The following is a 144179-nucleotide window of genomic DNA, read 5'->3' on the forward strand; positions in this document are numbered from 1 at the left end:
GACTCATCAAAATGCACATCTTGGCTTATAATTATCTTTTGAGCGCTTTGATCTCATAACCGGTATCCTTTCACACATTTGCTATATCCAACAAAAATACATTTCTTTGATTTTGGTTCAAGCTTATTTCTTTGGCAGCTAAGAATTAAAACATAAACATCACAACGAAAAATCTTTAAATTGAAATAATCACAAGGAGTTCTGGACCATACCTCCTGGGGTGTTTTCTCCCCCCAAGCTACCGAAGGTGATCGATTGATGAGATAACAAGCTGTCATCATGGCTTCGGCCCATAGCACTTGTTTCAATGTGTGATTCATCCTTTCTGCAACATCAATTTGTTAAGGAGTGTAAACCGTGGTGAAATGTCTCTTGATTCCTTCATCTTTATAAAATTTTGTAAACTCATGGGAATTGTACGCCGTCTTATTGTCGGTACAAAGTGTTTTGATATGGCGCCCCGTACTCTTCTCAACTTCGGCCTTAAAATACTTAAAGGCAAAAAATGCATCATTCTTTGATTTAAGAGTGAACACCCATACCTTCCTTGAGAAGAAGTCATTTATAAAAGAAATAAAATATAATGCACCACTATATGACATTATGGGTGAGGGCCCCCATAAATCCAAGTGAACATAATCAAGTATTCCTTTGCTTGTATGGCTTCTGTCTTTAAAAATTCGTTTATGTTGTTTCCCATAGACACAATGCTCACAAAATTCAGATTCCTCAAATCTTATAGTGGGAATTAGCTTACTCTTCATCAAAATCTCCATATCTTTTTCACTCAAGTGGCGTAACCTCCTATGCTATAAGCATAGTAGAAGATCATTACTCTCCACTATCGAATTTGCCGCATCATCAATAATGGAGCTTCTCAATAGCTTATACAAGTTCCCAACTCTAATACCCTTGATCACAACAAAAGCATCATTAGATACTTTGAGAACTCCCCCTTCTCCGGTGAATTTATAGCAATGGAAATCCAATAAAGAAAGAGAAATTAAACTTTTCTTCAAGTCTGATACATGTCGAACATGCTCAAATGTACGGATACTTCCATCATACATTCTTTCACCGTGCCAATCCCAACCATTCTACTACTTGAATTGTTTCCCATCAACACGGAACCACCATCACATGGTTCACTCATATAAACTAAGCCATGACTTGTGTGGACACATATGGTGTATAGCACCATTATCCAAAATCCAATTTTGATGGAATTCGGGATTGCTTCCCACGATTCACCTCATTTTTTGACTACTTGCTTTCTCTTGCTTTTTCGAACTTTTGTCCTTTACTTTTTGTACAATTTTTCTTCATATGTCCTACTTCACCACATCCCCAACAAACACACTTATTTTCTCGACCTTTAGACTTAGATCGACCTTTCGACTTAGATCTAGAAGAATTTCGAGAGGAATTATCTCTCTCACTTGAACGCCTTGAAAAGTACACTTCCGATTCCGGTTCTCCAATAGATGCTTTTTTTCAAAGTTCATGGGTAAGCAAAATACTAGTCACCGTACTTAAGTCAAGTGAATCTTCTTTAGTGCAACTTAATGTTGCCCCTAAATTATTATAAGGTTCCGGTAAAGTACATAACAAACTTACCGCCTTGTCCTCATATTTCATTTTTTCACCAACACTATTAAGTTCACAAATAATGTTATTGAAAATGTTCAAATGACCGAAAACTTTTGTCCCCTGTTTCACCCTTAAAGTAAACAATTTTCTCTTTAATAGAATACGATTCGTAAGATATTTGTTTTGATAAATACTTTCCAATTTCTCCAACAAGCCTTTTGCCATCTTCTATCCCATTATATTGAATAAAATCTTATTTGCTAAGTACAATCGAATTGCAGCCATAGTCTTAAAAACAATTTCCTCCCAATCCTCATTACTCATAGACTCCTGTTTCTTTTTCTTTCCGAGTAATGTTTTGTATAACCCTTGTTGGACTAAAAGATCATGAACTTGAATTTTCTATATCTCAAAAACATTTTGTTTATCAAATTTCTCCACCTCAAACCGATTACTCACCATTTTCCAAAATATATTACACAAAACCTAATGCTCTGATACCACTTGTTGAAGATCTGAATACCCTAAACTCCAATTTAACCGATCACTGAATATCACATACTCAATACCAAATATGTAAAATAGATAATCTAATAATAAGCTCAAAGATCGTGTGTGCAACGATTTAAGAAAATAAAATAGAGATGGAAAATATAGTCAGGAGAGAAAATTAGAGAGACAAACCACAACATGAATTTAACGTGGTTCATCCCGTAGGGCTATGTCCACGGGCAAGCCAACAAGTATTCCACTATCAAAAGAGAAATTTATAGGGGATACAATATTACCTCAAAAGGCGAAATTGAAGGAAGAAATTGATGAAAGAACATCACCAAGAATATCTTCCTTGTGATCACTTCGGATGACCCAAGAACATGAGCAAAACAAGCTCATACTATTTCTCCCATAAATAGGACAAGAAAATCTTTCTTCGCCTCCTTCCCTTTCTCAACACAACCCAAGGAAGCCCTAGCCCATTTTCTAGAGAGAGAGAGAGAGAGGAGTTCAAAAACAAGAAGAATCGTGTGTCACATAAAACCCATTTGTTTTGGCTTTTATACAAACCACCTAATTGCAGTGACAAAAAAGGCCCCAAACAAATAATAAAAGATAAAAGCATCTAACATGTGATTTTTCTATCACCATTCAACATAGAGAAACTATCTCAAAATTTTTTAGAGAGAGAAAATTTGCATTTCCAAAAAAATGATATCCTAGACAATTAAAACAAGGAATTTGCATTTTTTTTATTTACTAGATCCGATCCAAACAGGGAATTGACATTTTCAAAAAATATCAATTCCAAGATTGACTTTTTCTAGGATTGAAAACTCCAGGAATCCAAACGGGCCCTAAAAGAAGAAATGAGTATGGTTCAGTTGATAGTTAATGTTTGGCATTCTGAAGAGTGTTACACTCTCTTATCAGTGGGGAAGGAAAATGACTTCTGAAACTCTGATTGCTTATGATTGAAATACTATTTCTCCATTTTTATTTTATCTTCTTTTTTTCTTCCGATGTTTATAAACCACACCCTAATACAGCAGAATTATCATTAACTCATTTTTGTAATTATGGCTCCTCTTACATGTTGTCTACTAGCAGCTAAAATGGGATCTCAAGTGCTACTTCCAATTCGCGGATCTCAGGATTCCGATCGACATCTCAAGTGATCTTGGCCGGGTGTTCTTATAAGCTTCTGTTACTTGCAATATTCTCTGTTAATTGCTGCATTATGCTCAGTCTTATTGACATTTTCTTCCTTTTACATGTACCACTGATTGACTGATATGAGGTGTTTAGATTTTGTTAGATAGTACCAATGAAATATAATGATGAGGGCTTAATCAAGGCAGTTATGGCAAAGGCTAATGTTATTATCAACCTCATTGGTATGCACTTGTTTTTATGGCTTATTTTTAGCTTACCTCAATGCGGGACCAAGGCAACAACACTGAATAACCTATTCTATTTTGTGCTGGCAGAAGGGAGTATGAGATCAGAAACTGTAGCTTTCAATGGGTGGGTTTTGTTTGTCCTTACATGTTGTTAACTCTACATTATTTTGTTTACCTAAATGCAGTGCATTAACCAATGCCTTAAAAGACAGGATCTACCTGCCTAGTCCAAGGTGAGGCATACTGGATCTGCCTGCCTAGGCCAAGGTGGCCTGGCTGTAGGTGGTTCCCTAGGAGCCACCTTGGCCGTCTAAGTGCCAAGCCGCTTAAACGGCCGTCTTGACTGCCTAGGTCCTCGGCCTACACGGCTGCTTCGACTGCTGGGCAGTCCCTCCCAAAAACACTATATATCATTTATTTCTTCTAGTTTCAGCTGCTTGGAGCTTGCGGCCGCCACTAAGGATCTTCGAGCATATTGCTATGGTGCTTCCCAGATTTTGAGTTTGAGGGCACTGCTAAGGCACTTTGCATATCGGAGGCCTCAAAAAGGATATAAAGATCACTGTCGGGCATTGCTAAGGCACTTTGCATGCCTCAAAAAGGATATAAAGATCACTGTCATCGATTCGATAATGGGGCTGTGGAATGTGCTAAGTCCTGTAGGTGTAATTCTAGGCACAATTGAAGTAAACCTCCTAATTTAATTTGCAGTTTATTTTTTAATTTATTATTTTGTTCTTGATTCATATTGTAACTCAAATTCAATTTATGGATGAAGTTTTTTTAAAGGCAGTAAAGTAAGATCCTAGATTGTAGAAGGTTTTGTTTTCTGCTTCTGCAATGTATTTTGGCAATTGTAAGTAGAATTACCTGATATTCACCCCAAAAAAAAGTAAAAAAAGCTAGAACATCAATAAAAGAAAAGATATATTTTTTGAATTTACCCCAGGAATCCTGCACACCAACATCTTTCATCTCTCTCACAAATCATTTCTACGTAGATTTTTGAATGGGAGAAAAAAGGTTTCTTGCCAAGTTAGAGAGAGTTGGCGAATGGAGTGGGACAAGGCTTGGTCAAGAGTGCAACTCTTAACAAAGAATGATGAAAGAACAATAGAAACCACTAGAACACTAAATAAGATGAAAATAATATGGATTGTTAGAAAATCTATTCATATATTGAATATTTCTGAAAATTTTAAAATATTTTAAAGATCAGCCTAGTATTACCTTCTCTATTTGCTTATCTTTGCCTTTTCCTTAAGCTTGCTCTGCGTAGGAACGCTAGGCTAGCAACTCTAGTGCGAGGCATAAACTGCTCTTGTTAGGGGAAGGACAAGATGGGGTAGGTGGCCAGTAGCTATAACCCTTTTTTCTGTTCTGTTATTCTGTTGAGGATGTGATGACATCATTGATCCATTTATATGCTTGAGACTCAACTCGCACATCTCCACGAGGAAACTAGACTTGCGAATGCTCATTGAATGTCTTATGTATTGGTGTTTTCCATTTTTTTGTATTTTAAATTGTTTTAGCAAAGTTTTTGCAGGCTTTTGGTGTTACATCAAAAGGTTGACGCCAAATTACTCCCCGGGTTCGAGGGGACTCAGCAAGTCAACTCAGACTTAGGGAAATCATAGAAAACTTCCTGTATCTAAATTGGGCTTGGAACCCTTTAAATATGACAATTTACGTTAGATAGAATTACATTACATGGGTGTTAGTATCTAGTATGTATTGGGGTATCTACTACGTGAGGCAACTAATTTAGTATTTGTCAGACACGTCCATACAGTAAATAGCCTAATAATATAATGGCGGGCATTTAGTCACCTCCTTTGTAATATATGTTTTGGTGGTAGGCTGTACTGCTTCTTATGCTTACTATACCATACTAGTGCAACACATTCAAGGTTCAAACTATTTAGCTACCACTTGGAAACCACAACGTAAGTGCTAAGAATTGGACGATGCTTCAATAAGAAGTTTCAATGCGTATCAAAATGCGATGACATCCAAAAACAAGTTCGGTATTTGCTGACATGTGTCTAAGCGTTCACGCAAGACACCAAGCCAGATGCAAAGTGTCCATGTTACACGGCAGATACTCCTCCAACGCATGCATGCCAATTTGTTAAAAAATTAGAAGGTGCATGCATTGGGAAAATTTAATGAGAATTAATGGAAAAAGAGCAAAACACTCATTTATCCCAATCCGAAGAGGTGTCGAGGAGTTTGGGAACCTCCTAAAGGGTCTAAGCATCAGCGAATATGGAATTGGTCACACCGATCAAACCTGAAAGCGAGTGCAGCTGGTGACATGTACAATCCTGAAGGAGCATAATGACCCTTGCTAAACCAGTGTTGCTGAGGAAGGTGCTGTTGAAGTTCAATTTGATAGTTTCATTAGGCCACGAGACCAGAATATTGGTTCTTAAGATTGATATGGGCCTGAAAAACCAAATAGTTTTCCTATCTCCTAAGATCGACATGAGATACAAATTCCTATTCCAAATCTGACTACCATCTATAATAGGAAATATTACCGAACTAATCTCTTAAGGAATCGTTTCCAAGAAAACAACCAATCCAAAATCCACTGAGGACTGCAATACACATCCCATGGCTGCTAACTATTACGAGGCCACATGCCGACGATCAATGATCTAATAATCAGACCTATGTTACAGGACACTCGATCAATAAACAAATAAATCTAGAATACAATTGTGGCAATCTTATGGATGATCCACCATATATATATATATATATTGAGCTTACGTCAAAAATTTCACTAAAAGAGGTTGTTTTGATGCCCAAATACCCTCAAATTAATAATCTCGACATCAAGATGCATGGACATGAGAAAAAAATGGATTTCGAGTTTTCAAAATAGTGTATTTTGTAATGTAGTTTTGGACCGTCAATTTTCAAAATTTTTCAAGTTTTCATAGATCTATCTATCTACCCTATTTTTGAAGCTTTAAACTTTATAAATAAAGATGAAAATATATTTTACGGCTATCACAAATATTTTCAGTATTGAAACTACATTTCAGACACTATTTGAAGGTAGGCTATAATTTTGATTGTTTAGAGCCTAAGCTCTCTCTTTCTCTCTCTCCCTATATATATATATCTTTAATTTGAGAAGGAATGATATAACAGATGCAAGGCTCATCTTTACATGCCATTATAATAGTTACATTAATAATTTTATGCACGTCTGTTTTCTCCTTGACCATTATGTTTTGCAAGTTCTCATGAAAATTTGTTGGGAAGGATTCTTGTGGACTTGTTAATCATTGAATCTACCGATTTTCAACAAACACTGTCGTAGTCCTTCCTGGGATTTTGAAGCTTCCAGTCCTTGCTTCATACAATGAGCATTTCACAAGGTTGTCACCTGATGCCAACTGCAAAAGGCGGAAATGTTGATGGATTGAGCATCCAATATTTCATTGAAAGAACTTGGAATTGCATACGACATCATTAGTGATAAATTAATAGGACCTGTATGGGGTGCAACTGAAGCATTCTGGCTCTCAATGCATGGATGGTGAAGGCAACCTCATGTGGCTGAGCATTGAAGGTCACAACAATAAAAGAATATCTGAAAAATAACAATAATAATGAGCCAGTTGATTTCATTTGTCTCATGTTATTTTTATTGGCAAAATACAAAAAACACATCCATTAGAGAAATCATACATGGGATCAATTTGTGTCAAGCCAGGCATTCCCATGTGACCATCTTCAAGGCTCATTACGATTAACCCAGGGATACTTGAAGGCCCAGTATTATGGAAGCGCACTCTTTCCTAAACAGCCAAAGTACTATACATAGTCAACAAGAAATAAATGGTAAACATAAGCTAGGCATCACATTAAGCATGGTGTAAGAAAAATCAACTGATGACAGCCAAGCTGCATAATCTGCGTAAAAAAGTTAGCATGAAATAATTCAAATAAATGTTGGTCATGAGTATGAAAATTCACAAATTTCTTCTCCACAAGTCTTTGGGTGAGTAATTCATGGCAATCACCTTCGCCGGAGCTTCCATATGTTCTAATTCAGTATATAATAGATGCTGCACATTGAAAATTGAAGTTCAAACAATATCTTTTATGGTGTTTCTCTTTTTACAGAGAAACAACAACAAAAAATTTGATACGCCAGAATCTCATCTTTCGTAATACTACTATCTAATTATCAATAAATTTAATTTTTGCAGGTATACCTACTTATACGATTTTGGTTTCATGAGGGAGGTGAAGAGTCCAACCTTTGAAACCCTGTCAAGTGAGGGGTGGGGGGAAGCTGACCTACCATTTAATTTGTTATCAACCAAAGCTTTTGGCTAAATGGTGAGACACCTAATTTGCATTGAGAGATCTTTGTACCTCTCTCTTGCAAAAGCAAGCTGACCTACCAAATAATAATAATAAAAAAAAGCAGTTTAATTGGAAAGCTATTAAAAAAAAGAAGAAAACAAAAAAAAAAAAGATTACAAAGCTTTTCCTTCAGTGAAAATGGAACATTGCGAAATCAATCACACATAGAAAAAGTCTATGACTTTCATCTTGTTTGCATGCTTGGTACATGAACTTAAACATGTATCATCTATGTCAACATTTTGCATCTTCGAAGGAAAATGTCACCTGGATAGAATCTGCTGTCTGCAAACGGAAAAGCAGGGAAGAGTAACGAATTCGAAGGAGATCCTCAAGATTTTGCACAGCAGAAATTATTTGGCTTTTCAGTGGCTTGTATGAAGCATTCGCCAATAATGGTTTTATCCTGAAATCCAAAAGATCAGGTGAAAGCTGTCGTAAATTGAAGCAATATGATCCCTGTATTGGAATAATTATGAAGACAATGACAAAGAAATGTGGGCATTAAAATCATGAAAGTTGATGTACAATAACAACATTTGGTGTACAATGACAAGGATTGGCTTTTGTGGTACTGTTGTTACAATGAACTTTGCATAAGGCCCCAGTCGATCTTTACTTATCCATGTGCTCCAGATGGAAAAGCAACATGATGCTTACAGTGTAAACAAGACACAAGAGGTGAGAGGAACTAAATCCTAAAGCAAGACATTTACACAAGAGGTGAGAGGAAAGAAGCAACTCTGCAATGATTAAACCCTAAAAACTATCCTAAAAGATTATTTCTCTAGATAATTAAAATTCGTAATTAACTTTTCTGTTCACATAAAAAGCCTTACACTAAATCCAATTCCTAACTTAGAAGCTCTTGGATACCCCCAACCTAAAATTGCTGGAAAAGCTTTAAGAGAGAGAGAGCGAGAGCGAGAGCGAGAGAGAGAGAGAGAGAGAGAGAGAGAGAGAGATGCATAGAATCCCCCTTGATCTAACTTGACGAGTGTGTGCCTCTCTTTATTAAGTATATATTGCATTATAAATTATGCCCTTGACTATGATAATTATGTAAAATATAGACTATAGTTATGTATTATGCATTCAATAGATATTCTTAACACAAATCACAAATTGCATAGATCTACCCCCCATTCATTTGTGAGCAGTTTCTATAAAGAGAGAATATACAAAAGTCAGGTCCCGCCCATGCTACACAGAGTATGTAACAAACTTTTGGGCAGCAACTCCCTCTCTTTTGTAGCATTAACCTTACTCCAGACATGCTTGAAGGAGTGATGATGATTAGAGCACAATGAGTAGCCATGAGTATCTTCTTTAGGAGTAACAGACGCCTAATTTTTGCTCATATTTGAAGGATAAAAAACCCTAAGAGGGCGCCCAAGAAGCGCAAGAAATAGTTTGAATAGTTTTTTGAGTTGCTTAGGGGTAGTTTCAAAACTTTTTTTTATTTTATTATCTATTTCATCGCTGGATCAGTTAGGGAAGTTTTAGATACTCTAATTAAAGTTAGAGGTTTAATTTCAAGTTATTGTCCAAAACAATTGATTTTTAACATAAAAGGTGTGGATGGGCTAGAGGAACAATCACATATTACTCTTTTCAGTAAAAGAAGACTTTTCTTGAGAGAATAAAAAGACTAAGGTTTGAGACCCAGGTGGGAGGAGGCCTTAGGGTTTCTCCAAAATTACATGTGTCTGGCTGTTTTCTTGATGAATTTTATTGTTTCCTCGAGTTCTCTGCATCAAGGAGACAGTTAAAGATCTTATGATCTGAAAATTTTGATAAAAAATACAAAAGGTAGGCATCAAGGAGACAGTTAAAGTCTCCAAGGACGGGGGAAGACCTGTAAGCTAGGCAATGCAATTCTTTGCATCACCTTTATAAGTAGAGGGTTGCCGACCAGGGACGGACAATTTAATACCTTGAAAAATGCCAATGCCTCCATAAATGTAAAATTTGTTGTTCCGGTGGGAACTGAAAAGGATAGGAGGGTTTGAGATGAGCTATCATAGACCTTCCTAATAAAACATAAGGCCACTGAATCAGTAGAACCCTACTATCAATGGACTTCAAAGCAAGAAAACAACATCTATTTTCCACCCTAGCCAAATAAATCTAAAAGGTCAAATAGGAATAGACCAACAAGATCCTCAACCAACCACCTTGTTGCCAATCTCAAAGATGTCTCCCACTAGCAGGTTAAGGAGTTTTTGTAGGGATGGAGGATAAGTAGGAAGTGTGTTTGTCAGCCATGCTGTTAGGTCTCATACTCATAAATACAGCCAGAATATGATATCAATATGGTGCATCCCATGGGCATAAATGGTAATTTTTGAGGGACAATATGGAGTTTATATTAGTGGAAATGGGCATTTGTTATATATTGATAGGCCGCTGATGCCTACGAAATGGGCCTGTGCTGTAGGATAATTTTTTCATGGTGCTCTTATGCTGAAGTAGCATCACCCAACAGTGCCTAGGTCCACAAAATTCCTTTTTTTCTCAAGAATACCAAAAAAATTGCACCAACCATAAACACATCAAGGAGACACCAGAGAGAAATGTATGTTTAAGGCATAATGGTAGACTTTAATGGGATGCACACATGCACATGCAAACACACACACACTGCCCATACGCACACATTGCACAAGTGTGAGCCATCACACATCGATGGACAAGTATAACCAGGGCACTTGATAGTATGAACAGCATTTGATGCTCAATAGAGACTTAGATGCTGGTCTTTCACGTTATACATACAAGATGTGTGGAAGCAAATAAGTATGCTTGAATGGAACAATATAAACAATGCTTCCTGAAGACTTACAACGGCCAATTATTTCCATTTTTCTCTTTTGGAGGAAGACCAACACCCCAATTATTTGATTCATAGCTAAAGTCTAGCCTGCCAATACAAGAAAAATGATGTCAAATCGGGTAAATAATGGTTGGTTGTGGACAAGATGCCACATAAATCTTTCATGACAAATTATGTAGACATGCATGCACCTAGCGTGCACTTTAAGAAATGGATTGCATATATAAGCAAGCAATATAGCACCATCAAGAGAAAACAAACTAGGAAACTGAGAATCAAATCTATGGTGGTGTTGCTGCAAACCTGTTAAACCAATCACCAGAGTTGTAAGAATCACGGTCAAGTGATTTTGAGCGCAAAATCTCATCCCCGGCATGGAAGAAGGGTATTCCCTATACAAAAGCAGAATCATTTGCAAGGCACAAAATGACAATGATAATGAAAATAAGTAAAATTAATTATGGTTCGTCAACAGACCTTTGAGACTAAAAGGCACATGCAAGATGGACAAATTGGGGGTTGTTAGATTATTGAATATGAGTTGTCCACGATCTGGTTTTTTTCCAGGACTTCCTCACAAAATTAATGGTAAAGAATAAGGTAGTGAAATGATGTTTGACTTTTCCCATTAGGATGCATATATTAGACACCAAACAAATAAGAGGGTAAACAATATAATACCATAAAATAATATAAATGCAGTCATGAATAGTGAACACAGATATAAACCAAAATTTCCCAACATGACAAAAGACATCTCTCAAAAATGACATCTCAAATTGGCAATGTCAGATGTCGTAACATGACAAAAAAAAAGGGGAGGGTTTGGACTTCATTACAAATATATTCTTAGTATGTTCTATAGAAGTCATCAGTTATGCATATAGTTGTCGAGGCATGATTGCATATATATAAGTTAGAGGATCATATACCGAACTACTACCTGGTGATGGATGTTGGCATAGAGAGATGGAAGAGGGGGAATGAAATTAATAGGTGTCCAAAATTAGGTGGTGGAATTTAAAAAAGGAGAAAATAGAATTATTTAGGAATCAATTCGTAAAGAAGGAAAATGGAATTCTGCGCACGAAGTTAATGTTATGTAGAATGAGATGGTTGACTGTATTAAAAAAGTGGCAAAAGAAGTTTTGGAGGATCTAGAGGAAAATCCGATAAGAAAATTTGTTAGTGGAGTGATATGGTTCAAGAGGCTATTAGTAAAAAACGATCATGTTATAAAGCTTAACAATGTAATAGAAATAATTAAAACTTAAAAAAAAACATAAAAATTCTAAAAAAACACTAAGATAATAGTAAGGCTAAATTTGAGGCTTATGATGAGATAGAAAATAAGTTGGCATAAGAGAAGGTGAAAAAGATGTTGTCAAACTAGCAAAATAAGAGAGTCGAAGTATAGGGATCTCGATCATATTAAATGCATTAAGAGTGAGCATTAGAGGATGTTAGTGAAGGATGACGAAGTCAAAGAAAGGGGACAAATTTATTTGCATAAATTTTTAAATGACGAACATTTGGGACCACAACATTAGGAGGAATCTTTGGCATAAATGATGGTGTAGGCCATAGATACATATACAAGATTAAGACATCTGAAGTGAAAAAACATTGAGAAGGATGAAGGTAGGAAAGGCTTTAGTACCAGATGGTGCCCCAATAGAGTTTTGGAAGTGCATGGGAGGGGACTGACATATTCTAGCTGACTAAGTTGTTCAATAAGATGTTGAGAACAAAAAAAATTCCAGACAAATGGAGAAAAAATATTGGCATACCTATTTACAAAAACAAAGGAGATACAAAATTGTATAAACTATCGAAGGATCAAAGTGGTGGACCACACTATGAAGTTGTCTAACACATGAAACGAGTGTATCACATGAAACAAGAAAGTAATTGAGCAATGTCTAACACACGAAACGAGTGTATCAAAAAATTAGTTTGGCTTTATGACTGGGAGGTCAACAATTGAGACTATTTTCCTACTTAAGCAATTGATTGAGAACTTTAGGGAGAAGGGAAGAGACCCCCGCATGGTCTTTATTGATTTGGAGAAAACATACAATAGGCTACTTAAAGAGCTAATTTAGTGGTTGTTGGAAAAGAAAGGAGTCTCTAGAGGATATATTGATGTGGTGAAAGTTACATACGAGGAAGCACTAACTAGTGTGAGGACAACTGGTGAAGAGGCAAGCTTTTAGTGACAGTAGGCCTACATCAGGGGTTAAGCATTGAGCCCATATCTCTTTGTTGTGGTTATGAACAAGTTAAATAGGTATCTACAGGATAAGGTACCTTGATGCATGTCCTTCGTGGAGGACAAAGTTTTGATTGATTAAAATAAAGCCAGTGTCAATGCAAAATTAGAATTTTGGAGGGATGCTTAAGAAAATTTAGGGTTTTAAAATTATCCAGACTAAGACAGAATCTATAGAATGCAAGTTTAGTAATAATAGGAGCATATACAAGGAAGAAAATTGATGACTAAGAAATATCTAAAAGAGATTATTTTGATATCTTGGGTCGATAATCAAGGATAATGGAGAGATTGAGGATCATGTCGCACATAAAATTAGAGCTGGGTGGGCTAATTGGATATGTGCATCCGAAGTTTTATGTGATTGCCGCATACTAATGAAACCAAAAGGGAAGTATCATAGTATGGCCGTAAGACCAGCCATGTTTCATAAGATGGAATATTGGGTGGTCAAGAAACAACATATTCATAGGATGAGTGTAACTGAAATGAAGATATTGAGATGGATGAGGGGAAAGAAAAGAAATGATAGAATTCTAAATAAATAAAAACGATGGAAATGTGGCTCCAATAGGCGATATGATGAGGGAAAATAGACTTAAGTTGTTGCGTAGACCTAATATAATACCGGTTAGGAGGGCGAATTGGTTCAAGTAGAAGGCTCTAAAAGGGCAAAGAGGAATCCCAAAAGGACTTAGATAGAAGTAGCGTGAAGAGATATGGTGACTTATGGTCTAACTGAGGGTATGATCCTTGATAGAGCAGAATAACAGAATAAGATTTGTGTAATTGATCCCAAATAGTTGGGATAATGATGATGGTGATGACGATGTTAATGATGATATCAAACTACTACCCTTGTAATTTACATGCATCTTATGGGCTGCACAATAGGGAGAAGGGGAGAGAGAGAGATGGGAAGTTGAGAGGTTGGGAGAGAGAAAAACTCAAGCTCGTTAACTAGGGAAAATGTTTTGGGCTTAATTTAAAGAGGGGCAAGGCTTGTTGTAGACTTAATTTTGGGAAAAAATCTAATGGAGGTACTCTTTTGTCAAAAAATATGATATTGCACTTAGTTACATGACGAAGATATAAATTACGCAAACCTTGAGGCATATTGACACAATTAGAAAGAATAAAAGCCACAGTGATGGAAGGTTAATGCAATACAATAAACTTTTAATTAGAGACTATGATCCATAAGGTTAAGACTGTCACCCATTAGTGCATGGCAGTAAAAGGTGACGCAGAGAGGGTCAGACTCACCTGAACATGACATGAACTGATAATTCTCTCTCTCCCATCACTATCCATCTATTGGCTGGGCAGTGAGAGACTTGAAAGAACATAGATTGTCTATTGTCATACATATCACATATATTGCACATTACTGCAGTATCTAACCATGTTTTGTATCGGAAATAATCCTACCTCATAGAGGATCCAATCATGCATCTACAATAAAAGTGCACCTGCTTTTCAGTATTTTATAAGCACATCAATCCAACATATGCACGTGCAGAAGGCATAACTTAATGGTTGAAAATGGTAGAAAAAATCTTTCTTTTCACTAATATCATCATCCCATATGATTCCCATAAGTTCTTTAAGCATATTACTAGAAAGAAAAATAAAACCTGTGAAAGTGCAATTATGCTTGTAGCCAAATGGTTTACTCTGCATCTCTCTTGCATAGAAAGTTCTGCAGCAGTCTGCAACAATTGGAGCCGAATAAGACCAAATTTTGCAGCATAGTATGTAAGAAAAAATCTGCTTAGCTTTCTTAGAAATTCAAAGAGTACGTACCTTCAAACTTATTGCATCAAATAAAGTTTCGTTGTCATGAGCAGATACATAATTAATCTGGAAAAGGGAGATACAAGTATAATTCAAGAAGCAAATCATATGATCCATGTTAAAGATAAAACTATAATATGTCTAATGGTAAGGATACCATTGATCTAAGGTTCCTATATTCTCTCGAGGTCCAAAGATAAAAAAGAATACACAGTTTGGAGAAAGGATCTCTTAGGTGCAAGGCACATGAGGCATGGACATGGAATACTTAATTACAGATGCATTCCAGAGTACAGCACACCTATATTCATCATGTAAGGCTCTATACATAATTAAGTTTCTAATGGAATTTCTATATGAAACAAATGAAAACTGAGGAGAATATGATTAACAATTCCAACAAGGAAACACACAGAATCAAAAGTGATAATGATACATACCATGCTAGAGCATGAAATAGCAGCATGCCCTTTAATATAATTCTTCCCCAAATATCTTTTTATGTATTATGATCTGTAAGAGCTCTATATATTGTTACTGATCTAATCTCATTCAGACCTGGAATATTCTATATGACATTTATACCACTTACAAATAAATAAATAACATAAGCAGTTATCAATAAATGAATTTTCTTTTCTTGTTGTTCAGAGCAGTATCACGACAAACTCACCTCAGTTCTTCATCTCTATTTCTTTTCATTCTTTTTGTTACCCCACATTAAACTCCAGTGATGTTAATCATATAGAATAGCTTGAAACTAATATAGTGCTTGGAAAGTATAAAAAAAAATTAAAAAGAAATGTCTTATATAGTTGGAATGGTAATGTTACTGAATGCAAAATTACATTAACTTGCTATTGACTTTAGAATTCCCAAATAAGTCGAACATTTTAAGTGCCACCAAAATTAAGGATCATGTGAAGAAAATTTCCAACAATAATGTAACTCAACTCTTCATTGACCCTCAGCCACTGCAAACATGTATCTAGACCTCATAAGAGTACAGTGAAGTATGAGATGACACAAACCCTGAAGCAGAAGAGGTGAGACCAACTGAAACACTTCAGTACGAAATTTATGCTAGTTTCCTGACAGAGCTAGCATTGATAAGCTTGACTGACTGGAAATTGGAATCAAGAAGAGCAATCACAATGACGGCATAAGAATAAAATGGCAATCAAATTTGATGTATATTTAAAACTTTCATGGTATACAAGATCCTGACAATTTAGGGGCACATGTTATGTCCTACTGGAGGTCGGGATAACAAGAATTGAATGTTTAGGACAGGATCGCAATAGTAGAAGGATTTCAAACAAATTAGTTGCTCAAGAATAAATGCATTATACTATGCCTAATGAAAAATATATACAGGCATGGTAATCTTCCAATCAGATTAATGACAGAGAATTCATAAGATCCAGATAAATGTCAATATGTTTGAACTCAACCTTTTTTACTCATTTAACAAAATAAAAGAATGGAGTCACTGTTTTGAACGCATTCATCTGCTATTGATTGTTCAAATCAAGAAAGTAATCGACACACTGAGTCACTTGCAAATCATAGATGCATAATCCATGTTGATGCCTACCCAGCACACTATATCCCCAGCAATATAATCTCACAATGCACATATTATTTATGAACACTATATCTGCCAAATTCCAACTGTTGGTGCAAGTCAGGTGATCAACTATTTAGACTCTGTTACCATACATTGACTCAAGTCCTAAACGTAATATTGACAGACATATAAAAGAAACAAAAATAACTTAATTTACATATTATCACATCATCGTGTGAAGCTTTCAGCCTATTTATTCATTAGTCTCCAACAATGGAATTTGCTTTAACATATCATTGTGAGTTAATCAAGAATGCACTACGTGGACTGATTCACCAGCTTCAAATCCAATCAAACCAAGTATATCATCTGATGAGATGTAAACAAGAAAGTATAACTACTCAATGTGAACAAAAGATGCACATTTTTTCATAGGTTTCTCCAACAAACAAACAGTTTCTCACAATTCCACAGCAACAATATCTAATTAACTGCTGGCAGCATTCATCAAAGGACCTCCACTACAATTCTCTCATCATTGAAATGAATCCCCAAAAGTAGGAATATATCCAATAAAAATTCCAAAATACATATGTTACACTCATTCAGTTGTGAACGTGCATGTTATTCCAGCTTAGGACATTGAAAAGGTAATATAACACACGTCCGAAAGCTTACAGTTTCCGTTGGGCATTGAGCATACGCAACAGGCAGTCCATCATGTGTATGAACATCAGATCCTTTCACCTGAAGAGTTCAATGTCATCCACTAAAGAGAACAAAAGAAAGACCACCAAAACAAAATCATCATCATCATCAAAAGCCTTTTCCCAAACATTTGGGGTTGGCTGAAGACCACGAAAACAACCAATCTTGCAAATATACATAGAGAGCTACTAAGAAAGTATGCGTACTAGTACAGAAACAAAGAAGTTGCACAAGCAAATAAAGGCTATGGCATGGAAAGAAGCCATTTTAATTGACTTGAAACCATCTTTTTAAAATAAACCACGAAATAAGAAATAGAATTCGAGTGGCCATGGAAAGAAACCCATCTCTCTTAGCCTTATAAGTGCCATAATTAGGCCCTTTCTCCAACAGATTGAAAGAAAAGCTCCAAAGAATGGCAGGTTCAAGATCTTGGACATTACCACAAAAAAAATCCAAATAATCGTACAAATTGCCATAATTCAATATTCACGTATATGGATGTTATGGTTGCTTCATTGTGTAAACATTTTGGAGAAAAATCCACCATGGAAGTTTCTATTAGTCATAATTGGTGAGGGGTATTTTGGTATTTTTGTATATTGTTGTAACTTAAAAGAGCAAATTACGTATGAACACTTTTTGGGAGTGGGGGGGGTCGGGGGTTCAATTACCAAATGAGGTGTCATTGCCCGAAATTACAAGCACCACTCCCCCCCTCCAATGGCTTTTTTGTCTCGAAGTTACCCCCATGTCTGGCAATACAAACACCGGATAGCAGGTTATTCTTAGGAGAAGTACTCTTTTGTTGTTTGGTACTTCAAATACTGGATAACTAATCTCTCTGTAAAGTGTGCGTACATCTCGCATTCCTCTATTGTAGGCTTTTAGACTCTCCCTCTATCTCTCTTTGGAAGTTTTCTCTTCATTGTTATCTTTATGGCTTCAGTGATGGGTTCTCATTGATCGCCGGATTTTTTGTGAAATTGCATTTTCCTACAATAGAAAGTCCTAGATCTACACGTCAATGGACACTTTATAGTTTTTTTCTCTGGTTTCCCCCTCTTTCTACTCAAGATTTGCTTCATTGTGACTTCACAATCCAGATCCAAGGTTCATCCCTTTCTCTCTCCATCTAATATATTCCTGTAACAAAATTTAAGGCATTGAAGTCTAATGTTTCTGAAAGTACTCTGAGGATTTCATGCCCTTTCCCCTCTTTAAAATCTGCTACATCTTTGCTTTTCTTTGTTTTACAAGGAATTGAGGGCTACTTCCTATTTTCTCAAGATTCTGGTCATCTTGCTCAGGTTTTGAGATATTAAGAGTTTCATGAGTTACGTTTTGCAAGGATCTGCTTGATTTTTGCTAAATTTTTGAGAAATTAAGAGCTTTATGAATTTTTTATCTCCAGAATCTGGTTGATTTCCATTGAAATTTTGAGAAATTAGGAGCATCATCCATTTTTCTGCTTAGTCTGCTATACACTGCTAAACTTTGGAAAAACTAGGTTCCCCATCTTGTTTTTCGAAGTCTGCTAAATTCCTTGCTTAAATCTTGAGATAATTCAGGGACTTAACAAAGCCCCATTGGACTCAAGTCTCAGAAGACCTGAACATACTCCTTTCTCTCTCTATCTGTTATGTCTCTACTAAAATCCACCATTGACGAAGCTAGTTATCCTTTTTAACTCTCTAAATCCACCATTGAAGAAGCTATTTACTCAGCTATTTGTCTTTCAAAAATTTAACTATGATGAAGCTTGTTGCCAGCTACTTCTCTGTTAATATCCACCATTGGAAAAACTCATTATACTTCTATGTCTTTACTAACATCCACAAATGACGAAGCTTGTTATTCTTCTACATCTCTTCAAAGTCCATCATTGACGAGGCTTTGCTGAAATCCACCGTTAATTTCGCTCTAGCCTCTTTGTTCACTGCTTCATCAATAAATTATTCATTTTGCTTTCTTCCTATTTCTCTCAGCAGCTCCACCCAATAAAGCAGGGGATAATTGAAATTTCAATCATGCAGCTTCAATCGGTTGTCTTAAGATATTAGTATCATTGGAAAAGCCTTTAGTAATAGGATAAGACTACCTCTACCCAGTTGTCTGCTTCTCCGTAATCGAATTCTTCTATGACATCCTATTTCCCGGTCAGTCATCACCCAATCCTGCACCCAAAAGGGAAAAGGTTCCCTTCCGGACCACTAAGGACTATGATGAAAGATGGTGCTAGCACTAGTTCTATCAGTACCTTCCCCCCATCCATCCGTCCGTCAATCCATGGATCCCCCTATAGCAAATGGTTTCTATTCCTCTAAATCGATTGAAGATTCAATCGTTGTGTGACTCGATTACCAACTATTCTTCCATCTGAAAGTCGATGGAGCCTAGTAATGGCCGTCTTTAATCCTGATAATCAAATATTTTCAGCCAAAGCCCCCTCTCGAAACCCTCGCCCCCCCCCCCGGGCTACGAATCCCGGGCCCGACGAAGGGATGCAGCGGATTCGCTGCTCCCACAAAGCTTGGTACCCTGCTACATCTCGCTCAAGAAGCTTGTCTTTCTCAAATTTTCAGGCCTAATCAAGAGATCAATGGTGAAACTCATCAGAGCTCCTTGTTTCTTTCTCATCATCATGGCGTTCTCAACCATGTCCCTTTGTGCCAAGCGACCTCCATTTCTAGCACCAAAAGAAAAAAACACTTAACGAATAGCCCCCTGCCGATGTTTGAATAGTCGGAAAGGGGGTAACTTAGGAAAAAACAAAAACCCGTGGGAGAGGGGGGGTGATGCTCGTAATTTCAGGCAAATGACACTCCATTTGGTAATTGACCCCCTCAAAAGTGTATGTATGTAATGACACCCCATTAGATCAAAGAGGCTGAATATTTTAGTTTCAGCCCTTTTCTTAATCCACTTTAGCCTGAAAGCCCATAGGTTTTTTCTTCAACTATATTTACAATATCTATTTTTGACATTTTTTAGTTATTTAGAAGGAAACCCAAAGTTATTCTGTGTAGTGACCATTGTTCTCCAATAAAAGTAAGGGCTATAAAGGGAACAACAATGTAATAATCTGTCATTACAAGTTCTATTAGTCTCAACTTTATAAGGGCAGTAACAAGGTTACATGTCTTAACTATTATAAGACTAATAGAAATACGAATCAAACAAACATCATTAACAATGATGATCAACGTTTTTGATGAACATATGATAAGAACAAAAAAAAAAAGAAAACAAAAAAACAAAAGGATGGATCCTTGATGTGTAGCAAAGACTTACGGATTCTCCTCTATGATTGGTGAACACGAAGTTATGCAAATTTGCCGCCAATCCAACCTGAATTACATAATATTTAATAAGTGATCATGTTGCCAATTTCAAATATTTAGCTGCAGTTAGTGAAGGACAACAAGAATAATCTCTTTAGTACTACAAGAAAAATAATATGAAATTGCAAACAAAATACTCTACTCAACAAAAGTTAGGGGGCACATCATACTACATCCTACTTCCAAGGCAGGTTATGTGCATTTATGCGACTGCTGAGCAAAAATAAAATCCAAAGAGCAAACTATTCAAGACAAATGGATGACATGCTTTTTCATACGTTTCTGTCACAAACGGGTGCATTGTATTATTTTAGCATTAGCTATCAAAACTTTGCAAATGATTTCTACAAGTTCAATTGGCAACTGGCCATGATGCCTCATTAAAATGAGAGGTTAAACATCATTGCACATGTGAAAATCTATAGAATGATCAAGACAATCTTTTACAATAATATACAATAGCCCAAAATGTTCACAAATGCCCAGGATCACAAGATTAGGCATCTATAAATGAATTTGACAATGAAATTTAAATAACTACAAAAAGTTTGGAGGAATAATCCTTGTAGATAGTGTCAATGTAGTTCATACGTTCATAAATCACTTTCCGCAGATGACCTGGTGCAGATTCTATTAAAAAAAAAGAAAAGAAATGAGATTCCTTCCAGAAAAATGAGGTAAGATGGCATCAAAATAGCACTTTGGTATGTCGCAATCAGAACAACACTGAAGAAAATAATGTGCCCTTTGCAGCTGTACAACAAAATAAATTAATAAAATATTATAGGACGGATAATAATTTACTAGTAAATTTCACAGATGAAACCTTCAATGTAAAAAGTCTATATAAAACAACATTTGGAGCATCTAGCAAACCAAGAGATGCATTGCATATGTTGGGTTTTGTGGCCTTCAAAGACCTAGAGAACTTGTAAAAATGATATTTTATAGTGAAATATATACTTCAACGGAGTGTGTGTATTGACTAGCCATGGGTTAGACAGTTTATCACCTTGGTTATGTCCAAAACCCTTATCACTAGGCATGTGGCACTACTGAGGAGGGTTTACAATAGGTCATTCCTTGTTGAAGTCAGAGAGATGCTCAGGAATGACGTTTGTAGGTCAGGAGAACTATATGATATGTGGTCTCCTGTGTGTGGTTGTAGGCCTGTGAAAGCAACGGCTAAAGCCTCAACAGCCTTATGCACGATATGTACACATGATAACCGCATTACTAAGAAGCATCCATATAGAGGACACGTGTACATGTGCATAGAGAGCCCTCTTTGTACTAATGGTGATAAATGCTAGACTTATTCTTAAAGGGGTGGAATGAAATCCACATTCTATAATCATGGTTCCACTATTTATTGTCCAACTTTGACAAGCCAATCATGAGCCCTTTCATCGAGACTGTGGGTCATGAGTCCTTGCTGGGTTGCATAAAAAAATAGAAGCTGATTATAATTCTTGGGTCATGTGAAGCACCCACATTGTCGCTAATTTTTTACCAATTGGTATCAATCCACTTCTAAAATATTTTGTTTTGGTATTACAAATGTTTTTATGACTTTTTACAAATTTTTCAGAATTCTAAAAATTTACTACTGTAAAATTCATTAAAAGGGTATTTTCAAAATATTCAAAACTTGGAAGGTCACATGTGGGGAAGAAGGATCTAGCCCCCACATGTGTGTGCCACCATGGTGGGGCATGTGGCCTTGTGGGGCCCAAACAAGGTCCCTAGGGTGGCAAGCCACTTTTCTTTTCTTGCTTTATGTCCTATCTCTTAGTTAAAAAGTCGTTAATTAGGGAATCTTTAAAATTTAAAACATAGTTTTATTCCTTATTCAAGTGGGAGTTTTAAAATAAAAAAATTATCTTTCGCTTCCTATAAATTATGGAAGATCTAGATAATATTAAAAGTGGTTATAATTTAAATTTAAATAGAAGTTGAATTTGGGTCAAATTATAAGGAGATAAGTTTCCTAATTTCCAGCCAAAATCATGGTGGCTGATATGTGGGATGGATGGCTCAGATTTAATCTCTCTCTTACTCCACAGATTTCTTAAATGGTCAGGCTGAAAAATAAGATGAGGAATATTTAGATGGAATCTTACTTTAAGTGGGACATGGATTCGTTCTATTTAAACTTTTTTGAACCTCTCTCTCAAAAATATTACAAGTTCTCTCTCTCTCTCTCTCTCTCATTTTTCTTCTCCATGCTCCAATTTTTGTGTCCCTCTCCTCTCTTTTCATGCCATCCTTTCTTGACCTTTTCTACTAGTTCATGCCACCCAAAAGAAAATAAAAATAAGGTCCGATAAGTGAAATCTTAAATTAGAGCTTGCTATATGTTTTAACCAAGAAAAGAGATGCCCAGCCTAGAGTCAATTTAATTCTCAAGTTCAACACTTATTTGTTCCTATAGGGTTTCTACAAACCTTAATAGAGTTTTTGAGCTCTCTAAAACCTTAGATTGGAAGGTATTGCCGGTAAAGCTTCGCTATCTCAGAAATTTCAGCAAGACTTAAAGGGCTAAAAGTGCGCCATTGGCCAAAAAATCGGGTGTAGGGGGTATCAAGACCTATGAGGATAACTCTAGGCATCTTCGAATAAGTCTTCCTAGCTGATTTAATTAATTTTCTGACATATTTTATATTTTTCTATGAATTTACAGGAACATATTTTATACTTAAATCATAGTGCATCATTTGTTTTGGAAGTAAAAGTCAAGATCCTAGGCTGTGTTTAGGGTTTTAAATTTGGCTGTGTTTAGGGTTTTAAATTTGATTTACAGCAGTATATAATGGCCCATATAAGTGGAATTCAGGTATATTGATAAATAAAAAGAATTTTTTTAAAATTATTACTAAAGAATTCAGGTATGTAAAGAATTTGTTCCTTACACATGAACGAAACAAGCCATAAAAGAAGATAATCAAAGTACATATGTATAGTATACTTTTGAAAATTCAGCACCACTCAAACTTACAAAGCAAAATTATACATTAATGGACTTCATAAAACTCATCACAATATGATCTCCATTACATCAACATACATATGCTCAAGTATGCAATGCACCATGACCATGGGAAGCCAATCGGAGCTCTCGGGTGCTTGGTTTACTGCCTTGGGTCTTAGCAATGTGCCATTGGGTGACAAGCGATAACATTACCATAAAATCGGGCTAATTCATCATCTAATAAGTGGGAAGCCAAGCATCTACTGCTACATACTTAAAACATGGAAGGATTTACAGAGATCCAAATGTCAAATAATATAGAGAAATCGTGAGTGAACAACACAAAACCAGTTCTATCGAGTTCACAATTTGGCTCACAGATTTCGGCTTAGTTTCTTCTTATAAAATCAACAATTCAAGAGATCAAGAAGAAGGTTTAAGTGATTGATATGATAATGAAAATCTCATAAAAATATCAGCAAAAAATACTCCAAAATTCAAGAAAGAAAGCTCAGGGAAAACTATGTCAAAATGTGCATAGATGAAGCTTTTAACTATGTCAAAATGATCATTCACAGGATCAAAGATCTAATCATCAAAGGCTCATGATCTTAGTCTATCAAAGTCAAACCGTTGTGTGACTCTAAATCCTCAAAAATAAATGGATTGCAGGTGCCACCCCTAGAGGACATGCGCACACATGGTGCAGGGTTCCTCTCTTGGCACATGTATATAGTTCTAACCAGTGGATCCCAAGAAGAGCGGCTTCCCATGCTCTGCGATTGTATATGCACATGCTACGAGAAGGTTCTATGAGTCAGGAATTTAGGCCAATGTCTTCTATTGGACCAAACCTTCATGTACAAGGTTTTTTGTCATCAAGTTCATGTGAAAATCATATTGCCTTGGCCCATCACTTAGTCATGAGGCATAAACATAATAACCAACCCTGACTAAGAGGTAACCTTCCACCCTCTTAGTACCTCCCATCCATATAAATCTTTTGCATGACTTAATTGGGGTTCCATGACTCTTGGTCCCAGAGCACCAAGATCCTAGAGTCATGTCGCTCTTTTATTCTCGCTAAAGTTAAAAGCCATTGAAAATTTTGGAATTTAAGGCCATAAAAGGACATAATTCCAAAATTAATCTCACTATATTGGATGACATGTTAATTACTAGTAGTTGAATGACTCTCGTATTCGAAACAAAAGCTTTCTTGTCACAACACCTCGCTATGAAAGATCTTACAGAGCCATGATATGTTATGGAAATCAAGATCACCAGAAATAGAAGAGACAACCATTCAGTTATCTCAAGATATATATTGCAAGAAAAAAAAGGAAAGATCTGAAATGGAAAATTGTCGGCCCATACTAAACCCCATCGATAAGAAGACTAAGTTAAGCCTAGCCATGTGTCCCACAAGTCCAAAAGAGAAAGAAGCCATGCAAAGAATTCTGTACAAAAGTGCATTTGGATAACTAATATATGCAATGTTCGGGACGAAACCGGACTGAACATTTGTTCTGAGTATGATTAGTAGGTTCTAGATTAATCTAGGCACATAGCACTTGAAGGCAATAAAAGAGTTTTGTGGTATTTGAAGGGAACCGTTAATAGGAACAAAGGGTCTCACACACCACCCTAGTTAGGGTTTGTGGCGGGAGGTATACCCAGCCCTAGTAAATAGGGAGGTGACTTGTGGCATGCCCTAAGTGTTCCAACAGAGTTATAGAAACCCTATTACTGTTATGCTCTCATAAGAAGCCTTAGTTTATGAGGTATTGCCTAAGGAAGCATCTCAGCTCAAAAACTTCAACAATGCCAATAGGATCAGAGTGCGCAATCTGTGAAGAAATCGGATGTAGGGGATAGTAAGTCCTATGGGTGTGACCCGACGCAAACTCGAGTAGGTCTTCTTGGCTGTTTTGTATACTTTCAGTCACATTTACATATTCATTCTGAATTTCCGGAAATATTATTTATATTTATTGTTAGTGAAAGCTTGTCTTTCATTCTTGGATCGTATCTACTTGTTTTCACAGTAAAAGGAAAGATCCGAGGTTGTATCTAGAGTTGGTTTTCTTATTTACAGCAGTGCATTGTGGCAATTGTAAGTGCAATCAGATTGATTAATAGAAGAAGAGGAGAAAACATTTTGACTTTACTCCCTTGAATTCCAGATAGCCACCTCTTTCAAAGGAACAACAATATTTTACTGTTAAAATTCAGAGATGACAGCTTCAAGGCACTAAGTCTTATAAACAACGTTTGGAGCATCTAGCAAACCATGAAACACATTGCATAATATGGTACTTTCTAGCTACATGTATGATGTATGAGTTACATAAACTGGTCGAAAGAAATTATAGGGATGCTAAGGAATACCTCATTAGAAAACAGACATATCCCATAGCTAACAAAATAAATCCCCAGATATAAGCAACAAGTTAGATAGTCATTTAGTAAATCATGACAAGCAAATTACAACTGGACTAATTGAGATAATGATTCAAGGGGCATTTATCCCCAAAAGTACACTAGGATAAGAATGGGAGAGTATCCTTGACATAAAGTAAGGCATCATATTAGGGATGAATGACACTCAGATCTCATCAATTTTAGCATTAGTGCAGGAATGGAATATTATCAGTATACAAGACCTTTCCTAGAAATAATTCACCTGAAAAAAGAAGAAGACTATTCCTAGAGACAAATAATGACAGAAAGAAGAAAATTTTTTGTTAAGAGCTAGCATCTAATACCTGAATATGATCTTTTAGGACTGCAAGAGTACGTTCAGTAACATCCTCTCCCCCATAGTCATGCTCATTAGGCTGGAAAAATGGCACAAGAGAAAATAAATAATGAGTTTTAATCTCAAACTAAGCAACAAAATATATTCTCCTAGAACAAGCACAAGGCCAAACAAACATCAACAATCTTCAATTTTCTTTACAACAGTTACATGAGTTGGGGACTTCTATTTGATGTTAAGGCTTTAATGGGCTTTGGTAAGATGTGGATAAGTTGGACACGTGCTTAAGTGATGACAGCCTCCTTTTCCATTCTTGTCAGTGGCTCTCTCCAAAGGTCTCTTTAGAAGTTCAAGAGGGCTAACAGAGGGAGACCCCTCATCCCTCTCCTTTATACGATGATGGCTGAAATTTTGAATTGATAGATTCATCATATATATGCATACTCTGCTGCCCTTGTTGTGGCTTTTGGATAAACCTGTATGGCCCCCATGTTGCACCTCTAATATGCAGATCATGCAATAAATTTTGGTGAAGCCATCATTGAAGAGATGGGAAATCTAAAGCTTAACCTCAGCATTTTTGAGAGCCTGATGGGGTAGAGAATCAACATAGCCAGGGCATTCTTCTGGGCTTAAATGTTTTAGATGCAAGGTACAACAATTCACAACAGCTTTGGGTGCATGTTGACTAGTGAAGGTCTTCTGTTCGGTGTTGGCAGATGCAACACAACAATCTGGGATCGCGTAATTGAAAGGATTGAGAAAGATTAGCCCCATGGAAGGTATGTTCCTCTGCATGACAGAAAGCAATGATTAAGTCCATTTTAAGCTCTATGTCTGACTATTATATGTCCATTCTCCAAGCACTCTGCAGAGTCGTATAGAAGTTGGAGGAGATTCAAAGGCAATTTATATTGCAAGGAAAAAATGACACAAATGCTATTTAATGAACACTTGCAAGCCTAAGCAAGCAGGGAGGCTTGCTTGAGGCATCTGAAACCTAATAACAACACTTTAAGCAAAATGTCCAAGATTTAGCAGGGAAGACAAAGCCCTGTGGAAAAGGGTCACTGTTGTGAAGTATGGGAGTGGGAGGAAAGGATGGATAATCAGCATAGCAAGCAGGCATTTCAGAGTCTCCACCTTCTACCATAGCATTTCCTTAACCGTGCAGATCTTTTTGGAAGGGATTCCAATCAGAATTGGAAGGGAGGAGATCTTTCTAAATGATATTTGGTGCGATGGGATCACTTTTTGAGAGCAGTCTTCCATACCATTTTGAGTAGCTCTGATCCCTTAGTGAAGAACGGAGAGTGTTACGAGAGAGACAGAACCCGATATTCCAGAGGCAATTAGATGAACATGAGTTGAAGATCTTTGCTTTATTTTGGATCATTAAAATTTATTTGTATTCCTAAATCTGACGTTGGTAGACTTGTTGATGAAATATTTCCAAAGCGCATTATTCGGTGAGGTCTTTCTCCAGGACTCATCTCAATGAGAATGCCCACATTCCATGAGTAGATTGTTTCAGGAATATTTCCACACTCCCAAGGTACTGTGCTTTAGATGGCTGGTGGAATTAGATACAAGATCTCACTAGAGGGCACTTCCAACATTGGGGAATAATAGGAAAAACTAATCTGCACAAGAAAACTTCCTAGCCATAACACTCTCCCCGGAAAACACAAATGCAAGTGCATGTACAGACATGCAGCACGCAGGCACTCATGGACACTTGTACACACATGAACACACTTTTTTTCATCAACCATACAAAGGGCCCCCTCCATACACCAAGAAGGTCGCCACCCATTCTTTTTGACAATATTGCCTCTTTGCACTCTATATAAAACCCCTCTTCACTCCCCCCCCCCCCCCAAAAAAATCTCTCTCTCTCTCTCTCGCTCATACACACACACATACAATTAGATATTGAAACACAGCAATACCCTATGATAAAATTGGTCGCTTGATGCATCGCAAGAGGGTTAGATAAATCCAACTTCTCACACTCGAGCTCAGCATCTACAAAAAGTTTAGACACAGAAACCATTATGGAAACATGGCATTCATGTTTAGAAGCATTCATGTCAAGAATGGCATTCATATCTAACTCTTTGCCCAATTTCACATCATCAGAAGAAGACCCATTAACCACATTCATTATTGGGTTGCTCTCCCTACCAAACCATCAATAACCACCGTGAGCTTAATGTTCTACCAAACCATCAATAACCACCGTGCTCTTAATGATCTATCTCCTGCAGGTACTCTTGGTGTTCAAAACATCACAGATTCCTTCTCCCTCATGATTCAAATTTTTGCTACCATCTCAAAATGACGCCAGACAAACTTGGATGTTGTAGGTTGTTGTCACTGATGATGGGTAAATGGAACTTACAGTAGAAAGGTTTACAATGGTGAATAGGCAAATACCAATGGATTGGAAATGGTTGTGACAGAGTTGGAGGATAGGCTAAGTCACTCTTTTATTGAATGAAAAAAATATTTTGAAACTATTGTTTCTCTCACTATATCACCGGAGGGGCCATATCAAAATCGCCCAACCTAGGTGTTGATCCCACTCTGAGATCTCGCTCTAGTACTGCCAGATAACCACCATTGGACTTGATCCCCACTTTTTAAGGATCGCTCGTACCCACTTGACAACAAGAGAACAAAAAGGTGATTCACTTGAATCTTGGTTGCCATCGTACTCACTCTCTCTCTCTAATGCTTTTGGATGTTGTAGACTGTAAATATTGCAAACAAGTAGCTTGTTATGCTTTTAGATGTTATGAAGTGCACAATTGTAAATAAAGCAGATACTATTTATCAATATAAAATCAGCTCACTTGTATATCATTTATCCCAATAAGCCTCAACATAATAATTTTTTATTGTATTTGTTGGGATTACTGTTAAATAAATTACACCTCAGAGGAATAATATCATTGCTCTTTTGTCTCCCATTTATTGTGTGCCCATTTTCTGCTGCATCATGTGGGATAATTAGATATTTTACTTTGAATACTTCTGATTTTTTTAACATTTTAATGATTAAAAAATTGTACAGAATCCGCTCCCGACCTAGGGAGCTTCCAGCATGTTTCAATCCATCACTCCTGCTCGCACTCCAAGAAACTATTAAAGAGACAAATGTACAATTGTGAGAAACTATTAAAGTGACAAATGTACAATTGTGTTTGCGATTCAGCAGAACCATTAACCTATTGGTTAGTGATAACGAGTTGGATTTTTGCTCCACTCAACCAAGATTTGTGCAAGCAAGAGGACATACACCTGAGAAAGGAAGGGAGGGGGTGGGGGGGGAGAGAGAGAGAGAGACCATTGATGAGAAGATAAAAAACAGAGGGAAAACATAAAGAAATAGAGAAATCAATGCAGCTAGACGTCTCAAGAAATTTCTTTAAAGACGGACTCAACAACATTCATGATCACCACTTTAGCCCCGTCCTCAAACAATTGAACCATGCCAAATTATAGTTATTGGAATTGCCCAACTATGGTGCAGATCCGATATAGGATCTTACTCCAACACCCCATGAAAGGGATACACAAGGCATTGCAAATTTTAGAGGCTCAATTCCAATTATTTGGGATCACGACCCTTAAGTTACTTGGGATCCAAAGTCCATACCACATATCCTAGGGTTCATAGCATGCTAGATTAAGGTTCCATTTGCATGAGCTCGAGAACCGAAGTAAATATATAAAGTGTCGTAAGTATCAAAACTTTGCACTTTTTGTCCATGTGATTTCTGATGGTATTAGGCTATATTGTCCCTCTTGTCCTTTTCAATTGGACACCACTTCGAAATTCGAACCTGGGGCTTCAACTTAATACTTTTTAATCAATGAAGAATGGCCATCACTTGGGCTTGGACTTAATACATAACTTTTTTTCTTCCAGTGAAGAAAGATGACCACTTGGCCAAGATTGTTGTTACATTACATAAACTCATAAATTATACTCCAAGAAATTCAAAAAAAGTAATTATATATTATAATCAAATTTTAAATTTTTTCTAAAAATTTCAATTTCTTTAAACTACAATTATATGAGTACAAAAATATTAGATATTATAGAACAATTTGATTTCAAAGAAATTGATCAAATATAATTTTTACAAAAAATATTGGGAAAATATCTCCGTACACCCTAATTTGGCACACAATTTCCCAGTACACCCTCAGATTTCAAATATATCTGGTCGCACAAAATTTTCCAAAAACCCCCTAAACCCATTTAACCCCTTTTCGTGACATAAAGTGGTTCCAAACAAATTTCGAAATTACAAACACAATAGGCCCTCTTTCTCTCTCTTATTTACCATCCGTCTCGTTTCCCCTCTCTCTCTCTCTCACACACACACATACATACTCCCTTTTCTCCTCCAACCCCTATCTCTCTCTCTCACCCTCTCTCCCCTAAGCCTCTCTATCTCTCACACGCTCTCCCAATGGTGGTTTTCTCTGTTCTGAAACAATGGTGGGTTAAATCTTGCTAATAATTTCACATGTCCTATCCTATGCTCTTATCTAACGATCAAGCCCAAGGGCTCGAGGATGAGGATTTAAAGTGCTAAGCCCTGCTCCATTAGGCATTGCCCAAGCTTGAAGATCGCCCATGCAACCCAAGCTTCAAACCCACAAGCCCCCAATTCTCAAAGAACTGGAAGTTACAAAAACTCAAACCATTTGAGCCCTTTATATAAAGCCTTTTCTGAAAATCTGCATCGTGGGCTATCCAAATTTAGACTGGGGAAAGACAGATTCTAGGGATTTTCATAAATGGGTTTAATGGGATAATTGTTTGGGCCCAAAAACCAGAGCAGCAACCCCTGCGATCACAACTAGTTCTAGAACTCCAAGACGAAACAAGCAGCAGCAGCTAAGCCCTGCATTACCGTGGCTTCTTCTCCTTCTATTTAGAGAGACAAAGGGCCTCTTCCTCATAAAGTGCTCATTGCTTCCATAGCTTAAGCGAGAGTTAATGCAGCAAGTGCAGGTGATGAAGTTGGGGATGAGAGGGAGGGAAGAGGTAGAAGAAGCAGTGATCACCATCTCTCTCCATAGGGCAAAAATCTTTGTTTTCTCTCTTTACAAGGTAAAATAGGGGCCTTTACATTCTAGCCCACAACATATGGATAAATGAACAAATATATTTCTTCCTTAGTACTTTCTCCTTCACCATGTTATTCTTACTTAAGTGGGGCAGAATGGTATTTGACTAGATGACCAAGCTGTTCAACAAGGTGTTGAAAATAAAGAAAATGCCAGACGACTGGAGAAAAAGTATTATGGTAGCTATTTACAAGAACAAAAGAGATATAGAATTGCGAAAACTATTGAAGGATCAAACTTATGAGCCACACTATGAAGTTGTTGGAGAGAGTGATTGAGCAAAATGGAATGAGTGTATTAGAAAATCAATTCAATTTTATGCTAGGGAGGTCAACAACCGAAGCTATTTTCCAACTTAGCCAATTGATTGAGAAATTTGGGAAGAAGGAAGAAGACCTCCACATGGTCTTCACTGATATAGAGAAAGCTTATGATAGAGTGAGAATTGATTTGGTGGGTGTTGGAAAAGAAATGAGTCAGATTTACTTGAAAATGCATAATGGATCAATACATGGTGTTTAGTAAAGTAAAATAGCAACACAATCATATAAAGCATAGATAATACTAGAGAAAAACTGAGAAGGATCGGCTATTATTGCTTTAACAACAATATGATAGTGTTGCAAACCTATTTTTGTGAGATATCACATTTCTCATAGGTTTTGAGAAAAAAAAAAGGTAATGCAAATTTAAATTTTCCAAATACCATAATTGTTCGACGTTAAATCGAATAACCCAGTTTTTCATGATAGTTTAAGCGATAGGCTCTATGTTTTTCATCATCATCATCATCATAGCCTGCTCTCAATTAATTGAAGTCGGCTACACGAATCTTGATCCATCATTTTGCTCTATTAAGGGCCATACTTGTAGTGAGGCCATAAGTCCCCATATCTTTTAGAACTACTTCCAACCACATCCTTTTGGGCCTACCCCTTGCCCTTTTCGAGCCTTCCACTTGAACTACCTCGAACCTCCAAATAGGTGTTGCAGTAGGTTTGCGCCACACATGGCCAGCTCACTTAAGTCTACTCATTCTCATCTTAGCGCCTATTGATGCAATACCTATATTTTTCCGAATGGATTCATTTCGAATTCTATCCCTTCTTGTCTTGCTACAAATCTATCTCCACTACACTCACTCTATAGATTTAGTGTTTTTTATCTGCCCAACATTCTGCTCCATAAAGCAAAACTGGTCTCACAATTGTCCTATGTTTTCATATAGAGGACTAATATTTGATAGTTGACTATTAAGGAATTCAACATACAACAAGTTGTTCTCCCAAAGAGTATAAACAGGCAAAGACGAATACATCAATAGAAAGAAACTAAGAAAAAGAAAAAATGTGGCAAAGAGGGGAACCAGAGAATGAAAGACGATAGGTCATAGAAAGATCAAGAGAGGGAGAAAAAAAAAGCAACATAGGTATTAGCTCATAGATTCCTCGTGTACAAGGTTTATGATGTGAACCCCCTCAAGTTGTCCACAAAGTCATTGATGCCTCTCTAAAATTATGATTGAAGAAACAGTCTACTAGATGATTAACATGAAAAATCTCATCCATTCCACCCATTATGAACCAGGGACAACAGGATCCTAATCCAAGCATTCCTGAAAAAGAGATTGCCAAAAACACGAATCATAAGGAAAGGCCAGTCCTTCAATGTTTGTCTAATTGCAACCCCTGTGGACTAGAGAGAGAACTTCACCCGAACCCAACTATTTTTAAAATGACTCCCACCCAAGCAATTCCAAATTGGCTAAAGCAATGTTATCAAATTTGCTTCGCTTCAGCTGAAACGGCTAGGTCTTCCAATTCAGGCCATGAACCCCAACAAGCAGATCATTCCCCCGTTAAAATGATAATATTGGTAAAATTTTCATAAACCCCCTTAGGTATTCATTTTGGTTGAAAGTATCCTCAGATATTAAAATAACATCAAAAAAGTATCTCCATGATATTCAAAAAAATTGAAAAGATATCTTGATATGAATTAAAATTTTAAAACCAAATTCGTTCTTTTTTTGTCTTTTTTTTTTTTGAAAATGGTGACAATATATTACTAAATGGTGATTATACAAAAGGTTCACAATAGAAGTGAGATGAAAGCAGCCCATAAACCAAGTGCTCTTAAACATCAAATGTTGTGTATAAACGAAAAGAATAAAAAGAGGGAGGTGTCGTTAACCGCACACATATCGGGTGCTCAACCACTTGTGCTAGTACAGAGAAAGAGTAGAGGTAAAGATAAATTGAAAGAAGGTGGAGAAGTTAAGAGAGAGGGAAGGAGGAGAGAGGAGAAAGATTTGCAATACATCCGGACAGGATCTAGGGGAAGAGTGAGAGAGAAAGCAAGAGGGGGGATAAAATACGGGAGAGAAAGAAAGGGGGGAATAGATTAGGGAAGGGAGAGAAAGTAGAGAGAAGTGAGGCACCAATTTGACTTGTGCGATTGTCAGGTAAAAGGGAGGGTTGAGGTCACCCAAAAGCCGGTTACTCAAGTTACACAAGCCCTATGTAAGAGGGAAAGAAAGAGAAGGGAAGCTAGGGGATAATGGTTCTAGCTCATTCCTTTAATCATGATACCTGATCTAAGAAATGAAGGGCTAAGATCTCTTCACCCCAAAGGTCTCTAAGATCTACGGTCAAAATAGACCCCAAAACCCTAGCCTCCTCTCTATAAATATTCTTTATGGGGGTGTATTCTCTACACTAGTGAGATTGTATTGGTCTCTCTCTCTCACATTGGCAGGTATGCCCCACTCTCTCTTCTAGTTAGGGTTTTGAGTTGTTTTGAGCCAAGAGTAAACCCTAAGGGGGCACGCCCAATCCACTAGAGGGTGGCACACCCTATACTAGATGGTACTTATGTTATCGTCTTGTACTATGAGATTGCTCCCATGTGATGCTCTCAAGAGATTTTCCCTAGGCTTCCCGAATTATGAGACAAGGTCAGAAGCAAGATCCCATGTGCCATTGGTGGAGGAGACTTGATGTGGAGTGTACAAAGTCCTTAGGGGCAACATGAGGCAAGATATTCAGTTAATCTAATGGCCCCATGTTTCTTGATTCTTCATGCATTGTATTTCTATTTGATTGTAAAGAATTGCAATGGTATGCAAGTGAATATCGGAGATTTTATTAGGGTATAATTTATGAATAACATTGTAATTTAGGACACTTGTAAGTGTTCTAACCAGAATGAATAAAAGAAAGAAAAGAAAAATCTTAACTATATAGACTTGGCTAGATCACATTAACTTGCTTTCATTAGTTTCAGAGCGGATCTCTTGCAGCCATATTATTTTTGGTTTTGCTGCTTTTGTGAGTTTTGAATCAGAAACTCGGGAGCTAATGGCTTTGTGGGCAAGTGATGGACCTCCGAAAGAATTATTGGTGCAATTTGAACACTAGGAATCTACATATTAGGGTTTTGAGTTGTTTTGGCGCACTGTTAAAGACCAAAGGATGAAATATTTTCATGGATCTAATATATTTATATTTGTGTTTTCTAGAATAGTTATCTCCGTACAAAGTTTCCATGGGACATTATGTGGGGATTGAGAGTTGAGGACTCATCATTATGGGGTGCCAATTTTGATCCCACAGAATCCAGGAACTATGAATTACGTTCCATGAATTTTTGGAGGGGATCTGACTGTTATTCACCCATTTTGAATCTACTTTCAAACAAAAAAATGTTGATCGAGAAACCCCCTGTGGATTGAGAGATATGGTTATTTTACTAAAGAGCACTCAAGCCTGTTGCTTTTGCAATGAAGATTGTTTCTGAGACATGGATGTTGTGATTTAATATCCCTGATTAACATAATGTTTTGAGGCCCACACCAAGTATTTATATTGTCTGTTTTAGTCTATTTTCTAACAAATAAAAGTGAGAGACACTCCACGGAAATTTTGAGAAAAAATTATTTTATTGAAGAAAGGTCATCTTGAATTTCTGCAGTTCGATCTATTTTTCTGTGATGTGGATGTCTCTATTTTACACGCCTATTTAACAAATTGATATTGAACCTACAGCAAGAAATTTGTTGTCATTTTGAGTCTACTTGTAAACAAAAAAGTTTGAAAGGGCAAAATCCATGTGGGTAGAGAGAAAAGGTAATTTACGGGAGTATTCATCCTGGAATTCTACAATATGACCTGAAAAATCTTGTTTTGAAAAATCACACCATGATATTAAATTGTGGTTTTGAATTTAACTTTCAACATAAACGTTTGAGGAAAAAACTCTCTATGGATTGAGAGAATATCTTTTTATTGAGGGATGCTCATCCTGATTTTCCGTTGTATGAACTGTATTGTAACATGAATGTCACCAACTCATAGACTCCCTGAATGGTGTGATTTAGGGCTAAAAAGTATGATTTTGTATTTTTTAGTCTATTTTCATACTAAAAAACTTGAAGAAAGAATTCTCTATAAGTTGAGAAATATCATATTTTCATCAAGCGATACTCATCTTCTATTCTGTAGTAAATTGAAAGGTGTGTCTTGTTAAGTCATGTTTTTGTACTCCCTTGATTGGAATCCATTTCAGGCTCATTCTAAGTTTTATAGTGTGCCATGAGTATGATTTATGACAGCAAAACTTCAAAGAGAGGTCATGCAATATTAGGGAGAAGAACGAAAGGAGAGAGAAGTGAAGGCACCTGTTTCACTATGTGAGTGTCAGGTAGAAGGGAGGGTTGAGATCACCCAAAAGCCGGTTATTCAAGTGACATAAGCCCTATGTAAGAAAGAAAGAGAAGAGATGGGAAGCTAGAGTAGAGAAGACAGCCAACAGATTTGGGTGGGTGCTCAACACAAAATTCAAAAGTAAAGAAAATAAGAAAGGGAGAAGCGAGAGGGAACCTATTTAAGGCATGGGGACCACCCACAAGCCGGGTGCTCAGCTGCTGATGAATGGTAGAGGAGCCAGCCCGCAGAAGATGTGCTCTAAGTTAAGCTATGTCTGGAACCCTGACTTTGCATAGTTGTACCTGCAAAAAGAAGGAGGAGGACTGGGGCGAAGAGGAATGGAAGATGAAGGAAGAAGCAGGTAGGAGAGTGAGGTAAGAAGGACGGAGAGATGGAAATGAGGAGGTGAGACTAAAAATCAGTCAAAGAAGTTAAAACAAAATTAGTCAAGAGGTAAAACATCACCATCAGCATTAGCCTCTGGCCAAATATGATAGAGGCGTACTCGAAGTCGCCTACACAACTCTAAAATGGGAGCAAGAAGCCAGGGACACTGATTTCTGTTGCTGGCCGAAAGTATAATATTCACATTATCCCCTTCAACAATAAGTTCATCCCCCAGCTAGGGTTAAAGCTAGAGAGACCTTCTAGCAAAGAGTTGGCCTTAGCCCAAGTGAAGCGACAAGTGCTGAAAAAGCCAGTGAAGGAGGAGAGGATATTACCAAAAATGCTAGAGAGACCTTCGAGCAAATAATTGGCCTCAGCCCAAGTGAAGTCACAAGTGCCAAAAAAGCCAGTGAAGGAGGAGAGGATATTAGTAAAACAGTCTCTGAAAATCCAGCTATACCACATGGTCCTGAATTTCCTAACTGGCAATCGTCAAAGTTTAATTGGATGGTGCCCTGATTGGTTGCACACCAATGAAATACCTTTTTATTAAATGCAAATTGATTGCTAACATATGATGCACAAACTACTTTGGACAATCACAAATCTTGTCGACATAGAGAGTACCACAACACAAAAAGCATTACAAACAAAAAGTATTTGCTCGAGGCCCATAGTAATTCCACATTCCTTGCCTATTCACCTGCACAACCTAATTGCCAATATTTACCACTTATTAGATAGCAAACAATATTTAATAGAGTAAACATCAACATTACTGACGACCACTATGTACAAATCGATATTTAGAAGCACCAACATGACAAAGGGAAAGTCAGATTAAATAGATTAGCGTAAGCTAGGGTAGTCACAACAATTACCTGCAAGGATAAGCCTGTCACAAAGCCTTGTTGAAGCGGAGGTCCAAATGGAGATCCACCAACTACAGCATCACGTATACGATCATTGAAGCTGCACAAGAATGAGAATCATCAAACTTTGATTCAAGAAAAGTTTGAAAAAATCTTGGCAGCATATCCTGAATAAGAAAGAAGCACAATCATAAGTATTCACACAAAAATAAAAATCATGGCAGCATATAAATATTCTTCGCTGAGCATCAGAATGTTTCTTCCCAAGGTGACACTGTGCTTGATTTCTGACATTTTTCTCCTCTCTCGAACTCGAAACCCTATACTTTAGGCAAGAAAGCTATGAAATAGGCATCGAACATACTTGTGTAATTTTTTGGGGGATAAGTTGGACACTAGGATTTTTTCTTTTGTCTTTTTCTTGGGGGCTGGAAATGGAAAGAGTTTAGGGTAAAAGTTATTTTCGGCAAAGGAAAGTGAGATATCTTACTTGGAATATGAGGTTGCTAATACACCAAACTTCATCCCCAAGAAAAGAAAAGTCATTATTCTAGGGTTGTTGTAAGTCATGGATATCGTAGGGTTTCAAGCCCAACTGTGATACCATGTTAAGATTGAGAGAGAGAGAGAGAGAGAGAGAGAGTAATATTCAAGCACAAGTAAATACATATATTTTTCACACACAATAACTTGTAAGACAATGTGCCCTATATCAACACATATTCCTATGGGGGGGTATACTATGGATAGGTCCACATGCAAAAGAATTACTACCATTACAGCAGGAGTTACAAGAGTTGTTATAGCTGGTTCTAATGGGTATGAGGTCCATTGTTCATAGGAGTTGCAAGTTTAATGGGTATGAACCCGAAGCACTATAACAGCCAAATCATGAGGCCCATTATGTATGGGACTTATAGTAGTTACATAGGTTTTAATGGATGAGCCCTAATAGTTGCTACAGCTATGATTTTGATATAGTTGTTTTATAGGTTTTAATGCTATGATTTTTGATATAGGAACTTGAGAATCACAGCAAAAATGCATAGCATTGCGGAGAGGAAATGTGTCACTTACCCTCAAGTAATAACTACTACTCCATAATAAAGTAAAAGGTTATCATATGATGTGTAGGTCCTACCACGAGAAATGAAGGAAAAAACATAAGGTATGTTTGTCCAACTAACAATAAACTTCTCACAAAACATAGTTATACAATTGGGACATTACATTCTAGGAGTGCTCATCATCAGAGCCTTTGCCCAACTATTTGGGGTCGGCTACACGAATCCTGGTCCGTCATTTTGCTCGATCAAGGACCATACTCTCAATGAGGATATAAGTCCCCATATCTTTTCTCACTACTTCCAATCATTTCCTTTTGTCCAATTGAACCAACTCGCACCTCCTAACAGCTATTGTATTGGGTCTCCATTGCACATGGGCAGCCCATATAAGTCTACTTTTCCTCATCTTATCGCCTATTGAAACCATACCTAAGTTCTCGCGAATGTATTCATTTTGAATTTTATTTTTTCTTATCTTGTCACTCATCCATCTCAACATCCCCTCTCAACCACACTCAACCTATAGGTATGTTGTTTCTTGACTTCCCAACATTCCGCCCCATAAAGCAAAGCTGGTCTTATAGCTCCCCTATAAAACTTCCCCCTTCAGCTTCATTGGAATGCGGGAATCACATAGAACTCTGTTTGTACATCTCCATTTTGCCTAACCAGCTCCAATTCTATCTGCAAAATCTTCCTCAATCTAAACTCCTTCCATCAATCTGTAAAGTCCGCTCTTTTTGGTATTTCTTGGCCATCAATTTAAACTCCTTCCATTTCTACTCCTATTATTACTAAACTTGCTTATCAACAAAATTTATATTTAAAAACCATAACACTGTATATTTGCATAATCCATGACTCAATTGAACACTACAAATATTTACAGATATTCTTTTTTCTTTTTCGATTTTTTTTTGGGTGGGGGGGAGGAGAAGGTTAACGTTTATATATATGAAAACACTCGGCATATATACAAAATGGCATCCCACAAGCCAGATGCTCAATTAATAACTATATGCAAGTCAAAAAATGAGCAACCCACAAGCTAGGAGCTTGGTAAGTGCATGTAGGATGTCCCATGAAATATAGATTTTCACGAATAATTCATTGTAGTCCCTTGAAAAATGGATATTTCTTTTCCATTAAATCAATGAATACTCAACTGAAGACCACACAAGAAATATTACCTCCCAATACCAGTCCCTCCAAGATTAAATTGTGAAGCATTTACTCCACGTGCATTTTTTGCAACCTCACCAAAGTCCCATCCTTCACCATATCTATACACCCATAATGTCATCAGTTTGGCTTGATAGAGTAAATAATATTCAAAAAAAGAAAAGGCAATTTAGTGGATGACAACCGTATTGACGAATTGATAGAAAATCACACACAAAGAACACCAGGGGTTTAAGAGAAAATCCTCACACATAAATTTTGCTACCATCAACCCCATCCTTAGATGTCGTCAAACTATGGAGAGCAATTTTAGCTTTAAGCTGTAAAGACAACAATGTGATAAGAAATCTTATCATAGAAGTGTTCAACAAAAACAAATTAGTTAGGATATAAAAGCTGATTTAAATCAAGATGAACTTTCAATCATGTTATTAACCAAGTAGTGAAATTAATATCAATCATGTTAGAAAGAACCTATTTATCTGAATCAGTGTTCAAAAAAGCGGATCGCTCGACGCCTAGGCGGTCCAGAAGACCTAGGAGATGCGCTCAGGCCTAGGCGGCCAAACCGGGCGACAATCCCTAGGCGGCCGCGTAGGCAGTACGGAACCCGCCTAGGAGGGCGCTCAGCCTTGGGCGGCCACCCAGGGCCAGCGCCCCCGCCTAGGGGCAGAAATTTTATTTTTTTTGTATTGTTTTTTTTTTTTAAATATAAAGGATTACAAGGATGGATTTTAGGTTTATTTGAAACCTAAACCCACAAGAACCAATTTTAGAGAGAAAGAAACCTCAAGAAAACTAAATTTTGTGATTTTCATCAGATCGAAGTGTTTCTCAAAGTTACTGAAAACAGATCCAAACATCACCCATGTAAATTTGATTTAGTTTTGGAGTTTTATAATCCTATTAGAGGGTGTTTTTTATTATTTTAGCACCAGAAAACATCTCAGAGGCGGGAGTAGGAGTTCGAGCAATCAAAGTAAGTGCAAAACTTTATTTTTTAGATTGTTTGTTTTATTTTGAGATGTCTTCTTCAGGATCTAGTCGAAATGAAGATCAAAGTTGAAAATATGCATTTAACCTAAATCCCAATGACAAAAACTGCATTAGATGCAATTTTTGTGAAAAATATACAAAAGGGGACATAAACCGTTTAAGAAACATCTTGCCGGTATTAAAGGGGATGTTGCCTCTTGTAAAAATGTTCTTGAAGTTATCAGAGAGGAGATTAAGCAATATATGAGTTATGTAAAACAAAAATAGGAACAAAATCCTTATCATTTGAACAGATCTATTTCTGCTACTTCTAGAAGAAGTGATCTGGGTTGGAAAAATATACCAATGGGGGCATTAACCGATTCAAGAAACGCCTTGCTGGTATTAAAGGGAATGTTGTTTCTTGTAAAAAGGTTCCTGAACCTATTCGGGATGAGATTAGACAACTTCTGAATTTAAAAGAACCAGAAAATGGTGAAAATGAACCTTGTGCTATGGAAATATCTTCTCCAGGTTCTTCTAGAAGTGGTGATTCAAGTTGGAAGTATGATTATAACCCAAATCCGAATGACAAAAATCGTATTAAATGTAATTATTGTGAAAAGGATACTAATGGGGGCAGTTACTGGTTTAAAAAACACCTTGCCGGTATTGAGGGGGATGTTGCCCTGTGTAAAAATGTTCCTGAGGCTACCAGGGAGAAAATTATACAACATTTGAGTTTAGGGAAGCACAACAAGATAGAAAAGCGTAGAGCAGCCAAGACTCCTAGGGCCTCATCTGCACATACTAGTACGAGGAAGGTAGAAGAGGAGGATGAGGAAGAGGAAGAGGCAGATTCAAAAGAAACAGAGGAGGACGAGCATTATATAGAAGAGGAAGATGACTCTGATGATGATGGCCTCGAATCTGATCCATATGATGCAGCTTACCTTATTCCTTCTGATGATGATGATGATGATGACGACTGAGGACTCTTGAGGCTTGCCTCTTGGTGTTGAGTGTTGACTGTTGTGTTGAGTGTTAACTTTTGTGTCCTAGACTGTATATTTTTTTAATTTTTGTATATTTCTTTTTTCTTATTTTTAGTTTCTACTTTCTAGTTCTAGTTCTACTATCTAACTTTTTTGTGTACTGTCTACAGTGCATCAGACTATCAGTGTATGCTTGTATGGTTTTACAATTTACTGTTTTAGCGTTATATAAAAATATGGATTATGGTCTTATGGATTATCAAAATTCTTTTCTCGACTTCTATCTTTTTTTATCAACTGGGATTATGGTCTTTGGATTATCAAAATTCTTATAGATTATGGTCTTATGGATTATCAAAATTCTTATGGCTTAATCATTATCATTTATCAAGCAGGACATCAGATTTTTTTTTTTTTTTCAATTGGGCCGCTCAAGTTCTGGGCACCTACCTAGGCCGCCGCCTAGGCACTGGGCTGCCTGAACCCCCATGGACGTATGGATGCCACCTAGTGCTTTTTGAAACACTGATCTGAATTTAAAATTTTATGCTTCAACTGCTACTACTTTTATTACTACACTCCAACATTTAAATATTCTTACTTAAGCTCATTGAACCAAAAAGTGCAGGTATTGTCAATTGATGGTGGTTTGGATAGTACTCATAGCTTGTAGGTCATAGATAATAGCAATACATACCATGGTACCTTTCATTAAATGCCCCATGAGGTCAAATCGAAATCCATCAATCTGGACAAGTAACAACAACAAACATCAGATGAAGAATGTTTGTCTGGACAAGTAACAACAGCAAACATAGTATGAGAATTTTTGTATCCCAAGGTGAGTGAGTGGGTGAATGCGTGAGTGGGTGGGTGGCTGGGCGGGTGGACGGGGGGGTGAATGAGTAAGTAAGTGGGTGAATGAGTGAGAGTGTGTGCATGCGTGTGTGCGTGTGCGAGTGCGTGTGTGTGTCATGACAATACAGCAAGACCCTCATGAAACTGCAATCAAAAGCAAGAACAATATGTGGTGGATACAAAGAATGGAAGTTTGAGGAACATACCTAATGACAAATGACACATATTCTTCTTCTAGCTAATTTATATGTTATATAAGGAAAAATGAGGTCCTAAATTTAAACAGATTTCCACATTTCTTCCCTACTACGTTCTAGAGTCCTACTTGTGGGTCGCAATCACCAGGTGATACAGGTGTAACTTTTTACAAATTTTGTTAATGTCCCTGTAAATCCCTGGTCTTCAACACATGCCAGCCCTGAAATTTTGACAAAAGGAACTAGACTCAAAAAACACAAAAGAAAAACATATATTTCCCCTCGACAGTTGCTACCACATCAAAAAAGTGCTCCAACATACAGTTAAATATGCATAAAAACAGCAAACTAGAATAGCCCAGGACCACTCTGTAGGACTTCATACAGCCCAAACAATCTCCCCAGAACTATGGCAAAATGTTCTAGGATGTGCGTTCCCTTCCTTCCACTAGGTTTTGCGTGAAAAGGTTGCAGGTCCGGCACTCTGGGTTGCGTGAAAAGTTGCCGGTAAGGCCCTTCATCCCCTTGGAATCTCTCACAAATGCTGATCGAAAGAACACTCAATGCCTCACACAACTACCATACAAACACCGCACCGCTCACTTCCTCTTGGACCAAACCCTCTTGGAAGAAGATACGAGTCTCTGTTTGGAGGATGAAGAAGCCAATTATGGAGTTGCTGGTTGAAGTATTGGTCAGAAGTTGTGTTTGCTGCATCCTTTCTCATCAATCGGATGCCTTCTCGTGTTCTAGACTATCTCCCTATAAACTTCATCGTCCTGATTGTCCACATTTTAGTATTCCTCCTAAATCTTCGTTCATGTTTATTATGCTCATGTTCATGGTCCAAATAGTACAAAGCTGGGCCCCAATTCTGTGAAATGTATTTTTCTTGGTTATCCATCATCTCAGAAATGTTTCTTGGTTATCTATCACCTAAGAAATGTTACAAGTACTATGGGTGTCAAGGATGAAATTTGTCTCGATGGGTGTAACCTTCTTTGAGTCGATTTCTTTTTTCCATCTCTTTAGGAAGCGCACATTGTGGAAAAGAGGCCTCATGTTCCCCGTCCTATTCCAATTTTTCCTAATTGTGAAGCTCAGGAGGACAGTGAGGAGCAATCTTACGATGTTGGAGTAGAAAAAAAGGAATTGAAAGTATATATTCAATGGAAACAAAAAAGAAGTGGAGACTAATGTAGTCGACATGCCTCCAAGTCAATAACATACCTCTAATCTCGATAAGAATAATTCCAATTCCATCAACTCCCAGTGAGATTACCTGGATTTGCCTATCGTTCAAGAAAAAGTTAAACATAGTCGCAGTGCTCATCCAATTAGCAATCTTGCTTCTTACGAGTCTTTATCTCCTCCTATTGTGCTTTTGTGTCCTTCGTCTTCTGTTTCTATCCCTACCAATGTTACAGAGTCTTTACCTCATCCCAATTGGCAGCAGCTATGTGTGAGGAGCTGAGAGCATCACTTCAAATAGGTACTTAGGAACTGTTAGACCCTCCCAAAGCGAAGTTGGTTGGCTGCAATGGGTTTACACTGAGAAGCACAAGGCTGATGGTACTGTTGACAGATACAAGGCGAGATTAGTTTCCAAGGGGTTTACTCAGACCAGTGTGTTAATATACCAACTTGAATGATTGATATAGAAGAGCAAGTTGTGGTACAGGTATAGATGGATAGAAAGGAAGCCAAACAAGAGTTGTCTACAAAGAGACCATTTATCATTTATACATGGAAGTCACAATCATTCATGCCCTTTAAATTTCCAAATGAGTGGTTGTAAGAGTCTCATTGGATAGGCATAAAGTTTCAAAAAAAAAAAATCTCGGATTTCGTGACTCACCCCAAGCCATCGAATTTGACATCTAATGAGTGGGAATGATTGTGATCTCCATGTACAAAAGATAAATGGTCTCTTTGTAAACAATCCCATACATATATTGTTTCTAACCCAATTAATTAAAGGTTAGATAAGGGAACAAATAAATCCAAAAATTACATATGTGTCCCTTACAATGAACATGAACTACAAATACAAGAATAAGTTACAGTAGTATATAAAATTACCTATAAACCCCTGACCAGTTATAACTAACACTCCCCCTCGAGTTGAACATCATGTTTAAACACGCCTAACTTGTCCTTCAAATACTGATGCCATTCCTTGGATAACCCTTTTGTAAATATGTATGTGGTTTGATCTTCGTGCCCATGAACCTCGCTTTAATTTCTTATCTCACAAGAAATATGCTTAGACCTTTCATGAAATGCTAGATTTGCCGCCAGGGCTAAGCACTCCTGTTATCATGAACATTGTGGATCTTTGAACTTTATTGCCCAATGTGGTCATAAGACTGCGAAACCATAACATCTCTGATATAATACTTCATAAGGCTCAGTATTCAGCTTCAATACTTGACCTGGCTACGGGTCTTATGTTTCTTACTCTCTGATATCAAGTTTTTTTCCATGATAAACACAAAATCCGTAGACTAACATTCTTGAATCTTGGTCAACAGCTCAATCAGCATATAAGGTTCCCATTATTGATTATATTTGGAGATTCTTCACATCATTTTTATGATAGATTATGCCATAGCTCACTGTCCTTTATTTATTTGATTATTCTTTTTAAGGCTTCCATATGAGATGTAGGTACCTGCATAAATTGAAATACCTAATTCACTGCATACGATATATTTGGTCGTGTTAGTGTGAGATAAAATAGGGCCCCTGCAATACTCATGTAATTCTCTGGTTCTCTTAACAATTCCCTTTCATCCCTGCTCAGGCTTTTATTCATCACAACAAGTCTCCCGAAGGCTTACAATTCACCATATTAATTGTTTGTCACAAATCCAATGCATAATTTGGTCTCGAAAACTTCATTTCACTGGCATCTCAATCTACCTCTATTCCAAATACCTTAGTTCTCCAAATCTTTAATTTGGAATTTATTGCAAGGAAATCTCTTTACATCAGCAACCACCACAAATGAACTACCTGTAACTATAATATCATCAACATACAGAGCTGTAATTGTAATACCTACGGCACTTCTGTGGATAACAAGGACTTGTCAACCTCTGAATCTCTTAAATCCATGCTCCTTCAATGCATCGTGAAAACTGTAAAACTACATTCTTGATGCTTGCTTCAATCCATAAAGTGAGTGATTCAATTTACATACATACTCTCTTGAATCTGCTTCACCAAATCCCAGTGGTTGCTCTATGTAAACCCCCTCTCTTAACTCCCATAAAGAAATGCATTCTGTGCATCCAGCTGGTTGAGTGGCCAAACATAGGCCAAGGTTAATGATAAATAATGCATATTGTCGCAATTTTAACAACTAGATCGAAGGTTTCTTCATAATGAATTTTATGCTGTCGATTAAATCCTTTAGCAACCAACCTTGACTTAAATCTCTTTATACTTCCATCTTCTTTTGATTTCACCTTATATCTTCTTTTTATTTCACCTTACATACCCATTTGCAACCTACAAAATTTTAACTTCTGATCTTTTAACAATCTCCCATGTATTATTGACCACCTGGATTTCTTCTTGCATAACTTCAATCCACCTCTTATCCTTTGTTGACTCTAAGTGCATTTATGGCCCTCTGATCTTAAGGATCCTACTTAAGAATACTTGATATTCATAAGTGGAACTTCCATATCTTACCCATCATTCAATGGGATGTTGAATGTGAATTGACCTCCTCAATGAAGTGGCCTTAACATCTGTATAAACAAGAGTGCTTAACATTGTCTGATTCAGATGCTCTATGGGCCGGTTTGTTTGTTCATTTGTTATTCTTTTATGTGCTTGCTTCCTACCATCTTAGCTCTTCCATGTACACAACACGTTGACCACTTTGGCCTGTTTGGTAGTCATCCTCAAAAAATGGAATAAGGTCTTCTCCTGGATTACAAGGAACAATGTCTTCATCCGTTCATTATCTCCATCTTTTTCAACACTATCTCAACAAATTCTTCCATCTGATGTCTACTTATGAAGAACGGTTCGCAGTTATTCTTGTATTTGCATCTTTCCTTTGAATATAGACTTTCATCTACAACATCCTTCTTTGGAGGAGCAAACATTTTCAACTCATTAAATTTTACATGTCTAGAAATAAAAATTATTTTTGTTCGGGTATAGTAACTACAGCCGTTATGATCATCGGAGTACCCACAAAAATACATGTTTCTGCCTTAGGATCAAGTTTATTTCTAAGGCTATTATCAATATGGACATAACCCCAACATATAGAATTCCTCATGATAGAAAAGTCAAGAGTTGTTCAAAGCAGTGATACCTGTGAAGATTTTCCATCCAATACATCAGTTGGAAGTCTATTTATCAAGAAGGTAGCTATATGAAAAGCTGCAGTTCATAAAAACTTCACAACTTCACTAGAAAAGAATAAGAGATAATCCAACTTAATTATATGTCTACATTTCCTTTGCACCACTCCTTTTTTCTGTGAACTATGAGGACGAGAAATTTGTTGTTCTATCCCAATGTTTCTCAGGTAATTTTAAACATTTGAGATGTGTACTCTCCCCCTCCATCACTACGAAAGTACGAGATTTGTTAATTGATGCAACCCAGAATACTGCACTCGAGTATCTAGATATGAGAGATAAGTTTAAAGTTTACAAGAAGAAACATAGAAGGGTAAAATTGGCCATTGAATCTGTCTTTTTATGTCTTTTGTTTATTTCCTGAGTCATTTTATTTACTTAGGGTATAAGTAATACTTTCTAGAGTCTTTTTGTTCACTAAAAGTCTTTTATAATAAATGGCCATGATTAGATTGGATGGATGGCTAGGATTAAATCTTGTTCACAATTTTCTTATATAAAAGATGTACTCAAGCGTAATGAAATATCTTGTTATAGACTTTATTCGAAACCCTAGAGCAACAAGTGTTGCAAGTGCTCCTTCCTTTACCTCAAGTTTTATAATCTTTCTATAATTTTGGATGTTCCCTATCTTCTTTGCTAAACCCTACCTCCAAGCTATTACATCTATGCTAAGTTGATGTCAAAGCCCAACGATCTAAACGGTATTGTAGCACGGTAACGTAGCATTATACGAACAGTACTGCAGCATGGTAGTGTAGCACCGAATGGATGATATTGTAACACTATACAGACGGTTCTATCGCGTCAATTATTGTGCCCTAGATCAACAACCACACCTCCATGGAGAGGAAAAGATAGAAAAGCAACAACAGTAGAAACCTTTGATGCTAGTTCACGAGAAGGGATTGTAGAACTAAGGAGATTGGTCGAAATCCTAGCTCCACGTTTAGCGTAGATGAAAGCCTCATCTTAGAAGGATGAGATCGAGGCAGATGAGGAATCCATAAATCCCTTCCATGATCAAGCTCCAAGGAGAGAGGTAGTTAATCATACGGATGGGGATACAAGGAGGTGGAAACCAGTCATAAGGTGGAGATCCTGGGGTGTTATGGAAGTCTAGTGAGGACAAGCATGGAGAAACTTTGTTCTCATCAAATGGTTCTCATGATCAGCATGTCGTGGACTGAGACTCACCACGAGCCTTTCTAAGTACCTGGATGAAGATTTGGGCGTTAGAAATAGGTGATCATAACTTTAATGCTGCTCCAAGCAGCGAAGAGGATGAAGAAGATCTTATCCTTGGAGTGGATCTTGTGGATGCTCCTTTCCTTGATGAAGAACTGGGTCAAAGTGACAAACTAGCTCCTAGGATGATGGAGATAACTAACTTGGTTGTCCTTGATGGAATTAGTGAGAAAAATGATAGTGTTGACAGAGGTAATGATGATGATATTGTTTTTCTTCGAGTTTTACCTAAATTTAGGGTCTCACATAAGGTTCACATAAGGTGAGATTTTCTACAAAGTTATTTTGCATGGATATCTCCGAGGATGTATAATTAGATTAGAAATGAAGTGGTGCAAAAGATTAATGACAATGTGTACAAAGTGAAGCTTCCCAGCCATATTTGCACTTCTGATTTTTTTATGTCAAGCAATTCATTCCAAGTCATGGTCATTTCGCACTTACGACAACGAGCCACCGAATTCGAGGGCGAATTCTTTTGAGGAAGGGGGGACTGATGCAGCCTAGATTACTGCTCTCAAGTATCTAGATAAGAGAGACAAGCTTAAAGTTTACAAGAGGAACCATAAAAGGGCAAATTAGTCATTGAATATGTGCTTTCATGTTTGTTATTTATTTTTTGAATCATTTTTTTCACTTAGGGGCACAAGTAGTAATCCCTAAAGTTGTCTATCATTTTATTTACTTAAAGTTTTTTATAATAAATGGTTATGACTAAATTAGTTGGATGGTCAAGATTAACTTATGTTTAGGGTTTTCCTCCAGCCCCCAAGAAGTTTCTGAATTTTCAGCTCTACCGTCTCGCACAATCTTTACCAATAGGGGAGAAAGGAGCTCATATCCATGTTCTGAAACATGAACACTTAAGTTCATATACAGTTGTGCTGGTGCTTCTCAACACAGCATAAGCTGTCGTTAGAGACCTTGGAATGCTTCTAGCCATTCTCCACGTCCGACTCTTCCTCTACTACAAACTCCCCTTGCTGCCATTGCACTCTAGTGATCGAATTGTCGCAAAGAAGAAGCAAGTCTCGCCCTAAATAAATTTGCTTCGATACCCAAAAATGATGCCAATAAATAGTAATGCAAGAGTTTCTCTGAAATCAGTTAGTAACAATAGTAAGAGAATGATAACTAAATGGAAGAAAGAGTTCAAAAAGGAAATGAAATGGAGCCCAAAAAATCTAAAGGAGATCCTTCAAAGTAACATAGAAAGCAATCAGAAACTAGGATGAAGCTCAAAAGCAGCTCTATACCTCTTATAACCTGTCCTCCCACAAGCTCCTTAAATAGAACCCTTAAAACTTCTATGTTTTTTATTTTTCCTTTTTTATTTAGGCATGAAAGAGATAAAAGAATTAGCACTTTTCTTTCGAGCTTTGTTGCTTAGGATTTTTTTCTTTGCCTTGAATTATTTGTGTTTGGTGACTTACACTGGGTTTAGGCCCAGTGATCCGACCCATATCCCCAGACCCAACCAGGTTGAATCCTAGTTGGATACTGGTCTTTTGGGCCCTCTTCAAGCTGGACGTAGCTAGGGCAGGGTTTGGATCCAGACCGGTCTGCGTCACCCCCTGCACCCCAATATAGTTGGATCAGGTATGGGATGGGGTCGACTTGACTCAAAACCAGCGTATTTGCACACCTAGAGATATTAGTCCTACAAGTCATGGCTTCAATAGAACAATAACAATAAGCAATCAAGAGTATTAATAAGTAATCAAGTAAAAAATGCCCCAAATGACCTTAGCCAACTTAGGCACATCCCCAGATAATCACACAAGGAAAAATTCTCTTAGATATGCCATGAAGCCAACAATATAATGTAATAGGTTATATCAACACAGAAGATAGATATACAACCATAATTCACACTGTCCATTTGTTGTAAGTAACACAATTGCCTCAGGTTAGGCGGTTGCAAACAATTTTAGCAGGATAGGACCAAACCACCACAGACAGGCAGAACAAGTTTGTGACTGGTCGAACTTATTCGATCAACTGGTTTCACCTGTTCTCTTGGATCACCTAATTTTGGGCAAATACAAAGTTCAACTTTGTTCTAGTCAATATTCGATTGAATTTTTTCCTTCTATGTTTTACATTTACATGGAGTTGGATCTTTTTATTGCCAAAATTTCTATATCCTAATATTTATACTCAAAATCGTCACCCTACATGATTAAAAATGAGCCTTATCTTGCTTACCTTTCTTTGAAAATTTTAGGCCAATTTTGTTGGTATTGTCACCTATGTTATGTTTTTTCCTAATATACAATTATTGTACTTATCCAAAAGATTGTGCTCATAATCCTGACACAAAATAACTAAAAGGAAATCCTATCTCATATTATCTTCTTTTCCTTTTTCAGAAAAAAAAAAAAAAGCTAAATTTGTTCAAAGTCTTGCCATTGTTTTGTTAGTCCTATACTATTACAATTAGTTTTCTTTCTCCCATTGACCATACCTAAAATTGAGACAAAAGAACTGGACAAAAGGAAAACCATCCTGGTTTTCTATTTCCTATAAATTTTTGTACCAATTTTAGCGATATTTTAATCTTTTTTCTTCTTCTTTGTTTTGCTGCTAGTTCGCCACATTAAATAATCCTATGTATCTTGCCCCAAATCATGAATAAAGCCTGAATATAAAACAAAGCAACTCCAGCCTTCTCTTTCCAATACATTTTGGAACCAAATTTAGCAGCATTTTGCCTTGAAAACAAATTATTGTTTCCCCATGTTTTTTAGAATAAATCCCCCTATGAATCTTACCTAAAAATATGATTAAAAACTGGACAAAAGAAAACCCATTCAAGTTTATTTCCTAACATTTTGGGACCAATTTTAGGTTTAGCAAATTTTTTATTTTGTTCTTTTAATTATTTATTTGCTTTTCTGCTGATTTGCAAGATTAAACTACCCTATGAATCTTGTCTCCTTGATTCCTGCTCATGAAAAAGACCCCAAAGTTGACATAATTTACTAAATTTTTAAATAATAAATTTTGAAATTTTTTTATTTTTCTTTTTTACTAATTTCCATTATTTTTACCTGATTGTTTCCTTTTCCTGAATTTTCAATATTTAATTATGTACTCTAATTCTTATATCTAAAAAAAGACCAGACCATTCTAAATGCTGGTTGACTGGTTTTGCATAGAGCAGTCCCCCTGGTGGTACAAGCAGGGCTCTAATCTTGATAACACTAGTTTCGTACTTAATTTAACACAAAACAAGGATGCATAGCAAAAAAACAACGATCAAGAGCATAAAACAATTAGGTATTCTTAGAGATCATACACTATATTGCTAAGTCATGTGCAAGATGAAGATTTATGCGAAGTAGCACTGTCACCAAATTCACAAACACAATTACCTTGTATTTGACTGCCCAAAGCAGAAGGTCGTCAATAATCAGGCGCTCAACCATAAAATGCTCACAGGCAGTATTATTAGTACATGTGCTGTGCTCAACAAGTCCAGCGCTATTCCTTCTCAAGTAATAACCCGGAACCACCTATAAAATAATAGGTCCTCAGTGTTTGTAAATGTGATGGAAAAATGAAGATTATTTGGAAAGAAATGTGATAATGTGACATCAAAATGATAGGGTAGTTAGGGCCTTTTGGAAGGCATATAATAGGTGACATTATATGTCCAGCCCACATCACTAGGGCATTAGGTGCAAAATATTGACAAGAAGTCCACCCCACTTATATGGTAAATGGTAATCAATTCTTTTTGGTCATAAGTGCAAAACTACATAACAGATGTTTTGCACTTATGCTGAGTTAATCACTTCTGTACAGCGAGTTATATGCCACCCAAACACCTCCACGGTGAGATAGACTTAATATTACCTTGTCAAGAACAGAGTTCACATCAAATGGACCATTTCCATGCAAATGATTATAGACAACATCCAATATAACCCGAAGACCTGCACGGTTTAGGGACTGGAGCACTAAAACAACAGTATAAGTGAAAAGGATTTGCTCAACCTTGAAAACCAATTTATGCAAATCACTACTTCTGAACCATATGCAAGCACCTGGACCAATTTTCTGAACTCCAGAGTACGGCATGACCCACTTGGATTAGTTGCATAACTTCCCTTCGGAACACCCCAAAGAACAGGATTGTAGCTGTTGCATTCATTGGATATTGAGATAGGTATGGCCATCAAATTGCAAATATGAAATTAATGGAAACTCACTAGCTCAGATGAAGTCGTGTCAATTTATCTCTTTGACCAGTATAAATTTGTCTCTTACCCCCAATTGTAGCCATCCTCATGTTGAATAGCCACAACTTCAGCCTGCTGTTCCACTGAATCCGGAGGTAATGACGCCAATTTATCTTCATCTGAAGAGGAAGTGGCAACAAACAAGAAAGACAAACTATGAAAGTGCAAAAATCATGTAATGAAAATGAAAAGACTTGTTGCTCTAATATTAGAATAAACAATGAAGATTGTCTCTAGGTAAAACATGTGCAATATATAGGTTTTTAAGAAAAAAAAATCCAGCCAAAGTATTAACCACAATCCTGACAAGCAGAAGCCAGGATAGAAACAACACCAGTCAAATGTCAGATTGAAAAATTCAAATAGAAAAATATTTAATTTTCTTCGGAGTGCATTGGATTTAGTAATCAATGTGTCACAAAATGTGAAGATTCTAGTGAGAAACAACTCAGGAATAGTTGGTTTAAACAGGTAAATACCATATGATAAGAGAAAATGGAGCAAAATGTAATGATCGAAAATGGATATCATAAGCTACATTTATATATGCAACCACACCAAGAAAAAAAGAGAGTATATGATGAGACCATTTACTTTTCACACAAGGAGGTCAGACTTATTGTTAGCCATCAAATTGTTAGAGATGATTGTGACCTTCTTGTACCAAAAATAAATAGTCTCACAATATACATCCCCATGAAAAGCACAGAGTTAAGCCCTCTGAAAGGAACAACAATGCAGAACTCCAAGCTACAAATTTAAATATTTGCTTCTTTTTTTTATTAATTGCTGAAAATTCCACTAATAAATGCCACAAATACAATAAAATCAGCCTACTACAATCTAGTATCTTTATAAGCTTACTACCAAATAGACTTAATTCAATTGAATACAATACAGAGACTATAGGAAGAAAAATAAGACAAAAAATAGCAGCTAATAAGTAAGGGAAAACTTACTAACTTTTGCCTAGGGTTAACCCTCTAGGGCTTACCCCACACCCGATCACCTAACCAATAGTACACTTGATCGTAGAATCTGCTGAATCCACCAATCTGAAATTGAGAAGCACCTCTGTGACTCCCTTTTTTTAAACTTATGGGGCAAGAGAGCCAGGGTCACAATTAGGGTTTCACTAAGACCCTTTTTCTACCTTGGGGCATGCCACAATTGGCACCTCCCCTACAACTAGAGCTAGGGTTGGCTTGCCCCCACCTTTTCTCTCTCTTTAATGTTGGATGTGCCACCCTAAGCACTTAGGGAGGGTGGCGTGTGCCTCTTAGAGAAAATTAGTGAGGACAAGGCAGAGAGAGATGACAGAGAAGTCAGACGGAGGAGGAGAGGAGAGAGAGAGAGAGAGAAGACAGAAGTCAAATGTTTAGAATGAAGGGGAGAACCCCCCAATTTATAGACCTCTAGGGCCAAGGAACTCCCAGTTAGATTAGGAGCTCAACATCATCTAGGAATATTAGGTGATCTGTGAGGTAAGAGAGACGATTTAATCTAAGCCATTCATCTCCAAGATTAGCCGTCATGATGTAGAGTGAATCTGCAGGAACCTTATCCCCTAAGATTGGACCCATATTCATTTCTAGCTCATCAAGAACTTTAACCAGTCAAAACCTATTCGCTAAAATTATCTAGAACAATCTAGCATAAACGAGAAATCCTATTCGCTCATAAAGAGATAATTAGGAATTCAAATTAATTCAAAACTTGGTCAAAGAATACTAGAGAACAAGAAAATCACCAAGATATTATTTTACAAATATTATTTAATCAAATAATATTTTCACTAAAAAAATATTTTACAAAAAATATTTTTTACTCAAAAAAAAGAAACATGTGGCACTTGAAAAGAGGTCGTCCCATAGAGAGAGATGTGTGGCCCCTAGTGGGGTTCACGAGAAACGCCTTAATGGGGCCTTATTGGGGCCCACATGTGTGGGGCTGGGCCCTTAGCCCCTCCAAATAGGTCCCTCCAAGAAAATGCAAAATTTCAAGATTCACAGAAGTACAACTTGGAAGTCAATATTTCCTAATGGCTAAAAAAAATAAATATTAGGGCACTCCACCCATGTCAGGATCCATGATCTACTACTGTCTTCTCAAACTACACAACAGGACCCATGACTCACAGTCAAGTGCAGGTCTTATGATTAAGCCATCAAAACAATAAATACTGGAACTACAGTCCTAGGGTGTGAATTACATTTTCCTTCCCTAGGAGCAAGTCAAATGCATGTAGCGCAAGAGGGCGCTCTCTATACACATGTACACATATCTCTCTATTTAGGGTTGCTTCCCAAAATGGGGTTGTCATAGGTACTTGCCTTGCGAAAGTTCTATTGATCATTTTGCCTTCGCTCTCACAGGCCCGCCCTTCATTCGCACACAGGAGACCATACAGCTCTCCTAACCTACAAAAAATTGTTGGGCATCTCTTGGACTTCAACGAGGGATGACCTATAATAAACCCTCAAGAATAGTGCTACATGCCAAGGGATAAGGCTTTTGGACATGACCCGGTTCATACACCTCCCAACCCTAGGCCACACAACCAGAGTACACTCCCACTGAAGTGCACAAATCACTACAAATGATTTGTATACAAGCTCTTTATGCCTTTAAAGGCCACAAACCCCACCACCCTCTGCAAAGAGGTTATGGTAAAAGGTAGATGAGAAATCATCCAAAAATGAGAAATGCTAGTGGAGATGGTGAAAGGTTGACTAGGTGAACGGGCAATACCGATTAAATTTTTTTTTATTCTTTTGTATGTATTGCCACCCGAATCACTTACAAGTGTCCAAACATACAAGTTGACTTAATGAAATAGTCAAGACCTCTCACTTGCATGCCATTAAAGGAAAACTACATTCATCATGTAAAACTGAAAATTACAGTAGAAAGAAATGAAAGCAACAGAAGCACGGAATATGAAACAACGCGTACCTTGCCTCAGGTTACCCTCAAGGACTTCATACACCCCAAACCGGGTCTCCTCCACCGATGGCGCACGAGATCTTGGTTCAAGAACACACCTCACAATGAGGGAAGCCTAGGCAAAACCCTTAGAGAGCATCACATAGGATTTCCTTAAAGGCTCAACACATGAGCATGAAGCAGGGACCTAGAGCTAGGGCTTGTGTGGCTTGGGCGTGCCACCCCTTAGGGTTAACTCTTTCCCAATCCCTAATTTGGATGAGAGAAGAAGAGAGAGAAGGCTTGAGTGGGGCGTGCCCCCTTTGGTTGCTTAGAGAGAGAGAGATAGAGTGAGAGATAGAACTCCCACAGCTAGTATTTATAGACAAGGGGCTAGGGTTTCTAGGGTTAGGGTTTTGTCATCATCATGAGGTCTAATCTTGACCTTTGATTTAGGATACCTATGAGGTGAAGAGATTTCGACCATTCATTCCCTAAATCAGCCATCATGATTAAAGGAATGATGTGGAACCTTATCACTCAGTTTTCATAACTCCACTCCCATCAAATATTTAGTGTAGAGAAAGTAATCAATCAATTTCTTACACATTCCTAATTTAAAATCACTCACAGTCAATTTCTTACACCATCCTATTTTGAAATCAATCACACTTAATTTCTTACACCGTCTATTTTGAAATCAATCAAAATCTCTTCACAAAAAGGTTTCCTAAAATATCAAGTTAACATATGACATAATTGCCATCTTTTATTTTAGGAAAGTATGGAGGAGGTGGGTGGCCATGTGAGCCTCACACCCCTACAATATGGTGGGCCCAATGAGCCCAATGGGCCGCCAATACCCTAATATAATTTTCAGATGATAAAATAACTTTTATAAAAATTTCAAAAAAAATAAATCTAGGAAATTGATTTTTCTCTATTTTAAAATCATATTTCAATAAAATAAAATACTTAAAGAGGTCTAAAAATTCATTTTGATTATCTGAAAAATAATTAAAACATATCCAAGAAAATTTGATACGAATTGGATCCATATAGTTAGGATTACAACAAAAACACTGAGGACTCTATACTCTTTAGAGACCGTATCTCGCTGCACCTTCTGAAACTGACCTAACTGATCTGATGACCCACAACCCACCGTAACGGTTCATGATTGGACAATCAAAGTCACCCAATAAGTGGAGAAAATACGATCCTAGACCATGGATTACAGGTCCATCCCGGAGGACAAGTCCAAGGCCAATTTTAGCAGTATGCTCGATGGGTCCTTCCAACACAGTCCAGTGTTGCAGGGAGTGATCTCTTCCACACATGTACACGTCACACATTATCCGAATGGTCGCTTCCCGGATAGGTATCTAGTGTACACGCCGTGTGATGGTAATGATGAGGATTTAGGCCCTTGTCCTCTTAGGTCATCCATCACACACGGGAGTCAAATCCATGTCCCCTGGCCAACTGTCTTGGGTATATCTCCGACCTCATCTAGGGATAACCCCAGATCGAAACCCTTATCAATTGTGCTTACATGATGCCTATGACTACGGGTTTTGGACTTCACATTGAGTCATACCCAGTCAAAACTCACGTCAGTCTGAGGCATTGTTAATGCCCTACAGTCCAAGCTGGACCATACTCCCACTGGAGTCAATAATTCATTATATATTTTCAGTACATGCTCAAGGGGCTTTGTGAACAGCTTGTTATGATTCAAAAGCCAGCGTGTGACCAAGATTATACTATGTACTTTGTGGTTTGAGGGAAGAATACAAACCATAGTTACTGGGAGCAGGTGCAAGAACGGCTTCGATTCCAGAAACGGGAGCGGGAGCGGGAGCATCGGATCGAGGGCTGCCTAAAGCTCCGGAGCACGGTGAGCAAGTTCCGGTGAGGATAAAAGTTGCAGATCGAGATCCCGTATGAATAGGGAGTGCATTTCAGATACATTGGGATCAAGGTCTTTATTTTAACGGGAACGTGTTCCATGTAAAATGGGATCCTGTTCCCATGTTCATTAGGACCGCGCTCCCATAAACAACAGGAACGGGATCCCATTTAAAGTTGAGTCACACCCCTATCTAAGAAAAATGTGGTCCAATTTGGAATAGATCGAGCTCCATTCAAGGTTGGATCGCGTTCCGCTTAACTTGGAGCCAATCTCTACCGGTCTTCTCTTTCTCCTTCTCTATCTCTACCTCTCTCTCTCGACCATACATTCACCACCTCTTTAACCTCCGCACCCTTGATCCAATAGATCCATCTGCCAAGACGTGCCCCTCTCCCTCTTTAACTTCATGAACACATTCGTTGACTTCACAGTGAGTAGAATCTTTCTCTCTCCTCAAAAAGCACAACAGCAACAAAATCCCACATACCCATCTCAACCTCGCTTGCTAGCAATTGGGGACCTCTATGACAATCTTCAAAAGGCCAAACAAGCTCTGAAAATGGCCAAAATCTTTGATGAAAACTATCATTGAACTGCAATTAACTCCATGGTTGTGAAGCATAGTAATATCCTTGACAGAGGAGGAGAAGAGCTCAAGCTCCTTTATTTTTTTAGAAGAACTCAAGCAAGACGCAGAGAAATCAAATGGAAAGGTGTTAATTTTACAGGGAAACCATGAAAGCCTGAATATACAAGGGGATTTCAAGTATGTTATACAAGCTAGCCTTGACGAATTCAAGAATTGCGGTGACTGGTTTTCTATAGGAACTCAAATTAAAAACCTCTGTAAAGGATTGGAAAAGCAAATTAACATTTTTAATGGACTACCCAAAAATTATCCATCTGGAATTAGGGCTAGAATAGCCGCTTTGAGTCCTCGAGGCCCAATTTCTATATGGTTTTTAGCTGATAACCCTACTGTTTTAATGGTGGGTGGCTCTGTTTTTGTTCATGTTGGGATCCTCCGTAAGGAAGGAGTTCCAAGAACGTTGGGATCGCAATCTTAAAATTCTAAGAGTAGGAATCTAATTTGTTTAGGAACACGTTCTGTGGGACACTGGGAACGAGATCCTTGCAGTAGCAGAAGCGAGCTCCATTGTGAATGGGATCGAGAATCCTAAAAATAGGAGCGCGCTCTAAAAAATTTGGAAACGGGTTCTAGACGAGATCCTGGCCACGGAGTGCCAGAGCTGGGTTCCAGAGTGGGAGCGCCATCCTAGTTAGGTGCTCCCGGTAACTATGATACAAGTTATTCATCACTCCACTTTCAAAAAATGGATTTCAAAGGGAGCATCAAGCACATTCTTGTTCTTAACAACAAAAGCATGTTGAACTGATATAGTACTTTAGAATTATCATATCAACGAAAGTAAATTTTGTAATGATAAATACAAAGGGAATACAAGGGCACTTGAAGAAACCATCCAACAACCTAGTAGTATGGAATTACAAAACAAACATCTGATATCAACTCACCAATGTACTTCCAGTTCTCTTTCTCATCATCCACACCAGCAAAATGAAAGGATGGAAGCAAATGCACGTGTGTAAGACCAGCCTTTGCCAATTTTGTTAAGTGAAGCATGCCTGCATAATCCTGTCAAACAGATAATGACTTAATGAGACAGTATTGATGAGTTAAAGAATATGTGAAGCAGTCTAAATTCAAAGGAAGGAAAAGCACACAGAACACGGACCTAACAATAAGCGGAATGATTACTTTTAGCAAAACTCAGCATTTATTAAATGCAATCAATCAATTTCATTAATTGAGAAGAGGACAAATCAAACTACAATATTTCAACTAAGTAACTTATAAAGACTAACAAGAGATGTTAAACTTCCTAGGGAAGCCGCCTGAGTAACTAGAATAAGCACAGTGTGTAACTCAGAACAAGCACATTCAAAGATTGAATAATCCACTGGATAACTTTATGAATCTTACTATGCACAGTTGACATCAACCTTATTATATATTCCTAAGATTTTGAGAAAATGTCACACTAATGGTTAAACTGATATGTACTTAGTTCTTCATAAGGATGTAAACTCGGGAAAGTCAAAAATAATTATTTTACTAAATATCTTCTGATAATTGATAAGATCATGAACTCACACCTCTCTCAGGTATTAATAGCAAAAACCAAAAAACAAAGGAAACCCAATGGAGTTCGCATAGTCCACATATTCGATGGAAACACATAGTCCACATTGCCGCTTCTACTTGAACCACAAATTTTCAACTCTCTTGATTTTACACCTACAATTTTCTATGTTGTTGAGAGTTGACACTTGCACGTGTAGCCAATGAAATACTATGCTTTAATGAGAAGCTAAAATAAGACTTACTCTCTTCAAATAAAACAATATTGATGACAGAACGATCAGAAGAAGGGGATACAATTTTTTAAGGTAATCAAAAAGGTCAATGCCTCTCCTTTTATTCAAACAACTACTAAGGGATGTTTGGATGGTAATTAATTCCATCTGAAATAGACTACTTATCTGAAATTAATATAATTTTCATAATATTATGTTGTTAGTTGTTTGGTATGTACTTTGTATTGTATATAATACTATTTAATTATTTAACTTTTTTGCATTTTCGGCTATTTTATTCAGCTATTTTGGATAAAACATACGATTTTAGGAAATTAATTTGAATCAAGTAAAAAACAATTTTGCCAAAAGATAAACTCATAGTAAAACTGCCTATAAGTTTAGCTAAGTTAACTTTATAATGGACACTACCAAACTTTATCAAAACAACGAATTATCAATGATAATGAGTACATCGAAACATGCCTTAAAAAAAATATTCACTAGAACAAAGAGTACAAAATTAACAATATATGTTTAACTTTACTATCTAAATAGTAATTTATCATCATCATTATCATTATTTGCGCCTTATCCTAACTTTTTGGGGTATACTACATGAATCATGTTCCTACATTCTACTCTATCAAAGATCATACCGTTAGTCAAAACATAAGTCACCATATCTCTTCTCACTACCCCCATCCATGTTCTTTGGGTCTTCCTCTAGCTCTTTTAGAGCCTTCTACTTGAACCTAATTGCTCCTCCTAACTGATGTTGTATTAGATTTGCACGACACATAGATAGCCCATGTCTCTTTTCCTTCATCTTATTACCTAGCGGAGCCACCCCTAAGTTCTCGTGTATGTATTCATTACAAATTATATCTTTTATTGTCTTGCCACTCATCAATCTCAACATACCGCTACATTGATCCTATTGTTGTTTCTTGACTGCCCAATATTCAAACCCATAAAGCATAGCTGGTCTTACAATAGGACTATAAAGCTTCCCCTTTAGTTTCATTGGTATGTGGCGATCACATAAAACTCCGGATGTATATCTCTATTTCACGCGCCCAGCTATAATTCTATGCACATCATCCTGAATATCTCTATTCTCCATTGCGCATTTTGCATATAAATACATATTACACTTCATACAAGTATTGTCATATATATTATAGAATATAAATTTTACACAATATTTTATGTAATGTGATTACCAAGTGGCTCAGATGTGAGATTTTATCACTTAGTTACATCTCATAATCCGATCATTCAATGAGAATTTGGTTAATCAGAACCACACAGCTACAGCACATGGAGCATGTATTTTGGATGGCTTTAATTGTTTTGGGTTGAACTATAATTATGTATTTGTTATTCTTAATCTAAGCAAGGGGAATATTATTTTTTATATTTCTAAGCTATTAGGCCTAAGAAATGGGGATATAGATAGACCAATTTGAGGCATTAAGAGGGGATTTGAATATTTTGTTATTTCTTTTAGGCTTTGCTGCCCCTTCGAGTTTGTTAAGATCTTGTTCTCCAAGCACCTTCGTTGATCATGAAGGAACATCGATTGGAGCTTTCTCGTTTTGGTTTGAAGTTCGGCAAGGATTATAATATTGTTTTCCCTCTTTTGTTGCTGTTGTCTTGCCATTTTCTCGATAGATTTCAGATCTGATGGACGTTCCCATAGATTTGATTCAATTTGCTATAGATTATGCATCATATCCCTAGTGCCGACAAAACCATTCTATTTGCTCTTACTTTTTCTGCGTATATGGAAAGTATATGAAGAGGGTATAGAATGTGATTTCAACTCAGATGAATGGGGACAGATTTGTAAAGCTCCAATGAATCCAAAACCAGAACAATAAGAGCAACAACAATCAGGATCACCATGAGACAAGATCAAAACTCAGTATATTAAACAAACGACTCCAGAAACAAAAGTCATACAGAAAAGAGGCAAAGGTTTAGGGATTAGGCATATGGAGCATAGTATTATAGTTTTGGTTTGAATCCCAACTTACCCACCCAAAAAAACAATCACTTTTAAGGAAGTTACCAATTCGCATGTTAATTTTGTTACTTATTAAGATAAGATTAACTTGAAAGGGACATTAACCACTTAGGTGTTTCCTCAGAGAATTTGAAGAAGGAAAGCTCCAAGAGAAAAAAACGAACATTTTGAGAAAGAGAGTTTTTTGGACAAAAGAAACATCCTAAGGTTTTGGCGTAGAAAGCTGAAATCCAGAAGCCTGCTACCTCGCTTTTGGAAAACAACTCCTTGGAGGCAAATCTGTATGGAAACAAAACAAACAGTAAGCCAACCACACGAACCTAGGGTTTTAGTTTCTTTTAGTTCATAATAATAAAAACGAACATTTGGAAAAAAAAAAAAATTGTGGATTTAAGGAGGCAGCAAACATCATATTTTTTACATTTAGAGTTTTGTGCCCTTACCCTAAAACCATGAATTTATTTGATCAAATAAAATAAGGGAAAAAAGGAAACAAAAAGAAATATGGTTTGTCAAAAATTGAAATCCTAATTCCAGCATGTTAAATAGTGATTATATGTGCTTAAGTTATATGTGCTTAATTTACTTGATATTCATTGATATGACTAAGAAGAGATTATGCATGAACCCTTTTTTCGAAGTTGTGGAACCTATATTAGTTCAATTGTGGTCCCTAATAAAACAATTGGGGAATGTCCAGTTTGTATCATTTTTATGTATTTGCCCTTTCACAAGTAATATATTATTATGCAAGAAGACAAGGGTTAAGCCTTTTGTGCAAAACTGCAAAGAAGCAGTTGAAGGACCACATGGAAAAACGATGGGCTGGAAAAGCATATCATCATGCGACTTCCCATTCGCATCATTGTTAGTATCACCCTACTAAAGATATTGTTGGAATTATGTCCTTTCAAGGCCTTAAATTCCTTCATTTTCATTAGCTCTATACTTGAGTGGGAGTATAAGAGTGACATGACTCTAGGATGTTGGCGCACTGGAACCAAGAGTTACAGAACCCCGATTCGGTCATGAGGACGATTGGCATATGGAACGTTCAGAGAGAGCTGAGGGTTACCTCTAAGTCAGGGTCAGCTACTATGATATGTTGATATGTACCTCATGACCATGTGTTGGGCCAGGACAATACAATGTTCATATAAACTTGATGACTGAAAGTCATGTATGAGAAGGTTGGGCCAACAGAGGGCATTGACCTAAATCCCTAACTCTTAGAACCTTTTCATGACATGTGCATATACAGTCGCAATTCATGGGAAGCTTGTTCTTCCACGGATCCACTAGTTAGAGTTATGCACATGTGCTAAGAGAGGAACCCCCGCACCTTATTCTTGTGTGCATGTCCTCTAAGGAGTGCACTTGAAATCCACTTAACCTTCGGATTCAGAGTCGCATATCAACTTGACTTTGATAAGACTAATATCATTGAGCCCCTGATTTAACACTATGGGTCATGAGTCTGTTGGGGAATTTCCAAGAAGGTGACTTTGGATTCCGACATAGCCGAGTGGGCTGCACTGTTTTTTAATTCAATTCCAAGGATCCTAATTTCCTTTGTAAATGTTTTTAATCATTGTTAAAATCTTTTGTTTTGATGAAAAATCATTAAAATGATTTTTGGATTTATGGGAATGTTTTTGGATTTTTTCGAGACAAGAAAAACCCTTTTCTGGATTTGTTTGAATAAAATGACAATCAAGGATAGTCCCCAGGGACCTGCACGGGACGCCCAAATGGCCAATGGGTATCCACGTGCCAACCCCATGGGTTGGCCACGCTTCCCACGTGGAGATGACGTAGGGGTGGCGTCAACCGCATGTGGGACCCCCTTGTCATTTATTTAAAGATGTTTTGTGCCTTTTTATCTTGTATTATCATTTTTCATTAAATTGTGAATCTTGAAAAAATATTTTTTTTTGACACATGTTACATGCCTAAAGCAAGTGGCTTGGTGCACATATATGAGACATTCTAGAAAGGGTATAGGGTTTGAAATATTAATCCTATCCCTAAAGGCACATGGTCAATGTGCACTTAACCATTTGCCTCATGTGGCATGATCGTATTGATCCCACATGCTAATGAGATATGGACGGAATTTTGAAATATTCTTCTTGCTGGAATTTTGATCAAAAGACCATAAGGGCATACCCTCCATCATGGTTTTATAATTATATTAAAATGTAATGTATGGCCATTTTGATCACAAGGGAAACTAGAGTAAACTTAAGGGAGGATAAGGGCGTTAAATCCATGTCATACATCAAGATGGCTGATGGTGGATGGTGGGATAAGATCATGCCTCTCTTCATAGCCTTTGGTAGAAGACATGGAGGGCCTTGATTCGTCATCTAGAAGATCTCATCCCATGTGCCATGAAAAATTTATAAATACCCCCTTTGAGTTCATTTCACACAAGGAGTTTCTCTCACTAAACTTCGCTCCAAAAGAGGCACGCCCCAACCTCTCTCCTCCCTCTCATTTTGGCATGCCCAAATACTTCCTTTCTCTCTCTAAAACTTCATCTTCAACCTTAGAGAGGGTGCGGCCATCTTCAAGGGAAAATTGAGCCCCATTAATGGCGATCAAAGGTTCATAGCTCTCTCCATGGATCAACAAGTCAAGTGACCATCATTATTTGAGTAAGGCCTTTCATTCTTCATTCTTTAGATCATCATTATCTGCTGTAATTCTGCAATTCCAGCAACATTACAACTTCTTTTGTTGATCATCTTTTAGCCCTTTGATTCTCCTTTTTATCTCACTTGATCCATGTTCAATTATGCTGCATCCATGTGTGTGTAGTTTTCTATGAACCTTCCCACATGATTTTCAAAGTTTTCATTGACTGATTTCTCCAAGTTTTTCCAACTCAAATCAGTGACATAGATCACCTCATTAGCATCTTGATTTATCTGATTTTCTAAGAGAAACTACGTCGAATTTCCAAGAGCTCTTTTGGGAGGAAACTAGATCCGGTTTTGTGTTCTAAAGCCTCGGATCACTCCCACGCATTTCCTACTTGCAAGATCTATAAATCTATGCTAAAACCTTCCATCTTTGATGAGTATATTTGCAGATGCTTGGCTTCCCATTCTTAGATGATGAATTGGCCCGAAATTTGAGAGTTGCCATCGCATATCTCCCAACGGCACATAGCTAAGACCCAAGGCGGTAAACCGGACACCCGAGAGCTCCATATGGTTTTTCCATGGTCTTGATGCACACTACACTTGAGCAATCACATGTTTATGTAGTTGAGATCTTGATTTGATGTATTTTCATGTTTCAATTTATGTATAATTTTGCATTGTAAGATTGTATGTTGCTGAATTTCCAAGAGTACATTATATATGTGTAGTAGTCATGTATTCAATCTTTGAGGATAGACTTGTTGATGTATAAGGGACCTAAATAGAGTTGTATCCTTTCTTCGAAAGTGTATTTTGAAGCCATTATGTCTCTGTAACCTTGCTGCAATTTCAATTTAACGGTTGCAATTCAAATGTATTGTAAAACTTTTAAAGTTGCATTGTCTCCCTTGTATGAGTTTTTATTTCTTATACACTAATAATTTCCAATGAATTGTTTAGAATAGTCTAGTGGTCAGTGTCATCCCAGCTTAAAAAATCAAACCAATCCTTAACAGTACTAGAACCATGATATCTAGTATCCACTTTCCCTAACCATTTGCTGCCAAAATAGATTTTCAAAATTTTATACTCAAGCCTGTGATAAGAATTTATCAGAAGAAATTTCAAAACACAATGTAAAAAGTACCATGCATTAAAGGATTAATATAAAAAGTGCAAACCTTACCGACAAGGTAAAAGCCAGATAGCCGCCACGTAGTTCAGGATTTACAGTGTGGTCACTGGCACTGTTTAAAAACCAAACTACTGATTAAAAAGAGAAATCAGTAAAAAATAAATAAAAAGAATACTGAACTTTGAAATCTAATACAGCCAAGTTCAAGCGATTACAGAAGGAAAGGAAGCAATGATTTATGTAAAGTTGCAAACTGTTCCATCAAACAAAGGAAAAGCGGGAGGGTATTGGTTAGTCTGATTTATGATCCAGACTAACCAATACCATGCCCTCAAAAGAAAATCACATGGATTAAAGGTGCATAAATTTCGGAAAGCCTTTTGAGCAGTCCAAATAACAAATAAAACTTATTGAAGTACAAAAGCTGTTAGATATCTCCCAAAATGCAATTCCAAGATCCTTAGCTTTCAACAATAACAAAAGATATTCAGAATGATAAGGAACTCCCATCAAAATACCAGAGTAAATTAAGAAAAAGATATTAAATATCAAAAAACAAAACAAAAAAAAAATTCACAAGATTAAATGAGCATGAACACTCAAAAAGATTGAGAATCCAGTTAACAATAGAATCTAGAATTCATTCAGAAATGCCCAGTTGAAGGATATTGCATCACCTTATAGGAGAAAATTCTGATCCTACACTAGGAAAGGGCATAGCAGAAAATCAGACAGATCAAGATCACATGAGGTAAACACTACTCACATCAAGAGCTTCCATACCTGAAATCTCTAATATGCAATTCATAGATACTCATATCTGAAATTGATGAAAGAGCAGGCTTTTCATCAGCCAACTGATCCCATTCCTCTGGCTTTAAGGTAGAACAATCAAGATTGATAAACAAAGATCGCTTCCCATCCGCAGAAAGCCTACTCCAATAAGATAGAACAATTAAGCAATGAGAAGTGAGACCACTTTATAAGCTGAAGAGATATCCCACGCAAAAACATACCCTCTTGCGTAAGGATCATTAGCTAAACATGTCTCAATATGTAAAGTGCTGGGGTGGAACACAGAAACTTCATATGCATAATAATGGCCTTCCCAAGTTCTCGGTCCATTCACACTCCACACACCATCCGACTCTTTGAGCTCAACAGTTTCCAATGGATCACCATCCGATGGATCTGAATAGATGTAGGCAAGTACCCTCTGCAACACAAACATGCACAAAGACAAACATATAGCTTATAACCGTATAAGGACATTTAGATTGTGCCCCAAAAAAAATCAAGAGAAATGGTGTTATACTTGAGCAGTAGGAGCCCAAAGATAAAGGGACACAGTTTCCTCAGTAAATATAGCACCAAGTGGACCATCATAGGAGAATAGGTCATCAATCACACCCGGCAACTGCAAGCCCGTGCAACTGGCACAGTTTCCATCACCTGTATTGAAAGAACTTACATAAATGTCATAAATCTAAACTTCAAATACATAATTTGATAGAAAGGCCATAAAATAAATCAATGAAAACTAGGAGCTGCTTTGCTAATCCCCCAATGTAACTGTAATGAAAATTTCTCTCAAACGATGCAGAGTAGCTAGCACCACATAAATAAGTCATCAACATCAGAGCCTATACCCAACATCAGGATCGGCTACAAGAATCCTAGTCAGCCATGGCACCACATAAATAAATTCGCTATTAAAAAAAAAAAATGCCACAAAAAGTTTATATGGAGAAACCTTGATATCAAAGTCCCCTGAATTATCAGGAATCAAAATATTTAGCAACATTGATACCAAAATCTTCAGGAATCAATGTATGCAAACTAGCAACCTCCCCAAGAGTAGAAAAACAAAGGAATTCCATATAACATCAGAGAGCACAATAGAGTAAAGAAGAATCAGTGTTGCAATAGTATTTTATACCGATTTGTTTAATACATAGTTGTTGGGAGCGGGAGAAGGTGCAGGTGCGGTGCGGGTGCGGGTGCAAGAAGCCTTGGCTGAAGCTCCCTACACTTGGAGTGATGGGGAGCATTGCTTAGGGAGCCACCTGGGAGCAATCTCCTATATATGCACTACATGAGTGCAAGGGAAGCACCCCATATATATATGTGCTTGTGTGTGATTTTATTTTTTCGACATATATATTAGTGTGTGTTGTGTGTGTGTGTGTGTGTATGTATTCTTAATTGTTACTATATATTATTGCAATTACCTAAATGATAAAGCATAAATGTATGTGTGAGCATATTCTTACAAAGATGTCCTATCAATTTTTTCAGAAGTGATATTTTAAAAATAAAAGAATAAACAATCAATCTTTTAGCATTATCTATATGTTGAACACATGCTAATAAGAACTTTATTGCTAAAAAGTTCCATAAAAAATTACAAAAAAAAAGAAAAAAAAAGAATGCATTTAGACTTTATGGAGTACTCTTGAACGAGTAGACTCACAAGCATAAGCAAACATAGACACAAGAAAACCACGACATTGAGAAATGGAATTTCTATCATAAATAGCAATTTGTACGAAACTAAAGAGGCATCTTGTGTTAAAAAGATATAATATAAAAAACTTAATAATAAAAAAACGAAGGAAAAGATTTTAAGAAGATTTGACTTTTGAAATGAGAAACAATAAATGCAAAATATGATATTAAATTGCAAAGGGCAATACGAAATCGAAGAAAAGACTTTCTATTATAAACAAAAAATTTTAAATGAAAATCAAGAGAATAAATGAATTTCTATTATAAATAGCAACTTACACGAAACTAAAGAGGCATTTTGTGTTAAAAAGATATAATATAAAAACTTAATAAAAAAAAAATGAAAGAAAATATTTTAGGAAGATTTGAACTTTTGGAATGAGATACAATAAATGCAAAATATGATATTAAATTGTAAAGAGCATTACGAAATCCAAGAAAAGATTTTGTATTATAAATTTAAATCAAAATTACGAGAATAAATAAATCAATGAAAATATCACTATTTTCATACACATTCAAATATTATAAAATAAAAAAAGTTCATCAAAAGCTAGAAAAGACATTTTGTATTAAAAAAGTAATGTACAAAAATCCTAAGAATTAACAATGTTTTAGGAAAGATTTAAAGTAAATATTGAAAGAAAATATTGAAAGAAAATATTTTAGGAAAGATTTAAAGTAAGATGTAATTAATGCATGAAATGATATTTAATTGATTATCTAAAAAATGAAAGACATAAAGGGCATTACAAAATTCAAGAAAATATTTTGTACTATAAACAAAAGTTTTTAAATGAAAATTAAGAGAATAAATAAATCAATGAAAAACATCATTATTTCATTCATTTTCAAATAATATAAAATAACCAAGTCAATTGAGTAGACAATTTTTGGAATACTAGAAAAGATATTTCAGGTAAAAAATATAAGGTATGAAAATATTAATGATTAAAAAATAAAGGAAAATATTTTAGAGAATATTTGAAGATGAGATACAATAAATGCGTGAAATGACAAAAAGGGCAGTACGAAATCCAGGAACAGATTTTTTATTATAAATTAGAGATTTGAAATGAAAATGAAGACAAAAAAGAAAATATATGAAATAATTTCAAAATTATAATACACTTTGAAATAATATAAAAATTATAAAAATCATCAATTAAGTACACAATTTGGAGGAGTGGGATCAAGATCCTTTGCAGTCAAGGATCGAGATCCCTTTACGTTAGGAACCGAGATTCCAATAGGTAAGGATCAAGATCCCCTGTTGGTAGGAAGCGAGTATCGCTCGGGCTCTGGCTCCGCGATCACCAGATCGAGATTCCAAAGGGGGATCGCCAACCCTTGACCAAGATCCCCGCAACTATTTATTTGACACGTAGTAGAGAACAACTTTTTTTTTTCTTTTGCTTTTTTTGGGAAACAGCAATAACAAAACTCAGTTCACTCATTTATTACTTAGTTAAAAATTTTCTGTTAAGGCTGCATTTTTTACTATGTTGACCAGTTGATTATCTTTCATAGCCATTAGGACGTTCCTTGTCATCGATAATGAAATGCACTTTCTCCAATTTCCAGGTCTGGCACATCTACGTCATGGGACCTGAACTGCCAACTTATTTTTTGCTGAGTATCTCATACTGGTCATGGTTCACTTAAATGGCAGAAGTTGCTCGAGGATTTTAGGCATCAGAAAATTGTAATATATATAACTAGTGTTATTCCAACACTTCATTTAGCCCAACTTGTCATTGTGTAACACTGTGGAACATTCAAGACCTCCAGAGACTTCCTATCTTCTTACATGCTAAATTTGGGTATGTTTTATACCATCTTAGATATCAGTATTGTTTTCTGGAGATTCCTTTAAGAAGACAAAACAAAGCCACCATGCTGTCCTTGGAGAGTATCCACGTCTTCTTTAGCTAGCTACTTCAAGCAAATACAAGCCGCACCTCCAAGAAAAAGATGTATGTCCCCAACTAGATGCAAAAGATACAGGAAAAGAAAGACGATGGAAAATGACATATTAAATGTGGAAAATTCTGCCTTTTGCGTTTAACTATAACTTGAGGAAGTCAGAACTAAAAATCAAGACGAAGAACTGTCTGGTTTATTATGGGCATTAAACCAATTGAAGAAATATTTTCACCATAGTGGACCAATTGATGAAAAGAACTTTACCATCTGTCAGATCAAATATAGATCATTGCATGGAGCTATTGGAAAATTTTCAAAGCATAGTTTATTTTCCATCAATAAATCCAGGCAGTTCAAGTATAATAATCCACAAAAGACTAAAAAACAATGGAATCAAGAGCAATAAATGATATGCGATGGAACCCAAACATCATCTCAGAGAATAATGAGAAAAGGTACAGAACACAATTTTAATTTATTAGATGTGGAAGAGTATAAAATTTGCTCCCAGGCACAAATTACTACTTAATTTTTGTGACAGAAATTCAACCTGCTGATGTGAAGATACCAAACTAGTTATATCATGCCCATGAATAAGCAGAAAAGTGAGTACCATGAAGTATATTGCATATTTGATGTAAACTAAGACCTTACGCAGGTCCCTGAAGGGCTCTCAAATTGTTCAGTCACATGTGGGATGCATTAGAAATAATGATGCTCAATAATGACTAATGAAGCCCTTGAGGCTTATATACAAAAAGACTTAAACAACTGACTTGATTGCCGTTCCAAATATATAATGCAAACACATCTACACATTAAAAAGAAACTTACATTTTCTTTTTATCACTATGCACAATTTCATAATGATCTTATATCACACACAAGAACCTATGTAGTACAGGATAATTAACACTGGATTGCCATTCCAAATATATAATGCAAACACATTTACACATTAAAAAGAAAATTACATTTTCTTTTTATCATCATGCACAATTACATAATTATCTTATATCACACACAAGAACCTATGTAGTAAAGGATAATTAACATACAATCCAATCAGGTCCAAGGACATGAGTCCACACTCAAGAGGCCTTATTGTTTACCATTAAAACATGCAACCGCCAACTGACATTTCAGCAGACTTCCTGCATCCACGTTATCTGGAACTCTAAGAGCTCTGTAATCTCTGATGTGAGGAAATTTTTCGGTCACCTGAAATACAAAACTTCTGAAACTTTAAGTCAAGGACGTTAAATGATTCAAGACAAGCCACGAAATTGAAAAGAAAAAAAAAACAGGCATCTAGATCTTCCAAATTCAACATTAATTCCATATTCAACTGATCATGAATATAGGCTTACATTTTTTGGAAGCCCCCCATCATCCACTTCTATCTGAATTTTCAAGTCCTCTCCTATTAAAGGAACAACGCATCCTTCAGATCAGAAATGCAAATTTTTCTTTATGCTAACAAGGAAAATAGATATTAAAATAATTAATTATAACCCCCATGTTACTCATTTCCAGTTGCATAATTAATAGGTGGAACCCAAACTTAAGAATTGATATGAAAAGATAACATTAAACACAACTCCAGATCAATGATGGATAGAGTTTATTTTTTATTTTATTTTTTTGGTGTGGGAGGAGAGGGGGGGAGGGGAAAGGTGGTGTAGTTCAGCAGTAGGAATCAAACTTGAGACTTAGCGCTGACAAACATCAGCCTGCTAACCACTTAAGCCTAATGAGGCAGTGCTTGTGAGGGGGTTCGAACCTACATAATGGGAAGTAACCATGGATAGAGGTTTTGAAGTAGCAAAGATGGATTATCGCCTAAAAATGTCAAAATTAAGAAGAAATCGAAAGATTATGAAAGGTCATTGATGCCTACTAAATCTGGGACCCACAATACATAATATAAGACACACTACAAACTGCATGGCTAAATACCAAAAACCAAGAAAAGAGGGATCACGATGTGATAAAATGTGAATATCTAGCTGACAGGATTCCCAGGATGTATTAGAGCAGGGACTCAAAGGTTCACATCAGCCTCAAATAGTCAGTTCCATTTCTCATAGCCTAAAAGAACTGATTTGGTGAACAATGCCTATTCACCCGTATCAATCCACATATGGGCATCGAACAGGCTAACTTCAAGGATAAACTGCCCATTAATCCCTCTCCTGTAATGTCTCAGCAGCTCAATCATAGCTTGAGCCTCAATGGAAATATGATTTTGGATACCCAGGTTACCATTGGTACATCTGTTATGGTCAACTGCTGGTTAATGATGAGAAAATGTTAACATTTTGCAAAAGACATCAAAGTTCAACCCGCACTCTACATGGGACAACCAAGAAGATCAAAAAGGCAGTTACATTTTAAATGTACCACATGATTGGTGTCGCACGTGTCATCTCCTAGTTCAGCCACTACTTGAGAGAAATTAAACTAAAAGCTCCAGAAGTATTGGAAATGGAAAATACAGAAAGCTAATGTACTGATCAAAAGCAGTACATTAGCCATAAACTCAATCATAAAGCCGTTAAGAAATAAACACATCATACCCTGCAATTCTCCATTCAAATCTATCATGAGAATGAAGAAGTGCCCATTGAAAAGTGAGTCCTATAATTTAAGAAGAGCAGCTCAAAATTCAACCTGCAATTCCCTCACTTGTTGTGTACAAGCAGGCCGTTCTACTCGCATATATGTAGTAGTAGGCATCATCATTGTTTATGTTCCATGCAATGAGAGACTTAGAAACCCAATATGCTTTTGCAAGTGCCAGATCACCCTGGAAGAACAGCAATGCAGAAGAAAATAAGCATGTGAAGCCATAAGGCAGCAGTTTATGAAGCAACTTTTACGGTGCAATTTTTAATCAATTTATTTCCTTTTCAACAGGATACCCTTCAATCTCCCTCTCACTAGAGTTATACATGGTTCAAAATATGTGAATACTAAGTTACAAGCAATTATATAACATTGTGAAACATAAAATCCCCAATGAGAAGATTATTATGTTCGACACAATTTGAAAACCATTGCTATTTCATTTTAAACAACGAAAGCATTTTATTTTCTAATGTATGATAGTGATACCATAAAGGCATTTGTCTCTATTCAAATAGAAAAGAGCAAGCCGCTCCTCGTATATCAAAAGTGATGTGGTGCATAAGGATTGGAAAATGCAATTTCCAATAAATAGAACAAACAAATTTTAACAAATCTTCGTCAGATTGATGATAAAAACATGGTCCAACGTCTAGATTGAAACCATTATACACAATGCATGCTAAGTTAGATTAGTAGGTCATACTTTGAGCACACCAAATGTAGAGGTTTTTTTCAGTGTCAAGGTTCATTAAAGTCCTATTTTACAACTCAGGTTGTGAGAAAAAAAAAGGTTGTTTATGTTGAGTCAAATTCCTTGACAAACAAAATCCACCCATTTCAGTGAGTAACATTTCCATCCTTCTTTTAATCCTCCCCCTGAATCGAAAATCAAGCAATACAATATCTGAGAAGTCCTACAACTAGATTGATGATAAAACTTATTTGGTGATAACCAGGGACCCTCTTTTTCAGCAAGGTGAGCATGAACAACTCAGAGGCTGGCTCATGATCGACAAAAATGGTGAGCATGGGGCACGTTCTTTCAACAAGACCATCAAGTTACTGTAAAAGCCTTTTGCTCCACCCATTTTCGAAACATTTTCGAATTTCGAAACCTTGAGACTATGTATCTATCAACATGTTATCATGAAATTCTACAGCAACATGAGGTATTCTTTCAACAAGACCATCAGGTTACTGTAAAAGCCTTTTGCTCCAACCATTTTCGAAACATTTTCGAATTTCGAAAGCATGAGACTATGTATCTATCAGCATGTTATCATGAAATTCTACAGCAACATGAGGTGCTTAATTCAGTAGCACAGAAACAAAGTAAGAGGAGGAAATAAGACCAACCCAGGGTTCAAATCTACATGTTTCCTATTCAATGTATCTATCCACAGTTGCAAAAGTGACAAGAAAATTGATGCGACCTGTTTGAAAAATAGACAAGATTTGATCATAAAATTAACAAGAAGAAATTCCTAAGAGAAGGACTTAGAGAGGGAGGGTGATGAAGAGAGAGGAAGGAGGACCTGTGCGGCGGGCGCCATGAGTGAGCACTGTGGCCGCAGCGCTTTGGCGCGAGAGGAAAGAGCCTTTAAAGAGGGAGGCTTTATTGTATTTGAGGAGAGAGAATGGAGAGAAGAAGAAGTGAGGAGTGGAAGTGAGGGCGTCTTTGGTACGCGAAGAACGCATGGCGTGAAGGGTATGGCCGCCGCCGCCGTAGCTGCTGCCATGGTTGACATTGCGATCGTAAGCTTAGCCAAAAAGGGTCAAAAGCAGAGAACAGGGAACCCAGAAAGCCTTCGGCCACTTTTCCAGATGGGATTGTCATTCTTTTTTTTTTTTTTTTTTTTTTTTTTTTTTTTTTTTTTTTTTTTTTTTTTTTTTTTTTTTTTTTTTTTTTTTAATTATTATTTTTTTTTTTTTACCCCCGCCCCCCACCCCCCACCCCCCACCCCAGGGTCTAAAAGAGATCCCGGTACCACCTCCCGCTTTAAAAAAGGAGTTTAAACATGGTGTAGGTTGCATACGGATGCATCCATAGGGGTAGAGGTAAGGCGCAAGTTCAAATTTTAAGGTGCACCTTCAAATTTTATCATGGTATATAATTTAGATGTAAAATGTTCTTAGGATTATCTCAAAATTTATTTTTATATCTAATTATAAAATTTTAAATTTCAAAAATAGTTAAAATCAAGTAGATCTATAAACATATGAAAATCTTGAAAATAGACGGTGTAGATAATATATTGTAAAATGCACTATTTTTTAGACCTAAAATCTTTTTATTTTTCATAGTCATATATGTCGAATGTCTAGATGATCAATCAAAGGGCTTTTCAACATTAAAACTATCTTTTCCAATGGATTTTTGAAGCGCATCCTTATATAAGCTTTTTCCTTTAGATATAGGATTGTATACTATGAGACTATTTATCTTTATTACAAAGAGGTCACAATCACTCATACTCATTAGATATCAAATTTGAAGGTTCGGGGTAGTCTTTTCATTGACACTCTTACAACCACTCAATTTGAAATATAAGGGACAAGAGTGATTGTGACCTCCTCATCCAAAAAGTACATGTTTTATTTGTATACTTTTTCTTTAGATATATCTTAATAAGGTATATTAGTGTTTTGGACCGTCCATTTTAACGAGCCTAAAATCTTAACCAGATAACCCAAGTAAGCCTATGACTGGTTTTTATGTTCTTTTCTTTTTTTTCTTTAACCATTATGCCCACCAACCATGTGCGTGCAAGCATCATATTATTAAATTTCTGCCATTGATGTAAATGATCTCAAGCTTGAAGTCGGGTAAAAGAAAATGGTTTTGTAAACCTTAAACCTTAAAATTAGATTATCATTGGAGATGCAACTCTCAAAAAAAAATATCAAAGACCCAATGATTAAAAGGAGGGGGAAAAAAAAATCCAATTGTGTGTTTTTTACTCTTATCAGTACCGAGTTTCAACGAATGGTAAATAGAAATTGATTCAAGGTTTTTCTCTCGTTATTACGTTTCAATGAGAGTAAAGAAGAAGACCCAAGCTTAGAAAGGTAAATTATTGAACATGGTGCTCCCTAATTTGTAATAGTTAACAGGTGTATTATGGTGAGAGAGAGGGGGTTGGGTTAGATGAGATCTTAAATATGGAGTTTAATAATTTGGATTAGCATGATCTTGAATCTCAAAACATAAAGATTTTGAAATTTAAATTAAAAGAATATTTTGATGAAGGGGTTTTGGAGCAAATCATCATCATGATCATGTGTGTGTACGAGGACGCAAGGAGACTTGAAGCGCACAATTTATGATGAGAGGTGGCGATTGCTAGATAGTTATAATCGTCAATTAACAGTCACACAGTGTTCAACTTGAAAAACTACTTTCTATTTGCATAAACAAGTGTCGGAATTCACAATTTTAAAATATAGTTTTTCTTACCTATTTTTCTCTCTCTTAAAACTTTCTCTCAAGAAATTAAAAGGCAACTCAGGTACTTTACGGGCCTATTCAATAGGCGAGATTACATAATTACTTTCTTGTTTTGAGGTATCTTGAAGTCTGATTATTCCTATACATCTATTTGCAAATTTATTTTATACAGTAGAGGGCAAATATCGTCCAAAAACAATGCGTATGTATGTATGCCTGAAAATGGAAATATCCACCCTTCATTCTTATTTGGAAACGTCCATCGTCTGATTTTTATAGCCCATGTTCACCTAGACACTTGTTTTTTCAACACGTGTTTCAATGTGATGGTTTTTGGTGATCGACCTTTTATGATAGATTTTGTTAGTTTGTTATGGTGATTTTCTTTGTTGTCTTTTTGAAGGTGTCAAATATTTCCTATTGCATTCGCAATTGTGGATGTCGAAAGTACCGATAACTGGTTATGGTTTATGGAATCTCTAAAAATTGCTATTGGGACGGATTGTAAAATCACTTTTTTGTCAGATAGACACCCTAGATTAGTTGATACAGTTTGTCAAGTTTTTGATAATGCTCATCATGCCTTCTGTGAGCGTCATTTAGTAGAGAATTTCAAGAAGGAATGCAAACACATACCTAATGACGTTAAGAAGGCAGTTGTATGTAACTTTATCAGAGCATGTAGAGCACATATGCAGCAAGAGTATTTTGATAAGATGGTGGACATTAGATCACTTTCGGAGGATGCATTCAAGTGGTTCATGGAAGCGTCACCAAATCATTGGGCCACATTACAGTTCAGAGGTAATCGATATGACCAAGTAACAACCAATGTGGCTGAGTCATATAATAACTGGATTCTAGAAGTACGAGATATCCCAATTTTCCAGTGTGTTGACTTGATTAAGAGACAAATCATGAAACTAATGGCCACTCGTAATTTGAAAGCTGAAACTTGGAGTACAACACTTACCCCAAAAGCTCAAAATGAATTAAAAAAAATCATTAAGGAATCCCTTTTCGTGAGGGTAACGGTGGCATCAAATGGAGCAGTGTATAAAGCAAGGGTAATCGCATGAATTATATGGTAAATATTATTGCACAAGAATGTGAATGCTGGGGTTGGCAAATAACAAGTTTACCTTGGAAGCATGCTTGTAAAGCCCTTCAAGTAATGAATAAGGACCCTGCTGACTGTTGTCAAGAATATTTCATAGTTGCAAAATTTTGTGAAACATATTATGTAGCTATCATGTCAGTTACCTTGATCGACTTGTCTAGGCGTAGGTTATGTAGATAACTTCCTCTAAAAGAAGTAAGAGTGCTTCCACCTCACTCAAGACGCCCCCTTGGTTGACCTAAAAAGAAGCACATCGAGTCACAAGAAGTATCAGTGCGACCTATGCACTATAGTCATTGCAAAGGAACTGGTCATAACAGGGAAGCATGTAAAGCACCCACTTGAAGGCATGTGCTTGCACTTTATTTTTTTTTATTTGGTCCTTTTTAATTTGTAGCAACCATTTTGTAGAAAATACTGAAATTTGTTCTATTTATGTAAATTTTACGTTTGTGGGGCACATATATTACATTCATTATTATATGTTTTTGCGCATTTGAGGCACATTATATATATATATATATATATATATATATATATATATATATATATATATATATATATATATATATATATATATATATATATATATATATATATATATATATATATATATATATATATAGTGCACTAGATTGCTTTGGTGTGTGTTGCTTTAGCAAGTGCACCTCATTGCTTTGCTGCTTGGTCATGATCTCTCTCTTTACTGCATCCAATGTCTTTTATTTTTCATTGTAGAGCAGTTTGGTATGCATTCTTCTACTGTATTGCTGTTTGGTGTGTGTTCTTTCAGTACCATGCGTTTATATTCTTTTTTCTTTCTTTCTTGCTTTTGAGTGTGCTTCTCTCCCTTTCTCTCTTGTAAGTGTCATGAGGTGTTTTCTTTCTTTCTATATGAAGAGTGAGTTTGGATTGAAGCCTTGAACGTACACTCTCAAGGTTTTTCCATATAAATGAAATGTGTTGAATTAAAGGACAAGTGTGTGTAAAAGTAGTACTTTCTACTTTCTAGTTCCCCTCATTTTCTGAGTGCATGCATCACTCCTATATGCTCTGTATAAGTGCATTTGTATATGTTTTTTTCGTAGTGTAGTTGGATGTGTTTTTAGCTTTCCAGGATTATACTAACAATATTCTCTATACCATTTGTTTTCCCTATTGTTTTATACCATGTGACTTGATTCATGAGCTATTATTTTCTCCATTTATCTAAGAAATGGTTCCTTGTTTGTTTCTTCTTCCTATCTATAGTTAAAGGAGTTTGTATACACATAGGCTCTTTATTGATTGCTGATTTGGGTTGGAAGGACATATGGCTTGTGGCCCAATGATTTGGCATTAACCATCCTATTGTTGATAGACTTCTTATTTTTGATAGGCTTCTTATTGTTGCATCAAGATTTGATATCAACCATCATATCCTCTTAGTTGATGTGATGTGCACATGTAAAACTCTGATAATATAAATAGATTTATGCTAGACTCGGAACTGTCAAGACAAACAAGGGACCTATCTACTTCGTTCGATCAAATGGAAAATGTACGATAGTCTATTTACTATACTTCATGATTTAGATTTATTAGATAACTCTTATATTGTTTATAACTAATGTATGTCATTTCTTATTGAACTTCATTTCAGATGAAAAAAAATGTCCGTGTTAATGAATCAACTAAGACCCTAAGAAAATGGGAGCTAGATCCACGACAAGTACCTTTGGTTGAGAAGACCAAATTGAGCTCGTTGATTGACATTGGGGTCTCCAGTATCCATTGTAGTTTATTGAGGGCCTTCATGGGGAAATGGTACAAGGTGACAAACACTGCATGTTTGACTATTAGTGAGATGACTCTAATCTTGTACAGCGTGCAGTATATATTGAGGATACCTGTGGCAGGAGAGCCTGTAACCGACATCAGACCTACAAACTACAAGGCTTTCCTCATGGAGTATTTGGGAGATTACCGTAAAGGTGATAGCTTATTCTGTCTTAAACATACTTAATTGAGGACGAAATTTGGTCAACTACCAAAAAAGCCTACCAAATTAAAACTCTTTCAACACACTCAAGCATATCTCCTATATTTAGTCGGCACAACGATATTTGCCGATGCATCTCAAGGGTCCACGCTTACAAGTTACCTACAACTGTTTCGAGATCTCGATGAGACTGGGAACTATGCATGGGGTGCAGCAACACTTGCATTCCTGTATCGTTCATTGTCTAAGGTCGTGGACGGGGATACGCATTTTAATGGGTCAACAACACTACTACAGGTAATACTTCTACTTTTTTTTTACATATTTGCATCAATATTTACATATTTGCAATCTTTTTGGCTTGAAAAACTAATTCTTCTACTTCTTTTTTTTGTTTAGTGTTGGATCTATAAGCATTTCTCAGCTATAGGCACCAAACCTAAAACTATCACCATAGAAATGCCTAGAGCATGCAAGTAGAAGAAACATCCACGTTGCAAAGACCCATTAGCAGCATTTGAGGACATCTCAATTGATATGGTTAGTGTTATGTTTTTGTTGTAAGTGACATGGTTAGTGGTAAGACATCTCAATTGATAGTATTTAATGCAAAGACCCATTAACAGTGTTGTGTTATATTATTGTTGTAGATGAATTGGCAACCATATGAGGAGTACACCCCACTAGATACACTCAGTAAAGAGAATGCATTGTGTCGGTCATATTTGATAAGTTTTCACATTGTAGAGTATTATATGCCGGATCGTGTACTGCGACAATTTGGGAAGTCGCAAGCTATTCCCCTGGGGCCTACCAAGTGGGAGAGGAGGGAGAAGGGGGGTATACACCCCACTAGTTGGGGTGATGAGTTAACTAGAGAGATAAGTGATTGGCGGCAACGAGAATGCAATGTTGTTAAAGCAGCCACAGATAAATATGGTGGAATGCCTACAAAAGATTATATAGCCTGGTACAACATGTTCACTTATATATATGGAAATACTCCCTTGTGACCCCCTCACAGTCGCAATCAAATGTGCCCCCCTCGCAGGCTCTGATGACGAGAGGACATTGGTATATTATTTCATTAATATATTTTAGTTTTTATTGATTTAAATTAATTATCTATTCAAAGCAATTATTCATATTATTTTTATTGTAAACTTGCAGTGATTAACATGTATAGGGATGCTACAAGCTGCACTTGGTGGTGAAGTATTAGCAGGGCAATCAAGACGTTTGGTACATGCGACCCACGATTTGTTAGTGCAGCACACTCCTGTAGATAACGCCGAGGAGATGGTGGAGGGAGATGGTGGATGTGAGGGCGAGGAGACAGATGGTAGAGTTGACGACAACGAGAGCGAGACTGATGATGAAAGCAAGACTGAAAAGGGAGATGGTGGAGATGAGGAAAGAGAGAGCGAGACTGATGAGGAAGATGAGAGGATAATGAAGAGAAAAAATAATAAGGAAAGAAAGATCGAGATTGATGAGGAAAAGGAAAAGGGCAAGGGTATTGTAAGTTGGCCAAAGAAATGGTTGAGGCTAAGCAAGTGAACGCTAATGTATTTTTTTAGAACAAATGTAAATTTAAAAGTATGAACCTTTTTTGAGACGGAAGTTGAGTATCGAGATTGAAATTGATGTTAAGTCATTTTTGTACAATTGAAGCTACTCTATTATAGTAGCCAATTAATGAAATGTTCAGCCTTTTTGTTGTCATTATGTTAATGGAAACAATACCCTTTTAAGTTCTTTTTGTTGTCATTATGTTAATGGAATCAATACCCTCTTAAGTTATTTTTGTTGTCATTATGTTAATGGAAACTGCTTTGAAACTTGGTCAAGCATATGCCAATGTATTCTTTATGAATAAGTTTACAAAGATTGATATGATTGCATAAGCATTGCATCTGTGCATAAACATATGCCACTACATTCTTTCTTGGATCATTGCATAAGCACTTCAACTTCATCTTGATCAAGTTTTATTGCCTTTTGACCTTTGCATTTGAGCACATAACAACCTCAACTATGGGGTGGTAAGAGTTATATCTGAATTGGCTTTATTGACCCCTTGACATGACTTCTCCCTGGCTTGGTAAGAGTTATATCTTACTCTTGTTCCTTTGATTATCTCTCTTGCTTCTATTTTTCTTTTTGCCTGTATTGTGTAGTGGTTGCAGAGGACGAGGAGAAAGGCTCTCTTGGCTGCTCTAGAGAAGATCAAAGAAGGTTATTTTCTTGTATATAGAGTTTTCATTATGTTTTTTTATTTAATGGGTTCATGTTTTTTTCTTTTTCCTAATTTATTCTATTTGGGGTTAATTTTGAGGTGGAGTTTTTTTTCTTTTATTTCTTCTCTGTTGAAGAGCTGATGGTTATCGGGCTGGTATCTCTATTGCTGGGTCTCACTGGGCAAGGTGGGTTGATGAAATTTGTGTGAAAGCCTCTCCCTTGAGGTCGTGATTTTATCTTTGTGAATCAAGGGGCCACATATCTATTATGAATTAAGGGGAAACTTGTGAATTAAGGGGGCATATGTATCTATTATGTGTTAAAAAGGATTGCATGCTGATTTCTAATGAAAGTTGGAAGCTAGGAACAAATCTTTAGGACATGCTATGACTGTGACATGACAATCTAGGAACTGTGTATAATTTTGTGACACATGATTGACCTAACAATTGGTTCCTGAATTGCCTCAAATGACCACCATTAGAAAGGTCTCTGAGTCTATTTTAATCTTCATGTTTAGGTCCAATTGAAATTCTGAATAATTTGAAAGTCATACTTCATTTTATGCACCTAGATCATTGTTGACAGAGTGTGTAAATTTTCAGAAATATCACTATAGTTGCACTAAAGTTTTGTTCGATCAAATGAAGTCCAAATGACTCATAACCATATCCATTTGAAAGATACACGAGTTTACTATGAGTTTCTTGTTTTAACCTTATCCAAATTCTGTAAATGTAAGAGTTGTATTTCAAAGTATGTGGATATATCATTGTTGGCAGAGTGCTAAAAGCTCAAAATTATGTTCCTGTTTTCCTAAGTTTTAAATGATCAAATGGAGTTGAATTTCCTTCAAACCACTGTCATTTGAAAGGTATATGTGTTAAATTCACATGTTGAAAAGAATTTTGAAAGTATTTCTAAATCAAGAGTTATACATCAAATTATTAGAATACGTCATTGATGACCAAACTCAGCAATTTCCAGAACTATTGCTTCTGTTACCTTAATCTTTTGAAGAACCAAATGGGGTCTAAATGCTCTCCAATTAGTATCACATGAAAGCTAAGAATGTTAACTTGAAAGTTTGTGTTGGAATTATATTGAAATTCCATATAAAATTGAATGTTTATGTCCCTGTTTATGAAACATACCCCAATATGATATTTCAGAATCTCAAGATTCTATATTAACCCTGAATTGGTCATGCTCAATTGAACTTCATACTTTCTGTGATTGAGGGAGGCTCATACCCATTCTGAAGAGCAATTGAAATGAAGTAAATTTTCCTCATAAGTTGAACGTTATGTCTCACCTTGCACATGCATATTTTTTATAAGAATTACAATGAATTCTTTGTTGTTGCGTAGATCATACATTTGCTATGCACCGATATGTTGAACATGGATTGATTCTTTTGCAAGATGATTGAAGTTCTGTTGTAAGATACTGAAATGGCACAATAGAGAGAGAGAAAGAGAGAGAGATAGAGATGGAGATTTACACAATAGAGGTACTCTAGAGAGAGAAAGATGGAGCACACAATAGAGGTATTTTAGAGAGAGAGATTTCACACAGCACATATGTTTTCTAGAGAGAGAAAGAAGGTTGTTTGGTGAAAGAAAACCAGTATTTATAGCAAACAAAGAATGAAGGAACAAACCAAGAACTTGGAGCATTTTCGGGGGATTCGGCATTTTTTGAACGCACTCCGGAGATCACAGTCCGGCATTTATGAAATGAGTTCCGGCAAAACTAAAACGCACTCCGGCATTTTTTGAAAGCACTCCGGAGATTAGTTCACTGTAAAAAAGTAGTCCGGCACTTGTAAAAAGCACTCCAAAAAAATTAAAACTCACTCCGGCGTTTCTTGAATCCACTATGGAGATTGATTCACTGTTAATAGGCAGTCCGAAATCTAAAAAAGGCGCATCGACAAAACTAAGTTGCACTCCGGTGTTTTCTGAATGCACTCCGAAGAATGTTCACTGTTAAATAAGCACTCCGACATCTGTAAAATGAACTCCGGCAACATTAGAAAGCACTCCAGCATTTGCTAAAGGCACTCCAGAGATTAGTTCACTATAAAAAAGCAGTCCGGCATCTATAAAAAGCACCCTGGCAAAACTAAGAAGTACTGTGGCTTTTTTTGAACCCACTCCGGAGATTGATTCACTGTTAATAGCCAGTTCGAAATCTAAAAAACGTGCCGGCTTTTTCTGAATGCACTCCGGAGAATGTTCACTGTTAACTGACATCTGTAAAATGCACTCCGGCAAAACTAGAAATCACTCCGGCATTTTTTGCAAAGCACTCCGACAATTATTCGCTGTTAATATGCAGTCCGACATTTGTAAAACTCACTCTGGCATATTTAGAAACCACACCAGCATTTCATGAGCTCGCTACGGCGAATTGTTTACTGTATAATAGTGCACTCCGGCATTTGTGAAGATCACTCCGGAGAATACTTCACTGTTAAATAGGTAGTCCGACATCCGTAAAATGCACTCCAACATATTTGGAAAACACTTCGGCAATTGATGAACTTGCTTCGGCGAATAGTTAACTAAAATTGATACTCTGATACATGTGGAAAGCACTCTGGCAAACAGGTCTATGTAACAGTCGGGCCCATGATGAAGCCACTCCGGCGCTTCATTCATATTAGTTCGGCACTCAGCTTCCTGGAAGAAAGGCCAATCCGGCAATTCACTACCTCAGTTAGGGGAATAGCTCACTAAAATCACGGGCACTCCGGCATATGAGGAAAGCAGATCGGCCGTTTGCTTCCTGGAATCCAAACTACTTCGGCATTTGTCTGCCTCAGTCCGGCGAAAACGTCACAGGAATCGTGGGTTATCCGGCATGTGAAGAACATCGAACCGATAGTTTCCTCCCTGGAAATTTTTCAGTCCGGCGATTCATCATATCACTCCAGCGATATGTTTCTTGGATACACAGGCACTTCAGTCCGGCGTTTTAGATATTCGATTCAGCATATTGTTTTCTCATAAGCACTCTGGCGAATAATAACCGTGGTCAGGTGTTAATGAAAATTGGGGTCCGTTCGCAGGATTTGATTGCACGTTCAAGGTACGGGAAGGGGTATTTTTGGCCTAAAAAAAATTCTTTTTCAGTTGGGGGTGTTTTAGTAAGGACAGTTGGTTTTTTTAAAAAACGGAGTAAAGAAAGATTAGGGTGGGGGTAGAAGGTCTAAAAAGTTCATTTTGGAGGGTTTTTAGTAATTTTTCCTTTAAAAAGTTTATATAAGGTTGAATCACTAAACAATCAAATTAAGGTTTACCTCAAAAATTCACTAAATTTTTTTTTTCCTTGCTGAAAAAGCCTCAAACCTAATCATATCGACCTTAGATACATAGATGTAAAAAAAAAATGGACTTCAAGTCTTAAAATAGTGCATCCTGTACTCCAAGTCTTGACAGAGCTTCCTCATGAGAAATCAAGTTCCAGATTTTTTTCAGAATGTCGATCTTTTGATAGAATGCCAATTCTCAAAATCTCAGGGCCTAGCGAGCCAAAACCAAAGCCGCGGCAAACCAAAGAACTTCCAAAACCCATGAACCTTGTCTCTGTCACAGGTGTTTTACCCGGGAATCAGTTTACGATCAGGGGATAAGGGATGAAAGTAATAATAATAAAAAAAGATAAAATATCAAAAAGGGAAATAAAAAGGGGATTGGAGCAAAGGCACTTAAGATCTTTGAGGACATCACTGGAAAAATCAAGATTTAGACGAAGCTTAGGATTCTTAGGTTTCACTCGCAGTGGTAAACAGTCTTTGTTCCAAGAAAGTTGAAGATTTCAAAGAAGTCGCCAAACATTAACCAGAGGCCAGAAATCAGAATCCCTAGAAGATGAGCCATTGGGGAAAACGGAAACTCAGATTGTGTGAAGGTTCAAGCAAAAGGGATGTGAAGTAAAATATGTGACCGCAGGCTTCACTTGTGACACAAATTATTTCCAGGAGTAGATTGAACACAGAATGGTGGTCGAAGGTTGAAGCTGCAATTTTTTTTGCCCCCATTTGAAATACGAAGAACATGGAGGCTAATGAATCGAAAGTTGAAAGTCAAGGTATCAAGAAGAACAAGGCGTCTTAGAAATGTTTGCCGAAACCACAGGGGTCAGCTGGAGTTCACTGATTTGCTCTCGTCATCGGAAGATGATTGAAGAAATAAAGGAAGAGAGGAAGCAACGTTTGATAGCCCGTCTCCTCAAACCGTGCCACATTTGTGACGGGATAATCATGGCATGCAGGGAAATGATCGAAAGCTCCTGCATGCAAATTAAAACATACTTTGGTCTTTTCAGGATTCCTGGTTTATCCATTTGAAAATTTAAATAAAAAGGGAAGGAGTTTTAGAAAGAAAAGAATGCTTATCTTGTTTTCAAGGCTAAGTCATCAATTTTTTTTTTTTATCAGAATAATCATGTGAAGACATCTATCCAGATGTTGAGTGAACTCCAATGCATAAAATAAAATATGCATATCAAAAAAGAGGAAGATGGTAGATGAAGAAAAGATGTCAACAAACTAGGAGCTTTATTCATGGTTTTTGTTTGGGAATTAAAACCCTTACAATTTATTCAAAAGAAAAGAAAAAAAAGGAAAACAAAAGATAGCTCCTCTGTGGCCAAAGGTCAATGCAACAATCTCGAATGCGGACCATCCTAGAGATCTTGGCCACCTTATGTTGAATTGAGGCCAGAATATGCTTAGCATGGGTAGCTTCACCTTCATGGTACTCAGCCATATACTGATAATGATCAACTTCATGGCAGAGTTTCTTCATCAACTCCCAAAGATGGGTGACTTTGTTAGGATCAGGGTTCGCCTTGCCCTCAGTTTCCATGGCAGTATCATGGGCCTCCTCTTCGAAGCCATCAGAGGATGAAGAAGTTGGTCCAGCAGGTGGTTGACAGACTTGGAGATTTGAAAGGTGATTGCGGCCACTCTTTATTGTTGTAGCAGTCGAGGGATTGGAGGTTGATCCTCTAACCATGTTCTTGTTGTAGCAGTCAAGGGATTGGAGGTTGATCCTCTAACCATGTTCCTATCTTCCATCATGGCGGTAAGATCAATAGTCGAAAAGGAAAATATAATTATGAGAACTCATGGGTTGGGATGAGTTTGTTTTAAGAACTGAGAGGGATATTTGTAAGGCATCAAGAAGAAGCCGAAGAGATAATTCGTTGAAGACCCAGATAATAATGTTTCGAAAAGGTGCGACTTGATGAATAACAGTCCACCTCATAAATTGAGACTCGTAGGATGAAGTCTTAAGGATATTAAAGCATGCAGCATGAAGTGATAAGCATAAAAGAAGTGATAAGTGCTGTCAGTAAACCATCCAAATCACCAGATGTAACATGCTTTCGGGATTCTCCCACATATATAACGCTCAGGACATTCTTATTGGGTGTATTTGTAGTCATCATACAAGAGTAAATACACTTTGATGAACCAATGAACCTAAGGACATGACCACGAGAGGAATGTTGAGTGGACGCCCGATTGATATCTTGGTTAACAATGGATAAACTATACAAACCCAATGAGTATTGATTCTTGAAGACATATACAAAAATATGCTCCTGATGTGATATACATATATGATATATTTAGGGCTCATCATATAAAGGCTCCAATATGCTTTGAAAGTCCTAGTCGTCAGTCAACTCATATATGTCTTAGCTAACGGCCAATGATAGTGGGATGTGTTAAACTATCTCAATTCGAGATAAATTTTGAGAGACATATACTCTCAAGCCCATGATATGCCTCTCCACAAGATATTCGTTGGTTAAATATGTGCATTGTGGCTAATGATTGATCATAAAAGATATGAAGCCATCTCAATTCAAGACATAGTCTAAAATACATATACTCATAAGGAAAATAAACACATCTCCACATAATATTGGAGGAGTTTGATGTGGCACGATATACTTTTTAATATGTCGTCTGTCACATATGTGCGCTCTTGCTAACGATTGATCACAAGAGATCATAAATCCATCTCAATTTCAAACAAACTTTGGGATACATATACTCCCAAGGCAAATATACGCCTCTCCACATGATATCTGAAGAGTTTGACGTGGTACTATATATCTTCTGAATTTGTCATCTGCCAGGGATAGAGTGTTTGACACACGGAGCATAAGGAAACCTCACCATATGATATCACAATGAGGTGTATCCTTACAGATATATTCCATGAGACTTTATATGTCTCTAGTCCAAGAATCATACAAATTGGACATCATTCGGAGTTGGTTAAACCATTGTCATTATTCATCGGCGATCAAGACATGCCTTGATCGACAACCCCAAACCTGATATTTTGGTGATTGGTCAGAAACTCTTAGGAGATCATATTTGAGGTATTATATTTGTCCTCCCAAAGATTCACATCATTCGGAGTTGGCTTAATCCATCATTCGTATTCATTAGCAACCAGGTCCTTATGTGTCGTTTGCCATATAATAACTAAGATGACATCCGGTCACCAAATTTGAGTTTTCTCTCAATATATGATGAGTTTTCTCATGGAACTTAAACCATTGGATTCCTGACTCAATGGCCTATCAACCATAAAGATGTGGCATTATATCATTCTCATTGGAGAAAGCATCAAGCTTTGCAATAATAGTCATAAAAACTATGCAAAAACTTGAACAATGGTGGATGATATCTCCTAATATACAGAGAATCTTGAGCCCAAATTTTGACAAGATATGGTTCATAATCCTACTCCACAAGATTATCATTTCCCCATGGTCCTTAATCCTGTGGTGGAAGTGGTTGTACCGGCAGCCCTTAGATTTCCTGCTACAATTTTCAATAGATTTGGGTTAACTTTAACGCAACCTATCTCTCTCATCCATGATCCATTTGAAGTCAGGCTTGGCCCATTGTGTTCATCTTTGAGTCCTTTATCATCTCTCCAAATTTCATAGCAAATAGACTCATAAGCAGGAAGCGAGAGAAGAAATACGAAGACATGCCAGTGTTACACTGCATGCTGAACGACGACAGATAAAGAATAACTGATTTCCTTAATTTTCTCATGCGATATCACGGTAAATTTAAACAAAGGTACATACTTATCACTTTGAGCCAAATCATAAGAGATAGAAACAAATGTTCGATGATTTGGATGAGGCTCATGGATATCCATCCTTATCAGTTTGTGAAACCTATTTAAACCCCACTTCCTTATGAGATTGGGGGGACATATAGATGGAGAGTACAATTTGATATGGACCCCTTTGTCCATTCTCATACGTGATAGAGAGAGACGAGAGGCATGACTACATTAATCCACAGTCATTTAAGAGATAGGCCATCAATATCACCAATTTTTGATCCATGGTGTAAGAATTTGAGAGAGAGAGAGAGAGAGAGCGAGAGAGAGAGAGAGAGAGAAGATGTCAATCCAAACTCACTTGAAACTTCAATTCGAGAAGGAGCAGACCACATACAACACCCCCTGCAAATAGTTAGGTATACGGGCTCATACACCCATGGTATTGATGTCTTTCCGTTTTGTCTGTATAATTTTCTTTCTAGGATTGTATTATATGAGCTTCAAGGATTAAATCAAGGGTATTCAGCTCAACATTTAAGCTGATGTAAACTGTAATAGAGATTTAAGTACATAGAATTCCTCAACATCTAGTATGTAAATGTAAAACCCCTTTGTTTCTATAATATGGAACATGATGGCGAATTTAGCTCTGTTAGTCCTCTGGTTGTTCCTTTAATTTAGAGTCACAATGTTTTTTTTAAGCTTTTCCCACTTAAGCAACTTTCCGAGGCGACCAGGGCACTCTTGATAGATACATCTATATAAGTGTGGAAGTAGTGTTCACAAAATCGAACAGGAATGATTAACCAGATGTGGGCTCTGAAGCAATTTAACCGACTTAACAGACAAACCAACCAACTCAACAGTTCTAAACGGGCAAGTCTCGAGCAGTCAAAAAAGTGTTGAAAAAAATAAAAAAGATACCAAAAAAATCTACTAAATTATGAAAAGCATATAAAGAGTGATAAAAACAAAACAAATTCAAATGAGATTGAAAACTAATGAAAAAATGGAATTTAACGAATCGATTTGTGCCTAGGGGTATTTTTAAAATTTTCTGAAAAAGATTGGAAAATATAAAAGTGAGTATTAATGACCAAAACAATTTTTAATCTTTACCATAATATAAAGAATATTAAAAAAAAATGCATTACAAACTAAATTCCTTATTTTTGGGAATTTATATACATTTTTTTGAATATTTTTTTAAATACCAGTCAATTACTAAAACCGCCCAAAATCGGAACCGGCCAGATCTAACTAGGCGGTTAGCAATTAGATCACCCGGTTTGTCCAACAGTATGTGAAAGTGATACCTCTTCCTACAAGATGAGAATCGTCTACAAAGCACTTATGAAAAACGAGACATGAGCACAAAAATGTTGTTGATAGTTAAACACACTAGAGATATATAATATTTGTGAGTTATATTACTTGTTTGTTGGATAGCTTATGTGATTCAAGGCTATAAGCTATCATGGAACTTGATAGACTTTGTGGTGTATAATCTAAGTGAAGATTCAAATCGAAAGATACCTTCATAGTATGCATATGTTATATAGTTACCTATTGTTTTTCATATTATATTGAAATAATGGAGGAAATGTTAATATTTTAGTATAGTAAAGTACTATAAGTTATTTTAAAATAATATAATGATATATGTTGTTTTCCTAAGTTTTAAGTAAATAGATAGAGAAAGTAGTGGGTTTTAGTCCCACATTGATGAGTGGAATGTGAAAAGAGTGGTATAAATATAGAACCACTCTCATGCTTTATATTCATAGAACAAAGAGAGATGCAGAGCAAACATATGATGCGCATGCGTACGAGGGCACAATGGGACTTGATGGTGCATTTTACACTTTGTACATTTGCATGAGGCGCCTTTCGTCTGAGCAAGTGTATCAGTCGGGTTCGAGGCTCAATCCATGTTTACATGACGCGATTCTTTCTCGTACATGTGTGCGAAGGGGTGCAAGCATGGGGCATCCAATGGGCAAAACACTAGCCCCTTATTCTAAAGGGTGTGTTCATGAGTGTTCCATGATCTAACAGTTGATAATTATAGCATGATGACGGTTGGAAACCCAATAGGCACTTATCTTATGAAACAGTCACATTAACAATCACTTGTCTTTTGAAACAATCACATGAACAATCACTATTCATTCTTTAAAAGAGATTTTTTACTTCTCTTTTGTACTACCCTTTGACAATTTTAAATTTTGTTTTTCTTTCAAAGTTTTCTTAATGTTTGTATCTATCAAAAAACACAAAAAATGAGCACTTTTTCTCTATAAATTCAGATAACTCTGGTGCTAAGTAGTATTACCATTTTTGTGCAAAAGTAGGTGAGTATCATTAGCGACTTTCTGTTTTTATAAATATCTCAAAGACTGATTTGCTCGGATTACTTTTTACACACTATAATTTTATAATAAGAAAGCAAATTGTAGTCATGTAAGAGCGCCTAGAATAGATGTAAACAGGAAAGTCCATTTTATTTATTTCTTTCATTCCTTTATTACTACACATTCTGACCCCCATTTCACCCTACTCCAATTTCTTCAACAATCCAAAGGAGAGAGAATGAGAAAAACAAAGGCCTAAACAAAATCATGCTCTTTCAGTAATAACTCAACTAAAACTCTTGAGCTTATTTTCATTAGCAAAGCCCTAAGGATAGAGTCCTTTTAACCACCACACATGATTCTCTTTCAATTTCTCTTCATCCATTGTGAGAAACAAATATCATCATGAGGGCGAGAGTGCCTCGAGAGAGATAACATCCTCCTCTTTCAATATCTCTTAGCTGCAGAGAGATTAGCCCAAGGGAGATGTGCTTAGAGATTGGGGTGGTAATGGGCCAAGTCGGGTCCTGACCCAGACCCAAACCTAGACCTAGACCCAAAAAAAAAATTATGGGACTCGGAATTGGACATGGACCCAACCAGACTTGGACTTGAATAGTATTTAGTTCTAAGATTTGGACCCAGACCTTAAGTCTCTGGACCTAGACCCGACCAACAGGGTCCAATTTTTGGACCCATACCTGGACCCAGGTCGGGTCTACCAGTCGGGTCTCGGGTCCATTGCTAGCCCTATTGAAGAGAGATAACAAGGGCAAAATGTTTAGAGAGAGATTGGAGTGTCTTACCATACTTGTAGCCACAATCTTAGAAATATGTTCATAGCAATATACCATACTTGTAGCGACAGTCTAAAGAATCTGTTCATAGCAATATTAGGCATTAATGTATGGCCCAATTTTAGCTCCTTAATTATAGCAGTAATTCTAGTATGTATGTTGTATATATATTGACCTTCTCTCAATGGAAATATAGAACCTTGTCCTCATTCTATTCCCAATTATGCGACTTCATATGGTATCAGCTTAAACACGTTTCTAGGCCCTTCCATCAACAACAATGGCCACCGATAGCCTCCCCTTCACCGTCGCTCTAAACTCAACACCACCTATTTTGGATCGATCATCTCTATATTTTCTACACACTTCTAATCAACCCCGGTAATTCCCTCGTCTCTCAGCCTCTCAATGGCGATAACTATCCCACTTGGAGCCGTGCCTTAACCCTGGCCCTTGAAGCCAAGAACAAACTCGGGTTCATAGATGGTTCCATTCCAAAACCCTAATCCGATCTCCTCAACTGGATCTTTGGATTCGATGCAACATCATGGTCCAATCGTAGTTGATTTATTCAACCATTCCCTCTTAACTAACAACGTTCTCTGGATCGACAACGCCCATGCCATTTGGATCGACCTCCGCGATCGATTTTCTCAAAAAAATGCACCACTTATCTTTGAGATACGGCGTGCGATTTCAAATCACCCACAAGGCATTGACTCTATCTCTACATACTACACTACCCTCAAGAGTTTTTGGGATGAACTCTCCTCTTATCGCAGACCTCCTACTTGATCATTCATTATTTTTTCTCCAGTGGCAAGCAGGTTCGGTTTTCATTCTTGTTTATGTGAATGATATTGTCATAACTGGTTCTAATGCATCCTTGATTCAAGTTGTTCAACAATTTCTTCATCAACGGATTCATATCAAGGATCTAGGTTCCTTGAAATATTTTGTTAGTATTGAGGTGGCTCGCTCGCAGCATGGTCTTTATTTTTGTCAGCGCAAATATACTCTAGACATCCTAACGGATTCTGACATGTCTGGTTGTAAACCCGTGGACCTCCAAATGGAACAAAATTTGAAACTCTCTGATACAACAGTGATCTTCTTCTAAATCCTTCTCCATACCAGCGTCTGGTTGGGTGCCTCATTTATCTCACTATTATTAGGCCAGACATTGTGCATACTGTCAACATTCTCAGTCAATTTATGCACCAACTGCACCAACGTCACCTTGATGCCACTTACCGGTTGCTCCGTTATTTAAAGGCTACTTCGGGTTAAGGCCTTTTTTTCTCCTCCCAGAACTCTCTTTGCCTCCGTGCTTACTGTGACTCTGACTGGGTAAGCTGTCCTATGACACGCCACTCCACCACAGGCTATTGCATACTCCTCGGGTCTAGTCCTATCTCTTGGAAGACAAAAAAACAATCCATTGTTTCTTGATCTTCAGCCAAAGTTGAATATCGTGCCATGGATTGCACAACATGCGAGCATACTTGGTTGTCTTCATTCCTACAAGATCTTGGCATCCCTCTATCCACTCTCACACCACTTTTCTATGACAACCAAGCAACTCTATGCATTGCTTCAAACCTCGTTTTCCATGAGTGCATCAAGCACATAGAAATCGATTACCATGTTGTCCATGAGAAGCTACAATAAGGATTGATTCGGCCCATGAAGATTTTGTCAAGCCAACAACTTGTAGACATATTTACAAAATCTCTTGGCCGTGATTCCTTTCAATTTTTAAAATCCAAGTTGGGCGTTTGCAACCTACACGCTCCAACTTGAGGGGGAGTCTTACCATACTTGTAGCCGCAATCTTAGGAATCTGTTCATAGCAATATTCTATACTTGTAGCCACAATCTCAGGAATCTGTTCATAGCAATATTAGGCATTAATGTATAGCCCAATTTTAGGTCCTTAATTATCAAAGTAATTCTAGTATGTACATTGTAAATATATTGGCATTCTCTCAATGGAAATGCAGAACCTTGTCCTCATTCTATTTCCAATTATGCGACCTAATAGAGTGTTGGGTATATATGGCCATTCAAGGCCTTATGAGTGATTGTAATAAAAACATTTGATATAGTAGAACATGAACTCAGTGGGAGTGTGGTCCCTTGCGGACCATACTATGCAAACAGTGTTTGCAGATACCGATTGTACTTGACGGTCTAAGCCAGTCAGTTGGAAAAAATACATGTTAACTGGGCAGAGAGTATAAAATGATAAGGGTTCTGCTAGGTCATCCCTTGATGAGGTCGGAGTATACTCGGATGAGTGAGCCGAGAGACTATGTGACCCTTGTGTGTGATGGTGGCTTATAGAGATAGGGGCCAAAGCCTCATCATTGTACCATCACACGACATGCATATTGATAGACCGTTTCGAGAAAGCAAGCCACCTTTTAGGGTAAAGCATATGCATATGCGAGAGATGCGCCTATGCATCGAAGGAGCTGTGGTCGCATCAGGTCTAGGTTACCTTGACTTGTCTGTAGGGATTGTGACCCTTGGGCCCATCAGCCAGACTTTGGTGACCCGCTAATGAGCCCCTGCTTGGACTGTGAGTCATGAAAAACATTGGGTCGGTTTGATAAAGCAAGTGGGGTCTGTAGTCCACAGTTGAAGGTGTAGTGCCCCATGATTGTTGATTCAATTTGTAAACCATATGGATCATTTTTCCATCAAATTAATTTAATTATGTTTGTTTTATGATGGGAATTATTTTAGAATTATTATTTGAATTTTTATGAACCCCTGGATATTTTATTTATAATTGTTTGATTTATAAAATTAAAGATATTGATTTTGCAATGGTTTATCAAATAATATTCTAAAATTCTTTTACTAATTTTAAATATATAAAAATTTCATGGGGGCCCATTATGCACATGGGCCCACCATATTTCTAGAAGGTGGGGCCCATGAATCCCGTCCTTGGGTGGCACGCCCATCCTTTATGCTCTGTCCTATTTTTTTGGGATATGGCATGTGGCCATATAATTGGAAGATGTTGACTAAATATTGTCTTGATATATCTTTGAAAGATTTTGTGAAAGTTTGAAAAGGCTTGTGCTATTTTATAGAATGAATAATATTTTGATTAGATAATTTTCTATTGATGGGAAAATGGTTTAGGAAAAGGAGATAAGGGTTCATGCACATTCCATAATGTTGATGTCCCATCTATAGAATGGATGGATCAGATCTCTCACTCCACAAGTCACCTTTGATCGACAGTCTATGTTCAATCTCACTTAAGAGGTAAACCATGAGAAACACTAAGAAACCCTAAACCTAAAATTGTTCTATAAATAGAGGATTTCCCCTCCTCCGTTCTACACATCTCTCCCTTCTCTCTCTTCCCTCTTTAAGGGGCATGCCCCATTCTTTCTCTAGCTTCTTCTCTCTCTTAGCCCATATAGGGGGCACGCCCCAACCTTAGGATTTCTCCCACTCTCTTTCATCTCATTAGGTCCAAAGGTTGGGTAGTAGATGATATGCTAAACTAGGTCTTGGGGATTGGGACCTACGTTCTAAGCTAGATGATCAAAAGGGAGTTCTAAAAAGTTCCATAGAATAGTTTGGCTCAAACTTGCTTTCCCAATTGAGATTGAAGCTAGATCGTCGATCCTGCGCCATCGGATGGTGGTGACTCGGTGTGGGGTGTAATAAGCTCGGTTGAGGTAATATCCGACACTCTTCACTTTTATTTTATGCAATCTTATCTTTATATTCTCAAGCATAGTGCACTGTTATTTCAATGGCATCAAGTTTCAAGATCTTGGTTTTATTGTTTTGTTGATTTTATTTTGAAGTATATGTTATTGTAATAAAGATCACCTGTAAGTGATCTTTTGCCAAAACAAAGGGGGTGAAAAAAAAGTATTCCCAATAAGTTCTTTCATGGAGAAGAATACATAAGTTTTTTAAAGCATGAGGTTTACCAGGGCTCTTGGTATCCCTATTTCCCATTAACTTTACTCGAGGAATCCCGACAGTCCAAATTATCGACTGGTGAGGAAGGTTGCCGTCGTAGTTGTTTAGATAGGGCTGCAACCTTATATAAACTTTTTCCTTTATATAAATTGTTGATTCAGACAGATATGGTTCCTATCGTAGTTGTTCTGATAGGGCTGCAACCTTATATAAACTTTTCCTTTATATAAATTGTTGATTCAGACAGATATGGTTCCTATGAATGTATGATCCAATTTTAAGGAATCCTTGAATTGCATGATTTTTTAGTTTTTTGTTCTTTTATTTTAAATTTTCTCGTTATCTTTAGGCCAATTAGGCTTAGGAGTTACCGAGTTGGCCAACGTGATCCAAAATCAGTTCCCTGATGATTCAAGACCTGATTGGGTGTTTTAAAACTTGAAGTAATTCTTAGGGCCCGTTTGGATAGGAGGAAATTAGGAGTCTTAGATATTTGAAATTCTGGGAAATCTATAGATTTTCAATATTAAAGATTTTTGTCATGAATTCCTTAAATATCTTGTTTGGATAAATTATACAAAAATTTATGTATTCCTTGCAATCACTTCTATGTCCATTGCTTGGTAACAAAACTTGATATACTTTCTCTCTCTAAATTTTTTTTTATAGACTTTCCCTCTCTCTAAACTCAAAATTTGTAGTAGTGTATCTATAAAAATTTTGAGATAATTTATCTCTCTAAAATTTGATATGGTTTGTCTCTCTAAAATTTAATATACGTTGTATCCAAATTTTAAAATTTGAAATTGTCTATCAAAAAATTTTGAGATAATTTCTCTCTCTAAAATGTTTAGGTGTTTTACTCTCTCTAAACTTTAATATAGTTCATCTTTCTAAAATTTTAAGATACTCTCTCTCTAAAACTTAAAACTTGAGATAGTTCCCCTCTTCAATAATTTTAAGATAGTTTCTCTCTCTAAATATTTTTAAATAGTTTCTCTCTCTAAACATTTTCAAGTAGTTTCTCTCTCTAAAATATGATATAGTTTTTCTTTCAAATTTAAGATACTGTCTAAAAGCTAAAATTTGAGATAATTTCTCTCTAAAATTTTTGCAATAGTTTTTCTTTTCTAAAATGTTTTATGTCCTTTCTCTCTCTAAAATTTGATATAGTTACTCTCTTAAATTTAATATGCTTTCTCTCTCTAAAACTTCAACTTTGAGATAGTTTATCTCTCTAAAATTTTGAAATAGTTTATTTCTTTAAAATTTGATATAGTGTCTCTCTAAACTTTGATATACTTTCTTTTTCCAAAGTTTAAAATTTGAGATCCTTTCTCTCTCTAAAACTTAAATTTTGAGATAGTTTATCTCTCTAAATTTTTTGAGATAGTTTCTCTCTCTATATTTTTTGAGATAGTTTCTCTCTCTGAAAATTTCATGTACTTTCTCTATTTAAAATTTGACATAGTTTATCTCTCGAAAATTTTAATATACTTTTTCTCTCTAAAACGTAAATTTTGCGATAGTTTCTCCATCCAAAAATTTTGTGATAGTTTCTCTGTCTAAATTTTTTTGGTAGTTTCTCTTGCTAAAATTTGCTATAGTTTCTATTTCTAAAATTTTAATATATTTTCTCTTTCTAAAATTCAAAATTTGAGATAGTATATCTCTAAAACCAAAAATACGAGATAGTTTCTTTCTTAAAAGAATGAGATATTTCTCTTTCTAAATTTTTTTTGGCCGTTTCCCTTTCTAAAATTTATAATAGTTTCTCTCTAAAATTTTAAGAATACTTTCTCTCTATAATTTTAAGAATAATTTCTCTCTCTACAATTTAAAGAATATTTTTTCTCTCTAAATCTTAAGATTTGATATAGTTTTTCTTTCTAAAAATATTTGAGTTAGTTTCTATTTCTAAAACTTTTTAGGTACTCCCTAAAATTTGATATAGTTTCTCAATCTAAAAATATTAAAATATGAGATTTTTTCTCTCTCGAAAATTTTTGAAATAGTTTCTCTATCTAAAAAATTGGGATAGTTTATCGCTCTAAAAAATTGAGATAGTTTCTCTCTCTAAAAATTTACATGTACTTTCTCTCTCTAAAATTTGATAGTCTCTCTCTAAAACTTAAAATTCGAGATAGTTTTTCTCCCTAAAAATTTTTCTCTCTTAAATTTTTTGGAACTTTCTCTCTCTAAAATTTTAACATACTTTCTCTATCTAAAAATTAAAATTTGAGATAGTTTCTCTCTCTCTCTCTAAAATTTTGAGATAGTTCATCTCTCTAAAAAATTTGTTACTTTCTTTCCCTGAAATTTTAACATACTTTCTCTCTCTAAAATGTTAACATATTTTCTCTCTCTAAAATTTAAAATTTGAGATAGTTTTTCTCTCTAAAAATTTTGAGATAGTTTCTCTTTTAAAAATAATTAAGTACTTTCTCTCTCTAAAATTTTCATACCTACTAAATACACCATATGTTTCGGGTCGAGGGGGCAAATGAGTGAGATTGATGGGCCTTAGAAATGCAAAACACCAGGTTTTGGTGTGGAAATGAATCATAGAACAATAGGACTTATTTCCATGATTTTGATTTTTTTGATTTTAAGTATCCTAGTCATTAAACAATCCAAACGGTGGATATATTATCCATATACCCAAACAAGTCATTAAAGGAAATGAACTTGTCATTGCAGCATGGTTTTTTTTTAATTTCTTCATTTACTTTCACTAGCCCATATGCCAAGGTAATCCTCATGAGCGCGTGGGCCACTCACAAGAGCAATCATCCATCCAATGATAAATAGATATTTGATGGCGAGAGACCTATCAAACATGTTGGCTGGTGGATCCCGTTCTTTCTCCATCATCATTCAGGCAATTTATTGGATGGCTATGATTCTCCTATATCCCATGTAGACACCAGAATCATATTTGTGGAAAATGATTTATAAAGTTGCAATCTTATACTATACAAGTAAGATGAAAATAAAAAATCCAATAGAAAAGAGTGTTTTGAAGTTGGAAAACTTTCCAATCGTTCATCTCGACCTAGAGATGTATGGATATAAAGAAAAAATAGAATTTCAAGTATGAAAAATAGTGCACCTTGTAATAAGTTATTTGGACCATCTATTTTCACGTTTTTCAAATGTTTATAGATATGATGAATCTGCAATATTTTTGGCACTTAAAATTTCATAATGGGATTTGAACATGAATTTGCAAGCCATCATAAGGTTTCTCATATTAGAACTTACAAAAAAATTTAGAGGTACACCTTACATATATAATATCGTATACAAACCTCACCCCTACATTAAATTGCATTATTGTACTTCGGAAGTAAATGCGTGCCAAATTTTATGATGATTTTTATTGAGTGGAATTTGGTTACAAAGCTCAACTTAATTAGATGCTTAGAAAGCCAACAACACTTGAATAAATGAGACCTTACTTTGTTGATTGAAAAATGGAGAAAAAATTTAAAAAGGAATTTGTTAAAAAAAGTGTTTTCTAAGGAGAGAGACTTCATTTGGGGGCAAGCCATCTATTTTTTTTCATTGTTAGACGATCAGATGGGTTTGAAGTCAACTTTTTTTGCTTTTTTCTTTTCTTTTCCCTTTGAAGTTATTCTTGCAGTGTCTTTAATGACATCGTATAAATTAGAATCAAATAAATTACAGATAATTAGACAAATATCTGTTATAGTTTCCGTTATTATCCAAATACTAAATCATTTCCATTATTACTTGCATGTCCATTTTTTTCACTTCATAACGAAAATTAAAAAAGAGAGGACATTTTTACCTTTTTTTGGTTTTTGAACAACCAAAAAGTTTTCATTTCATTTATCAAAAACCAAAAAATTTCGTGCAAAAAAAACCAATTTAACCCCATCATACGAGCATATTGGAGCATTTTTCTTATTTTTAGAGTTCCAAAAATTTTGTCCCCCAATATAGTATCCTACAAACTTTTTTGTCTCCCAATACAATATCCCACGAATTTGAAGGTATTGGCTCTCAGTCTGGTCGTAATTGGTACCTTTCGTACTCTTGGCTTATACTCTTGATTAATTTTGTCACAATTAGTACAATATTTTATTTTGGTTTTACTATCTGTTATGTATAGTTAAAGTGGACTTTTTTTTGGGTAAATATTGGTGAAGTTGTTTATTTATATTACTATTTGTTATTTATTTGTTTTGGATAGTTGATTGAACAATAGATTTATTTAGTAGTACTTTATATTGTATTTGTTGTTTTGGGTAAATATTGTTTAATTTGTTTGCTTGTATTAATATTTGTCATTTATTGTTTATTTTGTGTTTGTATTAATATTTTTTTTTATTGTTTATTGATTAAGTGAATCTTTTAGTAGTACACTATTTTGATCTATTATGTGTCACTCACATTTTATAAACCCTAAGTTAGTTAGATACATCCAAATTTTTTGTATTCCTTATTGTATTGATTTTATGTAATACGAATTTTGATATTCATTTAATACAGTAGCATTGACGATGGTTACCGAGGGAGTCCAATTGGTATTTTGATATCGGGGATCATTTGAGACAAATCCAGATGACAGACGTGTTGTTTATAAAGGGGAAAAATTGAAGGTTACGTAGTATAATGGAAATAGTTCCTTAGATGAACTAAAAATTCATTTTGGGAATTTAACATCGTGTGATCCAAACAAATTGACTATTGTATTCCACAACACAAGTCTACCTAGTGGCCTTGATTTGATTGAAATAAGTGATGATATAAATGTATCTTTTATATTGGCAGGGGAGTCTTCGAGTAATATTGTATACATTGCTTCTGTAATAGAACCGGAGCGGAGATCTATAGAATTCCGAACTGCAGAACCTGTTGATGATAGGCCATCTGCAAGGAATAAGTACATCTACAATTTACATTTTCATGTTTAATTTGTTTTATTTAAATTTTTTATGTGCATAAATTGTTGCTTCATATTATATTTTATCTTTTATCAATAGTCGGTGTAACGCTCCTTTACTTGATCAACATGATAGCATTCAAGTGGTGACTGAGCTTGAGCTTGTCTCAGAGAGTGATATGGAGGATATTGAACCGATTGAGAGCATATGTAAAAGAGTTGGCAACGAGGTTCAATTGAAAATTGGCCAATTTTTTGAAAATGTCAATGAATGTTGGCATCATTTGGTTGATTTTGTTGTCCACAATAATTTTGTTTTGAAGTTTGACAAAAGCAAAAGGGGGACGGGTGTGGGTCAGTTGTAAGTTAGAGGAATGCACATAGCAAGTTCGATGCTTACGAGTTAACAGTACCATATACTTCAAAATGAAGTCCTTGGTTAAGGAGCATACGTGTAGTGGTCCAATGGGGAGGGTCCATTAGTCACTAGCTCTTAGTGATTGGGTGGAAAAAAAATTTAAAACCCGCATTCATGACTAACAAAAAATTAAAGCGAAAGACATTATAAATGATGTCATGCATGATCATAGAGTCAGGCTTTCCTACATGCAAGCTTGGCGGGAGAAAATTGTTGCTAGGGAGATGATAGACGGATCACATGACCAACAATACAATGACCTCCCCTTATAAATGGAGAAGTTCCCAAAACCAACTTTAGAACCAAAGTTCGAATCCACACAGATGAAAGCAGGTTTAAACGACTATTTATTGCTTTTCGTCCATGCATCATGGGTTTTGTTAATGGATGCTGGCCACTAATGGGTATTGATGAGACATTCTTAAAAGGAAAATATCAAGGAATATTATTGTATGTCATTGCCGTAGATGTAAATAATGAGCTTTTCCCAATGGCATTTGCAGTGGCCGAGAAGGAAGACCCAGAAGTATATGAGTGGATTAAAAATATCTCTCCCAAATCTTGAGCAGATGTCTATTTTATAGGGGCTAGATACCATCATCATCTTACCTTTAACATAGATGAGTCATACAATGTAGAAATTTTAGCTGCTCGGGAGAAGCCGATCATTACAATGTGTGAAGAATAAAAGGTACAATTGATGTTCAGGTTTGAAGAGAAGAGAGTTAGCTAATAGTTGGAGTGATGTGCTAGTACCGAAAGCCCAATAATTACTCGACTTGCGAAAGATGAAGGCAATATTTTTACACACAGTTATATCAGCAATAGATACACAGTTTTTGGTTGTTGAACATTTGAAACACATCTACAAAATTATAAACCTTGTGGAGTTTGCAAATGTGTTTTTCAGTTCTTCAACAACCGAAAACAGATGTTCATTATCATAAATCTTATGTAATTTGCAGTTGTGTTTTAGATTGTTGAACAACCGAAAATTAAAATCAAATTGTTTTTAACTCACTATTTGAAGAGCATTTTGTTCATTTAATTTTTAAGTTTTTTTTAGGATTTTTCAAGTGTTTGAGGACTGCTTTTCAATAAGGGTTCTATTTATTAAAGAATGGCGCAATTCCATTTTCTAAAGATACGCTGTGGTTGTTTTTAAAGAATTACTTTGAGGTACATATCAATGTAACAATATATTTGGTCACCGTAATTACTTTGAGGTACAATTCCATTTTTTATCTGTGCCTATGATCGTTTAAATAATATGTTTGATTGTTTAAATAGGGATGCAAACTGGTATAGATTTACAGATCACCCAAGGTATAAAGCATCCATCTTAGAAAATTAATGCATGTATTCAAAATCAAAACACTCAAATATTGCCAAAAGATCATTACTTTAATTGCTCTGGAGTTCATTACAATATGATGACATTATAAATGCTTGAAAGTACAAAACTGTACAAAACACTCAATACACTCAAAATTAGTAGTCATTGCCTTCTCTTGGGTCAATGCTGCTTCTTTCGGGTATTATGCCTTCTGGGCTCCTCAACTACAAGTTGTGTGGACGGGGTCATGTCTTCTGCAGCACGAATACTTGACCTACTACACCACTTTTGGGCTTGTCATGTGCGCCTTTTTCATTAACTTGACATTGTAAATGCTCCATCTTGCCTTCTACTTCATCCACGTTCACATGCATAAACTTAGATAGCATTTTAAACGCGTTGTTAACACGATTATAATCTTCAAGATACCACTTTTGTTTAAGTATAAGTGCCTTTGCTAGCATAACAGTACTAGCCTGAACTGCACTAACTTGGAAAAATAAGATAGGTAAATATAATATTAATAACATATTATTAAACTAATAAGAAAGTACAAAATTAAAACAATTTCCAGGACAATATAAACATACCAACTGGTTCTCATAACTATATTGTGGTTCATGTGGTTCTTCCTGGTTAACATGTTGCATTACGTCTTTTGGTGAGTTAGCGACATTATGGATAATAGGATAGGTCACTTGGTTGTACTAGGCCGTGTACTCCTCTGAGGGCAATCCGTTGTCAGCGTCCACTTCAATGTCTAATATCATGCACTCATGTCGAGTAAACCAATAATGGATTTTGTCAAAATTATCATTTCTCCAATCTCGCGCCTATTTTGTCTACTTGACCTCCTACCAACTACCACCATAGATAGGCTTTCTTAGAATTCCCTATTTAGTTCCAAACTGCCGGCACACATGATCTGGCATATATGGCTCGACAATATTGTCAAATATCAGGGTCATTACGTACATTGAGGTCTCGAATGTCTGCCACCTATCATCTGAAATGACATCATTTGGCCTGAAATAGAGATTCCATATTACATGTCATATGATATGAAATCAGTCAACAAACAACTAAAAATACTTAAAAATAATAAAAATCATTTCATAATAAATCTTGTAATATCAAAGTTAACACTAACGTCATTAGGTTGGAGGTTCTTGAATTCTTGTCGAATGGGAAGCATCAGGTTATGTGGATTGCCATAATAGTTCTTTGGTGGTTCCCTTCTTTTTGCCCTAGGCATATTTAAAGAGATACTAAGTGGTATGTGCCTCATATGCATAATATGCTAATAAGACCAACACTGCATTATATCAAGATGTGATAAGCAATACTTATTGTTGGAAAGTAATCTAAACTATTATGCTTATGTAAGATACGAAAATATAATTTACTTGTATAAGAGTGCTTGAACTACTAAAATATCTTCCCTTGAAAGTACAAGCCTTTTTGAGTGAACGATATAGATATGCGAGGGCTACAACACCCCAAGCATACTTTTCGGCTTCTTCAATATCCTCAAAAAATTGTAAATACCTTGTGGGCACTGTTGATTGCGATGGATCTGAGAAAATAGTGACGCTGATGAGGAAGAGGAGGTACACACAGGTATACCTAAGAACTTGCACATGGTTGCATCAGGTGGCAATTGATTAAAGTTCGCCTTCAACCATGAGTGCTTGATGACTGCCAAGTTGCCTTCAGTGGGGACTATACCCAAATTGTTTTCTATAAACTCTCGGAGGTCACTAATTGGACGGCATGCAATAGGGTCGTCATCCACATCAAGTCCCAATATCTCGTAAGCATCAAATAATGTAGGTGTCATCTCACTAATTTGAATGTTATAATGAAAAGAATTGGCTTAAAACACCTCCTCTTTGCATTGATTGCGACCAATGGATATTCTATTCAACCTGGCCGGAAAATAGATAAAGCACCCAACCCAGACCCATTCACTAATTGCACTTGTTCATTAGTTAGATCCCAATCATTTAATTGATATGGTTTTCCATCGATTCTTATTTCTTGTTTTTCCAAAATACAACAAATATACAACATATGGGTCACAATACATATACATGTACTTCCCGTATGATGTTTAAACAAACTACAATTTATTAAAAAATAACAAACTAATATAAAGAGCAGATGAATATATGCATATACATGTCCGTCCCAAACGTAATAGGATGAATGTTCTGGATGCAGCTATAGTAAACTAGGGTCCTGAGGACCTCCTGGATATCCCCTATCTGGATAGACACGATTCATATTCATTGAAAACCCCTAGCAGTTTCAAAATGTTCAATACATTCATCATAATTCATATACAAGTCTCCATTTTTAAGCTACTCAATCTATCAACAAATAAAATCAGTTCTTTACTAAGATAACACTATATCAAAGTTAACAATAAAATTTAAGATATGAATTTAGGTTTTTTTTCATTTATAAGGCTTAGTCCTTATACAACACGAGAAACACTAGCATGTCCATATCTACTGATGTTGGGAATTTTTCCTAATGAGGGTCAAATTCCAAGTCTACAATTTTGTAATCTAGCCTAAACCGTTGAAAATTCTCAATGATCAGGCATGGATTGCTAAAGATCATTGGTATTTGAAACTTTTAACTTTTAGTCCTTCTACAACATATTTTTTGAGAAATCTCAATGCTAGACATTAATATTAAGTTCCTACAAGAAAGAAGAAAATAATGACAAGAAGAAGGGAAACTTCAAATTGATAACTCTGTATCATTCTCAACCAATCTCTCTATAATACTAACATGATTCATAAATAAATTGAACAACAAAAAAAATGTGATTTTATGAATCCACGTAATTTTCTAGTTCCAAATACACTAAATTTTGCAGCTAAAAAGAAAACTTAACTCAATAACGCATGTATAAATTTGAAGTTCTAAAAAAAATTCCATCTTTACAGTTCTTAAAACCCGAAGCATCTACACTTCTTAAAAACCCCAAATATCGCTCAAACAAATTGTCATACTTACAGAACTGTGAAATCCGTCAAATAAATACTAAATTGACCTCTTCTACTCAACTGTGAAACCTAAATCATAATCTTATCCAATGTAAATTTCTAAAATCGAACAACAAATCATTATATACATACCTTCGCTACATATTTGAAATCTGTCAAATGCTTTCAAAATCCGTCAAATGCAGTTAAAATCCATCAAAAAGCTTCTCTTCAAATGTAACCAAATCTATATAACGAGTTTTCTTATGAGAGAAGTAAGAGAACGAGAGCGAAAAAATTACAGAGAAGAGAGAGTGGAGCGCCAAAGTGTTGAACGAGACATACAGAAGCAGCGTTCATAATGTTTAAATGAGCCAAACTATTTCGGTTTTTCAAGAACCGAAATGCTTATTTTCAGTTTTTAAAAAACTGAAATTCCACATATTAAAAGCACATAAGGCTATCTAAGAATGGCATTCTCGGATCGGAAATGAAGTTCACAAGGCGGTCTGAGGATGTCAGACCACAAATAAAGTACCAAGCGATGCGAACCTCGGATCGCGTTGTTCGTGTTACACCAGGAGCAGTCCAAGTTTTGCATCCTCCGACCGGAAATGAAGTTCAAAAGGTGATTCGATGCTGCCAACCTCAGATCGCTAGTTTTTCTAATAAAAGAATACTATCGGTCTGAGGATTCTATGTTAAAAAAACTAAACAAAAAGAAATTCAAATTCGGTCTGAGGATTCTATATTAAAAAAACTAAAAAAAAATAAATTCAAATTCGGTCCGAAGAAGCCATCCTCAAACCGAAGGGTAATTTTGAAAAAAAAGAAATATCATGCGTTGACCAACTTTCGTTGTAATTTTAGGCTCTAAACGGAGCGTTTTGTATTTTCTCTATTTTTCTAGGGGCCAAACGTAAATTACTCTTGTTTATTAGCTAAAATGAACTGTGTACAAAAGGGTACAGGATGGACCATTCTCAAGGATCAAATGAAAACTTCATTTTATTTTTCAGGCTCAACTTGAGATGATAGATCTATAAAATTTTCAATCCCAACTCTAATTTAAATTTTGGAAGACTAGACTCATGAACCCTAAGATGCACCCCAACCTTAACCATGTTAAAGGGCATCTTTTTCACCCGGTAGATTTGGAATGGACCAAGACATGCTTTCTCAATTTATTATACAAACTAAATCGATTGGCAAACCTAATAACTAGGAAAAAGCCATGTACTTTCATCATAGATATGAGGATCAGACTCGACTGTCAGTTGAACAAATTGGATTCGCTGGTTTTGCATTTGAGCCACTGGTTTTGAGCATACTCTTATTTTTATTATTTTTTTTGGTAATCAAGTGGGGAAGACAACCCCACTTATTTTTTTTTCAACTAGGTTAGGAATTAGTGGGGAAGACAACCTTTGATTATGCGAAATTGTTGTGGACATTTATCATTCTGGATTTGAAACAATAAGATAGGGTTTCCGTTGAGGGAAATGTTTCTAGGTGGCCCTCAACAACATATAGGTTATATGTGACCCAACTTCTCAGCCGTTCGATTCAGATCGATCGGCTATAATTGTTCATACCCCAATATCATGTCAAGCACTGTTTTATTTTTCATTTTTTTCTACAAAATATTTTTGGCCGAAATTTTGGGCTTCCCATCAAAAAATTAGGGCGAATCTAGGAAAAATAAAACATAAATATTTTTTGAAAAAATAAATGAACAAATTACCCCTATAATTTTCAGTGATATTCTAGTAGTTTTTCATCATCGAAAATAAATTATGATTATTATTATTATTATTATTATCATCTGCACCCTTATCAAATCTATATGCGCCCTAAAATTTGCTTTAAAATGATTTGTATAATAAAAATTAAAAATACAAAACTTTGAGCCGTCTGATCAAGATCTTACAGTTAAAAGCCAATTTGTGACATTGTGACTTAAGCCATCTACATAGATCTAATGACTGAGACTAGGGGTCACATATAAAAAAAAAAAGGAAAGATTTGAGAAGTTTCTCTTCAAGGGGAAACCAGACCTACAACTTAATTGATTTCTTTTCACGGTCATACCACTCATTGCATTGATTTATAGAACCCAATGACCCCCAAAAGTTGAACTCAAGTAAGGGTGAGGTTTGTATAAGGTTGCCTCCTTGTTATATAGAAGCTAGGGGCATCTCTAAAATTTGTATAAAGATGTTGTTCTAGTGTTAAAAATCTTATGCATATCTAAAAACCTATTTTCATCCCTAGTTATAAAATTTAAATTTTAAAAATATATAGTTTAAACATTTCAATAAACACTTGAAACTAGACGGTCCAGTAACTTGGTATAAGATGCATTACTTTTTAGACTAGAAATTCTTTTCTTATTCATGTTCATATATCTTAAGGTCAAGATGATCAATTGGAGTATTATCCAAATGGCAGAACAAAGGATTTTTTAGGTTCACCTTACTTCAATCGTTTAAGGTTGCAACTAGATTTAAACTTTCCCTGAAGCCCTATTTGGTTCCTTGAAAATGGATATCCTGGGGAGATGCATCTTCCGGGGTTGGTATCTCCTAGATTATAAGTGTTTCCTATTTGGATAGCATCTAGTAAGAGATCTGGAAGATGTCTATCTATTGTTTGGATTGCCTGTAGCCTTATCAAAATAAGTAAAGCCTCACCTCATAACTCATCCAAAATTACGATTCAAGCATTGGAAAACCTTAACATCAATCATTTCGGATTGAACATTATGGTTATAAAAAAAAAAATTAGGATTTTAAGCTCTAAAAATAGTGTATATTGATCAAATTAGCTAGACTGTCCATTTCACCCAAAAAATAAATATTCATAAATCTGTAAAATATGCACCATTTTTTGAGTTACAAATTTTATTGTCGATGTTGGAAATTGATTTTAGATACATAAAGGAGATTTTCATTGCCAAATGCACTTTCCGGATGAGGATTTGAGGTGAGGCCGTATTTTATTTTCATAAAGACTAGCTTTATAGAAATTCATCTATTAATTATATTACGCTATTATATATCTATTATGGCTTTTGTTAGGTTACTCCTACACATGTAGAATATACTTAATGGATACTTAATACCCTTATCCTATAATGCACTCACTTTTTATGTAGGGGTAGTTTTAGTAAGGAAAAGGTTTTATAGAGCTGAGGCTTTTGACAATCAAATTAGAGCGCACCTCCAAAATTTCACTAGACTAGGTTGTTTTGATGGCCAAATATCTTCATATTGATCACCTTGACATCAAAATGCATGGACATGAGAAAAAAATGGTCTTCAAGTTTTGGAAATAGTGCACCTTGTAACACATTTTTGGACTGTCAATTTTCAAGTTTTCATAGATCTACTCAATCTACACTATTTTTGAAGCTTTAAATTTTATAATTAAAGACGGAAATATATTTTAAATCTATTACAAAGATTTCCAGTATTGAAACCACATTTCTTGATACTATTTGAATGTGCGCTTTACTTTGATTGTTTAGAGCCTTGGATCTATACAAACCGCACCCTTTAGTAATTAGTCCAGGATAAAATAGAATTCTTAATAGAAACAAAAATATTTATTAACTATAGTGGACAATATCATCAAGACATGATGTGTGTGGCATTACCTACTTGGAGCATTAATTGTTTCTTAATCACTAATAAAATGTTAGTAGTTTATTATAGAAATATCCACTCTAACCTACCTAATGACCAAATGCATTACTTAAAAAAATTTGTATTACAAATCAAGGGTATCTAAGTATCCAAAAATGTTTGAGTACATTAAATATATACTCCATGTGTACCCTAACAAAACCATCTAGGGTATTATAATATACAAATTACTTAATATTATAACATAATTTTATATTATATACATTATAATGTTATATATAATATTATATATTTTACTAAGCTCTAGGGTTTGAGGTGTTTTTTTTTTTTTTGGGCAGATCTCAACCCATTTTATAAAATATAACTTCACGTTTTTGAGGCCCATGACTCTCTTTGAATCTCTCGAAAATATTAATTCCACATGTTATGGTGGAATTGACATTTCCACAAAAAAGCTTAAAATATGGAAATTGATCTCCACATAGAAATGTGACTCCCACCCTTGGAAGGCATCCAAACCAGTGTTTCAAAAGTTGGTCGAATAATTTCTACTCAGCCGTGTTACTTGGACTCTGGCCATCCCGAGCCCAAGTTGTCTTGAGTTGGAGGTCCAACTCGTGGATCTTAAAACTTTTTTAAAAACATTATAAACAATTATTAAAATAAAAATATATTTGTAACATATTTATTTATGTTTCTTAGGCAAAGATTTAAAAGTATTTTGACCATAAATACTTATTTTCACATTTTTTCATCTTTTTTAAAAAATTTCAAAAGTACGCCTGATCTCAAACTCCTTTTTTATATAAGGTTGCAACTTTAAAATGTAGAATTAAAGATGCACCACAAGAATCCATTTGAAAATATTGTTTTAACGTTCAAAACCCCCTAGTTGATCATCTTGACATCGAGATGTATTGCTATGAAAACAAAAAAGGATTTTGAGCCCCAAAAATAGTGCATCTTACAACATATTATTTAGACCGTTCACTTTCAAGATTTTCTTATGTTTATAGATCCACTTGCTTTTAACCATTTTTTGAATTTAAAATTTTAATAATTTAAAATAAAAATAGATTTTCAGATAATCCTAAGAATTTTTTACATCAAAAGTACATATTATGATAAAATTTGAAGATAAGCCTTAACTGGATTGTTTAAGATTGCAACTTTATACAATCACACCCTTTTTTTTTAAATGTATATTTTTGCTACTTTTTAAGTACAATTAATTGTATTTTGTTGAATTTTATTTTGAATATATTTTTCCTATTTTTTGGGATTTTTTGTATCTTTTTATTTTGAAAATAATTTTTTGGTGCTATAGTACTCTGATTCGGGTGGGGGGAATAGGCCAAGTAGTCGGGTGGGGAGAATGGGCCGAATAGTCAGCCCGAGTCGAATTTTCCAAGACTGATCCCAACAGCATTTACATGCCGTTTCCATGGATATGGATCTTCCAGATATTCATTTCCAGGGAAGCAAACGGGTCCTTAAGTATTCATCAAGTCAGCACTTTGCAAAACATCCATATGTCTAAATGGATTTATTTCTGTAACTCAATTAACTAACGCGCCTTTGGAACGAGGTGAGATCCTCACACTCCACCCCTGTTTGGACCGCAGGCTTTAGTGCTATTATCTTCTTCCAGTTGTCTAAACAAACAACCCAATGCTCCCTCCTGCCGGACCATATACTTAATTCACACCCTCAAGCAGTGCCTTTATCTAAAGGTATTTCTAGGACCCAAAAATTGGTTATAAACCAAACCCAGGAAAAATGGAAAAAAACGCCCTATGTAACTTCTTAAGGTTGAATTTATGAACTCAATCCATTTATTTTTAATGAAGTACTCCTCAAGTGACCCTAAAGTGGTTATCAAAATTTTAGTTCCAAAAAGTTATCCCAAATAGCTGTTTTGATCGAGGAAGTAAGTGTATAGTGCGCTCCAACAGGAGCATGCTAAATGTGCTTAAGAAGACGTAAAACTCAATCTAGGAGTTAGTTTAGGACCCCAATTTGGGGACGCAACCTCATCAGCAGAGCGTCCAACCTCAAAGAAAAAATAAAAATAAATAAATAGATGCTATTGTATATACTTGAAATTTGAATTCTAAAACTTTTAGAGAGTTAAAAAAAATAAAATAAATAAGTAAATAGACAATGGTAAATAATCCCGACTGACCTTGAAACAAAATCAAACTTGAAGTCTGGCCTGCTTGTCTTTCTGATCAAGTGGATGGATGGATGGTCATCGATCCTTGGAAGTTTCCCGGGGTGCCCCGTCAATCTAATGCTAAAAATTAAAGGTTGGCTGCTGTGGATAAGAATGAACTTGAATATTTTTTAGATAAGAATGAACTTGAATCTTTCATGTAACAATCAAGGTGAAGGTGATGGTTAAAGATGATTCTAGATGATTTAAGTGATTCTTACATGTTTTGAAAACACGATTCGGTGAAAATCGAGGCATCAAGGTTTGAAAACACGATTCGGTGACCAGGATAGCCAATCCCAAAAACTGGTGAAGGCCGGTATAGGCATTCGTGTTGAGAGAACCAGGAAAATAAAAAAAAAGAGAGAAAATTGAAAAAATTTTAAAAAATAAGGGTGGTATCGGATTGGCTGGTTCCCTGACATAACTGTTCGGTTTCGTTAAAGAAGCGGAACTATCCAATTCTTGAAAAATGTTGAGAACCGGACTAACCCTACGGATTCATGGATCGGATCAGGCAATTAAAAAATGATGTCAATTTTTGAAACCGTGGAAGGCACAAATAATTCATTGGAAAAGAGCACAATACATTCGTCCTTGAAGAATTGGATGGTTTAAATTATTTGTATTTGTTGGATTTTGTGCTATCCAAAATCTCCTACATTAGAAAATTTCATATTACGTGGGATTGAGATATTCTTATATTATATGGGATTGAGATATTCTTATATTATGTGAGATTTAGATATTCCCAAATTATGTGAAATTGAGAAATTTCCTTATTATGTGAGATTGATATTGATAAGTTTTTTAAAGGAAATAGAAATACAAAAAGATTAGGACTCTTGGATATATATATATATATATATATATATATATATATATATATATATATATTAGTTTTTTTGAGATATATGTAACATTTATAGGAAGTTTCTTATTTAATATAGATTCCTAATCTTTTATATATGGGATGAAAGTGCAGAGAGTTTGTGTGCCCTATTTGGATCATCACATAGGAATGGTGGTTCCTCTAGAGACAGAGAGAGAGGGGGACAAAGCCTCATATGCATAAGATACGGTTTCCTTTTAGAGAGAAGAGAGCTTCCTTTGGACAGAAACATTGTGACGGGTGCCTCTTGTAGACTCTCGAAGATTGAGAGACTTGTTTCTTGTAAAGAAGCGGTTTCTATAGAGAATTTAGGTTGTTTTCCTTTTAGTTAGAGAGAAATTAAGTTTCTCATTGCTCTCGCATGTCTATCTGATGTTGTCTGTAATAGTTGTCAGAAGTAAACAAAAGGAAAGAAGCGTGGTTTAAAATGGTTTGTTCGACTTGGCTTTTGTCGAGCTTTGATCTAAATATTTGATGTAACTTTCATTGGTATGGTGGATTTTAATTTGCCGCGCCCATGGATGTAGCCCTTTTGGGGTGAACCACGTAAATTTTTGTGTTCTGGATGTAGCCTGTATGGGGTGAACCACGTAAATTTTCGTGTTCTTGTGATTTGTCTTTGTACTTTACTTGCTAAAAATCAATCCATCGGGTTTAGAGCTTCCACGCACAACAATATTTCCATAAGCAAAGACTGGTTGATAAACTTGAGAAGTAGACCCTTTGGATTTGATGCAAGGTTTTAGAAACCGGACCAAGGGGTTGAACCGGCTACCCAACGGTTTTGAGCCCAGACCAGCCATCAATGAGCTGGCTTGGCCAACTGGCAAAATTTTAAAACAAAATATGACAAGATATTGTAAAAGTTAAATCCTGGTTATCCAAAAATTTTAAACAAGGTTTAGGATTTGCAAATCATGTTAAAAATAATGTTTTCATGACATATTACACATAAAAACATGATTTTTAAAGTGAAGCTCCCAATTCTGTCAAGGACATGGACTAGTCCCCTATGTGAACAAATATGGCAACTACAACATATAGTGAGATTTGTCAGTGTCTAATTGTATGATATACCTGTATAGAAATTGTATCCTATAGTTTTAGTAAGTATTGGTTGTACCCTCTCTATAAATGCATAATTGTATTGTAATCTTATTCATACATAGAAAGACAGAGAATGTTATTCTTCAGATGGTATCAGAGCTAGTTCCTCTCAATCTTGTTTGGGGCCTTCTCACTTTTCTGATCAGTATTACAATTGCGGTACTTCTCTCTGTCTCTCTCTCTTAGTGTTCTCTGGAGTTGCAGTACTTCTCTCGATCTCTCTCTTGGTATTCTCTAGGTCTGATTTTTATTACAGTCTCCTTAGCAATACTTCTCTCGGTCTCTTTCTCTCTCTCTGATCTCTCTTACCTTAGTCTCTCTCTTTGATCTCTCTAATCACAACAAATCCCTACTTTCTCTTTGATATCTCTCAGATCTCTTTTATGTTTGATCTTGTTCATACTGATGTGTGGGGTCCTGCACCTATTCCATCTAAAGGAGGGTCATGTTATTTTGTAACCTTTATTGATGATTATAATTGTTATACATGGGTTTCTTTATGAATAATCGCACATAATTTTTTAAAATCTTCACTTAGTTTTATGCGTATGTTGAAATCCAATTTTCTACTAAAATCAATACTCTACGCTCATATTCTGGAGGGGAATATATCAATGGGTTGTTTTAACAAATTTTGGCTAAACATAACATTCAACACCATAAAACCTGTCCTTATACACCAGAATAAAATGATGTTGTTGAATGTAAAACTCGTCATATCTTAGAACCTGTAAGATACCTGTTTTTCTTACATCTGTCCCAAAAGAATTTTGGGCAGAAGCTGTACGTACATTAGTCTTTCTCATCAACATCATGCCATCCTCCATTTTATCCAGTGAAACACCTTTCCAAAAATTATTTACATGATTACCCGATTATTCTCTCCTACATGTATTTGGCTGCACTTGCTTTGTTTTGTTACCCAGAACCGAGCGAGATAAGTTATCTCTAAATACAATCAAATGTTGCTTTATCGATTACCTTGATAGTAAAAAATGATATAGGCGTTATGATCATATGACCAAAAGACTTTGGGTATCTTGTCATGTGGTGTTTTTTGAGCAAATTACTTTGATAATTACAATAATACCTCACCCTCTCACCTTTCTTTTTTGGTCCCCTTCTCTGATTTTGTTCCTAATTCATCTAGTCATTCCACTCGTGCCTCTCGGTCTAAAGTCAAGGAAGGCACTCCACTATCTCATGCTGACAGTCATGATCAGAACCCTGCACCTGCTGATCCTCTATCGCTTCCTGCTTTTAGATGGAACACCCGAGTATCTGTACCACTTTCCTGACTTGCTGACTATGAAACCTTCTTACCTTGGCACGAAGCATTCCTTGCCTCTGTGTATTCTTTTTCAGAACTCCAGACTTATAAAGAAGTTGCAAGTCAACTTGAGTGGCAACAAACAATGACTGATGAGTTGAATGCTCTCGAGCGTATGCATGCTTGGGATCTCGCACCTCTCTCGAAAGGAAAAACTATTGTAAGTTTGTGATGGATATATAAGATCAAAACCAACATAGATGGCGGTCTAGAATGATACAAAGCCTACCTGGTGGCAAAAGGTTACAATCAACAATATGGCATCGACTTTGCAGAAACTTTTGCTCCCATCGCTCATATGGCTACAGTTCGTACACTAATATCAATAGCTTATATTCAGCAATGGCCTCTCTATCAATTAGATGTCAAAATTGATTTTCTCAATGGTGATCTTGATACGAAAATATATATGAAGTTACCTTCTGGCGTATTGGATTCACAAAGATGTGTGTGTAAACTTTAACGGACCTTATATAGACTCATACAAGCACATCGTGTTTGCTTTGAGAAATTTCGTAATGAAGTTCTATCGGCTGGATTTCGACAAAGTCATCATGACCCAACACTTTTTGTATCTGAGACTTCTGAAGGAATGGTTCTTTTGTTACTATACGTGGATGACATGATTTTCTCTGGTAATGATATGGGCACAATTCATAAAATCAAACAGAAGCTAAGTAGCACCTTTGAAATGAAAGATCTGGGTTTCTTGAGGTATTTTCTTGGACTAGAAGTTGTCTATTCTCCTCGTGGTTATTTGTTGTCATAGCTAAAATATGCTTCAGAGATTGTCTCTCGAGCTCGACTCCATAATGATACAAAGAAAGTTGATACCCCTCTTGAAATCAATGTCAAATTTCGAGCTATAGATGGAGAACCTCTTCCTGATTCATCCTTTTATAGGCAACTGGTTGGGAAATTGATATATCTGACCATTTCATGCCCCGATATTGCTTTTACAGTATATATGGTTAGTCAGTTTTTTAGTGCCCCGCATTCTGTACATCTCGCTACCGTTTTGCGGATCATTCGTTATACCAGGGATACTCGTCATCAAGCATTATTCTTCTCATCTTCTACTTCCCTTGAGCTTTGGGCATATATAGAGTCCGATTTTACGGGAAATCCGAGTGATCACAAATCTACCACAAGATTCTGTATTTTTCTTGATGTTTCTCTTATCTCTTAGAAAAGGAAGAAACATAAACGTATTGCTAAATTAACTAAAGAAGCTGAATATCGAGCTATGTCACAAACCACCATCGAGATTGTTTAGCTACGTTGGCTACTTGCAAATATGGGTGTCACTATCTCAACTTGTACTCCACTTTATTGTGACAACAAGAGTGACATTTATATTTCTAAAAATCCAGAATTCCATGAGTGCATGAAACGTATTGAAGTCGATTGCCACTATGTTCGACAAAAATATCTCGCAGGCAACTCGTCGATTTCTTCACTATATGTGCCCACCGCAACACAACTCTTCGATTTCTTTACTAAGTCTCATCCCCCGCATTCTTTCTCAAAGTTTGTTTCCAAACTCTCCATGATTCCTTTCAAATCAACTTGAGTTTGAGGGGGAGCATGAACAGACATCACAATTGCAACAGATACGACACTTGGATATTGAGATCTGTCAGTGCCTAATTATATGACATACCTGTATAGAAACTGTATCCTATAGTTTTAGTAAGTATTGGTTGTACCCTCTCTATAAATACACAATTGTATTGTAATCTTATTCATACCTAGAAATATAGAGAAAGGTTATTTTTCACATCCTGTTGGTTTTGAGCTAGCTCAATAATTGTTAAAGGAAATGTATTACAATAGCGTAATTTATCTATATAGTGTGATTAATCTTTGCATCAGTAAATTAGATTGATTTTTAATATATGCTGAATGGAAGAGAAAATTTCTAATTGCCAGTGTGATTGCTTCCCCTAAACCATCCTCTATCATATGCCATTACAGTTGAATACTGCTTATAGGGTTGGAGGTCCCTTTCCTTCCAGATAGGTTGTTAGATTAGACATACTTGGTCTAAAGCTTATTAATGGTAAATACAAGCTTATTGAGTGAAAAAAAAAACACGAGATATCATACCACGTTAGAGGTAGGTCGGATTCTTTCTTACAATGATTATTGGAAATAGATCTAGAAAATTTGGGGTGTATGCTTATGCCGTTGGAGGTGGAGAAAGTCATTTCCATAATGTTGTCTAGGAATTAATAAGATTGGAAGAGCTATATTGGAGGCAAAGATCAAAGGTTAAGTGGTTAAAGGAATGGGATCTGAATACGAAATTCTTCCATTCCATTGCTAGTGCTAGAGAAAGAAGAACGATATTTCTGGCATTAGATTCTAAGGTGTGGAAGAGGGCGATATTGAGGGGTGGGAGAGTGAATTTCTTAATCACTTTGGAAAGGCTTTTTCTATTGAACAATCTTTTGCTATCAATCTTGAAGGGGCCGAGTTTAAAAGATTAACTACCAAAGCTGCTAGCGAATTGGAGAGAAGCTTAACAATCGAGGAGCGAAAGCTGCGATATTCTCTCTATCAAAAGGTCTTCGGGGCCAGATGTTTTCCCTTGGCCTTCTTCCATAGATTCTAGAATATCCTTAAAGATGAAGTATTATCAAATAGTGAAGCAATTTATGGAGAGGGGTATAAAGGTAAGGGTGCGGTTTCTATAAGGTTGCAATGTTAAACAATCTAAGGCGCACCTTAAAATTTTATCATAATATGTAATTTTGTTATAAATTTTTTTTAATATTATCTTAAAATCTATTTTCATATATAATTATAAAATTTTAAATTCAAAAAACGGTTAAACTCAAGTAGATCTATAAATATATGAAAATCTTGAAAATGGACGGTCTAGATAATCTATTGCAAGATGCACTATTTCCAAGACTTAAAAACTTTTTTTTTATATATTCATACATCTCAATGTCGAGATGATCGATTAGAGGGTTTTTTCAACATTAAAATAATATTTTTGATAGATTTTTACGGTGCATCCGTGATTCTACATTTTAAGGTTGAAACTTTATATAAACTTTTCCCTAAAGGTATTAACTCAACTTTTATCGCGCTTATCACTAAAAAAGAGGTGAATGCACAAAGAAAGAGGTGATTGCAGGTGTTAGTAATGCTAGGCCTTTAGTATGTTGACTAACTTATATAAAATTATCTCAAAATACTAAAAAATTGAAGAAAGTACTTTTGTAGATTATTGTTGGTCCACAATCAGCTTTTATTAAAAATAGGCTCATCACTGGTAGTGTATTGATAGCCCAAAAGTATATTCAATCCAAAATTTCGAATAGTGAACCATGTATCATCCTAAAACTGGATATGAAAAAGGCTTATGATAGGGTAGAATGACAAGTGTAGCATGAAATTATTAAGTGCATAGGATTTGGGCAAAAATGGAGAATTGGATGGAGGGTTGACTTTCAAATGCCCATTTTTTAGTTTTAATTAATGTTTCTCGCAAGGGTTTTTTTAAAGCTTTGAAAGGTATAAAGCAAGGTGATCCATTATCTCTTTTTTTATTTATTTTGGTTGCAGAAGGTTTTAGTATTTGGCTCTATAAAGTTGTAAGCTTGAATCAAATTAGGGGCTTTAGAGTGGTTGATAATGGCCCAACCATATCGTACTTGTAATATGTAGATCACGCTTATTTTTTATGAAACTAAGGAGGACCACGTCAAGTGCATTAAGAAATTTCTTACTCAGTTGTGATGTTGGTCTAGAATTAATTTCTTACTCAGTTGTGATGTTGATTCTGGGCTACCAAGGTCGGCGTGGGATCTAATTTTAAAAAGTTTCATGTAAAGTTCAACTTGAGATTTATTGCATTTATTATTTTCTCAAAGCCTAAAAATCTGAAGTTTGTTTCTTCTGCTGCCATATTTTCTCCATCTAAAAAGGCAACGATGAAACACTCCATAGGGCATTCGGAATTTCCTGAAATATCAAGAGCACTTGTACAATTGTTTAATCTTAAGAAATCATGGCATTCCAATTGCTGTATACACTAATACTTGATGAAATTGAGTTTTTCAGTCCTAGTTTGGTGCACCAACAATTTGATGAAAATCCTTGACCATCTCTACTACTTGCTTGGCCTACATCAATAATTCCAAAAGGAGAAGTTGTCAAGGATGTGGGTAACCAATTGATTCTACTAATGTTTCAAAACCCACATCGTCAGCGTAGAGTGTTCACTCAACAAATAAATTGGCAATTTGGATTGGTCTGGAGTTGGCTAAATTGGTGATCTACAAAATATTAAAAATAAATAAAAATTAAAATAGGGTGTGTATTTCGGGGGACCTAAGAAATAATTGGGTAAGCTTTATATATATATATATATATAAATAGTAGTGGATTCTGTCAACCCATGGGCTGACTGCTACTGTGTCAGCCAATGACCCAGATTCAATTTGGACTGTTCTGACAGTTATAGTATTATTTCGTATTTGAATTTTCATTTTTTTTTTTTACAACTCTAAATTACTTGAAATTTTATACCTTCATTCTTCTCATCAAGGCGCACCGAATAAAAATATGTAAAAAAAGCGTAGAATATAAATTGACCAAAATACCCTTGAAATATTTTGAGGGTACTTTGGTAAATTTATATTTTACGAATTATTTTTTTAATATTTTTATTATATTATTCTATTTTTGAAGAATAAACGCTCTAAATTTCAAGTGATTTGGATTCGTAGAAAAAAATGAAAATTCAAGCACGAAATAAGGTTGTGACCGTCAGATCGGCCCAGAGTCAATCTGAGCCATTGGCTGACACTGTAACTATCAATCTGGGGGCTGATAGGATTATATATATATATATATATATATATATATATATATATTTTTATTGGGCCGCCCAGAGGCACTGGACGACTGGGACCCCCACGGCTGCCTAAGTGCCACCTAGAGCTTTTTAAAATACTGACATGAAAAGTAGCAGATAACATTAGGGATTCATGTTGAACTCCTACTAGGATAGAGTAGACATGGATGCCGAGTATTCAATAGAATGATTGTGCTCACAAAGGACTTTGCTGCAGCTAAGGATCTAATCCCTAACTGAATGCAAGTTTCTATTGTCTTAAATAGTCTTCGGCCATCTTGGGAATCTACAGTGATTGCTTTGGACCACTTTCGATAAGGCATTAACATGTTAAACCTTCATATGCACCTTAGCATTGGAGCTGAGAGAAGAGCTTTGAAGAAGTCCAATGAGTTCTACTTTAGATAGTTCCTCTTCCTAAAACAATAGAAATGCTACCTATAATGGGTTGAATAATAATAATAACAATAACAATAACAAGAACAATAGGTGTAAAGAGAAATCAAAGAATTTGGACAATCAAAAGAAGAAGCCTTTTCAAAAAAGAAGCCTTTTCGAATTCATTTGACAAGACATGCTTTTATTGTAAGGAACTTGGGTCCACCGAGTCAAACTATTCCAAATTGAAAAATAAATTTAGAAATCAAATTAATAATAATGCTGGCTAAAATAGCAAAAACTAAAATAAGAAGGACCTAATCTGTGATGCATCAAAATCTTTGGTTGGTAGCCTTTATTTGAAAAGCACATAGATCGATTCAGTCTCTACTCTACATGTTTCAAGAGCCAAGAACGGATTCATAGAGTTGTAAATTTCACCCAACAACCAACAAATAGGGATGGTTTAATAGCACCTATTGCCATGTGTACTTGGTAACGAGACATTGAGTTTATACCTGGATGAACAAATCTCCTCTTTAGAAAATATCACCAAATATTGGTATGAGGAGAAAAAATAAACAGTTTCTGTCAATTGGATTTTAATGAAAATTCCTCTTGATTTGTTTATATCAAGGCAACTTGCTCTCTCTCTTTCTTTTTCTTTAGACTACACCATAAAGGCCATGAGACAAAGTTCAAGTCATGTCGGGTCACAAATGGAAAATATCACCAAGTATTGGCACGGGGAACAAAAATACAGTTTCAACCGATTGGATTTTAATGAAAAATCCTCTTGACTTGCTTATATCGATGCATCTTTTTAAACATTTTTCTAAAAGAAAAAGTCAAAGTAAACTTCTTAATAATGTAGACTCTGACATATGTAGGCCATTAAATATAAAAATACATAGGTGCATAAATTATTTCATCACTTTCATGAATGATTTTTCTAGATATAGTCATATCTATCTTATTATTAGAAGATCAGATGCATTATACATATTCAAAGAATACAAAGCTGAGGTAAATAACTAATTAGGTAAATACATCAAAATTCTTATAATAGCTAGAGCACAATGATATTGCCCGGACTTATTTGATCAGTTTTGTGAGGAGCATAATTTAATTCATCAAACAATCATGTTATATACACCACATCAATATAGTGCAGCTGAGAGAAAAAATAGAACTCTAATGGATATGGTAAGGTCTATGATGTGTCTTGCCAATTTATCTCCTAATTATGTGGTGAGGCTCTCAACATTGAAACGTATATTTTTAACCATGTTCTAATCAAAGTCATAAATTTAACACCTTATAAATTGTAAACTGGTAGGAAACCATAACTTGATGTCTTCAGATTGTGAGGTTCTTAAGCACCTGTGTTAATACCACTAGGAAATAGAAATATACTACAGAGGAAAGCTGTTCCATAATCTATTATTGGTTGTTCAACAAATTCTAGAGGATTTTATAACCTGATACTAGATCCTTGGTAGAGAATTGTGATGTTCATTTCTTAGAAAATTAATGATGAACTTTCCTTAAATAGATCAATTGACTGATATGAAATCAAGAAAGATAAGGGTATCAAAGACCTTGTTGCTCAGTCTCTCTCTCTCTACATATGTAGCCAATAGATTAAACCCTTGTGTGTATTTTTTGAAATTTGGGAGCAATTTCTTTTGATTTCGTACATGATATTTTGGTAGAAAGAAAAAGCAATCCAAAAAAACTAGAAAGAAGAAACAAACACAAAAAAAAGAGACAACCAACCACAACACAATGATATACGTGGTTCGGCAAAGAGCCTACGTCCACGAATGATGAGAACTTCTTTACTGGCAATGGATAATAAGATTACAAAAGCTCTATTCCTCACTCCTCTCTGATTACAAAGCAATCTGTGTTTTTTCCTTAACCCTTAACCCTTAATCGTAACAATATATATCGAGTCTAGATGGTAAAAACTACTGAAATACCCTTATACATTCAAAGAGCATTTTAAGGAGATTTAAGATTGAGAATTGTAAACCTACAAATAGACCCATTTTTGAAATTGTCAAAGAAAATGCATTTCACAAGGGATAGTGACAAACCTAAGCATATGCTCAAGTTGTAGGTATATAATTTATATTATGATGTATGCAAGACCAGACTTGAGTTATGCAGTTGAGCATGTAAGTAAATTCCAAATTAATCCTAAAATTACCCATTGGTAAGTCAAAATATATTTAGAAAGCTAAAAAATATAAATTCTACTTCCAACGCCGATAATTTAGAGATCAGTAGCTACTCTGACGCAGAATATGCAGGAGACCCAAATCATAGAAAATCAACATCCAGACATGTATTCCTCTTTGGAGGTAAATATGTTTATTGGTAAAGCAAAAAATAAGATTTTGTAACTCTGTATACTATAGAACTAGATATGTAGCTTATAACACTACTATTATTTATATGGTCCAGATTAGACACTTCATAAAGGATTTAGAGCTAGATATAGTTGATGGAACCATTAAAATTTTGAGTTCAAGTTGCCACCTTATTAATAAAAAAATAGAGCTTATAACTTTACCCTTCAAATTGAAAAGCGTTATATTTATAATAATATTGACAGAACGAAGGAAATGTAAATTATTTATCGTCTGTTAATATGATTATATAGTTTTTGACAAAGGGATTAACTATTGAAATTTTCCAAGCACTTAAATTTCATGGGACTTAGGAATATTTACGTAAAAAATTATCAAAAGTTATTTTTTTAAAAGGTGTCTTTTGTATAAAGTTGAGGCTCTAAACAATCAAGTAAGACGTACCTCTAAAGATGTTATTTCAGCAACCAAAATTTGTATGATGGCCTTAAAATTTATTTTCATCTCTAGTTATTGGATTTAAAGCTTAAAAAATAGTATAGATCAAGCGAATCTATAAACACTTGAAGATATTGAAAATTGAAGGTCGAGATAATGCATTACAAGATGCACTATTTTCCATACTTGAAATCCAATTTTTTTCACATCTATACATCTTGAGGTCAAGATGATCGATTTGAAGGTTTTTTTGACATCGAAACAGCTTCTTCTAGTGAATTTTTCTGATGCGCCTTAATTTGATTTAGGACCTCAACCTTATATAAAGTTTTTCCTTTTGTAAATGTTGTCATCTTTACAAGGAAAACTACTATAGCATGAAAAAACCCCTAACACCAATGTATATTATTTTTGGTCATGAAATGTATAACCGCAATAGCATAAAATATTAGCCTTTATGACCAAGTGGGAGATGTTGCTATTTGTGTGTGGGAGGATAGAGCCTCATATGTACCACATATATTTTTATTTTATTAAATTTATATTTTCCAAATACACTACATTAATTTAAAAAAGAGTTTTAGAGAGAATAGCTTTTCTAAATAGGTAGTGAATAACTCTCATCTCCCAATTTTTTAGGGCCAACTTCTCAGTTATATCAAAGAGTTAGTGGATAACTCCTATCTCCCAGATTTTGAGAGCCACCTTCTCAAAGATATTAGGGACATCCGAACATCATATTAATTGAAATTGTCTATAAAAGAGAGTTATCTAGGTTATGAAAGATGACTAAAAAAAGGCTTCCTTGAGACTTATAATAAAGGAAAAAGTTTATTGATAACTCCCACTATATTCCGTCAGCTACTCCCATAAAGGCACCTTTGTGACTCTTGGGGTCGGTTGGGTTATTCCGTCGTAACGGAATTTTCAACCTTGAATGAACACAAAGAAATGGTATACTTTGACCAAAGCATCTATAGTCTATTCCATATTGGATGGTGTAGATGTGACATGAGTGTACAAACCGTGCCCACGGTATCTTTTATTTGGAGACAGACCTTACACGGTTTTTCACACTCTACGCGATCTCCATATTTGCAAACAAATATTGGATCTCTGTGATATACAATTCAACGCCATTCTCCATCAAAATTTGATATTTTTCGGGAGTTCACACCCTATTTTCTTGAGTCCATTTTCAATCACTAGACAAGGATAAAGGTTATATAAGGATAAAGGTGAAAACGACCATTATATTCCGTCGGTCCCAAGAAGGCATCCCTGACTTTTCGGGTTAGTAGGGTTATTCCGTCATAACGGAATTTTCAACCTTGAATGAACGCAAAGAAATGGTTTGCGTTTAACAGATTTATGGTCTATTATAGATTGGACGGTGTAGATGTGACATGAATGTATAAACCGTGTCCGCTGTATCATTTTATTGGGAGACGTACTTTACACGGGCCTTTCACTCTCTTACCAGATCTCCATATTTGCCATCGATTTGGATAGCAGCTACTCCCGACAAAACGCACCACACATTCTGGCTAAAGCAATGTATATCCGCTTCATTTTTTTTTGCGTACATGAATGAATAATGAAGCATTATATTAACTCCTAGTATTTGATTTCTTTCCACTTGCTAAGATTGAAGTGCACATTACATGTTCGGAAATGCATACAATGAGTATGTTTACTTTTTGTTATAATGACGTCATAATCAATTTTAGCCATTAGATATGGTGATCAGCCCAACATTCAAAAAAATAAAAATAAATAAAGAGAAGAAAAAAAGAAGAAGAAAAAAAAGACCCCAGCAAAGAGAGAGCAGCTCTATTAACAAAGCTCTTTAATTCCTCTGCAAAACACCATAGCAAAAGGCATGCTTAGCCTCTAACCCGTAAATTTGTTATCATATTTTTATTACTTTGTGATCTAATTGTTTTATTTCCTCTTACACCTCATTATTTGATTATTTCCTATTACACATTTGTACTATTGCTTTATTGAGAACGTATACAATAAGACGCTTTTGTTTTTTTTGTTTTTGGTGTAAAGAGATTACAATAATTGTAAAATCAAGTGGTTGAAGATGCGTCATTGACCGGCATAAAGTCTAAAATAAAATTTATCGAATGTTGCGATACACTTTAATCCATCAGATTTCGCATAAATTGCTAAAAATAATTGTGACCGCATTTTAGTAAAAATAAATGATCTCATAATATATAACCCTATTTTGTTTGTGTCTAATTACCCATTCCATTCAATCGAAGTCCCAATGCTCCACTCCCATATTTAACTCTTTTTTTGGACAATTTTATCAAATTAAAAATTTCTTTTAGTGAGAGGGTTTTGGTGTGTCCATTCATGCAACTAATCAAATCAAGTTTATCTCAGGTGCTTATTTTAGAGATGGATTTTGAATGGTAGATATTGTCGTTCGATAATCATTATGAATTTCAAAAAAGTAATTTTGAACCTTAAAAATAGATACCTTAAAACTTTTGGTTTTGGACTATTTATCTTAATTCTTTGCATATGGCACTGTTTTTTGAGCTACAAAATCATGGGTCTAAAGCAAAGATGCATCTAAGAATGCATCTTAGATCGTAAATGCATATCTGATATGGACTTTTGGAAGGGGACCGGATTTGAGTAGGACGTCTTTGAAACTTTTTCCTAACAAATACATATAATGAATATCATCTGTTCATATGCCATGTGGTATGGATAAAGGTCTGTCCAACTTTAGTGAAAGTGGATAATGAAATGGTCACCATTCATGCCAAAACATTTTAGCCAAAAGATTATATGCTCTCTCGGGTGCATATACCATATTCAATCTCTTGGATAAACCCTCTTTAGGAAACAAACCCAGGTTAAATGGCTAGCGTAATTGGCTATAGATTTGCAACGCTAGATCCTAGGCTCTGTTTCTATACTCCCTACTGAGTCATAAAAAAAAATGATAAATCCTATCTATGAATGTTTAGGACCCTAAAATTTGATAATGGACTCTCCTCAACATAACAACCTACACTAAAGAAAAAGAAAAAGAAAAATCGTATGCGCTAGACGTATGCTTAGAAAAAACAATGTCCTAAGACTAAATATGAAACTATCCAATTTTCAAATGGTTTGATCTGGATGTTTAGGAGCTCCAAACTAATTTTATTATAAATATTTCTCTAGTGATTCTAAAGAGGATTCTAAAAAAGTAAGGGACGGTATGCTATGAGACCATTTACTTTTGTTACAAGAAGGTCATAATTTTTTCTAGCCATCAGCAAGTTGGACAGCTTGGAGTGTATCATAAAGTTTGAGGAACAATTTTTTTTATTTTTAACTTTAGGTTCAGTCAAGAAAATATTCACAAGTACCCGATTTGAAATCCGACGGACAAAGTTGATTTTGATCTCCTTGTCCTAAAGTCAAATCTTTTACCCGAGAGTATATAGATATAATTTACTCAAGCAAGAGCATACTAAAAACTAGATGCCGTCCTACTCAAATGCGGTCCCCTTCCCAAAATTTATCCTTTATAAGATGAGTTTGAGGCCACAATTTTTATTGAACTACACATGCCACTATCACTATCCATTGTTGAAGCACGTTGGAAGGCTGCAATTCCCTTCTATTCCGTACCCCTTTCTCGTGATGTGTCGTCATGCAAAGGTCAAGTTGGTACATTTTAAAGAGGGGACCAAGGAGAAAACAACAAAAGAAAGGATTTGTCCCGTTTGAAAATTCAAAATTAAGTCTTTAACTCTCAAGGCTCATCATCGTTCATCGTCAGCATCATCATCAAAACCTTATCTCAACAATTATTTAAGGTCGGTTTCTAGATTCTCTAAGATAAACAACAGTAACAGCATATAGAACCCCAAATGCTAAGTGGACACATGGTATGTCAAACTATTTTGTTGTCTTTTAAAGTTTTTTTTGTATTTTTGATATTTTTATTGAGTAACGGCTAGTCGGCAGTTTTGGCAGTTTAAGATAAAAGTTGGTCAATAGTGCAAATTAGTGGCCTCTTAATTTGGATAATAGCTCCATGGGAAATTAAGGAAGAGTTGGATCAAACTATTTAACATTTTATTCATGGTATTTGATTTAATTTCAAAACACCCATCAAAAGATGCATGACCACATGCAAATGTATAAAATGTCGAATGTGAATATCTCCAAGGTATTTTGACAATTTTTTTTAAAATAAATAAAAAATATATTTTGAAATGGGTGTGGTTTGTATAGAGCCGAGGCTTTAAATAATCAAAGTAAAGCACACCTTTTTTCAACTGAAAATCTTTATGATAGCCTTAAAATATATTTTCTACACCAATTATAAATTTTAAAGCTTAAAAAATAGTGTAGATCAAGCAGATCTATAAAATTTTGAAAATCTTAAAAATTGACAGTCCAAAAATACATTACAAGATGCACTATTGCCAAAACTTGAAATCTATTTTTTCCACATGTCTATATATATTGATGTCGAGATGATCAATTTGACGATATTTGGGCATGAAAACAACCTTTTCTAGTGAAATCATTTTGGTGCGCTCTAATTCGATTGTTCATAGCCTCGGTTCTATATAAACCTTTTCCTTTTGAAACTATTCATGTAGTATTTAATAAAACATAAAATATCGATAATTATTTATATGTCCTAGAAAACTATGCCAAAGTATGGTTAATTTATTACATGAAGTAACCTTGAACTAATAAAAAAATATTTATAATAAAAAGTAACGAATCAACTGTCAACTTCAACGAAAACCTAAAATAGACAAATTTTGGAAATAAAATTACAATTCATAATTAAATTTTCTGAAATTTGGCAAACAACACGATAAAAAATCTTATAAAAAATCAAAATAAAAGAATAAATAAATCTGTATCCAGAATAAAATATCCCTATACAACTTGTGTGACAGTTAACAAAATTTTAAAGAAAACATATACAATAAGACCAATTACTTTTGGTATAGAAAGTGGTTACAATTAATCTTGACTAAGATTTGAAAATTCTATAGAAAGTGGTTACAATTAATCTTGACTAAGATTTGAAAATTCAGCGATTCAAATCAAAATTCGTCGATGGGGATCCAAATCCTCTAATATATCAGGATCCAAACAATTCACCTTATAGATTGGCGATTCCTACTTTGAAAATCCGCGATGCGCTACAGTAAAACATCGAGTCTATTTCATGTGCCAAAATGGAGTAATTTTGCTCATGGTTTCCTCTTTGGATGCTTTTTTCATAGCTTCTGAAGCTTTTTTTTTCAGTGATTTTCAGCGCATTAGTGAAGTGAATGATTGTGTATTGGCTATAAAGCCATGATTTAATGATTGAAAAAATTATCTGAAATTTTTTCGTGTCAAACTTTTTGGCATTTTTCACTGCCAAGCAGACGTTTTTAGCCTCGATTTATCAGCATTTTGTGTAAAATTTTGTCTGTTTTGAAGAAAATTGAGCTCTTCATACAATCCTTGGGTTCATTTGTTCGATTATACAAAGATTCATGGTCAATTTCACTCGAAATTTTTTTTCCTGAAAAGCCGTGACGGGGATCCAAATTTGAATAACCCGATTGATAATCAGGTCGATTTCGATCAAATTCAGTATGCTTTTTGATCCCCATAGCTTCAGTTCCCAAATCAAGATATTAGATTCATTAATCATTTTGTATTTTTTTTTTTTTTTTGCTCGAAAATGGGATGAAAGCTAGGGTTCTGCCATTTCTGTAATATTTATCTCAATTTTGAATCAAATTTCTTGAAATATGATTATGAATCTAAATTAGTATGTCTAAACTGAAAGGATCCAGAACTTTTGCCAAAATACATCTTAATTTTAGGGTTTTCTTAGTAATTATTATTGTTTAATTATTTTGTTGAATAAAATTAGGGATTTTGACGTATATAGGCTCTTGATACATACAATATGATCATAAGTATTTTTTTTCAAGTTTTTGTAATTATCTTCAATTTTATCTCATGAATTTGTAATTTTTATGGAAAAATTTGGATTTTTCAATTTTATCTTCAATTTTTTTTAATGCTATGAAATCTAAACTTGCTGCATGTATGTTTTTTTTTTCTTTAATGACTTAATATGATAACATGACAGTATTTTTTATTATCTTTTTTATTTTCTTTTGATGTTATATAGTATATTTGTTCATGTACTTAAAGGTATTAATGTGCAATCATGCACTACATTTAAGGAGAGATAATATGCATATCTATAGTCAGTTATGTTCTTAGAAACAATATATTCCTTCAATCAGTTGCTTTTTTTTTTATGCAAGTTATGTTTTTTTCTTTAATCAGATAATATGATACTATTTGTTTTTTTTTTTATTGGAGTTTTTCTGAATATTATTCTGATGAATTTTTTAAAATGATAAAGTATATTAGTTTATTTACTTAGATGCAGTAATGTGCAAGTGTGTACTCTATTTAGGAGTGAGAGTAAGCATATCTATAGCCAGTTATGATGGACACCCAGGATTTCGAGGCATACATGAATCGACTCAATGAATTATCAAGCCAATTCAATGAGATGCACATCAACACGATGAAGAGGAAGAACGACGTCACCGTTTGTTTTGGTATTAGGTTGGATTTTAGTTATTGTATGCTCCATTTTGGACCTTGTATTTATACTCTTGATGATTGTAATCTTTGTTTTTAGTGATATGAATGAATGTTTAAGAGACATCTAGATAGGGAAACAACATTTCGATATTCATGTGTTTTTGTAAAATTATGCAAATACATAATGCACTACCCCTTATGTCTTTTAAAACTGAAAGAATACTATTTTTAGGAATTTTTAATGACTTTTTGAAAAACTTTTTGGGTGAAACCTGCCAATCCGTCTGATTCTCTGATCCAGATCACTTATCCACCGATCAAATGTGGTTTTTGAGGTGGCCGATCCAGGTCACTGTTTGGATACATTTTTTAACACTGTGAGTCAACTATGCGGAATAAAAAGAGAGGTCGGTCAATAAAGCCTCAATATACATTGGAATTCTTGACAGTCTCATAATTGCCCTAGAACAGGTCAGAATCTTCCTAAGCACTCCAAAAGGCCACCTGCCAAGTTTCGTCGCAATCCGACATGTCTAAGGCAGCACAGACAAAGAAACAATTTCGAAAAAATTAGCATCTGATACCCTGAAATAGACCCTGTAACTAAAACTCCATTTTGGATTCGTCAAATAGCTGTGGGACCACAGCTATTGGATCCGACATGATCGAAAACCCCTATAGGTCAAGTTTTGGCTTAATCGGGCTATCTAAGACAAAGTTATGGGTAAACGACCAAAAAGGAGTAGGCTGCATACTATTCCCGTGCGCCCTCCCTGCACCAAGTCACTATTAATGGTGACTGTTTTCATTGTCACGAGTAGCGACTTTGAAGGCCCATTTCTCACTCGTTTGGAGTCGGATCGCGCTCAAATTTGGTGAGCGTGTTCGTCTTGTCAAGACGAGTGTTTTGATATGTGGCACACCCCGTGACGATACCCGAGTAGGGAGAAAAACTAGAGAAAAATTGGTGATTTGTGAAGATAGTTGTAGAAAATTCAGCAGCGACATGCCTCGCTCGAGCGACCATATCATGGCGCTTGCATATCCGATCAACATGAAACCAATTTCATTATGTATGTACGGTCGGAGGCTATGTCTGGTCCGAATCCCGCGTACGATGAGCGGTTGGATTTGGCACATGAAGGCATCAAATTTGATGCAGATTTTGGCTGTCAGATTTTCAAATTCTGGCCAAAAACCCAAGACGATGAAATATTCGTCTGGACATGAAATCGAGCTCCGTTTGTTGCAACGTGATCGTGATGGCATGCTCAATGCAATTCAGGGAAGAAACCAAAGAAAAACATCAAGAAATAAGTACACTATCGATCAAAAGTTTTCAAGATCTATGCAAATTTCGAGTCGCATGATCTGGCCTAAAAATACGATTCATGGCTCGAAGTTGGTGTCAAATCGATCGTCTTGCCAAGCCTAACTAGAAAGCAATCATCTTTCAACCAAACACACGCCGGAGCAACCCCTAATCATCCATGGAAGATCACGCAAGTTCTAGGGCAGCAGCATGGGCTGTTTTAGAATTTCATGTATTGTTGGGTAGGGGCAAAACAATCCTTTTGTGCCCACTTTTAGAATTTCTTTTAATTCAATTAAATTGTAATTATCATCAATTTAGATAGTTTTTTGACGTACACCCGTGTTTGGGCCCAATTCTATAAGTACATGTTAAACCTAATTGTAAAGGGTTCTTCCCTGGCTTCCCTCATTCTTCAATTTCATGAATAAGATTTGAGAATTTTACATTGAGATTGTGGGTACGTTTTGGAGAGAGAGAAAAAAAAATTTGTATCTTTTGATGAAGGTAACTTTCTCTCTCCTCCTCTCATCTATCTCTTTCTCTCTCCTCCTCTCATCTCTCTCCTCCTCTTGTCTATCACTTTTTCTCTCCTCTTCTCTATCTCTCTCTTTCTTGATCCTCTTATTCACTTTCCTTCCCTCTCGTATATCTTTCCTTTCTTTTCTTCTCTTTCCTTCTCTCTCCCTATTCTCTTCTCTCTCTTCTCTGTCCATGCATGGCGGAACCTATCGTAGGGTGTGATGTCTTCCTACTCTTGGGACATAAACAGTGAGCCGGTCCTTAACCCGAGTGACGGACCAGGCCTCTGTCAAAGTTCCCTTGTCTCCCTCCTCTATCATGGACGGCAGAAGCTCATCACCGTCCATGTTTTCTCTCTCTTCTTATTCCTCTGTCATGGACGGCGGAAGCTCATTGACATCTATGTTTTCTCTCTCTTTTTATTCCTCTGTCATGGACGGCGGAAGCTCACCTCCGTCCATATTTTCTCTCTCTTCTTCTTCTTCTGTTATGTACGGTGGAAGCTCATTGCCGTCCATGTTTTCTCCCTCTTCTTATTCCTCTGTCATGGATGACAGAATGTCATCGCCATCCATGTTTTCTCTCTCTTCTTATTCTTCTGTCATGGATGGTGGGAGCTCATCGCCGTCCATATTTTCTCTCTCTTTTTATTCCTTTGTCATGGATGGCGGAAGCTCATCGCCATCCATATTTTTTTTCTCTTCTTAATCCTCTGTCATGGACGGCTGAGGCTCAGTATCGTCAATGTTTTCTCTCTGTTCTCATTCCTATGTCATGAACAGCAGAAGCGCATCACCATCCATGTTTTCTCTCTCTTCTTACTTTCATGTCATGGATGGCGGAAGCTCATTGTCGTCCATGTTTTCTCTCTCTTCTAATTTCTCTGTCATGGATAGTGGAAGCTTATCGTCATCTATATTTTCTCTCTCCTCTATCATGGACGGCTGAAGCTCATCGCCGTCCATATTTTCTCTCTCCTTTGTCATGAGCGGCAAAAGATCATCTTCGTCGTCATGGACGACAGAAGCTCATCGCCATCCATGCTTCTCTCCCTTTCTCTCTCCTATGTCATGGACGGCGGGACCTCATCGTTGTCTATGTTCCCCTTCTTTCTTCTCTCTCTTTCTTCCTCTTCCTTCCCTCCCTTCTTTCTTTCTTTTTCTCCCTTTTCTCTTCTTTCTCATTGCTCCTCTCTTCTTCTTTTCCTCTCTCTCTTCCCTTTCTTCTTCTCACATGCACGACATCGATAATACTGTGCATGCCCCTCTTTCTCTGTTTTTTCTCCTTCTCTCTTTCCCTTTCGTTTGACCAAGGGAGGCTAAGTCAAGCACTGTCATGGTGAGTCTCTCCGTCTAGCAGTATTGTCGTTGTGCCTGTCTTAGTTATCGTGCCCCTCTTACTATGACGATAGGCTAACCATCGTGCTAGGCTGGTTAGTGATCGTTCTGTCGTCTAGTGGTATTGTCATTGTGTTGGTCTAGTTATCGTGCCTGCCTTACTACCACATCGGGTCAATCTCTTGTTGGTCTAGCTACTGTGTTAATCTAGCCACTTGGCCAAATTCCTATCTCCCCCATTCCTCTATTTTATCCCTTTTCTTCTTTTTTCATCTATCCTCTTACTCTTTTTCTTCTTTTGAATGTGCATGCCTATGTGCATTCGCCCAAAGACAAGGTGGGGTCCCTTGGCCCACTTGTCTTGTAAAATTAACTACGTGTGTGTGATTATAGAAACAGGAGAGTATAGACCATGGGAGGCAATTTCGAACCAGTTGAAGGATTGGGGGGATTGGGGGGCTTTCTTCGTAATCTAAGAGGGCGCCCACACGAGCCAGCTCGAGTAAGTCCCAAACCCACCTTAAATTCCTTTCTCTTCGGTTGGTATACTGCTCTTATTTCCTAACAAGGTTCCCGAGAGAGCGATCTCAAGTCTCGGGTTCCCTTCAAAACACGAGACGTGTGCCACCTTATCATTCAGATCTAGAGGGCGAGAACGAGCACCTAACCAGCTTGGCGACTGCATTGGGGACTTACTACCCCTTCGTCGGATGGTCCTTGTTTGGCTAGTTTCTCCTTTGCTTTTTGTTTTTCTGCACACACGTGACTGCTGGGTTTCTTAACCCATTTATCCGGATCGGGGATTTTCTCATCCTTGCATTCATGAGCTTCCCCCAAGAACAAGTTCCTCGAACTTTAGTCCTAACTTTCCTTCTGAGTAGAGACCCTGTGTTTAGCTCCTAGGCCTTAACCTAGATAGGTGTGAGAAGGGACTTAAAAGTCTCTAACTCCCCATCTCCTTACTCTAGTGGAACCTCCACCAAAGCACTCTGCATCGGTAACATATCTGCCACCACTCACAGTATGCACCCTGTTACCGGCAAGTCATTTGTCGGTCGTATTGCCAAGTTACGCTGGAAGGCTGCCCAGTCCCTTTCTATAAAATGCAAGGAAGTTGTCATTGCTTCTGTAGGTCGTCGTAAGGCTACCCCCTAAATTCCTGCCACGAGCCTCTAACCTTAGAGGCTTGACACAACGAGGTGGAGACCCTGGAGCTTCCACCTCTCGCATACACCCTAAGGCTCGTGGGTCATTCACTCGAGCCACACCTTGGGGCAACTCCTATGCTACCTCGAGTCAGCGTCCAGGATCAGGCCTCTTAAGGTCAGGTCCTGTACACATTATGCATGTGCATCCCACCACTCAGGACAATGTTGTCGCTGCGTCAACCCAAGTACACGAAAGACGACCCCCTCATCCTCTTACTCAGCACACACTAACGCACCCTGCAAGGGGCATGCTTCCACTTGTTCTCTTACAGATACCTGCTCGCGGTTCTCGACCTCCTAAGGCCAGACCGCTTGCTTGAGCCCGGGCTGACCTCAAGGTCACCTGTCAGATGCGTCGCCATCACAGACTGCTTCTCCCTCCCGACTCAGGCACCGTCATGAGTCACCGTCAGCCCCTCCTCTTTCGAGTAAGCCCTGGTACTTGAAGACCTTCCCCAAGAGTACATTCTTGAACCAGCCCCATCATCTCGATCATGTCTCTGGAGCCTATAAGAGGGCTCGGGGCAAAGATCTGCTGGGAGATCAAGTCCTTCATCCTCCCTGGCCCAGAATGACTCCAGTTCTTGGCCCACACCCTTTGCTTCACCTAATGGAAACGACTCTTTCTTGCTCAAGAAAGGCGGACCAGCCGCAATCCCGATCACATTTCTGTCATGAGGTTCATCGATGCCTCAAAGCTAAACGCGATAGGGGTGTGCAAATTCTGACCAAGGAAGCAACCAAGACGGTCGAGGCACCCAGCTCTGACGATCCTCTTCACCTGAACCCCTCTACCCTCTTCAAATGACGAAGCTTGAAGAAAAAGTCTTTGAATCCTTCACTATGGTTAGTGTCGTAGAAGATGACCAACCACTCAGCAGCCACGGTCCTAAGACCGTCAAGAACCGGTCCTCAAGCGATCGATATATAAGACTCGAGTCCAATCGGGGCATGCTGAGCCCCTGCTAACTGATCAACCGCGCACAACTCGCCAAGCCCGAAAGCCTTCGATCGCACCTAAGGCTGACCGCCCTAAGGAAGTGGTTAGTGTTATGGTTGTGACAGACCCTAACGACAACCAGGAAGAACGTATGAACATGTTCGAGCAGATGGTGTAAGCAATGATGGAGAAGATTGATCGCATGGAAAGCACGCGATCCCCAGTTAATGTATCCCCTCATGAGGCCAACTCACATCACTCAGATGATGCACCTCCAAGGCAGCCTCCCCCTCCTGCCTAACATGACAATTCTGTCCCACACCTTGTCTCACAGGCAAACATTGATGCTATGGTAACCCATAGCTTAAAGAGCAGACAGATCCCGGGTATGCAGGGTGCAACGCTTGACCAAAAGCCGTACCCCTCCTACATTGATCAGATTCCATTTCCCTCAGACTACAAGAAAGGGAAGTTTCCCCTGTTCAATGGTACAACCTCCCCACACTAGCATATCGTCCATTGCCAAGTGGCATGTCGAGAGACAGCGGTTGACGGGAAACTCCTTCTTCGTCAATTTGTTGAAACCCTTGACGGCCCAGCTTTTCAGTGGTATGCTCGGCTTCCCCCAAACTCAATACATACTTGGGAGGAAATGGAGAAAATGTTCCACTAACGCTTATATGAAGTCGAGAGAGAGGTCCAAACCATCAAGCTTCTCACTTTGACCCAGGAACTCGATGAACCCGTCGATCAATTCATAGCGAAATGGAGAGATTTGGCTACTCACCATCCTAATCCTATGCCTAAGAAGGAAGCAGTTCAAACCTGTATACGAAACATGAGACCTGAGATTGGTCTACATATTGAGGCCTCTAATCCGACCTCCATGTTAGAGCTGATCTCTAAGTTGGTCTGCATAGAAAGCCTGTCACTCCACCACGGTGGGTCAAGACAACAGTCTGTAAGTTCAAGAAATACCCGGGGCAATGGTAGCTCTCAGACCGATACCCAGGGAAACCAACAGAAAGGAGTGATCAGTGCAGCCGTCACTCTCAATGACCCAAAGAAGGCTCCCTCCCAAACTTTGGACCTCTCCAAAGGGGTAAGCACAAAGAAAGCGCCTCAGGTAGGCAAACAACAACAGTCATACAACCGAGTACCCCTACCTGTGAACCTTAATCGAGATGATTATTGGATCAGGCATAAAAATAAAATCTACCCCTTTGAAAAGGAATGGGTCCTTGCACTACTTTGATTATTACTCGAACAGAACATGATCGAGCTGCTAGAGACCGAGTTCCTTGATGAAGGTGGACTCGATACTCATGCAAATCAATGTGCTTATCATCGGAGGATAAACCACCCCACAGAGGAATGCTACACGTTAAAAGACATCATGAAAGCCCTAATCCAGAAGGGCCAGATAAAGCTTGAAGAGCTAAAGAAGGCATTCGGGGCCGCAGAAACTTCCCACGTAGTGACAGTCCAAGAGGAAGACGAAGTGCTTGATCTCCTCCATGCCTTGTTCATTATGATGCTTCAAGAAGGCCTCATCACACCAAAACCAGCAAGCCAGCCCCCGACTCCTTGCTCAGGGAACCGAGAATCATTGGTGCTTGTACCATCAGATATGGGGCCACGATCTAAGCGAATGCTCCAGTTTTCATGATATAATCACAAGAAAATACAGGGATGCCAAGAACCATGTAACATTCCATAAAGAGATCCCCAAATCACTACTCCATTGGTGCGAAAGGGACTCCCAACACAAGACCCGGGTAATGATAATTCAGATCTTACTGAACCCTCAATTTCCCTGCCATGGATAGTCCACCACGGGCGGATCAGACTCAAGTCCTTAGGACGAGAAACAATGCGTCAAGCTATGACTATTCATAAACCTAGCGAGAAGAATCAAGCACATCCATTGAAAGCCAGGAAGAGACGGGCATCAAGGGCCGCTCGCAGGAGTAACAAGACTGCTCAACCACTAGTTGAGCAAGAATTTCTTAGACCTCTTCCCCCATTGCTGACCTTACTAGACTTCATACCCTACGCGATCATCCTTCCTTCCTCATCTCATCAGGAGGACACCCCTGAGACATCTTCTACTCGGGGCACGTCCAATGAGGGTGACGACGTTAAAAACACTTCCCAACAGTCTAAGCAAGGGAAAGACCTAAAAGACTCCCTACACACGTCCAACTCTAGTGATGACGTAAAAAGCTACCCAGATCGGTCCGATGAGGGAAATGACCTTAAGAGTCCCTCATCTACTGACCTTTCTTCTTCTTCTTCTTCTTCTTCTTTCCCCTCCTCTACTATGTCTCTGCAGGTACAACCTTGAAATATTCAGAGTTCGAGGCTCTTGATAGAGAGCTCAAAGGAACCAATATAAGCAGGACGCAATGGAGGCGGTTGAAAAAGATGCTAGCCCAGACAGTTTGATTCTTAACAGTTGTTGACCCTTTGGTAGCTCGAGCTAAAGAAGACTCATCTTCTTCTACCAAGAAGCATAAGAAGTCAAAGCCAAAGAAACCCTAGTGGCATCCTGAGCCTGGCTTTGAGCAGAGGTTTAAAGAATCAAGACGGAAAAGCTTCTACTCTCAGGAAGCTTGCCACATGGTACAGGTCTATGAAGTATCAGCTAGCACGGGGCAAACACTACAGACAATCATGTAAAGACTGAGCAATTTATATGAGGTGCCTCTGGCCCCACAATCGTTGAATCTCAACTTCCCTGTGACTTTCAAGTCAAACTCCTACAGCCTGATATGCTGTCCATGTTTGAGGTCGACCCTTCTATTCCTCAGTCCGAGAAAGGTGCCGAAATTATGACCTACACTGGGGCTCTATTGAAAGCGGAGATGTCAGGATCATGGGTCCTTGCACTTGAGGTTAATTAAAAGACCTCTGAAGCCAATGATGAGGAGTTATATGAGGCCCCAGAAGAATGGGAAGAAGGCGATCAAGCCACAACTGATGAGCTCGAAGAGATAAATCTAGGAGATGAAGCCGAACCCAAACCAAGTTTCATCTCGGCAAATATGTCGTCAGAAGAGAAGGAGAACTTTACGGCTTTCTTGAGAGCAAACTGAGATGTCTTTGCCTGGCACTACCATGAGATGTCTGGTTTAAACCCTCAAGTCACAGTCCACCATCTTGGCATCGATCCATCCATCAAACCTGTCAAGCAGAAATCAAGGAGGTTCATGCTTGACCTCGAAATGCAGATAGACGCTGAAGTGACCAAGCTCAGGCAAGCGGGTTTCATTCTCGAAGTTAAGTACCCAAAGTGGCTGGCAAATATTGTTCCAGTTAAGAAGAAAAACGGCCAAATTAGGGTCTGCATCGACTTCCGCAACCTAAATACTGCCTGCCCCAACGATGACTTCCCGTTGTCGTTCACGGAGATTGTCATTGGTTTTATGGCTCAATGTCAGATCTTCTCCTTCATGGATGGATAGTCCGGGTATAATCAGATACAGATGGCACCAGAAGATGAGGAAGCCACCACGTTTTTTACTCCAAAAGGGGTCTTCTGCTACACAATGATGCCTTTTGAATTGAAGAATGTCGGTGCCACATACCAGAGAGTAATGATGACCATCTTCAAAGACATGATGCACAAAGAGGTGGAATGTTATGTAGATGACTTGGTGGTGAAATCCGAAGAGAAAGACGCTCATATGAGAGACCTTGAAAAGGTGTTCGAACAGTTACGCCTTCATCAGCTCAAAATGAACCCGCTGAAATACGCTTTTGTCGTGCGTTTAGGAAAGTTCTTGAGGTTCATTATTAGACACCGAGGGTTGGAAGTTGAGCCCATCAAGATCAAGGCGATCCAGGAAATGTCGTCACCAACAACATTGCGAGAGCTATGATCCCTCTAAGGGCAGCTGGCTTATATCCCAGATTCATCTCAAACTTGTTAGGTCGTTGTAAGCCTTTTACGCACCTGTTAAAGAAGGATACTCCATTCATCTGGGATGAAGTACGTTAGACAGCCATTAATGATATCAAGCGGTATTTGCTCAACCCTTCAATGCTCTCTACACCGGTGTTGGGAAAACCTCTCATCCTGTATGTGACCACTCTAGACGAGTCACTTGGGGCATTATTGGCCCAGAACAATGACGAAAGGACAGAGACCGCACTATACTATCTCAGCCGCAAGGTGTAAAGGGCCAAGAAGAATTATCCCCCTTTAGAGAAGATGTGCCTGGCCCTAATCTTCATAGTACAAAAACTCTGCCACTACTTGCTTGGTGATGAATTAAAACTTATATAAAAAATAGACCATGTAAAGTTTCTCATGACATGCCCATGTTTGGCGGGACATCTTGCAATGTGGGCATTATTGCTGATGGAATTCGACATCACTTATATTCCCCAAAAGGCCATCAAGGGCCAAGCTTTGGCTGATTTTCTTGCAGCACATCCTATAACGACATAATCTCCTTTATTAAGTGACCTCCCTGATAAAGAATTATTCTGTACAGAACTTGCTCATGCCTGGGAGATGTACTTCGACGGAGCCTTCGAATCTGATCGAGGAGGCGTCGGAGTGGTATTCACGACTTTGAAAGGAGGAGTATTGTCTCTTTCTTTCTCTTTCACCGAAACCAGTTCCCATAACAAGGCAGAATATCAAGCCCTTATAATTGGGTTGGAGATAGCCTTCGATGTAGACTTGGAGCAGCTCAAGATCTATGGCAGCTCTGAGTTGGTTATTCGGCGGCTTAAGGGGATTTATGACGTGGGAAAATACACTCTCAAGCCTTATCACGTTATTGCAAAATCGTATATGGCCCAGTTTGGGGATGCATCTTTGAGTCACATCACCAGGAGGCTAAACTCGTAGGCCGATGCACTCGCAAAACTTGAGGCTACAATTCAATTGTCCTCACTAGGACCCACGTCTGTTTGAGTGGCATAGTGGAGACACATTAAATTGAGAACCGATATAGACATGAATGATGAGAGAAATCTCTTCCCTGAGTGCCCACTTTATCCATTCGGAGCACTTCTATCAGCCAAAAACATTATTAAGACTGAACACGAAATGGCATGAAGTCAAGGAGCTAAGGTTCAAAACAAGGAACCGAAGTTCTTCAACCCAATATGCATGAAAATCAAGCAGGTAGAAGATTAGAGAGAGCCCATCATTAATTTTATAAAACATGGTAGACTCCTAGAAGATCATGCTAAGCGCAACAATATACCCTCCTTGAAGGAGATGCTTTCTTCATACGATCATTTGATAATATTATTCTTAGATGTGTCGACGCGCACGAAGCAAATAAGGTGTTGGAAGAAGTACACTCAGGCATATGTCGACTACACCCGTCTAGCCCGAAGCTCTATGAACGGATACGCAGATTGGGGTATTATTGGCCTTTGATGATTCCTGATTCCTTAAACTATGCCAAGCAGTGCCAGGTGTGCCAAATACACTCAAGCCTTGTTCATCAGCCTCTAGAACCCTTACACCCTATAATGGCATCATGAACCTTCTCACAATGGGGTATGGACATTGTAGGGCCTATTGACCCTCCTTCGACAATGGGTCATGCCTTTATTCTAGCTGCAACAGATTATTTCTCTAAGTGGGCTAAAGCGATCCCCCTTAAGCAAGTTCTTCGGACCATGGTAGCTAACTTCGTGCAACATCACATCATATATCAGTCGGGAGTGCCTGGCCGGATTATATCGGACAATTGCCCTCAATTCAAAAGTCATCACATCGATTTCTTGGTTAACCAGTTCGGTTTCGAGTGGAAGTACTCAACTATATACCACCCTCGAGCCATTGGATTAGCTGAGGCTTTCAATAAGCGCGAAATGCCATCAATTCCACTCCTTATTCTCTAGTCTATGGGGGTGAAGCAGTTTTACCCCTTGAAATTCAAATCCCTTCACTATGTGTTGATATACATCAAGGACTAACCGAAGATGAGAGAGTCAAACTTCGGTATAAAGAATTGGATGCACTCGATGAAAAGAGGTTAGAAGCTCAACAGAAGCTCGAACTCAACCAGGGGAGAATGAAGAGGGCCTTTGGCAAGTCAGTCAAGGTCCGCTCATTCGCCCGTGGGGATTTGGTTCTAGCCATCAAGAGGTCGATTGTTATGCATGGGCGGCGTAAAGGGAAGTTTGAACCCAAGTGGGAAGGTCCCTTTATAGTCATGAAGGTCTCACCAAATGGAGCCCACAGAATGGCACATCCTGATGGAGAGGAGGCAATGGGCCTATCAATGGGCGATATCTAAAGAAATACTATCCGGCATGCATAGTAAAAAAAAGACTTAATGCGCAACAATAAAGAGTTAAAAAGGTCGGTAAAAAGAAGACAAGCAAGATGGTTCAAACAAGGTTTAACTCTTTTTATTGCATTAGAATGAGTTACAAGCCAAAAAGCCCATTATTAGGGAGGTTACAAATCTATCATATAATATTGCTCTTGCAAAGCAAATAGCTGCAGCAGAATATCGCTCTTGGATATAAGGAAAAGAAGACGGTTGTCCTCAAGTGTCGCTCTTGCATTTGAGGAAGAGAGAAAGGCTGACCCTAGCGTTGCTCTTGCATCTGAGGAGATGACAGTTACCGGCCAAAATTGGCTTTCACAATAAGAGAAGGTGGAAGCACTTTGATGGAGTATACCAGACATACAAAGCAGACTTCTATGGCAAGGAACTGGCCTATGATCGAGAGCATACCCTACACACAATGAGGGCCTTTCCACATAAGAACATGGAGGACTGGGCTTCCAACAGGCTTCGTAAGCTAAGCCTCACCATTGGTTACCACCCTTTGCCCCAAGTCGTCGCCTTACACGATCACAGCAGAACATGAATCATCATCGTTAATCAAAGGATCGAGCGAACAACAACCTTCGTCCATGACTAACGCCGGGCGCGTCATGTTGTTAGCCACGTGCGATTAATGCATTGACTAGCGCTGCACAAATCTAGTGTTGGTTATGTTTCTAAAAACCCTAGCGCGGGCCGCGTATTCTAAGGCCCCGCGTTGGCTGTGTTTTCAAAGGCCCAGCGCCGGCTACATATTTTGAGGGCTAACGTTGGCTATGTTAGACAAGGGCCTAACGCAGACTGTGTCCTCTATCGTCGTGCATGTTCGCTTGCGACGGCAACCCTCCAGCTTCCTCAAGACCGTTCATCTCCCCACACCTCTTCAGCTCTCGTGACCCTTCGGTTGCCTAAGACTCTTCATCTTCCCAATGACTGTGCAACTTCTAAAGACCCCTCGTCTTCCTGCAACAGATCGAATTCCCAGCGACCCTTTGTCTCCCCGCAGTGGTTCACCTCTCAGCGACTACTCACTGACAGTGACTGTTCGCTTCCCCTCGGCCTCTCGATTTCTCGCCAAGAAACTCCCCTCTTCCACTAGAAACCAATTGTGACACCTTCCCCTTCTTCTTTCCGAGGGAAAAAAGCCACTAAAAAACTCACAAAAAGCCGGCGGAAGTTTGCCGATAGTTCCTTACCGTAACTTCCACCCTTTTTCCCCTTTCTGGCTATCCCAAGTTATGACCGGAGTTTCCCGCTGCTTCACGATGAACCCCTTGTTTTTCTCGTAACCTTCGTCACAGATCCCTGCAACCTCCTATGTTATCACCGGTAATCTCTCTTCTCAGCCAAAACCTTCTGCTGCTTACCGGCAAACTCCTGCAAGCCTCACTCGAGTGCTCTGCATGCTCGCCAGAATTCTCGTCTGGAGTGCTCTCTTTCTCATCGCTAAACTTAGCCGTTTTACCTTCGATAAAACGGTAAAAATAGGGTATGTCCCCATATATAGGAAAAGCTTCCCTGAAGTGCCCTCCACAAACCAAGAATTTCAGTCAGGTCCTTGAAGGCCAGACGACGATGGATCGGACCGGGTCGGGCTCAGGCCCAAGGCCCGAACACAAGCCACTGCCGTTTGTGAACCCGTACCCAGCGCCAACTGTGTTCTCAATGACCCAGCGCCAGCTGTGTTCTCTATGGCCCAACGCTGACTGTATTCTCAAAGACCCAACGCCGGCTTTGTTCTCAATGGCCCAACATCGACTGTGTTCTCAATGACCCAACGCCAATGGTGTTCTCAATGACCCAGCGCCGGCTATGTTCTCAATGGCCCAGCGCCGGCTGTATTCTCAAAGACCTAGCGCCAGCTGTGTTCTCAAGACCTAGCGCCGCGTGTGTCGTCACTGCACACGCTAGCGCCGCGTGTGTTACTGCCGCCCGTGCTGGCACCACATGTGTCAATGCTGCAACCGTTCAAGTCTACTTCCGTGTGTGTCTTACCACTATCCCTAGTGAAGTTTCACCTAGGCCATGACTTGTTATCCCCAATGGAGTTGCACCCAGGCCATGACTTGTCATTCCAAATGGAGTCAGGAGTGGGCAACTGTCCCTCATCCCTAGTAAGAGTCACACCCGTAATGCAGCCCATTATCCTTAGTGGAGTTAGGGTCGTTCCTACCTCTTCAATCCTGAGTGGGTCTGCTTCACACCAAACCATTGTTCCTCTGTTATCTTATCCTCAGGGAGTCAGATTACCTTCCATAAACTTATTCTCCATAAAGTCTCATCTTTCACCACAGAGAGTCCACTTGTCCCCTAATCTCATAAAGTTCGTTTGTCATCCCGTGTCGAGCCACCATCTCCATTTAAGCCCTCTGCTTGTGTATGGCCTTAACCATTTTATCCCCAGGGAGTTAGATTGTCATCCACAGACTTATTCCCCATGAAGCTTCACCTACATGGCGACCCACACAATGGCCTATGTTGCATGACCTTAAACTGCACAGCCATGGTCCGTGCTGCATGACCTTAACCTGAACAGCCACGGTCCATGCTGCATGACCCTAAACTGCATGGTCAACGTCCAAACTATATGACCTTAAACTGTAGCAGAGGTCTAGTTGCATAACCTTAAACTGTATAGTCTTAGCTGCATGACTCTAAATTGCACAACCATGGTCCATGCTATATGACTTTAAACCATAGTGCACGTCCTGGCCGCATGACGTTAAAAGGCTTAACACCATGGTCTAAACTATATGACCTTAAACTGCAACGGAGGTCTAGTTGCATGACCTTAAACTACATGGTCCTAGTCGCATGACTCTAAAACTGCATAACCACGGTCCAAGCAATATGACCTTAAACCATAGTGCATGTCCTGACCGCATGACATTAAATTGCTTTGCACAGGTCCATGAGGCATGCCCTTAAACTCAACCCCACACACGCGCACACGCCCTTTTACATGTGTCCTCACGCACGTCTTCCCTAACCGACCCGTTCGTGTGCGCGCATCACCTTCATAACTCCCCAGTGAATCCCTTCATTACCATTCATCATTCCCCAATGAGTCTCACCTGTGCTCATAAAACGGCGAGCCATCCTGCCATCCATACTCACCGTCAACTAGTGGGTCACCACTTTTCACCCACCATTCATACATATTCCATCTTTCGTATAATTGTTACCTCATTGTACCAAAGGTAAATGATCTCACTGTATACAAATCACAATTTTAAAACTTCGAAATTTATTATTTAATAATGTAAAAGTTTTAACATAGAATTTTAAGAAGCATGAAAACCATAAATATATTTATAAAAGTTTGAATTCCAAAAAAACGAAGCCAATTATTTAAAAATCTAATAGAGTATTTTTATTTTTTTTGAAAGACAACATATTATTTTTTATAAATTTAAAAATAAAAAATTAGTCATAAATGAAATTTAAGAGCACATAATTTATAAACTTATAAACATAAACA

General features: G+C 36.8%; 1 protein-coding gene and 1 long non-coding RNA gene across 46 annotated transcripts; one reads left to right on the forward strand and one right to left on the reverse strand.

Annotated features, from left to right (window-relative positions):
- The first annotated feature begins 2751 nt into the window (after positions 1-2751).
- LOC110006766 (uncharacterized) lies at positions 2752-4276 on the forward strand. The gene is made up of 3 exons (XR_016059395.1): positions 2752-3482; positions 3576-3612; positions 3922-4276. It is a non-coding gene; the product is annotated as an uncharacterized LOC110006766 (long non-coding RNA).
- A 2277-nt stretch (positions 4277-6553) lies between these two features.
- Positions 6554-74355, reverse strand: LDA (limit dextrinase). Of its 45 annotated transcripts, none has more exons than XM_088872190.1 (30): positions 74053-74108; positions 73874-73950; positions 72560-72695; positions 71257-71309; positions 70999-71107; positions 66768-66904; positions 66469-66668; positions 66236-66385; positions 65499-65564; positions 61912-61945; positions 58792-58912; positions 52444-52534; positions 52221-52314; positions 52030-52125; positions 51546-51686; positions 42175-42225; positions 39757-39827; positions 39516-39608; positions 37268-37358; positions 26150-26221; positions 20361-20417; positions 17037-17105; positions 14798-14854; positions 14629-14703; positions 11023-11111; positions 10729-10806; positions 8151-8289; positions 7200-7309; positions 7002-7101; positions 6554-6904 (listed from the first exon to the last, which is right to left on the reverse strand). In XM_088872190.1, exons 8-30 carry the CDS (start codon positions 66268-66270, stop codon positions 6800-6802), a joined length of 1935 nt encoding a protein of 644 aa, XP_088728316.1. In that variant the 5' UTR covers positions 66271-66385; positions 66469-66668; positions 66768-66904; positions 70999-71107; positions 71257-71309; positions 72560-72695; positions 73874-73950; positions 74053-74108; the 3' UTR covers positions 6554-6799. The 45 variants fall into 45 exon arrangements, 34 of the variants coding, with proteins under 34 accessions (XP_088728316.1, XP_088728309.1, XP_088728303.1 ...); XM_088872183.1 differs by having other exon boundaries at positions 70999-71123; XR_016059384.1 differs by lacking the exon at positions 73874-73950 and having other exon boundaries at positions 7200-7917; positions 74053-74328.
- Between the last annotated feature and the right edge of the window lie 69824 nt (positions 74356-144179).

The sequence above is a fragment of the Amborella trichopoda genome, chromosome 7, assembly GCF_054954075.1.
Source record: "Amborella trichopoda isolate Santa Cruz 75 chromosome 7, AtrichopodaSantaCruz75HAP2 v2.0, whole genome shotgun sequence".
Lineage (NCBI taxonomy): Eukaryota > Viridiplantae > Streptophyta > Magnoliopsida > Amborellales > Amborellaceae > Amborella > Amborella trichopoda.

Coding starts and splice junctions, on each gene's coding strand:
- LDA (XM_088872177.1), bottom strand. CDS start 74,265: ATGTCAACCATGGCAGCAGCTACGGCGGCGGCGGCCATACCCTTCACG. Junction 66,386..66,468: donor AATGATCCTTACGCAAGAGG/GTATGTTTTTGC, acceptor TTATTGGAGTAG/GCTTTCTGCGGATGGGAAGC. Junction 61,946..65,498: donor GCTTTTACCTTGTCGGTAAG/GTTTGCACTTTT, acceptor GTTTCCATACAG/ATTTGCCTCCAAGGAGTTGT.